General features: G+C 33.8%; 11 protein-coding genes and 3 long non-coding RNA genes across 20 annotated transcripts; 7 read left to right on the top strand and 7 right to left on the bottom strand.

Annotated features, from left to right (window-relative positions):
• Positions 1-568: 568 nt before the first annotated feature.
• On the bottom strand, positions 569-1,219 carry LOC112791805 (uncharacterized). The gene has a single exon (XM_025834818.1). The coding sequence runs from the start codon at positions 1,217-1,219 to the stop codon at positions 569-571; it is 651 nt and encodes a 216-aa protein (XP_025690603.1).
• A 33,462-nt stretch (positions 1,220-34,681) lies between these two features.
• Positions 34,682-39,054, bottom strand: LOC112791690 (uncharacterized). The gene is made up of 2 exons (XM_025834622.2): positions 38,858-39,054; positions 34,682-35,851 (listed from the first exon to the last, which is right to left on the bottom strand). The coding sequence occupies exons 1-2, from the start codon at positions 38,869-38,871 to the stop codon at positions 35,080-35,082; spliced, it is 786 nt and encodes a 261-aa protein (XP_025690407.1). The 5' UTR covers positions 38,872-39,054; the 3' UTR covers positions 34,682-35,079.
• Positions 39,055-39,747: 693 nt separating this feature from the next.
• Positions 39,748-41,743, top strand: LOC112791677 (uncharacterized). Its single transcript, XR_011881493.1, has 2 exons — positions 39,748-39,921; positions 40,839-41,743. It is a non-coding gene; the product is annotated as an uncharacterized lncRNA (long non-coding RNA).
• Positions 41,744-57,704: 15,961 nt separating this feature from the next.
• LOC140178249 (uncharacterized) lies at positions 57,705-58,197 on the bottom strand. Its single transcript, XM_072213698.1, has 2 exons — positions 57,948-58,197; positions 57,705-57,853 (listed from the first exon to the last, which is right to left on the bottom strand). The coding sequence occupies exons 1-2, from the start codon at positions 58,195-58,197 to the stop codon at positions 57,705-57,707; spliced, it is 399 nt and encodes a 132-aa protein (XP_072069799.1).
• A 5,096-nt stretch (positions 58,198-63,293) lies between these two features.
• Positions 63,294-67,084, top strand: LOC112791664 (nuclear transcription factor Y subunit A-1). Of its 4 annotated transcripts, none has more exons than XM_025834590.3 (7): positions 63,294-63,600; positions 64,400-64,678; positions 64,830-64,933; positions 65,131-65,202; positions 65,394-65,558; positions 66,253-66,685; positions 66,911-67,084. In XM_025834590.3, the coding sequence occupies exons 2-6, from the start codon at positions 64,402-64,404 to the stop codon at positions 66,652-66,654; spliced, it is 1,020 nt and encodes a 339-aa protein (XP_025690375.1). In that variant the 5' UTR covers positions 63,294-63,600; positions 64,400-64,401; the 3' UTR covers positions 66,655-66,685; positions 66,911-67,084. The 4 variants fall into 4 exon arrangements, with proteins under 4 accessions (XP_025690375.1, XP_025690366.1, XP_072092309.1 ...); XM_072236208.1 differs by having other exon boundaries at positions 63,295-63,600; positions 64,408-64,678; XM_025834581.3 differs by having other exon boundaries at positions 66,253-67,084.
• Positions 67,085-69,941: 2,857 nt separating this feature from the next.
• On the bottom strand, positions 69,942-73,841 carry LOC112791655 (uncharacterized). The gene is made up of 5 exons (XM_025834569.2): positions 73,485-73,841; positions 72,417-72,731; positions 71,431-71,632; positions 70,463-70,691; positions 69,942-70,340 (listed from the first exon to the last, which is right to left on the bottom strand). Exons 1-5 carry the CDS (start codon positions 73,572-73,574, stop codon positions 70,067-70,069), a joined length of 1,110 nt encoding a protein of 369 aa, XP_025690354.1. The 5' UTR covers positions 73,575-73,841; the 3' UTR covers positions 69,942-70,066.
• A 5,019-nt stretch (positions 73,842-78,860) lies between these two features.
• LOC140184507 (uncharacterized) lies at positions 78,861-81,259 on the bottom strand. Its single transcript, XR_011881508.1, has 2 exons — positions 80,000-81,259; positions 78,861-79,897 (listed from the first exon to the last, which is right to left on the bottom strand). It is a non-coding gene; the product is annotated as an uncharacterized lncRNA (long non-coding RNA).
• LOC112791725 (TMV resistance protein N) lies at positions 79,806-85,503 on the top strand. 3 transcript variants are annotated; one of them, XM_029297019.2, is made up of 5 exons: positions 79,806-80,534; positions 81,899-83,000; positions 83,173-83,436; positions 83,532-84,335; positions 84,447-85,503. In XM_029297019.2, exons 1-5 carry the CDS (start codon positions 80,044-80,046, stop codon positions 85,377-85,379), a joined length of 3,594 nt encoding a protein of 1,197 aa, XP_029152852.1. In that variant the 5' UTR covers positions 79,806-80,043; the 3' UTR covers positions 85,380-85,503. The 3 variants fall into 3 exon arrangements, with proteins under 3 accessions (XP_029152852.1, XP_029152853.1, XP_072092300.1); XM_029297020.2 differs by lacking the exon at positions 79,806-80,534 and adding an exon at positions 81,551-81,673; XM_072236199.1 differs by lacking the exon at positions 79,806-80,534 and adding an exon at positions 81,754-81,898 and having other exon boundaries at positions 81,966-83,000.
• A 718-nt stretch (positions 85,504-86,221) lies between these two features.
• LOC112795640 (uncharacterized) lies at positions 86,222-88,061 on the top strand. Its single transcript, XM_025838058.3, has 2 exons — positions 86,222-86,572; positions 87,644-88,061. Exons 1-2 carry the CDS (start codon positions 86,308-86,310, stop codon positions 87,808-87,810), a joined length of 432 nt encoding a protein of 143 aa, XP_025693843.1. The 5' UTR covers positions 86,222-86,307; the 3' UTR covers positions 87,811-88,061.
• A 1,040-nt stretch (positions 88,062-89,101) lies between these two features.
• LOC112791641 (uncharacterized) lies at positions 89,102-90,445 on the bottom strand. The gene is made up of 3 exons (XM_025834585.1): positions 90,433-90,445; positions 89,578-89,984; positions 89,102-89,506 (listed from the first exon to the last, which is right to left on the bottom strand). Exons 1-3 carry the CDS (start codon positions 90,443-90,445, stop codon positions 89,102-89,104), a joined length of 825 nt encoding a protein of 274 aa, XP_025690370.1.
• Positions 90,446-92,187: 1,742 nt separating this feature from the next.
• On the top strand, positions 92,188-96,241 carry LOC112791646 (THO complex subunit 3). The gene is made up of 11 exons (XM_025834560.2): positions 92,188-92,394; positions 92,524-92,619; positions 93,499-93,628; positions 93,794-93,885; positions 93,985-94,053; positions 94,840-94,897; positions 95,044-95,143; positions 95,356-95,442; positions 95,550-95,628; positions 95,758-95,890; positions 95,972-96,241. The coding sequence occupies exons 1-11, from the start codon at positions 92,332-92,334 to the stop codon at positions 96,004-96,006; spliced, it is 942 nt and encodes a 313-aa protein (XP_025690345.1). The 5' UTR covers positions 92,188-92,331; the 3' UTR covers positions 96,007-96,241.
• Positions 96,242-97,437: 1,196 nt separating this feature from the next.
• On the bottom strand, positions 97,438-99,104 carry LOC112791631 (uncharacterized). Of its 2 annotated transcripts, none has more exons than XR_011881505.1 (2): positions 98,221-99,104; positions 97,438-97,984 (listed from the first exon to the last, which is right to left on the bottom strand). It is a non-coding gene; the product is annotated as an uncharacterized lncRNA (long non-coding RNA). The 2 variants fall into 2 exon arrangements; XR_011881504.1 differs by having other exon boundaries at positions 97,468-97,994.
• Positions 99,105-113,933: 14,829 nt separating this feature from the next.
• On the top strand, positions 113,934-116,628 carry LOC140178235 (uncharacterized). The gene is made up of 4 exons (XM_072213587.1): positions 113,934-114,107; positions 115,156-115,677; positions 115,762-115,915; positions 116,171-116,628. Exons 1-4 carry the CDS (start codon positions 113,934-113,936, stop codon positions 116,626-116,628), a joined length of 1,308 nt encoding a protein of 435 aa, XP_072069688.1.
• A 14,401-nt stretch (positions 116,629-131,029) lies between these two features.
• On the top strand, positions 131,030-134,052 carry LOC112791623 (1-aminocyclopropane-1-carboxylate oxidase homolog 4). The gene is made up of 2 exons (XM_025834534.3): positions 131,030-132,461; positions 133,574-134,052. The coding sequence occupies exons 1-2, from the start codon at positions 131,523-131,525 to the stop codon at positions 133,820-133,822; spliced, it is 1,188 nt and encodes a 395-aa protein (XP_025690319.1). The 5' UTR covers positions 131,030-131,522; the 3' UTR covers positions 133,823-134,052.
• The last annotated feature ends 10,127 nt before the right edge of the window (positions 134,053-144,179 follow it).

Here is a 144,179-nt window from a genome sequence, read left to right as displayed (position 1 = left end):
AAACGGAACTGTCGGAAGAAGGCGCAGATGGAACTGTTGGAAGAAGGCGCAGACAGGCCATAGTGACTGATTGTTGTTTCTTGTTATAATAGGGTAACCAAGATTAATGTTGAATTTTTACTTTGATGGATGTAATAGAGATTGGTTGGATTATGAGATAAATTGGAAGATTGATTATTGTAGGAGAAGGTTGAAAAAGAAGTAGGGTGATTTTTTACCGAAAAGATGATAGCTTATGTATTCTCTTCAAGGAGGATACCAAAACTCTGATATCATGATAATAAATTAAATAAAAATAAAAGTGGTTTTTTAAAAATAAAAAACATGATTAATTAAAAATTAAAATAATAAAATATTAGATTTAAAGATTGAATGAAGGACAATATTTAAAGGATGGGTAGCATTTTTCTTGAGGGTGGTATCGAGGGTGGTGAGATAACACTCGCAGGTGGAATCCCAACTATTTCCACAGTTGTAACAGAACAAATGTCCGCACCTGCAACAGATTTTATCACACGTGAAACGTTTTTTTCTCAACAAAGAACCTGCAGTTTGGGCACCTCATCCACTAGTTCTTGGTCGCTACCTCCATCACTACTCTATATTTATTATCTGTCCTCCCAAATTCCTCGCACGTGCTCCCATGATGCCAAACTGTCTCGCACGAGACGCAGATCTGCCTATTACAGCTAGGGCATTCTGATTCCGTCGGTGAATCATCGTCGACGATCATAAGGGCAGAGCAGTCCTTGAAGGGACAATATATGAATCTCTCGCTCTCGTTCTCAACAACAGCAGCTTCACACAATAACTTATCCCATCGATCGAAAATCATCTTTGGCAGAACCTCGCGGCAACCGTCAAGTTCCAAGAAACCACCACAGCGGCGTACCGGACACTGGATATTAATCATGTTGTCGTCAAGCTTAGAACCAACGTAATTCACCACGCAATCCGTACAATATGAGTGGCTGCAACCGGTTATAGAGAAATTTTCCGCTTCGATTTTAGTGTCAATGCAGATTTCGCACATGAACGAGGAAATTGAGGGTGATTCGCCTCTCCCCTCCTCTTTGTTGATCTTCCTTTGTTCTATGGCGACGTCGCTGTTCTCGTGATTCTCTACGTTGTTAGAATTCATGTGTGACGGTGGTGATAGTGATGGTGACAGCCAAAGAGAGTAGTAGTGTCTCAAGAAAATCTCTTTGATCGTCCTCATGTTTTGCAAAAATTTCTAGGGTTTGAAGACGAGGGAGAAGGAGAACATGATTCTGATACCATGATAAAATTGTGAAAGAATAAAAAAATAAAAGAATGCGAATTTTTATTGATTGTTGATTGATTGTTTATGTATCCTTTTTAAGGAGGATACCAAGACTCTGATACCATGATAAAATTGTAAAAGAATAAGAAAAGAAGAGATGAAGAATATTATACTTTGTATTTTTTGATTCATTGAATTGAATTGAATTAAAGTGTAAACTATGAAGGTAAAACTAAGTATATATAGAGTATTGACCTATGAAAGATAAAAGCAAATAAAGATAAGATAAGATAAAGACTAAAATTGTAATTGAATTTATGTATTCTGTTGGGCTAAATTTGTGGATCATGAGACTTCTTTATTGTTATCATGAATTAAGGTGGAAGAATAATTTAATAATTAACTTATATTTTTAGACAAAAATAGTCAGATATATATATAGAATCGGGGCTAACGCCCAAGAAAAAAAACCTAATTTGGTAGACATTTTCCCGGAAATTAGGAATAACCAAAATAAAGTTAGTAGTTGATAAAATTTCAAGTGGGCTAGTTTTTCTGTTTTTGGTCTCGTCTAAGTGGGCTGGCTAAACCACCACTAATTTTTAAAGCCCACTTAAAGCCAACCAAAATTAATAGAAAAAAAATACCAAAACCAGAAAGCTAGCAAATAATAGTAGAGGCCACATACCCAAAAAAATAAAAAATAAATATAATAGATCAGTGACCAAAAACTATCATTAGATTAGATCATTGGTTCTGCAGTTAAATCGGTGGGTTATTAGTAGAATGGTTTAAATTAAATTAATGGATTAAATTTATAAAAAATCTAAATTTAACTTATTTTATGTAATATATTTATTAAAAGATACTACATAAAATAAAGTACAAGCTAGTTTAGGATGCGTTTAAAAGTGAGACTAAAACTGAGAGATAGATATTAGGAGATAGAGATTGATAGATAAAGACTAAATTAAGTTTTTATATTATATTTGGTGTAAAATGTGAATTGAGTTATGTCTCAATATCATATTTATTAGTTTAAAATAAATATCGAGATTAAAAGATGTACGATAAGTCGGGTACCGGACGGTTTAGGTTGATACTTCGGTTGATGAGAGGGGGAATCGCCTGGTTCCGGGTTGCTAGGTTGGAGGAGGTGTAGCCGACGTCTCGAGCTCTTCATGTGGAGAGGGAGGGTGTCACCTGTAAAGACACTCCGACGCTCTAGTCAGTCAAGTGTGCAGGCGAAAAGTGAGAGAATGGTATGTGACGTACCTTGGGGGAGGGGTAGGACTCTCCCCATATATACCGTGTCAAAAGTGGGTCCCGCAAGGACAGACCCACCTTCCTCAAAACTTCCTCATACAGCTGTAGTGGAGAACTGTCAAGGACGCGTGTCCGAGTCGGTGGTTGAGCTGCTCGCACCCGACCACTCGGGTCGGGTGGTCTATGGGTCGGGTCGGCCCGCAGACTGTTTGGGCCAGGGCGTAACAAAAGATAAATTTAAAATTTAAAAAATTAAAAATAATATTTAAAAAAAATATTATTAAAATTTTAATTTTATTTATAAAAATTTTAGTCCCTTGTATTTTCATTTTTTAAATTTTTCTTGTATTTTATTTTCACTTTTTAAAAGTATTAAAATAACTAAAAATTTATATTCTAAAACTAAAATTTTGATCTTTGATACTCAATCTCTCATCTCAGTCTAAATCCTAAAAAACAAGGGCAGCCTTAATAATTGCTAGCTAACCAAGGTTTTCTAGCTTAGTGAGATAACTAGCAATCAATCATTAGGTTAGTTTGCAACCTATCCAGTAAGTACATTTTATTAAATATATTACATAAGATAGGATAAATTAAATTATAATTTTATACAGAACTTTTTTTAAATATGTATTATATAAATAAAATTAAATTATATTTTTATATATTTAAATAACATGCATCAATTCTTCATGCACTCTAAATTGTAATTATGCTTTTTTATAATTTTATATATTTATTCAATTTCACCAAGTCAACTAATTGAGTGACTCGATATTTTAATCACATCAATTACTAGTTGATTCTAATAACTATGGCGGTCGAGAATGTAGCTTAGTTATTTATCACTTGGTTCTTTAACTAGGACTAGGAAATCGATAGTTTGAATTTTAATTTGGACATAAAACATATCTCGTGGCCAAAATATTTTGATATTTTGTGAATATTCTTAGAATATATACTAATTTTTTTATAATTTTTTTGTTGGTTGTAAACATACTTATTAGTTGGTTACTTTTCTTAAATTGACTATATTTATATGTTGATTACGTACAAAATTGTTATGAATTTCGCTAGGGAGTCAATAGAGTATTTATACAATAGAGCAATGTTAGGGGGCCAGTAACTTTTGTGATTGATAGTCATCAAATAGCCATCAATGATGATTTAATGGTATGAGATTGGTGTGAGATTTCATATAATGACTCACCTTTCTCTGCTGGTTACATGCTGGCCAAAATTTAATAAAATTGCTGGCCCCTAGACTTTTCATATATGATGTGTACAATGAGCTATTTATTTGGTCTAATATGAGTTAAAAAATGAATATTTAGAGTAAAATACTACTAATTTCTCAAACACAATACACTCATACTATCCAGAATAACCATTCGAGTATCAGGGATAATAAACATCTGATATCATACGAAATCGAACATCCCTATACTTCCATTATACACATTGTATAGATACTTCATTGACTCCCTATACTTTCTCAATTGTTATAGATAAATTTGGACCAAATACTTGGTACAAAATTATACGTTCAATTATTAACTTTCTTATTTTCCTTTTCCTCTTTTCTGAAAGAGGAATTGCTTCAACCTTCTCCAAACTTTTAAAAGTATTAATTTGTCTATGCCAATGTATAATGATCTTTTTCATCAGTTTTTTGGCCTCTTATTAGTTATTTCCCCTTCAATAAGACCCTATAGTGTATCCTCTACTCAAACAATAGATTCAAACCAAAACCAATTATAATCATGACAAAGTGTAATATAAGGAATTAAGGAAACAGGACAAATTTAAAAAAAAATCATTAATTTACAATTAGCTAGAAAAGTTCATGCACCTTAATCGGATATATATGAAATTTTTATTTAAATCTTATTAGCTTAATTATTATGGTAATGACCTAGCTGCTAGTGTGGGAATCTTGATGGAGTAGGTGAGTATATATATATATATATATGATGTGTCTAAAACCTAAAGTATATACTCCACTAAAGCATTCTTTTTTCTAAATAAGTAGGGAATGGGGAATCTACTGAGTACTACTATGTATGACCAACTTGCTTTGCTTTAGAAATACATATAACACACCTTGTTTAATATTGAAAGCGGCTATACTATGGTCTATGGCACTTATTTCTACAAAATTTGATATCTTTAATTTTTCATTCTTCATATGAGTTCGTGCATTATATGCTCTTTTACTCAATCATAAAAGCACAAAAGATCATAATTATGGATGGTATATCTACATATATATATATGATGCGTCTTAAGGACTAAGGTGATTGGATTTGTTTCTTAATAAATAAATAAATCACCTTGTTCTTTTATTTTATTGTTTTAGAATCGACTTGGATTGATCGAATATATAGTTCACTTATTTATTTAAATAAGTGTTAGAGTTTTGATATTGGCTAACCAGTGACAGATTTTTAAATAAAATTTATATTTGCAACGAATTAATTTTTCATCTGTCAAATTAAAAAATATCGTAGACAATCCAAAAAAAAATTACTAGATCATTAGGTAATATAATTACTTACTACTGAATAGTGACTACTATATATAGTTTATATCAAAAAATTAAGACAGACTTAATTGTTAATCTTCATAAATCAATTTTTGATATTTTCAAGCTAAAAATTTGATATTTTTTTTAATGTTTCTGTAAAAAAAAATGAAAAGCAAATTAAAGTCGATTTTGGTCCCAAAAGTTTAAAAATCTCTGGTTTTATTAATTTACCTCTATTATTATATTATATGCAATTTCTTGCCATCATGTTAACATTTAACAAAGACAAATTATTTATTCCAAGAATCAAAACTAAAGATTTAAAAATTTGACAAAAATAATCTGTAGGAAATAAAATGAAAAATCACAAAATTTTACAGAGGAAAAAAAAAACTTATTTAACCCTAAAACATGTACTAAGTTAGTATAGATTATTAAAATTTAATGTTATGGGCGTGGTTTTATTCAAGCAATAATTTTGTGAGATTCTTCTATGATTTGAGGGTAGAAGAGTAGCAGTTAATAATAAAGTTAAGCTCTAAATTTAATGCTACTTCAGTCTAAAGTTCTTATGCATGTAAACTACTTTGCTTTTGTAAAAACATTTGTATCTGAAGAAAAAGGTTTCTATAAAAGTTGGCACAATCTTTTGAGTGATTCTTTAGCCTAGCTAGGTCTAAAATAAAATGATACATATACACCCCATGGATTCTTCATGTCTTCTTCTTTTACTTTTTGTTTATTATCTTTTCCTTTAAATGCAAATTAAAAGTATATATAGATCCTATCTTTAGTGGTAATCTCGTATGAGGTGAATGAATAACCCTAAGAATATACATGCAAATTCCTAATCTCCATCCACGTGCACACATGATTTGGTATCATAACATTCGTTATTACATGGATCTTTTGATATGCTTACTACAATTCATTTCATGAATTTAGAGAATATAAAATAAGAAGACACCGCATCCAACTCAAAAATCTTAAAATAATAAATTAATGGGTTTCTTATTTTATAAACTCCTCACTCTTTCTTATTTTCTTTGACGTGGGACTAACTTTATATACTCATTATACTTACAATATTAACAAAAATTTATTGACAACTAAATCATCAGTAAACGTCGATAATATCTGACACTAAAATCTTTACGGCCACGACAACAATGACTCAAAATTAAAAGGTGGAAACTCAGGTGCAGTTCACTTCACGTGAAGTTGATATCTGAGTGCTGATAGATAATTTGACTCATTTGACTAAATTTTTATCTAACTACTCTTAGATATCAACTTCAAGTAAAATCGACTTCACCTGAGTTTTCACCAAATTAAAAATTAGTACGCAATTAAAAATCTACGTAAAATAAATAGTTTGAAACAACGAGATTCTTTCCAAAGTAATCAAACATTTGCAACAGATATAATCAAATGTTTTAATGTATTCAAACTCATACAAAATAATATATCATAACAAGACACAAAAAATCTCCAACATATTCAATTTTCTTATAATTAAGTAAATAAAAATCGATCATCATATGAATTGTGAAGAAAAAGAAATAACAGTTCCCATCCTCTAAATACTAAATTTTAAATTATGAACTCTAAATTGTTGGTATTATAGCCGGTATCACCTCTCTCTTTGAGAATCAACAATTATTAGATGCATAAGTAAAAAGATCAATTTTCTTGGACATATAAATTAATTAAAAATTAATTCACATTCGACATCCTGAAATCTTTGATCGATCTAGTTATAATATTTTGATCTTAATCTCTGATTAAGTCTTTAAAGAAATGAAAAGAACTTTATCGATCTGGTGAACAAACTAATACTTTAATTTCTGCTACAATAAGTTGAATACTATACTTTAATTAGTAGAAAACTTTCTACTACTATGTATATATATGTATCTTTTGGCTAACATCAAATTGATTGTCCCAAAGACTGCAAAATGAAAATGTAATACTTGAAGTGTTGAATTGAACCATATATGCAAAAAGGGTGTATCTATATGTGTACTTTGCCAAGCCACTTCAGTACACTGTCCTGTTTCTCACACTTTATGGATTCTGACCCTCTTTGCTCTCAAAGTCTGTGACTAACTAAACATATGCATTGAGGCTATTTTTTGTAGTAACGAAGATTTAGTATGTGTTATGTCTAGTTATGGAGTTATGGTATATTTTTTATGGATATGAAAATATATTTTTTAATTAGAATTTGTAAATTAGAGATTCAGTTTTATTTAAGATACAAAATTTAGAGTTTAATTTGTGGCATTGTGAAGATAATGAACAAATCGAAAGTTCGGTTTTGTTTGGAATACAAAATTTAAGATTTGATTTGCACTTTTAAATTTTTTTAATGCTAAAATACAAATTTGAGAATTAGATTTGTATGTTTAAAAAAAATAAAATAAAAAAATTCAAATCTAATGTTCAAATTTGTATATTTAAAAAATTATAAATTATAAATTTGATCTTTAAATTTATGTTCTTCACATAAAAAAATATAAAGTTTTTATATTGTTTAAAAACACTTTTAAAAGCCAAACACCAAAATTAAAAAGTGATACATTGAAACTTAGATGATTATCCAAAAATTGCAATAAATAATAAAAAAAAATTATCTTGATTTTTTATTTTTTTATAATCTAATATACTTAAATATAAAGATAATAAATTCGGTCACTGTAATTAGACTTTATTATAAATTTCTTGGCATATTTTTTATACGGCTTTATTATCTCTTTTTTCTTTGAGCTTAGGTTATGCATGATGAAATCGAAAAATTTGATAAAGTAATTGTTCTGATCCAGTTTAATAAGGTCCGGAGATTTATTTTGCAAACTGCCAATCCAACGGGACCATGCGAGTCAAAAATGATTCATGTCTCACACTACTTTCTGAAAATGATCTGAACAGTTAGCGAAAGTTTCCAGGCAAATGAGTCTAAATAAAAAGACTCATTCAAGTATAAGGTATAAAAAAGGAGAGATTTATCCCTCTTTAAAGTATGTCATTTTTTATCCTAATTAACTGCTTGGTAGTATACACACTTATTTTAACATTAGAGTGTCTTTACATGTTGTCCCACCTATCGATCCACCGCTGCTTGTAGTAGCACTCTTCCTCGCAAAGCTCGCGTCCAACTCCAAATACCTCAACTCCCAAGTTGCTCACGACAAACCGCCCAACCGACCTCAAATCCGATAAACAACCGAACAATAATAATATAAAAAATAAATCACTTTTAAATTAAAATAGTAAAACATATCTTTTATAAAAATTATAAAATCAATAATAATTTTCTCGTCTTCATTTTATTATTTTATCAATTTTCTTACTTTAAAATATCTAAATTTATTACGAAATAGTTCATCATATCTATATAGATCTATTATGCATCTTTAAATCTAGCATCGGATGGAATTAACGTTTTAAGTAGCAAGTTTAAGTTATAACAATAAATTTTGCAAGGAACCTTTCTAGGAAAAAGGATGTTAATAAATATGACGAGGAAATTGAGTTAATTTGATACATGGTTATATAGATTATTTAATTAACATAATGTATATAATTAGCAACAAAGATCAATTAAAATTTAAAAGTTGATTTGGTAAATCTTTCAGTTTTTAGACTTTTGAAATATAAGTTTTTAAAAGATATACCACATATTTAGTAAATCAAACAAGAAATATTTTTAATGAATCCAAATAATAATAATTGTATTTGGTATGTAAGACAACTTTTAAAATTTAAAATGGCTATAGACTATGTTTGTTTATAAATACAAGATACTAAGACATTTACGTAAAAATATAAAATTGTGTTTGTTAAATGAGATATAGACAGAAATATTTTTGAGACATTGAATCAGTGTATTTTATATTTTTTTGTTAAAAAAGACACAAAAACACCGAACAGAGACACAATTTATTTATTGTCACTATCAATTATTCATAATTATAATTTTTTTACCATTTTATTATTTTAAAATTTTATGTGAAAAAAATAAATTAAAATTTTAATTATTTATTATATTTTATATTCAGTTTATCACTAAATAAAAAATATAATTTTTGTATTTTTATTTTTTATCTATCCTGTCCTTAAATCCAAACACAATCATATATACATAAATATAAAAAAAATTAAATATTTATTATATCAGATTATGTTAGACTTTTAATTTTGATAAATATAAATAAATTTTATGCTTTCAAAATCATTCTCTAATTTAGCTTTTAAAAAATACATACATAATTACATGATTTTTTTATTTAAAGCCTAATTTTAATAGGTTCAACAAGCGTTACACTTTAGGAAGATAACAAGGGTCTGAATCTCACAGAACTTGGACAATTATACCTTATTATTGGATTAACATAAAATAGATTTTAATCTTTAATTTTTAGATATAAATTAATTTTAAAAAAAATATATTATGAAATTGGTTTGATGTTTGTTTTGGAGTTATCCGAAATTGAGTTGTTTTTGGACTCAAAAATAAGATCTAGACACCTTTTGGTTGTGTTGAAATTGAAGTGCTGCCGTCCGAGTTCTTTATGAGGAGGTGGAGGATGGTACCTGCAAGAGATTTCGATACTTAACAATAAAATTAATAATTTCGCCAAGTAAACAATTAGATATTTAAATAGAACTCTCCGTGTATGAAAAGCACATAATTTTCTTTTAAAAATGTGGGTGTCATCAGCATTATTGTTAATTATGATTTGTGACTTATCATTAACTGTTGCAAAAGAAATGACTAAAATTACCAAACCCTTCTTAATTAGTACCTTTGAAAAAAAAAAAAAAAGACTAGTGGAAGATAAGGAAGCAATGGAGGAAAATAAATAAATAAATAAAGCATAGAGTCAATAAGTCAGCATATATAGTGATACCTATATATTCTGGATTTAATGGGATTTGACTCCTGTAATTTCAACATACATTAGAAAAACCTTTTCACAAACCCTTTAATTTGTTTATAAGTGTGCAAAAGAAAAGGATTAACAAAATGCTAATAACAATCACTGATATATTATTATTATTATTATTAATAATAAGTATGCATCGTTAGAATATAATATGGCGCATAGGATTCTACTTTTATTCGATTCCGTCTTCTATGCCGTCAACAGCTCAATCTGCATAAAAATCAATTTTACTTTGCTTTTTTCTTTTTTTAATTCAAATATATATGAATTTTTGTAATCAGCTTTGTATTTGATTTTCTTTTGTTAGCGAGTGACTTGCATGAGCAGCTGATGAGTTTTTTTTTTTTTTTCATTACTCATAGGATTCTCTAATTTAGTTCATTATTCGGGGTGAGTTGGAACGGGAATACAGATTATTGAGTAAATATTTTTTTTTCTCTGTGCAAATGACAAAGTATTTTTTTATATAATTTAAAAATTTTTAATTGATTTATAGTCATCTAAGTAGTTAGTCCTAAATAATTTTTAACGCATCATTAGGTCACTATTATTTATAGAAGCCACTTAATTAAATCAATTATTTAGATGGTTAAAAAGTAATTAAAAATGTTCAAAAAGGACATTTACTCAAAATTATTTAAGAAAAAAATTTATTATTAGACAATTTTGATGTAAACTCCCTAGAATTATAGATAGTTTTTTCAGTTTTTCAAAATATTATTTTTAAATTTATATTTTAATTTTCATATAATCCAAAAATTGTAAATATAATTTTTGAAATAATAATCCAATTTAATTAATAAAATTTAAAGCAATTGTTTAAATTTAGGTTTAATTACTCCGTTGGTCCCTATAGTTTTGCGAAATTTTCAATTAGGTCTCTATACTTGTTTTCCTTTAATTGGGTCCCTGCACTAATTTTTTTTTCAATTAGATCCTCTTAGCAGTAATCAGCTTAATTTTATAGGGGCCAAATTAAAAAAAAAATAGTACAGGGACCCAAATAAAAAAAAATATAAGGATCCAATTAAAAAAAATTTGGTGCAAGAACTCAATTAAAAAGAAAAAAAGTATAAGGACCTAATTGAAAATTTTGTGAAACTATAGAGACCAATAGAGTAATTAAATCTTAAATTTATTATAAAATGTGATTATTGACATTTTAATTTCTTATCACAAAGTAGAAGAGGAAGTGGGATGATATTGGACAAAAAACACAAGAGGACGAAAGCATGACTTGAGCAGCCGATTGAAAACAAATTAAAAGATTTATATATAATATTCCAAGAGTCCAAAACACATGTGCTCAACTGCTCATAACTTCTTGATACAAATTGAATGAATAATTATTCGGTTCCGCTACGTTACTAACAACATATCTGCCAACTTCTACCAACTCTTATTTATAATTGTGTTTTATAAGAGTGTGTTTGTGGATGTGTCTAATAAAAATGTCTTTTTTATAACTGTGTTTAATAGAAGTGTCTTTATAGATATATTTTATGGATGTGTCTCTTTATATATGTATTTAAAATATATTAATTATTAGACACATCTACGAATACACTTCCATAAAACACAAATATAAATAAGAGTTGGCAGAAATTGACAGATAATATATTGGTACCCTATATTTTTCCATAATTATTTGAGTGTGGTCAAAGTCTTTTTGATTAATACGAATCTATCTATTCAAGAGAAAATTTTTGTACAATGATAAAAATAACAAAAAAAGATATTAAAACATCTAAAAAATATTAAAATCAGCCACTCGTAAAAAAATGCATATCGACCAAAAAAAAAAAAAGTCAAAGTGATACAAATGAAAAAACTAGCACATGTCAAAAAGAATTAGAGATCAATACCAATATCCTCTTAAAGACCAAGATTGAGGTACAATGCTATGAGATCGATCAGTAGAAGAAGATAAGAGATAAAAACTGTGCTAACTAAAATGAGCTTCCACACAAAGCAAAGAGAGTAGTGGGCAAATATTTAAGGGACGTTACAAGCAATAGGTGCTTGGAAAACATGGATGGATCATTTGTATTCAAAAACTTACCGGTTTCATTAGGGAATTAATTAAAAAGTATAATCGATTAGAGCCAACTAGTTGAAGAACATGCTTGTTATTACTTAAAAAAATAATACTGAATACCGTTAGATTTAGCATCATAGAATAGTGGCAAATTTATCGACAATAACAGCGTCGAATTCATAAGGTTAAGTAATTACTGTCGATTTTGATTTCCGACGATAAATTCGCTGGTAATATTTGGAGAGAAACAAAAATAAATTGGCGCATTTTTAGGGTCGGATTTACCGTTAGAAAAATTCGACAGTAAACCCACTTAATAAAACGTTATGTTTTGGTGACTTGCAATGGTTTACTATCAGATTTTTTCGATAATAAATCCAACCCTAAAAGGCCGTAAAAATTCAAAACGCGAACCTTCTTTCCCTTCATTCGGATTTCACTCTCTCTCTTACTCATTCGTTTCCACCCCCAACACCACCATCTGTCGCCGCCGAAATCACCACCAACACAGATCCCTCTCCGTCACCGTCAACCCACCACTGAGACTCTTCCTTTTTTCTTCGTCTCCTTTTTCTCTCGTTGCCATTTCAGCGTTAATCTTCTCTTTTCTCGGATCCATTGCGCTGCACCACAGAGCCACCATTGGCAAGCCATCAAGCCACCATTATCCCTACCATCATCGTGCAACCGCTACCCATCTTTGCCATGACTCCATCCTTCAGCACAGCAGAACAGGGAATCCCTTGTCCCAGTCTCCCAATGAGTTCCCTAGCCTTCGGCGATCGACGTCCGTGGTTTTTCGCTTCGGTAATAACATAGTGCAGTTGCAACCCCTCTTTTCCTTCTCCTCTATTTCATCTGTTGTCCTGCATCACTGGTCGTAATCATAGTCGTGATCATGGTAGAGGGAGGGTTTCTTCTGATGATCCTGAGAAATCTGGATCCTCTCCCTCTATTCTGACTACCCCGATGATGTCACAGGTTGTGGTTTTATCGGACCCACTATTCATCATGGTCCCTAACCCCAATTACATTCATCTGTCTACGGTGATGACGCCACTTCCATCCACTTAGCAGCCCAATGCCACGCTGATGTCGCCTCCAGCGACGGATACTGCATTCCCGGAATTCTCTCACGAAAATGAGCCAGTTAATGCGCCTCAACCACCTCCCATCATACGATTGACGATTTGGCCTGATGGCAAAACGAGGTAAGTATCACTTTAAATCTTCTATATGCTGAAAGTGTCTGCTATTGATTCTAGTTTAGTGGATTTAAGATTGTAGGTTTGAACTGATGAAAGTTATTGATATATCGTGATTATTGATTCTTGATAGTTGAATCTAGTTTTAGTGGATTTAGGATTGTATGTTTGAATTGCTGAAAGTGTTTTATATTTTCTTATTATTAAATTGTTGAAAGTGTCTGACTACTGATTCTAGTTTAGTGGATTTATGGATGTTGATTCTTGATTATTGCCTGTTGTTCATTTATGTTGACATTCGGTGTTATTTAAGTTAATTGTTGACATTCATCCAAGTATACCAGATTACCAGCAGCTCAGCAATCTTCATGAAGACTAAGGTCAGGCTAGTATGTAGTTTCTTTAATGTTGTTATTAACTCAATTATATTCTTTTACATATATATCATTGCTGGTTATCCTAATCATATTATTTCAATGCAACATGTGTAGCTGAAGTCGTTGGATCGCAATGCAACATTGACGGAGACATTCAAGTACACCCACACTTTGAAGGAGAACAAAAAGAGATTTGTTGATCAGCGGCCTCAGGATCATTATGTGAGTAAACATCTAATCTTGTGATATAAATTAGAGATTAACTGTATAGCTGTCGTAGTAATCATTATAACATGTGTTACACAAGAGTCCTACATGTAGAGACTAGAGGCCGCGACTCAGCAATATCAGCAAAGTAGGAAGGACACTGATGACTCTGCTACTTCAGTCATCGATCCCGATGCGATTTGGCGCGAGACCGTCTCAGTGTCGTACATAAATTGCGTATACGGGTTAGGGTCATTTTTTGCCAGCAGTCTCCGCACTTCCACAATGAGACCATCGTCCGTCTCTGCAACCAGTCAAGCCGTTGACCCCGAGGAAGGCATTGATTTGAGGCCGCATGTACAGGAGCTTACCCACGACCTTCACCAGCAGATTCAGAAGCTGACCGGTTATCAGGAGAGGTATCAGAAAATCCTCGCACGCGTGATGGATCCAGATGATCTCAGGCTAGGGTGGAGGGAGCAACTGGAGCAGTTTCAACAGATTGAGGCTCAGATGGATGTGTACCAGACTCAGACGTGCGCCACTGGCATCATCCCTGCTAGTGGCACACAAATACCACCGCCTTCTGCGCCGCCATAGCAGGACACGGGAACGACGACGATGACTACCTGGATCTTTAGTGATTAGGGCTTCATTTTATTGTTTCCTTGTATTTATTTGATATATTAGACTTTTAATTTATTTGAACATTTGATATTTAATATTACATAATTGGTTTCTATTATTTATAAATTGACTATTAATTATGCGAAAAATACATTTAAATAAAAAAATTAAAATTAAAAAAAATTGTGCCACAATTTAAAAAAAAATTGACATTACCGTCAGATTTATCGAGAGAATAATTCGACGGTAATAGTGCGGAAAACAACATATTGTGGCACCAACATTATCGTCGAAAAAATCTATCAATAACCAAATGATTTTTCGGATAGGTAATCTGTCGCAGAATCCAACAGTAATTACCGTAGGACGAAAAATATCCGACAATAATCCTTTACTAGCGAGATTAATACCATCTGATTTTTTTCGATGATAATTTAATTACCGTTGGATTTTATTCGTCTTTTCGATAGTAAATTCGATAGTACTCAACATTTTTCTTTTAGTGTATAGAAAAAAAACCTTCTACTACTCTAATTTTTTGAACTTTAAAACTAAAAATAAAAAGAGTTAACTTGAGTTGGCTTATGTTATAGTTGGCTCCCTAAATTTTTTTAAAATCTAATTATAAATAGAAAACAAATAAATACTACAAAACATGTTAATTTCTTATTTTTTTTAAAAAATCCCCTTTGTGATCAGATATTTATAGAATCTATTGTGATGATGAATCATTTTTTTTTCATCATATAATCTCTTATATTTAGAATAAATTCTCGTGTAAGAATTTCGTGTAATTTGTATTGTGTGTACACCTTTATCATTAATTGGATGTTTTTGTGGGTCTCATCATATATATATATATATATATATATATATATATATATATATATATATATATATATATATATATATATATATATATATATATATATATATATATAATGATAAAAATGATTATCATGATAAAAAATTTACATGAAAATTAAGATCCATTCCTCTCCTAAATGTAAGGGGGGAAGTAGCATTAAGTAGCAAACAATATAATGATGAGAGTTGAAAAGAAAATATTATTTGCCCTTGATTGGTGACATGCAAAATATAATCCAATCCAAAGCGCGTTTGTCCATTAATTACTATCATGAGGGATGCCTTGAATTGAAGTCCTTCAAATTAAACACTATCTTATTAAATGTATATGGGGACATGTCTCAAATAAGGTGTATCATAATAGTTGACAAGACAAAGCAAGCAAGTTATTATGATTGCTATGTAAATGAAGCATAAAGTTAAATTATGACTATTAGGGTAATTATATTAAGTTCGTTGCTGTTAAATACAAAAAGTTGATATAAACATGCAAGTCTAATAAGCTTTAATTTCTACTTTATGTGTGAAGGATTCTGTTCATGACCAACCTAGGATTCTATGAAAAGGTTTGGCATTTAATCAAATATAATAAGTATAACGTCGTGTCTCATCTATACATAATATAAGTGAATTTAGATCCTCTAATAAATAAAAAAAATTTAATAAAATGATAGAGTGATCAAATATTTAATTGTTATTGAGTTTATATATTCTATAAAATATGTGTCTTATTATTTTAATTTAAAAATAATTAATTTTTATATTTTATTATTTTATTAATTTTTTTACTTTAAAAGATTTAATTCAATATAAGTAGATCATGGAATTGGAACATCCTTACCTCTCTCCACCTTTTAAAGAAAAATTGTGCATACCAAAATTATTAATTAAAAAGACTTTTAATTAATTTGAGTTGATCTATGATTAATTTATTAATTTATTTAATAAATAAATATAAAAAATTTGAATATTATTTTATATGTGTAATAATTTATTAACTAATAATAAATTTTTAAATAAAATTTTAATTTATAATGATTTAATTCTTAATAGACTGAAGTTAAAAAATACCGAAAGAAATAAAAAATTAAAAAGACCTTGGGTTTTGTCTTCCCTCATTCCAACGTGTCTAATTTTGTTTTTGTCTTTCCATGTATATCTGTTTTGTCAGTTTCGACCACCTCTTTTATAAGTATTCTTTTCTTTAGATTTTTTTTAAGCACTGAATTCATTTTTCTTTTAGAATACAAGTTTTTTGAAGGAATAATAAAATACAAATTGATCTAACAATACAAGAATCTTGGCAGATTGCAACAGTTTTTGAATCAGATAACGGTGGTTTTCAAATTGTTTTATTGCTAAATTTTTTGCGGTGATTTTTCTAAAAACTATATATTAGAATAACCACTACAAATTTATTTTTACTGCCAATTTTTTTTGCGACAGTTATATCTGTTGCTATATTCGAAAAATGTCAACAGGCTTAAAAATTTATTGTTTATTTTGCGAAGAATTAGTAACCGTCGCAAACTTTTGTGTGTATATTTAACTAGATTTTTATTGTATGCCTTAATTAATATTTTTGTTTCTTTTACTTTGTGTCATTTTTTTATAGTGCAAGAACATTCAATCTCATTACGTCTACAGTTTTTTATTATAGATATTATTTTAATATTAATATTTTTTCAATAATTAACATCCATTTTTAGTAGAAATTTTTAAAAAAAAAGAAAAATAAATGTACAGTTTCTGTTTTCTTGCTAACACTGCACATGTTGCAGTTAAATACTCAAATGCAAATTAAATGATTGTTGATGTAGTAAAATCTTAAAATATAACTTGCAAAAAAAATGCATGTTTAATTAAAAGGCTACTCTATTAATTTTAGTTATTATAATAAGTTAATAACAAACATGATTTGCTAATTAAGACATTACATCATAGAAGAGTTGGTCTTGGCTACATATGAGTTTCTTTTAATAAGTGTTTTGTGATTAAGCAACATTATATACATCATCTAGGTTCAATATAGATTGATTTTTAATTTGCAGCCTTATTGAGAAATAAGAAATTCAGAATTGGGTTTGTAACACCCAAGTCCATTCACTTGTAAAAATTATTTATTTTGAGGTCTCAAGATTTTGTTTTTGATGAAGGAAATTGTTTCGAGGATTACTTAAAATGATGATTTGGACTTGGACGTGAGCTCTAAACCTCTTCTGAGATAACGTCAAACTTGTTCTATTGTCAAGGTGTCGTCATCCGAATTCTTCATGAGGAGATGGGGGTAATACTTATAAGAAACTCTGATATTTAAGTTAGTAAGGATTTTTAGTAGATTTTTAGTATATTAGATCATGAATATACCTGAATGTGTCAGTGTATTTATAATAAAGAGATAACCACTTTTTTAAAGTAGTTTCATCTTTGCGAGTGGATAATCGTTCCCTTGATCTTAGGAGTTTGTTGAGATCTCCCTTCTAAATAAAGTAGAAATAGTATAAGATATTTTAAAAAGTAATTACTTATTCAGATAAGTAGAGTTGAACCATCCTTATCGTACAGTAAATGAGGCCATCTTTTTTGGGTAGACTTTTATCCATATTGGACTTGACTATATATTTTTGAGTCAGAGTACAAACAAAAATGATGATAAAAAATTTTATGTTTACACATCAAAATGTATATACTAAACGAAACTTTTACATTTTCAAAAAAAATATTTCATTCCTCTCTGTAATCGATATGAACTTTAATACCATATATAACAATTTAGTTCACTCATTTATAGATATTTTATCCTCAAAATTTTATTCTTAATAATAGAAATGATGATAAATCTTCTTACACTCACCCAAAATGCGTTCAAAAAGAAGAGATAAGTCTCTATATTTTTATGACATTTTACTCATTTTTTCAATCGATTTGAACTCTAATACTATTTATAATAGTTCAGTCCACCCAGTTATAGATATTATCTATTTTGATATACTAGTTTCACAATTTTATTCTTTATAGTAAAAGTGATGACAAATTTTTTTAGAGAAAGTTTAGGGCCAATACTTTTATTAAAATTTGGTTAGCACTTAACCAGCAAAAGAAAAGTGAATAATTTCACACTATTGAATAAAATCTCACACCATTAAAAATACAAATAATAACTAATTAATAACTACAAATCACAAAATTTATTGATCCCTTGCACTCTTCATTTTTTTTTTATATTCACCCATCAAAATACATCTATAATAAAAAAAATCCACATTTTTATAAATCATGTTTTGTTCGACTACTCTTCAATCGCTATGAGACTTAAAATATATGAAAGGTAATAAGATGAGATAAGTGTAGGATGATGATGAAGATTAGTGAACAAATAAGGGACCACAAAGCCGTGTGGAAGAAAAGGAAAGTAAAGAAAGGTTGGCGAGAAAGAAAAGGGAAGCATGACATACAACATATCAAAGGAGGGCTTCTAATAAATAATAATGATGAGTGCAAAATGTCCTTCTTCACTCTCTTCAATTATATATGTATATTCCAAAATGTGCAAAAGATATTGTAACACTCAAAGGTATATGCTTTAACCAAAGATTTATCATTATCCTTTATGCCATCGTCCTCTCATCATCATTTCAATCAGTTTTATCATATCTCACCAATATTCACTACTCTCATCTATGGCAAAATAAATGACAAAGTGGTCTTCATATTATAATAATCCTGAGTGATTTTAATGAATGTGTTCACTTTACCTTTTCATTAAAAAAAAAAAGAACTAAAAATCTATCTAAGATTTATTTGATATACATGTCTTTTATTTTTTTTTTTTTTGGTGTCAAATTGTATATATATTAATAAAAAGGTGAATTCTACCCAACTCCCTCTAAAACAACATGTAAGTTACCCTTCATGATGTGTTACACTCTAATTGATCAGTATCTTAACCATAGTTAGATTATTTTGTAATTTATGGTTTGAGATGAGTAATGATATAATTTCTTAAAATATTAAAACTTCACTCCCATTAATTGAAGCATATCTTCACTCCTCCATTCTTCTTTCATCATGTAACTTCGGTCCTTCCAAGCATCGTCCTCCTGCGGTGGTGACAAGAAGCAACGCCGACGTCGTTGCGATCTACTGCCTTCTCACGCAATCCCTTTCTTCAATGGATCATTCCTTGACGACGTTGTTGAATTTCCATTGCCTGTTTTTTCCCGTCATCGCTATCTCCAGTCGTCTTCACTCTATCCTTCTTTCTGCCATGGATCACTTCTTACCAACATAATTAATGGTTAGTTTAGTTATTAAATTTTTTCATTAAAAAATATATTTTTATTTAATTACATGATGAAATATATATTGATAGGTAAAATATAATATAATAAAATAAATCTATTTAGAATACTTAAAAGTATAATTAAAATCGTGAACATATAAATATAATAATAAATTTGGATTCTAAACAAGTGAACATATTTGTTTATCATACATAAATTATTTAAAAATTAATATATTATTAAAATTAATAATACAAATTTAAAATCATAAAATCCAATTTTTTACCGTATTCTTTTTATAGTATTTTTATTCTTTTAATTTTTAATTTATTAGTATTTTATTATTTAATTAATAATTAAAAAAATATATTTTTATGAGAAATTATTTTTTATATTATCTTAAAGAAGAGACCAATACAACCGTTTAAAAAAACCTAAAAATGATATTTTAAATAAAAAGTATTTAATATTAAAATTTTTAAATACAAAAATAAATTATATAAATATTTAAGAGATAGAGAAAAAATACATATCTAAAATAAATAAAACAGATAAAATGGGAGTACTCATGAGAAATAATGAATTATTTTTGTCTGTTTTATTTATTTTAGACATACTCACGAGAAATAAAGAATTATTTTTATTTATTTTATTTATTTTAGACATGTATTTCATATTTATATCTTAAATATCTATACAATTTACTTTTATATTTAAAATTTTTAATATTGACTATTTTTTATTTAAAATGTCATTTTACATTATTTTTTAAACTGTTATATTGATCTTTTCTTTAAGATAATACAAAAAATGATTTCTCATGAAAATAATTTGTTTAATTATTAATTAAATAATAAAGTACTAATAAATTAAAAATTAAAAGAATAAAATACTATAAAAAAATATTTGTGAGAAAGTCAAATTTTATCATTTTAAACTTGTGTTATTAATTTTAACAATTTATTTATTTTTTTTAAATAATTCATGTATGATAAAAAAAATGTTTACTTGTTTAGAGTACAAATTTTATTATTATATTTGTATATTACTGATTTTAATTATATTTTTAAATACTCTAAATAGATTTATTTTATTATATTATATTATATTTTATATATGAATATATGTTCCATCATGTAATTAAATAAAGATATATTTTTTAATGACAAAATTTAATAACCAAACTAATCATTCTACGACAAAAAGAGGGATTGAGTGAGAGGACCAGCAGATGACGTTCGCGCTAGCCATGTTGGGAAGGACGGCAAAGTTACGGAAGAAGGAAATTCAACGACGTCGTTAAGGATGATGCACGGAAGAAAGAGAAGAAATTGCGTAATAGAGCACTGAAGAAAGAGAAGAAATTGCGTAATAGAGCAGTAGATGACGATTGTCGCTTCTTGTCACAAACGTCGACGACATACTTGGAAGGATTTGAAGCTAAGTGATGAAAAAAGAATGGAGGAGTTGGAAGGGTACTTCAACGGGAATGGAGTTTTTGATAATTATACCATTACCCGTCTCAAATAGTAATTATAAAATAATCTAACCATGGTTAAGATAATGACCAATTAGAGTATAACACATCATGAAGGATAACTTACATGTGATTTTAGAGAGGATTGAGTAGAATTCACCTAATAAAAATATTATTCTAAACACATTAAGATACACTCAAATATTTTCCCATACTAATGTATCGAACTTTATTTTTAATTTATATTTTTAAAATAAATGAGTTTATTATATATATTATTATTATTATTATATATTTATTAATATTTTTGAATGATTTATATAATTAAAAAAGTAAACTATTTTAAAAATTAGTTTATATTTTAATATTAATAAAATCTGAAATAGTATTACGATTTATTTAAAAAATATTTTATATTTTAATAATTGTTGTGTTTGCATATTTTGTCCTGTATCCATATTGGTATTTGTTATTCATAGTATTTATTTTATCTTTACTTAGTGGGCTATCAGACACTTTTCCCACCTGTGAATTGAAGCCGCTTTTTTGTTTTTTTTTTTGTTTTTTTTTTAAACTATGTTTATATGATTAATTGTATTAATAATATGTTGAATCATGATTATTTGTGTTGATAATATATTATATAAAGTCATATATAAATAAAATTTTACGTTTTAGTAAGCATTAAACCATACCATTAAGACTAACAACAAGGATACAAATGAAATCACGTATAGAATATACAATTTTAACTTTATGACTTTCAAGTTTTAAATTACATTTTTCATCACCTTTTATTTTGAATAATTCAGGAGGAATAAGGAATATAAGTTGAACCTTAGCAACCAAATATTTTGTTAGTATGGAAAAAGAAACAAAGAAGTGCAGAGAGCAAAGTAGTTCAAGTGAATCATGGAGACAAGAATAATTGAAAGAGCTTCAAACTTTGTTTTTATCTAATTTAGAAACTTTAAAAGAATGAAAAATGAAATATTCGAAACTTTTAAGTAACAGGTTATTCTCTTCGATAACTTTTTCATTTTATACCTTTTCCCATAAACAAATTTTAAGAAATTTCAAAATGGAACATTCAATTTTGAAGCTGTCTTATGATCCGAAGACAAGATATATATATATATTTAAGTATGATTTTTATTGCTCAAGCATGGTTAGAAAGAGAATAAGAACTACATTAGCTTGGTGAAGTGGTTTATTAATTAGATTTTCAGTATAAAAATAATCCAATTTTCTTGGAATTAAATCAAATCAAGAGATCCTACTTTTGATGCCAATAATAAAACCTCTATCCCAAATTCATTGGCCGTAGTTCAGATTTCATAACACCTAAAACAGGGTCAGAATTATTATCTTTTTAACTAATCTCACTCATTATGTCCCTTTTCACCCATTTTTGGATGAAGAGAAAATGTGAAATGTAAAAAATAAGCTATTAACTTTCAAAATAGCTGAATACAAAAAAAATATAAAAAGCTTTCAAAATAGCTTAGTTTCCAAGTTGGAGACCATAAACCTATAAAGAAGTTGTGAAATGTTAAAAAGAATTATTTAGTAATAAAAAAATTAGCTAAAACAGTCCGAATTTATTTTATTTAATATTTATTAAATAAGATAAATTTTAATATTTTTTAGCATTATTGATAGGAGTGTTAAATAAGTCAAATTTCGCCAGGACAGTTTATGTAACTCGCAAAAAAAAAATCCAACTAAAAATTTAAACTTGCATAACCCATACTGCATGCCTAATCGATGGATTTTTGCGGGTTTCAGCAGGGTGGAACGAACTTATCCCGCAAATTTTTAGCTTTATAATTGAATTTGGAACGTTGTTTTTGTGCTTATATTTAAAATGTTTGTTCGTTTTACTTTAAACTATAATTTAGACTATATTTGACTAATTAAAAATTTATTTTAGACAATAGTTGTTTTAGTTTGGACAATGTTTATTTCATTATTTTGTTTCAAAAGACTTAATTGATGATGATCTTTATTAAATATTTAGAATTATAAAAATTTTAGTGTTTATCAATTTAAAAATTATAATTTTTTTATATTTTTTAAAATTATAAATTTATTGAGATGTTTATGAAATTATATATTTTTTAATATTTAATAATTTAATAATTTTTAAAAAAATTGACGGATTTAATCTACCAATTTATTATTAGACAAAACAGAATAAAAATTTAGAATCACTTCGATAAACATAATAGACGAAACGGACTAGTCCACTTACCACTCTTAAATTATTGATGTAAAAAATGTGCTATTAAGTATTAACCTTCAAAATAGCTTATTCTCCAAGTTGGAGACCATAAGCCTATATAAAAGACTTCTTCCGACCCTCATCTCTCAATGCGAAACTATTTTTCAGATTTCGGTTCCATATTTTTTTTCTCTATTATTCTTTGCTTTGCAATTAGAACATTGTAACTAGTCTACAAGCTAAGTATTCGGTGTGATGAACATCTCACAACAACACCTCCTCTTTAGTCATTCTATCTTATATTAAGAGGAGTAAAATGTTCAAAATTCACGTCGTGTATTATTTATTTTTTTTAAAATTCAAATTGCATCAAAAATATTTTTGAAATTGGCCAACATAATTTATATTAATCCTTAATTCGTTTTTCATTAATAGTATGCAGAGGTGCTAGCTTGATGACATGGATCAATAATAATATATGTCACATCATAATTTAGTTACGTATAATAATATGGAAAACATTTCAAGTGCACCGTACCAGTTATTTTAGCCATTGATTTCAATTAATATATATTATATATATTTTTTATAATTCAGACCAACGGTTAAAATAACTTATGTACTGGTATTTCCGATACACTTGAAATGTTTCTAATAATATAATAATGCATTAAACAGTAATGACACGTGACTTGTTTATGTATATAGTTGTATCACGTGTTACAACATTATTTGTGATGATGTGGACTTATAATAATATACTAATATATGTTATATTATAGTTTAGTCACGTATAATGATATAATAATGCGTTCATATAGTGATACGTGATATATTTGCGTAGACACAGTTGTATCACATATTGCAACGTTATTAATCCACGTATTATTCGTCGTGTTATTATTGAAGTTGCATCAAAGTAGTCTCTATTTTTATATTAAGTGATTCATTTTAGTCTTTAAAATTGAATATCTTAAACTAAATTAATTTATGCAATTGTTTTATTTTTTTCTTATAAATTTAAAATTCTTTACATTTTAAAATTTACTCATTTTTTGTATTTTTTTACATGTTTAAATACAAATATTTTTAATTTTAATTTTAATCATACATTTTTTTACAATAATTTAATACTAATAAATTTTGAAATATATAGATATGTTATTTTAATGTCATTTTAATATATAAAAAAATATATGATCGATTAAAATTCATTTTTTATTTTTGTCCAAAACCACGCATAAATTTCATAAAAAAAATTTCAGAATCAAAATACACAATTTTTTTCAGTTACTCATGAAATACATATTTTTGGACTAAAATAAAAAAAAATTAGTGAGGTAATTTTAAAATAATTTGTGTTACTAAATCGTGCTAGTGTGGGTTTTATGAACAAATCTAACGCTCACTTACCTACTAAAATTTAATATATATATATATATATATATATATATATATATATATATTATCAAGTTATTTACAGATTAAAAATTAATTATTAAATTAATTATTTATATAAAATATATATCAAAAATAAATTAAATAATATATTTATATATAAATATATAATAATTATTTTAGTGATGATTTTTTGTAAGCATATAATATTTTTAATATATATGTATATAATATAAAAATTTGATTTAGAGTAATTTGGCATTTATCTTATGTGTAAATTTTGTGAATAAAAGCTGAATTAATAGGATGAGTGAGCAGTGAGCAGTGAATAATGATGAAGGAGAAAAAGTATATGAAAAACATGATGAGAAAATTTCTTGAGATTCTGTAATGTGAAAGTGACAGAGCCGCACGAGAGTGGCTTCATTGGATTCTCTCTCAGTCACAGATGCCGCCCTCTGCCCAGACACTCCCACATTTCTGACAACTTATTATTTTCCATCCATCACTCCTTAACCTTAACCTTATTAATAAGACTTGCATTGCAAATAAGAATCTATCCTAAAAATATTACTTAACAAAATTAAAAAATGTTTCCGAGTAAATTAAATATATGAAAGGTTTAAAAAGTTTTAGGATTTTATTTTTAAATTTAATTTTGATGCGTTGTAGTTTTATACGTGTATCTAATTACGCAATGTCATATTAGTAAAAATAATTACACGTTTTATATTGATCGCGTGAATGATAATCCAAAAGAACGAATGTAATTGCACAACAGTGTAAAATGTTTTATCAGTATATCAAAATTAGTTTTGTTATTTTTTATTAAAGTTTTTTATTTATTTATTGAATTTAATTTTAATATATTAATTAATAATATAAAATTATTACACAATCATATAATTATATTTATTTTTTAAATAATAATTAATGTGATAAATATAAAATATAATTATTTCAACTGATATAATATTACGTAATTAAATAAATATATAAAAAAAATTTTAGCAGTACATTAAAATTAAATTTTTATTTGTTAGTAAGATCCTATAAATAATGATGTTGAGAAGAAAAAACCAAATATACCCATGATCTCTTGTGTTCCCACTTGGACAGAAAAGGCCAAAATTGTCCTAACAACCCTGTCTTTAATTTGCTACTTCCACTTGAGAATTTTCTTCAGGGCTTCTTCCAATATTTGCAACCACTATCTCCCAAATTTCATAAATCTAGATGTCCGAAGATTAAAATAGTACAATGTATTTAGTTTTCGAAAAAAAAAAACATATTTTTGTGAAACTAAAAAAATAGTTTGCATGATAAAATTTTCTAAACTTATCTAAGTACTACATTAGCAAAATTAAGATTTTGATTATGTTTAGTGAAACTTTTTTATTTTTTGAGTGTGTCACGTGATTGCTTAGTTGATTTTAAAGATTAAATTGTCAATATTTCAATTTTTGAAAACTTTATATGTAATTTTTTTTATCTGATATTTAGTATTCTCTTTTCAATTAATGATAAAAAGATAACATATGGCAAAAAATATTGATATGAATATAATTTACATAAAAAAAAGAAAAAGATTCATAGCCATATATATATAATATCCTATATCTCTCTAATATAGAATTTATACAACCTCATTGAATCCAAATAAGGGTAATAGCTAGCAAAAGTTAGAAAGCCGCCTTCTATGAAAATGTAAGTGTGTTTTTTTTTATATTATATTCTCCCTTAATTATTCTGATGTTATTATACATAATTTTTTAAAAATATTATTCATACATTAAAATCAGCTACTAATATATCGATATAATAATTTAATTTATTTTTAATATATATTTATATTTTAATATATATTAATATATGGCTGACTATGATGAGTAATTTTAATGTATACGTAATATATAATGAATCTTTTTATCTGATATTTGGTATTCTCTTTCCAATTAATGATAAAAATAACATGTAGCAACAATATTAATATGAATATAATTTACATAAAAAAAAAGAAAGATTCATTCCCATATATAATATCCTATCTGTAATGTAGAATTTATACATCCTCTTTGGATCAAAATAAGGGCAATAGCTAGAAAAACTAGAAAGCCTTCTATGAAAATGTAAGTGTTTATATATATATATATTCCCCCTTAATTATTTTTGTTAAGAAAAATTTATGAGAAGTGACCTTATTATAGCAGGGGTATAAGGGAGACGGTGGACCCTAAGTTTGACTATAATATACAGTTATACACTAGCTTGGTTCATTTAATTAATGTTGTAGACCAAACATAGTGCCACAGTGTTATGATTAGTGGGGTTTAGGCCTACCAACAACTACTACTAAATACTAATTGCTCAATTAAAATCAAACTCTTAATCAATTCCCCGTTTAATAATGTCAACTTAAATAAAAGATGCTACTACTATGCGTTTTGCATTTATTATACCATACATGCTTGTATGCATGGAAAGTGCGGTGCATGTAAAAAAAAAGTATATATTGAATTAACAATTAATAAATATTAAATAGAGTTTAATTAGCTAATATGTGTTTTTAGCGTACATAATAAATTTATTATTAATAAAAGATTTTAAATATTCTTACTTTATAATTTTAATGTGTATATGATAGATAATTTTTTTTTTCGGTCAAAACAAGTGGCTCTAATTTGAGGCAATCTTACTCGAATCAAATAGAACTATTTGGAGGACAAAGTTCTTTATTAGTGTTAACGCAACTTATTATTTATATGACTTGAACCCACCTTAATTAAGAAATCTAAGGATTCATTGATTAACACCACCTTTAACTTTAATACATACATGCAATTTTTAACACATTCCCAAACTAATTAAATCATATAATTCTTACGCTAATGTTAGAACAAAAAAAAAGTTTAAATTTAATTTGTCTTATTTAACACTTATTAATTACAAGTATTATTAATACAAATTTTATTAGTTGTTTTGACTAATTTTTTTTAGTCTCCAAACATTATTGTAATCCTTATATTATTATGTAGTGGGGGCATTAAGAGAGATAGTAGTAGGAAAGAAATTAAAATAAATAGAGAAGAGAGAAGAACAAAGATGACTTTACTTTCTCTCTGAAATTAAAGTTTGACTAATAATTAAGAATTAACAAATAACAAGTGAAAGCTTCTGTAGAGAGTTAATTGCAAGCTTGAACACTCACAAACACCCTCAAAACCAAACCCATTACATTTGCACTCATCACACTTTAAACTTACACCAAAAAAGTCAGAACATATATATATCTCCTAATTAAAATTAGTGGAAATAAAAAGAAAGGAAAGCAATAATAATAACTACCTATTCTCCTAAGATCAACCACACCAAAAATCTAAATTTCTCAAATCATATATATATGTAGCTCAAATTTTGCTATATATGAAGAGAGAAAAAAAAACAAAAAATATAGAATATAAAAAAGCACTCCAAAAGTAGTGGATCCTCTAAAGTAGTGTGATATATATGATCTTATTATATTATTAATAATATATAATATATGGTATCTATGAACACACATAAAAAGAAAAAGAAAAAGAAAATCAAACAGAGACATCTGTTCTGGAAAGAGCGATGAAGAAGAAGAGGTCCAAATCAGGGGGAGAAAAGAATGAGAGTGGTGACCTACGCAAAGAGCAATTTGAAGATGACGAAATTACCCTTTGCTTCTTTGGTGCTGGAGGACACGTTGAAATCTCTGGTATTCTAAATTTCTCTCCTTTTGGTGTTGAACAACAACCACCGCTTACGTCATCAATGACCTCATCATCATCAACTTCTTTCCTTTTCTTGTTCTCTCTTTTTTGTTGCTTCTTCAAGTTTCTTCTTTTCTTTGTCTTTGGTTTTGTTGGTTCTGATGTTGTTATTGTCCTTGCAGAAGGTGCCATGAGAGAGAAGCAAGGTTTGGTATGAAGAAGGAGGTTGTTGAAATTGAAAGGGTTATAGAGAGAAGAAGAGAGATTTTGAGATGACACAACACAACACACAAAGCCTTATCCTATTGGACTTTGAAATGCTCAAAAGAAACTCTTGTAATAATAATGCTTTGCTTCCACACTAAAATACCAAAACTCTTTTGAGTGCAAATAACAATCTCTATCACAAGGTTACTAAATAGGTTTCCTAATTTTTTCAACTAATAATAATTTAATTTAATTTTAGTACACTGTCAATATAAAATACAATTTATATATGTATTTAATTATATAACGTTACATTAGTAAAAAGAATTATATTTTAATGTTCATCTAAAAAAATAAATATAATTAAATAACCGTATAAAATGATTTATATTATAAGTGACTAAGTGCATCAAAATAATAATAATAGATAATTAATTTTTTTCAATTAACATCAATCAATTTTTTTAAATTTTTTTATTTATATTAAATTTTAAATTTTTAATCATAAATATTTAATCTTAAATTTTATAAATAATTAATATTAACAAACTAAAAATTAATTTTTTATACTTTTTCTTGTAATAATAAAAAATAATAAACACCAATTTGATTCGAGAGATAACCCCAATTAAACCCTAGATAGTGAGAGAGGAGAAATTAAAGAGGGAATGAAATTTGGGAAGGTAAGAGATTTTATTGATGACACTCGTGTGCAAAAATTCTTAGGGCAATCTATATTGGAAGCTAGATAAATATTACGGGCAGCGGGCAGGGCTGCCCCAATAGCTACCAGTCAAAGGGAGGGAGAGAGTGGCTCATTCAAATATTTGGGACCCAGAAGTTATTAAAGCTTTATTCATGGATCATGACTTCAATTTTTGGGATTTCATCAATTGCCAAAAGCATATAAAGGAGACCTACTACTAGTTAATTAAAATCATACAGAATCTTCTTTTGTTTCAAGTTTTAATCACCCACATAATATTTAATGTCTTAGTTATATAATGTGTTACCTTATTGTTACAAGCCTTCTAATGTTCAAATTTTCGGTTCACCAAATAAAATTCAAATAAGTAGGGACATGTATGTATGGATAATTTTATTGATGAACTTTTATTATCGTTACCACTAAACAAAGAAATTTTTAAATAAGTTATTTATGTAAATTAAAGAGTATGAAACTCCATAAAATCAACCTTTATAACCACTATATATGCCACTACATATATGAAAATATCGAATGACTCCACAACATCACAAAAAAAGTTACGATCGATCACTTTTTTGCAATTCAAAAATCCTACTTGTTCTTTAAATTTTAATTTTTAGTCAGTTTTTTAATTTAAATAATATTATCTCATTAAAATTTATTTAAAAATACATTTCTATTTTTTAAATAAATATATAATTAATTGAGATTAGTTTAAATCATACTATTCAAGATCAAGTAATTATTGTAAGTGAACATTTGAAAGTCCCAAATTTTATTTATATTTATGAATTTAGATATGTTTTTTATCTTTAAATTTATTTCTTAATAATTTAAGATAGATACCCTGATCTTAAATAATCAAACAATAATTTCTAACAAACTAATGAGTTCAATATCATATACTAAAAGAGTGATATTGTGACTCTTGAATTTGATATTGGCAGTTGCCACACCTTTTAACCGTGTGATTTTTTCAAATTATCATTTATCCCATACGTTTTTTTTCTATAGGAATTGTAATTTAAGAATAACATATAATGAGAAAATAGCATTATCAATTAAGAGGTAATTACCTCCTAATGTATACTACAATCTTCCTTTTAATTCATTTGACAAAATAAAAAACACTAAAAAAAAGGTGAATATATCGAATACATCAATAAATGTCCCATATTTAAATTAACAAAATTAAGCCTACATAAGCTGCTTTTTAATGTATATATATATATATATATATATATATATATATATATATATATATATATATATATATATATATATATTATCCTTAGTACTCTTTCGAATATCAATAAATGACCCACATTTAAGTTGATGAAGTATATAACTTAGATAAAATAAGAATAATGCTACACTTCTTAGTTAAATTTAACTAAGATAAATAATATAAGATTTAGAATAATATTAGGTATAATTGATTTTTATTATATATATTAGATCAAGTTAGTTGAACTTGATTAACAAAAAGATTTAAATGTGTAGTATTATTCATAAAATAAAAATCTAGATAGATTATTTTAAAAAATCTAAAAGTAAAATAAAAAATATGAATGATATGATCTTAAGGCTAATGCTACATCAACAATTTAATTAAACAACTATAAAAATAGGTACTATTTCATCTATTCTAATACAATCTTTTTTTCCTTTTTTTTGGTTAGTTTATTTCAAGTAGTTGTTTAATTGGGTTTATCGGTGAAGTATTATTATTGTATTCTAAAAGGTCGAGAGTTAATATAAGCTCAAGCCTATTTAATATAATTAAATTGAGTTCTGTTAACTTATGAGATATATATGAGCACAAATATACAGTTTTAATTTGTATATATTATAAATATGGAACGACGTTTTGCATAGTCATAATTTATCCATAATGCCACAATTATACATACTAATATATATACTACCAAAATTGTTTGAATGAAACCTATGTTATATATATACTTGTTAATATTTTTGTAGTACCGGTGCCCGAGGAAGAGGTAGTAATAGTTAAGATTCTCGCAATATAATCTATAAAAAGTATTATTATTTGTGCGGCCACTAATTGATGTGTTTGTTTGGTAATTAATTATTTAATTTATTATTTATTAGGGAGTTGAAAAATCGAAGGAGGGGTTCTCAATTTCTCAGAGTCTCTTGTCTTTTAATAGTCCCACTGTTTTGTCTTTTAGCCCAAAATCATAGCTTCACATGATCTTATCAGGATCAGACCCCTGATGAATGAAATTCATTTTTGTATAGTTTCCTCATAGGATCCTAGAAACTCTGTTCCCTATATATAGCTACATGATTCTCTTCTTTTATTATTTGAGGAAAAATCTGAAACGATTTCTAATAATTATTTTAAAATATAGTGTAATTTTTTATAATAAAAAGATATTTTTTTTAGTATTTATTTTTTATTTTTATTAGATTGATTAATTTTTTTATTAATATTTTTTATTAATATTAATAGAATAAGTCTATATAATATGTATAATTATTAATTTATTCATTAAAAATCAACTAAAAATAATAAATTTTTTTGTTAAGAGTCTTGTTATCTTTTAAGAATAATTATCAATATCGTATAATTTTTATTTTTTATTATTTTTTTAAATATATTAACTAAATTTATCGTATAAAACTAAAAAATATTAGTAATTTTTAAATAATTTTTACTTATAAAAATTAAATAAAAAATATATTAATAATTAACGTATCAGGTAAGTATATTTAAAAAAACATCATTAACAAAAAAATTAATTAATTTCACAAAATTAAATATAAAAAAACGAAAAGATTTTTTTTTTGTTTAAAAACCGTGTAATCCTTAAAAAAAAAGTCGAGTTGGATATTTATTTTTTATTTATTTTAATTTGCTCTGTTTTTAAGTCGGGTTATTAGATCATTATATTATTTGTTTATATTATTATTCATTCACTCGTGTAATGCAAAATGAGATAGAGTAATTTATTCATGCATGCACATTTTACCACCAAAGAATATTTTGAAGTTGGAAGCGCTAGCTAGGACTATATATATTAGGATAAACATATACAAGTCAAAAGAGTGTGATAGGTTGCTAATGACAATTATTTACGCCAAACTTTGAACCAACCGAGAAATAATTTTATATATATATATATATATATATATATATATATATATAGAATTTTTTTAGGAGAATGATAATGATGATGATGAGGAGCATAGTTAAGGTAACAATCCCCTTAATTAATTGGTTTATAGTAAAATATGTGTAGGAACGAGTAAGAACTGAAGATAGATATATGTGAGAATGTTTGAGAGCATATATAAGAAAATTATTATTATTGCAGTTGAAAAAAAATGATAACAACGATGGAGGGGTTAATGAAGAAAATGGTTCATCTCCATTTTTTAACACTTGAGAAAATAAAGTGTGATCTCTCACTTTTAATTTTATAAGTAGGACCAAAATTAAATAGAAGAAAAAAAATAATAAAAGATAAAATTTTATACTGGATACCATCTTTTTTTTTCACTGGAGAGGATCCACTCCCAGTTAATGAATACGTTGTGTCCTACATTGAGTTTAATTAATATTTGAAAAAAGAATCATAAGACTTTGGACACTAGTTTTATTTTTTTCTGTATTGAAAAAAATGTGTTAAAAGGGATCATGAATGGTTTAATTTTGATATATTAATAATATAAAATTTTTTATAGAGTTATTTAATTAAATATATGTATTTAGATCATTTTTTAAATAATAAATTTAAAAAATTAATTATTTTAATTTATGTGACAAAATTAATTATTTGTATAAAAAATTGTTACATTAACAGTGAATAAAAATGAAATTATTTTTATTATTAAAAGGTTGAAATTTCTATTCGGAAAACCACGTAACAAATTCTCATTTTAGTGACGCTAAATACTTTACAAGTTAGCCTTTATGTAATGTTCTTACCTTGTCTTTTTCAATTATGTAATTTTCTTTTACAATTTTCTTCAAACTATTTTCCTATTTATGTGTACTTTTTTGTTGTTTAAAAAAATTGCAAAATAGAAAATAAATTATCATACTTGACACATAAATATTCTTTTTCTAAATATTTTCTTTTTGTTTTATAATTTTTTGAACCAATTAATGGTTAAAAACGCCACGATTCAACGCGGTTTAACCAATTTTGATTGGTTCAACCGATGTTTTATCGAACCAAATAGTAAATTATCGGTTCCTGTTAACCCGGTTCGACTATTTAAGGTGCTCATTTAATTTTCCATGCAAATAATGTCAGGCTTGCATATGTGAGTTTCGGACTGACAAAATCTTTTGAGTTGAAAACAACGTTGATTTGTTATGGGTGGTAACCGATAACCATGCACAAGAGAGCCCTAAAACTCACGTGCCAAATTACCAGTTTCATTCAGCTGCAATAATTTGATGAAAGAAAAATTCCATGCTGCAAGGAATTCACCATTTGAAGCATAGAGAATGAGAATATAAGTTAAAACATAATATTATAATAGTACTACTTTAATTTGCATTATTAAAAAAATATACCTGGTTTGATATATTTGTGATACATACACATGTCAATATACATTTATTAAATAAAAGCATTTAATTTGGCAAAGAATTTTATTTGCAATTATTGGAGAGATTTTATGTGCAATATGTGGTACACAACAAATTTTAGTAGTTAGATGTGCTTGCTACCTGGAAATTACAGCATTTGACAATTTTAGTTTAGAGTTTATACTAAATCATGAGTTATTTCAAACTCAATTGGAAACTCAACAAGTTGAAACTCAATTTTTACTTGCTCGGTTTGAAATGAGCAAACTAAAATATAAAGGCCAGTCTATTTGACATTTGATATGACGAGTTTTGTTATTTATAGTCTCAATTTTTTTATATCGGGTTGACTTATGAAATAAGAAATATGTTCATTTCTGCACCGATCAATAATTAAGAAGAATTAGCAACTTGATGAATAAAAAAAATGTGGGCAAAATCATTTCTCTTTAAGGAAGTGATTAATTAATGTCGAACGACAAATCACTGGATCATATGATTAGATACACTAGTGATAAATTGATGTTTTGTTGTAAAGTAAACTAATTTTCATGTTGATCCACCAAACTCAAACTATAATTAACTATAATTCAACCCCATTTCCTTTGGCAATTGGCATCATTGAATAATCTTTGAAGCAGCAATAATTACAAAAAATAAGTAACAGAACATTCTACATATTAAAAATCCTCAAAAAAAAAAAGAGAAGGGGGGGGGGGGATTTTCAGCTCCAAAAACCAAAAGGAAACTAAGAATAAAAGTTCCATGGGTTATATTCGTTTATAAAATTACTCACAAATCTAATCCTTGAACAATTATCCCCTTCTTTTTGCTCCTTAATTTCCAAAGTCGGCCTTTAAAATGACTAAATTTTACCATCTACAATCCAATTTCAAAGCTTCTATGCAGACTAAACCGAACTAGTCACAAGAATCTGGTGGCAGGTGACCAGAAAAATAATCCACAAAATTCACAATCCAGGCAAATGCTCATATTTTAATCAGCATATTGAAAAGCATATCTATATATATATCCTAAAACAAATATAGTAAAGCAATGTCTATTGAAGCAAAATCTTAAATCATATAAAAGCTCAAGCTAACAGCTACAACTACAAAGGAGAAAGGGAGAGAGTCAACCAAGGGAATCACCGTCCTCTTGAAACTGCATCTTCCATCTCACCGTGTGATGAAGGAAATAACTCTATGTAGCGACTTCCGAGTGTCATCCTATCCTTTGCCATTGCCGCTTTAGAATCTTCGGCATTTGTGAATTCGACGTAAGCCTCCCCGGATGGCCTGCCTTCGGAGTTCATTACAATATGAACAGAATCTTCGGACAGCACAAAATCCTTGAAGAAGTCCATTATGTCATCCTTGCTAGCAGAAAATGGCAATCCCCTCAGCCGCAACACCCCGGTATGCTCAGCTGAGTCTTTTCCATCATCGTATGATTTAGCCCGAGGTGCACTTCGACGGGGTGAACTACCTCGAGTATCTGAAACCTCATTTGCAATTGCCTTGTAGTATTCCTGCCTCTTGCTTCTGAAAACCTCGACATATCTTCTACCTATGTTCTGCCTGTTTCTTTGAAGAGCAAAGTCGACTTGAAGAGGATAACCCAGAACGCAGAAGGCTTCACCAGTGAACTTTCCACCTTTGTGAACAAAAAGAACATCAACTATGTCAAGGCCATGGAAGAACTCGGCCACATCAGTTTCAGTGCAATCAAATGGGAGGCCACGCAATCGAACAACGGGAAAAGGTGGAGGAGGTGGTGGTTGGCTGACATATCCATATGGAGTTGGATTGTACATAAAACTGGAACCGGGGGAAGTACCATAGAATGAAGATCCCGGATCTACAGTCCGCTGACGCTTTGCAGCCATTTCACGCCCATCGCCACCATCAGCATATTTACTGCAATTTTGATCCATAACCATAACAGAAATTGAGAAGCTCGTTATTAGTTAACAAATATACACCATGATAAAATAGTGTAAACTTCAAACTAGTCCTCAAAAGATACGTGACTGTTTTAATCTTCAAACATAATCCACTCTAGTATAAACATTAGGTCTTGAATAATTATAAGGAGATATCAAAATCTTACTTCTGGTTTCTATTTTCTTTTCTAATTTCTTTTTCAATGTTTTACGTTTTTAGCATTTGTGATGGAAAAAGGGAGAACGGAAATGAAAACAGAGATCAAATTTGTTGTTTTCACCGTTTTTCACATCTTTCTTAATAAAAAAAATCTGAAGATGAATGCAGAAAATTAATACCAAAATCAAACATGCTTATTTCCAAACCAAGAAACTGCATCATGTTGTGAATGTTAATAAGTCTCATATAACTTCACTCTTGCCTTTCTATTCTATAACATTATATACCATCTTGTTCCTTCTTCAATAAGGCAATCATAATCCTCTCTCTCCCTCTGCCCCTCCCCCTCTTCATTTTTACCCTCTCTCTGCCACATTAGGCAGAAATCATTTTTGCTCTTCCTCCCAACTTTTTTGATGTTTCAAATACATGCCTCTAGACTTTTACATGGCATCAAGTAGCAACAGAAGGAAGCCATGTCAACATCAATAAATAAATAAGGCAGACAAGTCAGTCGCCTATTAAGATTTAAACCTACTGAAAATGGACGGACGAACGCCATAAATGGCTCAATCCTCAAATGAAATTATTAATGACGGATGCCTAAGTGAGATGGAATCCATCCTTGAAGTTCTTGGGATGTACTTAAATCATAAAACAAGAAATCAGAAGGCTATAGAGGAATTTTTCTATAAAGCAAGTTACTGATAAAGAAAGCAGAATAAACTTGCATAAACAAATTCCTTTTACACTGGCATGCTACTTTTTGGTGCAAAAGGGTAAAAAGAAGAATGACAACCAATAATCCTATAGAAGACATAGATTATAGATATATCATAAATAAAGGATATCATAAACCACAGTTGCCATGAACAAAAGAGCAAAAGACAGCACAAATAACACAAATTACTTCTCACGTGGTTCAACTTAGACTTTTGATAGTGTTCTTAAGTCTTAATCTAAAGTTTGGGTCTAAAATCTCATTCAAAGGGCACCTAATAAATGCTTGGTTACTACCTACTACGCTACCACTTGACACATCTAAATTAGAGGATCAGCTTAATCATGTCACTAAGCATTTTTTCATAACAAATAACAATACTGAAGCACAAACAATCTCTTAAGTTCAACACAAAAGGTGCAGAAATACCTTAAACAAAAAGCACTTGTTTTCATTATTTATTTAGTTATTAATGAAAAAAGTTCACTTATTTTCATTGAACAGGAAGCTCTGAACATGAAGCATACACAAACAAATGACTGAACACCAATGCAAGACAGCATCTTTAAACAAACTGCTCTTTGACTTAATTACTCCGATAGTGATAAGCAGATGGACTAATAGAAATGCATGATGAGCCATCAGCGACGACCACAAACAAATTGACAAATTAATCAATATTTAGTCACAAGAAGCAGTATGCCAGTTGATACTATCCCTTCAGGTTTCTTAAATGAACCTGTTATATGTGTGTGAGGGAAGAGATGGAGGATCCCAATTTTATGCATAATATCATCAAGCAAAAAAGACAAAAGACCACAGTAGTCACCATATTCTCATCTAGTACAGCCAATAATCCATAACAAACAATCAGGAAAACAATAGTCCATAAGAACTTAAGAAATGCAATAGTCCATAATCACATTGTTGTATAACTATGACAAATATTAAATATGAAGTCTGTGTATAACACCTTACATTAGGATGCGGCCAAATGTTTTAACTATTGAATCACTTGCATTCTGAATTATGTCTGTTAAGTAATTTGTGATGGTAAAGTTAAGGCATTTCAAGAAACATTTCTATTAGTTCCTCTAGTTCACAATGTTAGTCTTTTAAGGTTAGGCACTAGGATTAAGAAAATATAAGAGTGCTCTAGATCTAAATGACTAAAATACCAAGTAGAAAAGAGAAATTTACACATCATATCACTGATCAATGTCACTAAAATAAGTGGCAACGAAATGAATGTAAGGAAAGCAAAGATAATAATGGTATCAGAAATTCTATTTGTGTTGAGTAAAATGACAATCAATTAGAATATCTTGAATTCTTTAAAAATATTAATATTGCAGAAGGAACTTGGTAATAAAAAGGTGGACCTCTACTATTTCATGCATTAAAAACTAGAACTTAAGGAAGACCTAAACTTATAGAGAAACCCCATAAGCTGCAAACTATTCTGCATACACCCCTCCATGCCTTCCTAATTCATAAGAGTTATTATGACTTTGAAATTCTCCCCTTGGTTACTTATAACACATTGAATAAAATTTCATTCCAAAACAAATAATTAGTAAGAGTAAAGGGTTTGATCTTCCCAGCATTCAGTTTTATGCAGCAACAGCTTTATCATAATGCAAGGAATACATTACAGCTATAATTGCAATCATATCATTTATCTGAAAACCTATAACTCGAGCATTCCCCCTCATACGTTTTTGCATTACTTTATTGAGACAACGCTTGTAAGTAACTCATCATTCATCACTATTCAGTATTCACCTATAATTAAATATAATTTGTTCCGAATTTGAGAGCAAAAGGAAGATAGTTCAAAATTTCGTAAAAGAAATCAACCAATTACCATTACGGGTCGGTGAAAATTTGACAATTTAAAAACATTTCAACACAATCATAATAAAAAGAGGGGAAAAAAAAAGAAAAGAAAATTCAATAGAATTAAGAAATTAAGCCACGCTTTGCTTAAGATAGGAAAGGGGGAAAAATCCCCAATCCTAATTAGGTAATAATAAGAACAACGGAAAGAAAGAAAGAATTGAAATAAGAAAACAAGGAGGTAGATAAAGTGTTGTTACCCTCTGTAGAACATTGTATGGAGAATTTGAAGCAAAGGAGGTGAATTTTGTTAGTTTGGAGCTAAGTTTTGAAGATAGGGCAAAAAAAAAAAAAAACTCCTCTTCTGTTCTGTTCAGTTTTTGCGACTTGGTACTTTTTCTTTGTGCTGTTAACTTCGTTATTTCGTTTGGTTTTGCTCGAATGCTAGGGTCCCTTTTTATTGGTTAAAATCCCTAATACTATTATACTACTATTACTATACTATATAAAAAAATTTAATAAAAATATAAAAAATATTAAAATAATTCACCTTTCTATAAGAGACTGAATATTTTTTTACATAAATTAATTTTTTAAAATATCTCTAATGCTAATTTTAAATTTTATTTTATTTTAAATTTTATAAGATAATACATTAGTATTTTTGAAATTATATATCATAAATAATAATTTAAAATAAAAATATTATTTATTATTTTAATATTTAATCTCAATTCAATTAAAATTTTTAATTATTTTATTAAAATAATTTATTAATTTTCTATCAAAACGATATTTTTTTATAAAATAAAATTGATCTTATATTATTTATTAATTTCAATACAAATTTTAATTATAAATCTATTTATTTCTTAAAAATATTCTAAAAACATTCCATTAGAATTGTTTACTATTTAGAATTTTTTTTTTTGGTTTCCCACGGTATCTCCCAGCCCGGCAGGCTAAGGACTAATCCGCCGCGGTACTGAGCTCTATTTAAGGGTTTGTCGCTGGCCAATGGGTTGCTGCATGCACAAGGTGGGATTCGAACCCCCGATACTTGCTTAAGCGGACTAGTGGTCTAACCACTAGACCAACCCAACTTGGTTACTATTTAGAAATTAATTTAAGGGGGGAAAATTAATAGAATACGTTGGTCCAAAAGGTATAGCCCATGGCATATTCACAGAAACCTAAACAAAAATTCTCTTGAGCCCAACAATGGAAGGGGAAAAAACATGGAGATGCTGTGTTTGGTGTTGGGGTCTCTAGTTTCCAGAGTCCACAGAATAGCAGAAAGTTTATTCTATTTTCCTCCATTTAGGTCAGTGAAGCGCACTATCAAATCTCAAAGCCATTTCATATTCATTCAATCATTATTTAATATTTACACATCCCTTTTCTTTCTTGCCCTCTTAACTAATTCAAATTTATAAACTAATAATAATAATAATAAAGTTTGAAATTCTGTTTGTAGTTCCAATTTCTATGAAGTGCTCAAGAAACAGAAATAAACAAATCCATGATATTTGTGTTCATGATTTGATGATACTGGTAGGATTAGCGAGGCTGGAGAACTTTATTCATATGATGATGGCCCAAAGAAACTTTATTGAGTATCTTCATTGCAAACAGTGTGGTAGAAGATGCTCATGAAGTGTTTGATATAATGCCTCAATGATTTTCAAACTTATACACATGTATTGTTTCTATAAAAATGTTGCATCTGTTGTGTTGTGATTTGTGAGGTTGTGATAATCTGACCTACTAGCAGGTTTTCTAAGTAAAGTTATCTGTAAGATAGAATTTTCATGTGAAAGGAAGCACTCATGTCTTTAAACTTCTGCGCTGTTTTTTCACCTTAGCTCATATTATTCATCTGAATATTGCTATGAACCATTGAGCATATTATAGACCCGTCCTATTTAAATACTTGTGTTGCTTTGAAACGTCAACTTTAAGTTTTAGATGCTTGAGGAAATTTTACAGTGGATGATCTGTGCCTATTATCTATGTGCTAATCTAATGCAAATATGTAGAAATTAAGATTAAAATTTAAGAACCACTTGTAGCTGATAATATTACAATCAAATTTTAGTCCACATTAAATTCCTGGTATTACTAATTCTGTTCTACTTATTTGATATCTTTTCGCTTTATTTTTTGTATTGGTGTTATTCTTGCTGGATTGAATATGTGATTATCTGATATATAACATTCTGCATCTACTAACTTTCCTAGGCTTGCTATCTTTCTGGTTCAAACTTACTGATTTCTGATAAAGAGAACAATGGCTCTGTCAATGAACCTGATCGATATTGGTCTCAACTTTCGCCTGAGTACTAAACCCAAAGTTGGGGTCTCTGGAAGGTTTACGTCCAGATCTTCAGCAGGGCTTCGTGTTCGAGCCGTCCAAGATAATGGCGGATCACGGAGGCTAGTTGACATCATTCGACTCGTGCCTGAACTCTCGAGGAATTACTTCAAGAGCCCTTCTCGCAGGACTCTATTCGGTGGAATCTCCTTGCTAGGTGGATTCTATGTTGCACAGACAATCTCCCTATCATTTGGAGCTCTAGGAGTCAATGATGTCATTGCAGCAGTGCTCTGTGTTCTTCTTACAGAGTATGTGACTAAGTTCTATTACAGCAGGCCTAAAGTTACTTTTCCTATTGCTCTTCTGAACAATTTCAAAATGGGTTTCACTTATGGTCTCTTCATTGATGCCTTCAAGCTTGCCAGTTAATCTTTATTGATATCTTAGTGCAACTTCTCCTCTTCAAAATTTGTTCCATTATTTATCAAGAAAAATATAATTAAGCCCCCTAAATTACAGTCCATGTAGAATTTACACCTTAAACTTTCAAATATGTAATTTGATACCAAGTTGTAAATAATGCACAAATAGTGGATCCAATATTGCTGTCAGCATTAGAATTAGTTAGGTTATGTATTCTCATCAAACCTCTCACAAATTATGGTGAAAGAACAACAGAATGTTTTGGTTTTGTGGAAACGTTTCTTGTCCAGTTAATATCATCTTCATCAATGTTAGGTGAGGTGATGGTATTAAAACATCACTTTTAGAAGAGGAATGTTGCAATTCAAGTTCATTTGATGGGTAGAAACCCCCTATTATGCCTGAATTTATCATTTACTTGTAGTAGTTTTTTTCTATTTTTAATTGGTATTGTTTCCTGTAGTAGTTAAATGATTTAAGTTAGTAGGAATAAATTACTTTAGAAATAGTGTATTTATTCAAAAGCACTGGCCAAAATTATAGTATTTTTCTTTATTATCTTATAAAGTATCTTCGCAATATGAATGGACGTGTGAAAATAAATAAATAAATAAATAAATCAAAACATGCGTGTTTGAGTTTGACAATCTTGGTTGTTTGCATCATATAAAATGGTAGATTGTATATGCATCCATCATAATTCATACAATTGATGCATTCATTTTTTTTAATAATTCTTTCATGTTTTAACTTGTGCAGTAAAGTATAATATATTAGTGAAATCAATTAGCAATAATGTCGAGAAGATCCTCACATAACCACAAAGCACACAGTCCCAACTACGATGAATAAAATAAAAGGACTATGCTATTTTGATCCCATCTTTAGTAACACGTGGAGTTCATATCTGAATTCATGTCTTGAACTGCGATATAATATTGTAAACTATGTGCATATCATCAGGAATCAGCAATGGACAATTTTTAAAATAATCATTTGGTGAATATTTTAAAATAATTTAATCAATATCATGATTCCTTAATCAGAATTTCATTTCTGGGCTTAAAAATAAAATTAAGATGACAAATTATCCGATGAGAATCTCGAATATCTTTTTCAGCTCCAACAAAAAAAATCATGGTACCAATCACTCATGACGTGTCTAACATTATAGATCGGTACACAAATCCAAACTGGAATAAAGAAACCTCACCAGCCAGCATGTGACCCAGTGATTCTGGTTTCCTCCCACCTAAGAAGAAATTTGTCATCAAACTATTTATTCGAAACTTAAATAAATAGAGAAATACATAAGGTTGTTTTTTTTTTTGGCACTGAAAATGAGAGTGAGAGAATAAGATTGATATTGTATTTATGAAGGTGAGACTAATTCTGACGATGATGAAGAGGGATTAGAATTTATTTTGTTTTTATTTTTTAATTAAAAAGAGTATTTAAATAATTTAAATTATTTTATTTTTTATATTTATTTTAAACTAAATAAAATATTGAGATATAATTCAATAATGTACATTTTATATCAATCACAACACAAAGATTTAATTTAATTTTTATCGCTTTATTTATCTTCTCGTTTCTATCTTTTAATTTTAGTGTTTTTTCTAAACATAACCTAAATAATTATATCATATGAATCTTTTCATATAAAAATTTCTTTTTTTTAATTTATGTAAATTTATAAAACGTATATTTTTTAAATTAATCAAGATCAAATTCCAAACATTTTAATTATAGTATTATAAAAGATTGTGAGTAATTATTTACGGAAAGATGAATTTCTAAAATGATGATAGGTCGTTGGTTTTTAGCATATGAATACTCGAGAAACAACGCCTAATTACTTGGGGAAGAAATTGCACCATGGTGACTCTATTTGGATTAGATGTAAAATTAAATTTGGGGAAGCATTTTTTTTGTAACTATAGGATATGTATACTTCTAATTTAAAAATTTAGAGAATCAATAAAATTTATTATTTTTAATTAATAATTAATTATTAATGTATAAAAATATATGTTAAAAGTATATTATTAAATTATTAAAATTAAAAAATTAAATTAATAATTAAAAATAAAAACAAAAGTAATAAATTTTGTTAGTTGTTGAATATTTTAAGGTATTATTGTATTGGAATAAAGGTGGATAAGTATTTTCCTTCTTCATGTTTGTTTGGGTTGGCATTTGTGGAAGCCGGATATTCCTATTCCTAGTCCCCAGATGACACCTGTCCACATGATCTCAGAATTCAGACCTCATTCAAGTTGACTTTTATTTCGAGTCGAACTTCGAAGTAGGGTTTTCTTTTGCTGCGTTTGTTTACGAAAAAAAATAACACAAAACACTAAAATTAAAATAGAATAAGATACTAAAAAATAAAAATATAAAATTTTGTGTTTTATATTCTTTTAGTAATAAATTATAAAAAATTATTTTTTTATTTATTTTATTTAAAAATTAATAAAAATAATAAAAAATAAATTATATTTTTTATTAATATTTTTATATTTTTTATTAGAATAAATATAAAATATATTAATTTAATATTTTTAAATATATTATTTTTATTTATATTTTTTTATCAAATATAATTTTATATTTTTGACTTCTGGCTTATCTGTAAACAAACGCCGTCTTTGGTCTTTGTAAATGACTTTGCAATTACTGTTATTGGAATTGTTCTCTCTCTATGAGGCTTTGGGATACAATATTATTGCTTATTTTAATTTTTTTTACATGGTTTCTTAATATATTATGTAAAAATAAAATGTAATTACATAACATAGTAACTATAGATACTTTTGGAGCACGCATGATGCAGTAAATTTCCCCGTGTATGTGGGAACATGTCAACGGTCAACCATAGGATAGGAGGAAAAAAAAAGTTAGCTGGAATCTTAACTTCTCAAGGCGTATGTGGTTGAAAAAATTGTAAATAATTTTTAAAAATTTTAAGATAAAAATATCATATTTTTTATATTTGGTTCAAAGTTTAAAAAGTTATTTTTAAATAAGTTTGATTTTCGAAAATTAAAATATTATTATTTTAATTTCTATCTTTTTTTGGATATTTTTAATTTTTATGGGAATGAAATATTTATAACAAAATAATATTTAAATCACACACACTTTAAGTGTCTTCCTCTTGACTTATGCTCTTAAAAAAAATCATTATTAACACTATATTTGGTTTGATAGAAAAATAAATGAAAGAAAATGAATGAAAAATAATATTTTCTTTTGTTTGGTTATCAAAAAAAAAAAAAAAACTTTTTGTGTGGATCTTACAAAAAAAATTTTCTTTCCATCGTAAATAAAAAAAAGAAAAAAATGTGATAATTTTGTATTTCTAATATTACCCTTAGTTATATTATTATTAACAAATATTAATATAAATTTAATTTTAATATATTATTATAATAAAAATTTATATTTAAACATTATATGTATTAGATAAATAATTTAAATCAAATATATAAAATTATAATATTTGTAATATTTATAAAATATAATAAAAACATGAATAACTAAAAATATTTATACTTTATTTTATGATAAGGATATTAATGTAATTTTATACTATTATGATTTTTTTCTCATTTTTCTTTTCATTCAAACAAAAAAAAATTATTTTCTTTTCATTTATTTTCTATTCATCCAAACAACATACAAATAACTTAACTTTTTCTTTCATTTTTTTCTCTTATTTTTTTTCTATTTTCTTTCTTTTTATTTTCTTTCTAACATCCAACCAAATTGTAAAAGTGATTCTGTAAGAAAAAAAAAAGCAAATACAAGACAAAGACGAACCAAAAAAAATAGTGTTAGATGAAAATTGGAGTAACAAAATGATGATATTTTCTCCCTGGAAACTGAAGAAAGGAGAAAATGAATGGAAAAAGGGACATAATTATGGTTAGGAGAAATTTAAAATAACAACAACAACAAACAACAACAAAGCCTTGTCCCACTAAGTGGGGTCGGCTACATGAATCAAGCGACGCCATTGTGCTCTGTCATGTATCATGTCTACAGAGAGACCGTTTACATGTAGATCTCGTTTGACCACCTCATGGATGGTCTTCTTAGGTCTTCCTCTGCCTTTCGCCCTTTGTCCATCTTCCATCTCATCCACCCTCCTGACTGGATGTTCTATCGGTCTTCTTCTCACATGTCCAAACCACCTGAGACGCGATTCAACCATCTTTTCCACAATGGGTGCTACTCCAACTTTCTCCCTTATATCTTCATTCCTTATTTTATCCAATCGCGTATGACCACTCATCCATCTCAACATTTTCATCTCTGCCACACTCAGCTTATGTTCGTGCTCCCCTTTAGCCGCCCAACACTCCGTACCATACAGCATAGCCGGTCTTATAGCGGTGCGATAGAATTTACCTTTAAGTTTTAAAGGCACTTTTTTGTCGCATATAAAACCAGATGCACTCCGCCATTTTGACCAACCTGCTTGGATCCTATGATTTACATCATGTTCAATCTCTCCATTATCCTGTATGATGCACCCAAGATACTTAAAACTTGTAACTTTTCGTAGGATGTTCTCTCCAATTTTCACCTCTATATTTGAGTTTTCCCTTCTCAAACTGAACTTACATTCCATATATTCCGTCTTGCTACGGCTTATGCGCAGACCATACACTTCTAGCGCTTCTCTCCATAACTCCAACTTCTTATTTAAGTCTTCCCTTGACTCTCCCATAAGAACGATATCATCGGCAAAAAGCATGCACCATGGCACAGGCTCTTGGATGTGCTCTGTGAGTACTTCCAAGACTAATGTGAAAAGGTATGGACTTAAGGATGATCCCTGGTGTAATCCTATACCAATAGGAAATTCCTCTGTCACACCACCTTGAGTCTTCACACTAGTTGTGGCCCCATCATACATGTCTTTAATTGCCCGAATATATGCGATCCTTACTCTCCTCTTTTCTAAAATCTTCCATAAGACCTCCCTTGGTACCCTATCATACGCTTTTTCCAAATCAATAAACACCATGTGTAGATCCCTTTTATTACTACGATACCTCTCCATCATTCTTCTTAATAGGTATATCGCTTCAGTGGTAGATCTGCCTGGCATAAATCCAAATTGGTTCTCTGTTACTTGTGTCTCTTTTCTCAACCTCCGTTCTATCACCCTTTCCCATAATAGAATTATGGGATAAGGATATTAATATAATTTTATACTATTATGATTTTTTTTTCTCATTTTTTTTCACTCAAACAAAAGAAAATTTTTTTATTTTCTTTTCATCTATTTTCTATTCATCCAAACAACATACAAATAACTTAACTTTTTCTTTCATTTTTTTCTCTTTTTTTTTCTATTTTCTTTCTTTTTATTTTCTTTCTAACATCCAACCAAATTGTAAAAGTGATTCTGTAAGAAAAAAAAAAGCAAATACAAGACAAAGACGAACCAAAAAAAATAGTGTTAGATGAAAATTGGAGTAACAAAATGATGATATTTTCTCTGTGGAGACTGAAGAAAGGAGAAAATGAATGGAAAAAGGGACATAATTATGGTTAGGAGAAATTTAAAATAATTAAATAAAATTATTCATTCAATTTAATTCAAACAAAAAATTAATCAAAATCGCACTAATAATTTAGATTATATTAGATCCTATTTTTGACAAAAATATATGAATTGAATTTCAGATCAATTTTTAAAACTCAATTAATCCAATTTAAATAGTAAAATATAAGGGCAAAAAAACCTTAATAAGCCACATCAAGAATGGTGTAACGTAAATACGCCAAACTGAAAATCGTTTCAGCAATAAGCCAGACGTTATTTTTATGTAATTCGAACCAGAGTGGTTCGAACTACAAACATGAATAAATCGAACCAGGGTGGTTCGAATTAGGGAAGTGGAGCTTTCAATGTAATTCGAACCAAGGTGGTTCGAACTCCAATCCCTTGTAATTCGAACTAGGCTAGTTCGAATTATAGCCAAGTGTGCAACGCATGTAATTCGAACCAAGCTGGTTCGAATTATCCTTGGAGCGCTCCTTCATAAATCGAACCAAGGTGGTTCGAATTAGGGGTGATTCGGCTATATAAGGAGTTCGAATCACCCTCATTCGAACTATTATTCGTCCCCCCTACACCACAAAATCTCAGAGAAAACGACCCAGATTCTCTCCGAGGAAGACCTGAACGGAATACTCTGCTCATGGGGGACGATCCGGCACGGTTATATCGCTTGGACGGAGTCGCTCATATAGCCGGGGCCATCAACGAGGAGGTTAGTACGGAAATATTTTTTATTCTAGCGGTATTTGTGCCTTAGTGGTTTTGCATGTGGGTTAGATGGTGGTTTATGTTAGTGGTTTATGTTAGTGGTTTATGTAGGTGGTTTATGTTAGTGGTTTAAGTTAGCGGTTTAAGTTAGTGGTTTATGCTAGTGGTTTATGCTAGTGGTTTAAGTTAGTGGTTTCTGTTGGTGGTTTATGTTGGTGGTTTATGTTAGCGGTTTTTGCGAGTGGTTTATGCAAGCGGTTTATGTTAGTGGTTTAGGGTAGGTGGTTTTCGTTAGTGGTTTTATGTTGGTGATTTGTTTAACTTTTTTTATGGAAGTTGTTTTACCCTAGCTCTTTTACGTAAACCGGTTTAGTTAAGCTGTTTCTTGTTAGTGGATCTCGTTAGGCCGGTTTATCTTAGCGGTTTAGTTGTGCGGTCTATGAATTTGTTTTCCAGTTGCTTATCTTTCATGTAATGTTATGCGATTTTATTTAGCAGAATGGTTTGTTGATGATTTATCGTGCTGCTTACGGTTGTGGTTGGTTTTTAAGCTGGTTCTAACTATGCGGTTCATTTTGTGCGCAGCCCTAGCAATGCATTAGGAGCATGCGGCGGCAGCAGGGCATGCGACTTGATGACAGATACGTTTCGTACTTGCAGATGGCAGGTCTATACCATCTTGCAAGGCTGAACGACCGATGGTTCCGGCTAGACGAGGCCCTTGTCAGTGCATTCGTGGAGCGATGGCGTCCCGAGACACACACGTTCCATATACCGTTCGGAGAGTGCACGATCACACTCCAAGACGTGGCATACCAGCAGGGTTTGCCAGTGGACGGCCGTTACGTGAGCGGGTGCTTGTCAGAGTTTCATATATACATCGAGGGTGGCCGTCCAGCCTGGGTCTGGTTCCAGGAGTTGCTCGGAGTTATACCTCCTCCCAGTCAGGTTCAGAAGTACGCAGTGAACTGCAGCTGGTTTCAGGAGACTTTCGGTGAGTGCCGTGAGGATGCAGATGATGAGATTGTGCGCCGATATGCCCGTGCGTACATCATGATGTTGTTGGGTACGCAGCTGTTTGCGGACAAGTCAGGGAACCGGATTCACATCAGATGGCTTCCGTACGTAGCGAGGCTGGAGGAGCTGGGTACCTACAGCTGGGTTTCTGCCGCACTGGCTTGGTTGTACCGGTGCATGTGTCGAGTTGCGAACAGACATGTCGTCAAGTTAGCGGGCCCGCTTCAGCTACTTCAGTCTTGAATCTTTTGGTGCTTTCCTCGGTTTAGGCCTGCAGGATATGAGGAGTTGAGCTGGCCGTTAGCCTCGAGGTACTATACTAGGCCTTCTCTATTTCAATTTGACATACATAACTGCGTATTCATTAATATTCTATTGCATAATTTGAACACATATTTCAGTAGATGTAACACATGTGTATGGTGCAGATGGTCAGGTTACAACCCTTCCGGGAGCGAGAAGGGTCCTAGAGTGCAGATGTGGAGGCTCAGGATAGATCGGTTACAGGACAGGGAGGTGAGTATGCTAGTTAACAATTGTCCTTTTAGAATCAAGCTTTTCTAGTTGTGTGCTACAGTTGCCCTGACAAGGGTGAGTTCCTTTTGCAGTTTATATGGATGCCGTATAGTAGTCCCGACGTACTTCAGGTTGTGCATCCAGAGGTTTTGGAGCCTCGGCATATGGCGTTGTGGCGCTCTGTGACCGCGCTGATCTACTTTGCTGTGATAGAATGGCATCAGATAGATCGTGTTCTTCCGCAGTTTGGAGGGGTACAACCCCCTCCGCATCCCTCCCTGAACATTGACTTTTTGATGTCCAAGGACGGGAGAGGCGGCGATCGATGGTTCCCGTCTACTTTGCAGAAGTGGCATCTCCTTTGGGACTCTCGTCAGGACTGTGTGCTGAGATTCGACGTTGTTGCCGACCCCGGACCGTCGCATGCGTTCCTTAATTGGTGGAGTCAGCATGGGAAGAGGTTCTTGTCTCCGGAGACGCAGTTGGGGGATCCTAGAGCAGTTCCGATTCCAGTTGAGGCCTCACAGCGGGGTCCGAGGCGAGTTCCTGACATGGATCGTCCTGAGGACGTGCCGGACAGGCGTAGGGTTGAGAGGAGGATGGGTGTGGGGACACGGCGGAGCCAGCGTGAGTGGAGGTGGCCTGATCATGCTGTGCACGATGATTACGACGCCGGTCCCGCTAGAGGCGGACGACGAGGCCAGGGAGGTAGGGCGAGGGGGCGTGCTGACCATGGGGACGACGACGATGATCAGCATGGGCACATTGGTGGGGGTGGTTCAGGGGCTGCTGCAGCTGCTGGTACTAGCACACACGATCAGGGTCATGCAGGTGAGTGGTATGGTACAGGGATGGGTGACGGGGCTGACACAGGTGACGCTGTACTTGGATCTGGCCCTCTTGGAGATTACTTCGTTGGTGTGCCAGCCGATGACCAGCCCGAGCAGGGGGGGACACCTTGGCGCATCTCGGGATCACAGTGGTCAGACTTTATTGGGTCGGACACGCTTGTTGGGGACTTCGGGAGTCCACGCTTCCTAGAGGAGATCACCGCCATCATGCAGGGGGACGTGACTCCACGCAGTGGTGGTCAGACCTCAGGCACACAGGCCCCGTTAGATGTTGATCTGAATGAGCCTCCATCCTCATCCGCTGGTTACCAGTTCTGTCTCGGAGGTACTCCTCCATCCGCCTTCACCGCTGCATCAGAGTCTGTCGTAGGGATTTCGGCGGCACCCCTGCATGTTGCGCCACCAGCACAGCCTGCCCCACAAGATGATGGGGATGACATCAAGGATGAGGAGCCGTTTATCCGCCGAGGTCAGAGGGCACGGGTAGCCCGTCGCTGTGGTACTGGCTCGCATCTGTTTAGATGATTCACGTTTCATGTATTTTTTTCCCTAAAGTTCAATCATGTATGATAGTGATATGTACTTTTCTTGTTATGTTATAGTCTGTTCACCTATGTTTTTTGTTATGTACTTTTCTTGTGGGACATTGACTATTTAGAATCTATGAATCATGAAACAGTTTAGTGTTTATTTTTACTTATTAAATTTTGCATCAACGGAACATGTAGCAGTACTCATATTGAAAGATGACATATTCATTACTACTCGCAACAATCAAAGTACAATGTGTAAAAATCAACTAGTTACATACATGCTCAAACATTGCATCTAACAGGAAAACTTAAATGTAAATAATACTAACACTAACAACATGCGCACTAATGGCGGCCTGTTTGAGACGATCCTCCAACATGTGGGCAACTACGTCGTGTGTGTCCGGGTTGGCGACATAGGCCGCACCTCTTTGGCCGATTCGGATCTGCCTCGTCCATATTCGTCCGTATCCTAGTGGATCTAGGACGACCCTCTCTCGCACGCCTCTTGTCAGGGTCTGGAATCACCGTGGGCCCGTCGTAAGGTGGCTAGAAGCCCTCCGGGATCGAAGGTGTGAATCCCATCCGATACACACTGAACACCGAGCTAATCTGATAGACGCTGTGAACGTAAGAGGTCCAGGTGACCCGTGAGTAGGCACAGCATGCAAGTGCGTGCTGACACGGGAAATGAAGAGCCTGGAAGTACCCGCAGTCACATGTCCGAGAGGCAAGTGATACTCTGTAAGTACCCAAGGAGAAAGAACCAGTCGGAGTGGTCTTTGCTACAGTGAACTCGGAGTTATCCCGGTCATACAGCGTTACCGTGAAGCACCTGGCCGTCTTCAAGTTGGCCTCAATACACTTCACCAAATGCTGACTAAATTGTTGTCCTGTTCCCATCTGGGCCTCAGCCTCTCTCCTCTTGCGAACAAAGAGTTCCGCAAGCCTACCATATGTTGCCTTCACCAGGGATGCTACAGGGAGATTTCTGACCCCCTTGAGGATAGAGTTCACACACTCGAAGATGTTCGTCATCATGTGACCGAATCTCCGCCCCTCATCACGATGCTGAGTCCACAACGAGTAATCAATCCGGTTCGCCCACTCACACATCGCTGGATCTTCAGATCGTAGAATATCAAACCAGTAATCAAATTCAACCTCGGTCTTCGCATACGCCGCGTTCACTAGGAGCCTCCTAGCGTCTTTGCCCTTGAAGATAAGGGCAAAATTAGCCGCTACGTGTCGTATGCAGAATGCACGGTACGCAGATGGCGGTAACCAACCGCTGTCAGGGGCCTCAAGCGCAGCCTTGATGCCGTTGTGCCTGTTCGATATAACCAGCAGACCGGGCTGCGGGGTCACGTGCTGTCGAAGGTGCGAGAGAAAGAACCTCCAGGACTCCGCATTCTCACCCTCTACTAGTGCGAATGCGACAGGTAGAATGTTGGAGTTCCCGTCCTGTGCAATCGCGATGAGTAACGTTCCCCCATACTTCCCATACAGATGTGTGCCGTCAATGCTGATTAGCGGCTTGCAATGACGGAATGCCTCGATGCAGGGCGGGAAAGTCCAGAAAAGTCTGTGGAAGTACGCTTGAGATTCGTCCACCTGTCCTCCAACTCGAACCAGGCTCGTCTTAAGGACCGCAAGACTCCCAGGCATCGTCAGCTGGACACCCAACACCCACCTAGGCAGGTCGTTGTAGGACTCATCCCAGTCACCGTAGATGAGGGCAATAGATTTCTGCTTCACCATCCAAACCCTCCGGTAAGTCGGCCTAAAACCAAAGTGCGCTGCCGTGGCGTTCAGGAGCACCTTTATGCTCACGGATGCATCAGCCCTAACCATTGGCATAATGAACGCCGAAATGACATGATAATCCAAACTCCTGTGGTCACTCGAGATGGATGTGGCCAGGCAAGTGTGAGGTCCATTGTACCGTTTGACCTCCCAAATGCCCTTGCGCTTCCGGAGACTCAGTCGAATCAACCATGTGCACCCATTCCCAAACTCGGAACACTTGCCCACATACCGGCGGTGATCGGACTCCACCACCTTGTACTGTACCCCTCGCCGGATGCTGTAAGTCTTCACACTTAAAAGGGCCTCATCTTTATCCTGGAATTGCTGACCAACCTGGAACTATGTCAGACCAGCAGTCCCTTCCGCATCTCTAGCTCCGAATCCGACAGTGTGCCCTAAAACCCCCTACTGTCTCATGGCGTCCAAGTCCAACGAGGAAAAATGTGGTGGATACTGCTGTGTGCCAGAGCTAGAACCACCTACCGCCAATGCAGGCCCATTCGCTCCAATATCATCAGCGCTGTCATCGTCAATCATGTCCGGCTCGACGTCATCCTCCTCTTCATCACCCAAAAAACCGTCTCCAACGCCAACAGGTGCAACTCCCACTAAAGCGTTCGGCAAATTTTCCCTTTCCACTACCTCGTCGCCTTCGGTGCCATTGAGGTCAACAGCAAAAGACGGGGAGGCGACAGCTTGGACCATTGGTTCGTACACAGGGACGGAGGAGGAAGCAACAGCAGGCCGAGAACTAGAACCTGCTGGATTCGCTATAGTGTTCGTATTCCGGTTCGAACCGCCATAGCTGGATACCACATCAACCAGCTGTGCCAACAACTCTGGTGTCCTCACCTCCGAAAACTGCCGCCGACAAAGAAACATTACTTGCAAGTCCACATCGTTATTAATCGTGAAGTAATCATACTTCACGGTATTCTGTAGCACCGTGACTGGAATGCGATAGAAAAACTTCTTTACCCGCTTCGCACCTTCCAGACCGAGCTTCATCAGTACAGCGCTAACAAGGTCATCATAACTCGTCGTAGAAGTTACGATAATACATAGAGGATTCTTATTTGTGAACTTTACTCCGGAACGAGTTTTTCTATTAACAGATCCTCTGTGGTGCACCAAAACCACAAAACTCTCCTCACTATCCATCTTACTCCCTCTAATGAGACTAACTCACGTTTGGAACCATATATATACAGCTGAGTCTCAAACTAATTCGAACCGGTCTGGTTCGAACTATGATTTGTGTAATTCGAACCAGCCCGGTTCGAATTACACCAGAAGCGTGTCACTCTATAATTCGAACCAACCTGGTTCGAATTACATTCATTCTTAATTCGAACCAAGCTGGTTCGATTTATTACCAACCAAAAACACCTAATTCGAACTCCCCTAGTTCGATTTACTAACAATTATAGTTCGAACCAACCTGATTCGAATTATATAAAAATACCATCTGGCTTATTGCTGAAACGAATTTTGCTTTGGCTTATTTACATAATTTTTGGAGTCAGTTGGCTTATTATGATTTTTTACCCAAAATATAATATAATATTATTTAATATATTTAAATTTTTTTACATATAATATCTTTAGTTTATTATATTTTTTTAATTTTATTCATATATTATTATTATTTAGTAAGTATTTTGTGAATATATAATGACATTTATTAATTCATTTATTTTGCCAACTTAAACTTACCTCTGTTTTTTATAATGAAATCTTAAAATTTTATAATTTAAAAGATGAATAAATCGATCCAATCCTAAATACAAAATTTTGGATTGGATTGGATTTAAAAATAAAATTAACCGATAAAATTCAAATTACAACAAATTATATATATATATATATATATATATGTTAAAATTGATCCAAATAATACTGCAAATATCTCTATAACTATAGTAATAATATTGGTGGTGATATAAAAAATAGTGATATAGACACAATGTAATAAAATAGTAGAGATAAAAATTATAATGATAAGTATAAAATAAGAAATGGTAGTAGTTAATTCTTTTGTTACAAATAAAAATACTACTAGATTGATTTTTATTAGTATTTGACGAAAGTTTTAATAAAACAACTGTATTGTCTAAAATAACAAGGTGTCATTCTTTTTTAAAAAACAAATAAAATTGCGTTATTTTTAGTGTGACGGATTAGGACTTTTAATAGTAATCCTATTTAAGAATATTTAAACTTGACCAAGTTCATTTAGATATGGTTGGCAATTCGATCTTCGTATTGGGATCGGGTTAAAAGTTAAAAAAGGTTGAATTACGAATAAGATTGAGTGCAAGTTTAAGTTTAACTTTATTTCACTTATTTGTACTCTTAAAATATTATAGTATATAATTAAAAATTATTATACATGTATCATGAAGTTGATGAGAATCAAATCTATATGTTTTCTCTTTTATAATTTTATTATTTTTAATTTTCATATACACTCAATTTTATATTTTTTATTTTATTAGTATGTTTATAAAATATAGAAGAATTAAATATTGTATTTAATTGGAAAAAAATTTGATTTCATTGTAAGTACAATCCAATAGAAAACTTTAGGATAAGGATAAAGTTAAAATCGAGATATCCTAACACTTTGTTTGGATGAAAAATAAAAAATTAGAAGAAAGAAAATAAAAAGAAAGAAAAAGAAAGAAAAAGTTGATTTTTTTTATGTTGTTTGGACGAAGAGAAAATAGAAAAAAAATTCTTTTGTTTTGGTGAAAAAAAATAAGAAGAGGAAAAATTATAACCAAATAAAATTACATAAATACCCTTCCTTATATTATATATAAATTATAATATACTAATGTATTTAAATTATTTTTTTAATAAAAAAATATCTCAATTATATTTCAGAATCTTAACGTGTTATCTTTATTAACAATAATATTTTTTTGAATTTATTCTTTTCTATTATCTTTTAATGTCATAAATAAAAATATATATTATTCTTTTTAAAAATATATAAAATAAATAATCTCCTAAAAGAATAATAAAAATTACTCATACTTTACATCATTAATCTCCTTAAGCATATTTAAGAAAAAAATTTCACTAAATTGTATTTACAAAATAAAATATTATCAAAAGTGGGTAGCATTTCTTTCTTACTATGTGCGACAAAAAATCGTATACAATTTTTATAAATATATAACAAAACGCTAAAAAAGTAACAACGACCAGGATTCCTAGAGAGTACTATTTAATCACCACACAACACTTTTCAAAAGGGTAATTCTTCATGGTCAGAGTCATCGCCTACTTCCAAAAAATCAATTCTACATAGCTTGAACTATCTGTACCAATCTACTTCAAAAAAAATAAAATTTTTCCGAGTTAAAGATATTAACACATTATCGATTTCTACTTGTACTAAGCAGTATCTCGTTGTTTCCAAACATTTTCAAGTATTATGATTCCTGCACGAGCATATACAATAAAGACAAATTAATTCAAAAATCAGACTTGATCATGATAATCTATTTTATCGATATCTTTCTATTTAAACAATCAATCAAACTCAAAGTATATATACATAAAGTGATTTCTAACTATGGTTAACATAAATAAAAAAGAAAATGATATCTTTCTTAAATACATAAAGATATACCCATAGTATACGACACTCAGAAACACATAATCAATTAATAAAAGCAATAACCTCAAATTAATAAAAAATTAAGTGCGTATAAAAGTTATACCTGTAATGGTGAATATTTTCTTAAAGTACCATATCTCCTAAATAAACACCAGCAGCTATTATGAAATGAAAAAGAGCATCAAATCGCATTTCAGGTGGGATCCAAAAAATTTGGCGCTTTTTCTCATTTTCATATAAAAACTGATAATACTGTATCCGAGCTGAACCTATCAGACCCAATTTAGTCAACATATCCCATATATCTTATTCGTTGTAAAGGCGAGACCTACATTGTTGCATAATAGCCAACCCTTTTTGAGCAATCGCAACTTGTCTTTCAATTAACGAGATTTGTTTTTCGGCAACCGAAACTTGCCTCTCAGCCACAAAAGCTTGTCTCTCAGTTGATTCAACCTGCCTCTGAGCCACGTCATGTAGCTTGCTAGACAGATAACTACCCTCTTTGACAGCATCGGCCATGGTAGTAATTTCCAAAGCAACTTTTTCATATTGTGCCTCCAAAAAATCATTCATAGGAGACTTACGCTTTGTTCCTCTTGACGTTGAAGTCCCACCTAATTGATTTGGCTGACTATGAGGAGCATTTAATGAATCTAAATTAGCAGAAAATAAAGGAGTATCATATCCCATATTAACATCTATGTCAGAAAATCCAATGTTTTCAAATAAGGCATTCAAATCAATGGGATCTCTATCAAGTTGTTGAATTCTTTCTCGTGAAGTAGCAGCCCCTTTACCGATAGCTCTATCAGCTTCGAACAACTCCTTCAAAGTATCATAATGCTTAATTTGCATTTTCTTCCATTTTTTTCCATGTGGATTCTCCTGCATAAAAAAATGTTAAAATTATTTTGTGACTAACTTGGGCATTCGTATAAGTAATAAAAAAGTATAAGATACCTTAATAAAGTTTTGCCACACTTCTTCTTCAGCTTCAAATTTTCTAGTAACAAGATTCCATGCAAATCCACTTAAGTGATGAAATAAGTCATATGCCTCAACAAAATGATCTTTCAATGTCTTCATTCTATTCTTAATGTGGTTCTTTGTTATGTGTGGGCCTATTGCTATGCTCAAAGTCTTCACAACATTGGCATATGCTTCAGTTGTTCACGAGCTATCATGTCTATTACCTTTCAATGCTTCTTCTGCTAATGTATTCAGTAGAACTTCATCCATCTCATCAGACCATCTGAAGTTGTCTTTAGAAGGTTGATTAGCTTCTGTTGTTTTATTTTCTTTATTTGGCATTATCTAATCTGTATAAAAATTCCTTAAAAAAATCTAATTAAACAATTCTGACTGTAAAATACATATATATACATATTCATATATATGAAACATATAATTACTCATAAAGTTTGATGCACATTCCACATTTCAGCTGCAATATTATCTCGTAGCATTGCTACATATCTATATTCCTCATCACGTTGTTGATTTGATTGTGATCTATCTATGTTGCCTTCTTGTAGCAATTCTCGATCAACCGCATCAATTATAGATTGATCAACATCCATACCCATAAAAAAGTTATGTAATATACATGTCAAAAAAATGTCTCTCATAGTTTCAAATGAATAATAAGGTTCAGTGTCACCAGCTATAATTGGAAATCTTTTATTTAGAATTCCGAAACATCTTTCGATGACATTTCATAATGAAGAACGACGATGGTTGAATAGTTCTTTCGGATTTTGGGGCTCACGTACTGAATACTCTTTTAGGTGATACCGAACACCTCTATATGGTGTAAGTATCACAGGCTTTAACATAAATCCAGCATCGCCTAGATAAAATTTTTCTACAACAGTTGCATACACAAATTAAAGTATAACATATTGTGTCTATGAATTTGAATTTATGTAGACAATTTTATAAATTACACTATCACAGACCTTCGGGGATTCGAAGTAGATATTCCCTATTTAGAGCATCTTTTAAAATTCTCGAGTCAGAGGCAGTTCCTTCCCAACTAGACAACACATAAGTGAATTTCATATCAAACCCGCAGGCAGCTAACACATTTTTTGTGGGGTGATATTTTCTTCCGCGAAAACGAGGAGCTTCCACCCTTGGTACCTTGACACGACTATGAGTACCATCTATGACTCCAATGCAGTCCCTTTTTAGAAAGTATGTTAACATATTAATATAATATTTTTATAATTATTTTGTTGACAGTTACATATAATTTAGCAGGTAAATTAAAAGATTTAGTACCTTGAAAAACAGATAGAATCGACTATTATGAAATATTTCATAAGAAACACCCTCACTAGACGGTTGCTTGAAGAAGTCTCCCTCTAACGATAGAATAGCATGTAGGACGTTGTGAAAGTGACGACTAATTGTCTCCCCTGAACGGTGAAAGAAGAAAGACATGGTTCTAGTTTTCACATTGTGCCTCCACTTGCTCTTCAACCGTAGAACGAGTTGAATCCTTTACTCTACCAATTCCTCTTAGTTTTTGACACAACTGCCTAAATACTTCAAGGCCCATACGTATGACATCTCGGTATTTTTCAGATTTCAATAACTGTGTCAATAGTTGAGTACGCCTAATTTCTCTTTTCAAGTTATCGTCATTAATTTGCCTAGGCCTATATTGTGACAATAATTCCAAAGTATACAATGCATGCGCGGTAACACATGAAACAGATGTGACACAAATATGTTGTCTCTTTTCTAACTCTTCGCTAATACTAGTTAAGTTTTGTATTGGTTCAGGATGATATTGGTCAATAGAAGTGATTTGATTTACTTAAAAGTCTGATTCATGTATGACGTTCGTTCTATCTTCAAAATTTTCAGTATCCATCAATGAAAATATAATATTCAGAGTGGACATATCAATAATAAAAGCACTCAAAAAGTGACAAAAAGGATATAACATATTATACATATACCTAATATATTATTACACATATATGCAAATATAAGAGGTATAACATATTATAAATGTACCTAATGTATTATACATATAAAATAAAGGGAAAAAAGAAAATCCAAATAAATTATTATTTATTTCAAATAGGAATCCTAAAGTTTACTTTGTTTTTGTTTCGCAACTGCGTTCTAAGAATTTAATTTCATATGATTTTTTGAAAACCAACTACTAATTTAGTACACTTAAAAAAAACAGCAAGTAGTAACTAATTTAGAAAAATTATATAAAATCCATCTTTGGTTGAATTCTTCTAAATTTTGGTGTGGTTGAACTACACTTACCAATATGTTATCCATTTTAAGTCCTTGAGCATTTTCACGTCTCTAGAAAAAGTTATGCCTCTCCAAATATTATTTTATTTTAAGGAAAGGGTGCTGTCATAGCAGTGAACAAGTCTACTTCCAAAAGGCACACCTTTCTCTACAAAATTCGAATCGCCCTGAAATTTGGACATAAAATACTACACATCCTAATATTTCAGCCTTCTTTGGTTGCATCTCAAAAAAGTTTCAGAGTCTCGAGATATGTGATTTTGAAATTGCTGTTCCAGAATTCGGACAACATTATTTTTGCAGAAAATGTCCATTTTCTAAAAATCATATCTCCCAAATTACATATCAAAAAATTCTGAAATTTTAGGAGAACAATTTAGACATTTGAAGATTTCATAAAAAAATAATTTCACTCGTTTTGAGTAGCTAGATTGCTCCCAGTTTTGTTCACAAAGTGTAGTCCAAAACTGCATAATTCTGCAAGACTGCAACATGTAACTTCGGATTTTAAGAGGACAAAATTTGATTCCTAACTTTTTACTCACTCTAATCTTGCATTCTAACTTTTTTTTACTTATTGTGATTTGTTAAAAATATTAAATCAGTCCCAAATACTCAGAATTAATAAATCACCATTTTTGGTCACTTTCACATTTAGGCATACTCATATGAAATCAAAAATCTCTTCATTACTCCACATAGCAATCCAACCACAAATCACTCAAATAATTCACATATATTATCATCAACTTATTGCGGCATATATAGCAAATAGTCCAACATCATCTCAAGTAATCATTAGTATGTATCATCAATTAATTCAATAATAAATTAGTTCAATCATGGAACAACTACTGTAGCAGTGTATACAACCATAACCAATTTGTCATATTTCACATCATTTGGGGAGATTTATTTTTACACCCAAAATCAGTTGCAGCATGAATTAAACCTAATATAGACCTCTCTCACACACGTAAAAAACAATGAACTAACTAAAAAAAAACTGAAAAGTTGCGTTCCAAAAAAATAAAAACGTGCTTGCATGATCGCTTTCTATGACGATCCATCTAAGCTAACTCAAATTAAAGAAGAATCCACAATTATAGAACTCAGAAAATGGATAAAAAACCTCTACAACTTCAACTGAAGAAGCAAAGCATCGATTTGAAGGAAATTTGGGAGAAACAAAAAAAACGACGGAAAACTCACCTTTGTCTTGAGTAAGAAGAGATGTAGTTGCGATGGACCTGTGATGACGATAATGATGCCGCGGCGGCATTGTGGATGAGACGATAAGACTTGGGTGGCGCTGGTTAGAAAATAGAGAGAAGACAAGAGATAGGTTTTCAGATTTGGATAAAAGTAAATTGGAAAATTTTAATTCTCTATTTACTAAAAGGGCAAATACATAATTGTGTTTTTATTTGTTCTTTTTTATCCGTTTTCATCTCATAGGAGAAGAGAAAATATTATGCTTTACGACACTCCACTCTTTTCATTTTCTCTTCATTTTCTTTAGGGATCCAAACAGAGTAAAATTTAATTTTCCACCCAATTTCTTTTCCTGTGTTTTCTTTCCCCCCATATTCTGTTGAACCAAACACTGCGTAAAATCAAGAGTAGAGTAAAATTGGGTTTTAAAAAATTTTAAATTTGTAAACAGAGTTAAGATAGAGTCTAAATTCTATTTTACTCTATTGCCAACCCCATTGGACTACACCTTTTAAAATAGTAAAAAATGGTGATGGAATAAAACAGGTTTTTTTAAATAAATATTTTATTTCTTTTATTTATCGATATACATAATTTACAGATAAATTACCAATTGAAGCATTATTACTTATCTCACTTACGGTATAAATGAGTTGGTAATTTACACATCTCATTTATACAAGATAAGACACATAATTTATCCAAAGAAATTGGGTGCACATGAGACACATGTCGGAGTTGGATTTCAACGTATCATGTTTATAATTGTATTACTAACTCATTTATACCGTAAACGAGATAAAGTTATATTAAAGTCATTTATATTGTAAACGAGATATAATACAACAAATATAATTTAGCTATAAAATGATTTGCAAGTAGTGGTGTTGGCTACAAGCAAATCACTTCTTCTTACTCTTTTTTCTTCTTTGTTCTCTCAAAAGTTTTAGTAAGAGTGTTTGAATATATTTTTGTGAGTGTATATTCTAATTGTCACATAAGCATGGGTGACGATGGAGTTACTTTTGAGAGTGAAAATCCTAATCTACTGGACACTCGTCGATTAGTTTTTTTTTTTTTTTTGAGTTGAAGAGCCTAATATTGACGAATTTGGGTGCTAATGGAATAAATGAGATTGGAAAAATTGGATATAAGTTGTTAGCACCGATGAAAAATAGAATATTTCGATTTCGTGTTTTTTGGTTGGATGACGATGAGCGTGTGCGATTGATGTTTGATGTTCATGGGAGAATCATGGTCCAACAAGTGATGAAGTTTGATGTGGAGGTTGGTGCCATAGGTGGTGGTTCTGGATACTCGACTTTTGTCCAAGACAACTCACCTCTTGCACCACCACCTCTATATTGTGCTAGTCTAGTGGAACACATGGAGGTGGATAGTGAGGAGTCGAATGAAGAATACGTTGTCGAGAGCAACAAAAGTGTTTTTTTTTTTTGGATGATGAGGAGATTGTACTAGAGACCTCAGTCGGTGGAACAATTCGGTATCTTCTACCTGCCCTGAAGCCAGTTTTGGAGTTATCTATTGTACCTAACTACTCTCACACGTTGAATCTTGGCGCGATACATAAGGATATTTCATTTTTTAATACGGGGGAGATGATTATAACGCAGACGATGGTGTAGAATTTTGCATTACGCACAGATTAAAAAACATGGAGGCTGTCATGCTGGGTATAAAGAATTACAGTATTAAGTGGAATGTTGAGTATAGAGTTGTTGAGTCTTATCGAGCAAAATACCACGTACATTGCAGGCAAACCGCATCAAAATGTATTTGGAGTCTCCGTATTACACCCGTCAAAATCTTTAGTATTTGCAAATTAGTTTATGATGTTTGAAGTTACACTTTTATAGCTTTTTATGGTTGATTTGGATGGAGGTATAACGAAATAACGATCTATTTTATGTTAATTTGATAAGGAGATGCATAAATTTGGAGGACCACACACTTATTTAGCTCTAGTATGTTTTAAGATCATCGACAATTAGATAGTAATTTTATTTGTAGTGTCATAATATCTCTCATACAATCCAACCCATTTGTTGTGAACGAATTACATATATAAGTGCTGTTTGCGCTTATCTCGTTTACATAAGTGCAATTACACAATAAATGTGCACCCCGCGACATGTTTATCAATTATGTATTTTATTTCGTTTATGTATATTATCAACTCGTTTCTAATATAAATGAGATAACTAATAATACTTAAATTAATAATTTACTTGTAAATACGTATATTGGGAAATAAAAAAAATATTTATTTAAAAAATTCAATATAAACAGAGAAAATTCAATCAATAATTGCTTCCAAGAAAATTAATTTAATACTACATTTTATAATTATAAAGAAATAAAAAACAAAGAAAAGAAGGACATTTTTGCAGCTCAAGAAGAGGACACGTGGTCAAGGTTGCTGTCAAGTTTGGGACGATGTGGTCCCCCCATAGAGGCCACGCGTTTCGCGGATTCCTGCTAGTCAAGTGCGTGTCACGTGGGCCACAATTTCCTTTCATAGAAGGGGCCCTGATACCCTTACCCGCAGTCATCAGTCCCCTCACCCACTCTCCAACCCGCTATCGCCGGTTCCCCCTTGCACTTCACAGCTTCTCGCACACCAAACGCTTCGCTCTTCCACCGGCTCACTCGGTCCCCCTTCTCCCGCTAAGCGCCACGTGCCTCCCAGCAGTAGAACCTCATGGACCCCACATTTAGGTGACGTCATCATTACCTTTGTCACTTACTAAGAAAGATTTAAGTAACGCAACGTGCACTTTAGAAGAAGAGGAAGGGGACTAGAGACTTTTAAAAGACCAAGACTTTTTGAGGGTTACAAATTATTATTTTATTTATTTTCTTATCCTTTTATGTTCTCTTTTAATTATTTGTATTAATATTTTTCTTCTGCTAAATTGAGAGTAACTGAGAGGAGAAGAGAGAGAGAGAGAGAGAGAGAGAGAGAGAGAGAGTGCGAGTGCGGGTGCGTGTGTGAGAGAGAGAAAGAGAGGGGAATCAGATTAGCGCTTTTGAATTTTCTGTCAGATTCTGAGGACCCAAAATCTAGGGTTTTCTGGTTGTGGTTCTTCCCGGGTGAGTCGATTGCTTTGATTTTGGCTCAATTTCCGTTGTTTTGTTGTTCCCTTTTGAAAATTATTGATTGATTAGGTGAATTTGGTTTGATTTTGTCTTGTTGATTCGTTTCTTTGGTTGGGGATTAGGGTTTTGCGTTTGTACTTGAGGGGGTGAAATTTGTGCGTTTAAGGTCTTTTCAATCCGGGTTGAATAATTCTGTAGCTGCATGGCTTGTGCTGTGAGAATTATTGTGAGGAATCATGAAACGACTATTTTTTGTTTGCTATGGTGGATTAAGGATTTATGTGAGCTAGGGTTGGGTGGGAATTTGGGGGAACAAGGTGAAATTGGGTCTATTAAGGTAGTGTAATTAGGTGGGAAAATTGGGGAAATTCTAGGTGCTTCGTGGGGAGTGTGTTGCGTTGTCTGGCAGACAGACAGTTAGGTTGCATGCGTTGGCATGTCTTGTGGTTCTGTTTGGTTAACTCACTGAATATGACTAACAGGATTTGTAACATAGTCTCAGAATTATGCTCCTTTTGTTTATATCTTTTACTGAAGCTGTTGGTTGATGTTGTTCTAAGGTTAATATGAATAGGTTTATTGATTTGTGCTGGCCAAGGATTTATAATTTGCTATTTCATAGTGAATCATAATTTATTTCACTGGGTTGTCAAGTTTCTTGTATAACATTCTGTAGAAAATTAAATCTGTGTTATCCCAATGATTTCTTTCTTGTTGTTTCTAGTATTATTCAGCTTTGATTTAGTATGAGGAATGGAATTTATGTAATTGGTATAAGTTGTGTGATCTAAAGATATGCAGTCCAAGTCTGAAACTGCAAATCGACTGAGGTCGGATCCACATTCCTTTCAACCTAGTGGTGTTTGTTCTGAGCCTTGGTGGCATGGTGGTGGCTACAGTGCTATCCCTCAAGCAATGCCTGGTGCAAATGCATCCAATTCCTCCTCTCTTGAATGCCCTAATGGTGAATCAGAATCCAATGAGGAAGGTCAGTCCTTATCCAATAGTGGGATGAATGAGGAAGATGATGATGCTGCCAAGGATTCACAACCTGCCGATCCTAATCAATCAGGTGCTTTGAGGGTATTTCTAGCTATTTACAAACGTTAAACTAAGAGAAGATAAAAAAGATGAATTGGCACTTAAAAAATTATAATCATGCACTTTTTTCATGAAGTTATGCAAATATATGTGAGATTAAATATCATGCGTCTTTTCCATAGGAAATTATGGACAAGAAAACCAAGGGATGCAGCATTCTGCACCTTCAATGCGCGAAGAAGGCCTCGCTCAGGCTCCACAGCTGGAACTCGTTGGTCATTCAATTGTACGTACTTTCCTTTTTGTTATAAAGATATAAAACATGGATGTTGTAAATATCAATGACTTGTTTCAATGGCATAAATATGTGCCTATTACATATCTCTTTTATGGAGATTTTGTTCTTTTGGAATTTATAGATGTGGGCTTTTCTGTTTTAGGAAGAATGGAACTCCTAACTTTGTTTAAATTCTTTCAATGCAGGCATGTGCTACAAATCCTTATCAAGATCCGTACTATGGGGGCATGATGGCAGCTTATGGACCCCAGCAATTGGTATGTGTTGTTTATCATTGTTGGTACATGTGATTAAATGTTACTTCATGTGCAGGTGATAACTAGCATCATGATTTGTTTTTGTTCATAGTAATCTCGTGTCTCGTTGATTTTTCTGTTTCTTTAAAGCAATGGTAATATGCAGGTAACAGTGAGATAAGTAACCATATTTTATTTATTTTTACCATCAGGGATTCGCTCCTTTTATAGGAATGCCCCATGCCAGAATGCCATTGCCTCTTGAGATGGCACAAGAGCCTGTTTATGTGAATGCTAAGCAATACCAAGGAATTCTGAGGCGAAGACAGGCTCGAGCAAAAGCAGAACTTGAAAAGAAGCTAATAAAATCCAGAAAGGTATTGCCTTTGTGCATATTTGCTATTCTTATCTTTGTGGTACTGCCTTTGTATTGTATATGTGCTACCAAATCACAGTTTTCAAGTGTGAGAATTTAGTGCTGCTATGTTGCCTTCTACAATACTAAACCTCATATTGCACTTTGTTTGGCTAAAAACTTTTTGTTAGGATATGAAGGGATTTCAATTTATCTGAGAATGTCTGGCATAGCACAAGATAAGTAGAAAGGAAGCCTAGTAATTGCTGGCCATTAAACAAGGTTAAAATAAGAGAACCTAGTGTAAAGCTCCTTCACCTCAAATCTTCAACATTTGTTTGAATCCTAAAAAATGAGTTTGCCATAATTTGCACTTCACTGACTTAATCTGTGAGTGCAATAGGTTTGTCATTGTGATTTGTTCTTTGCTAATTCGTTTTTCAAAATACTCTTGTAGCTTTTTCCTGAACCATGGTTGTGATTGCAAATAGAATTCTGACATCATTAGAAGTCACCTGTATATGGACTTAAAAAGCGATGAAAGCAATTATAGAGTTAAGAGCTTATATTCGATAAACTCTGCTCATGAACCATTCAAGTATGTTTTGAAGAACATGTAGAATTTGGTTTTACTAGTTCTATGGTCATGCTTTTATGTATTCTACATTCACATCTGGCATCCTCCTTCACACTGTGTTAACATCTGTTCTGCTCAGCCATATCTTCATGAATCTCGGCATCAGCATGCTATGAGAAGGGCAAGGGGTACCGGAGGGCGTTTTGCAAAGAAATCTGAAGTTGAGGGCTCAAACAAGGGCAAGGAAAAGGATGGTTCAGGTCCAGTCCTGTCATCACAGTCAATCAGTTCATCTGGTTCTGAACCTTTGCCTTGCGATTCCAATCAAACATGGAACTCTCCCAATGTGCAACTAAATGCAAGGGGATCGAAAGTGCACGACAAATACGAAAATGGCAGTGGCTCCTACCACAGTCATAATGGTTTGCAATCTTATCATTTGCATTCTGGTGACAGAGTGGACGAAGGGGACTGTTCGGGTCAGCAACGGGGAAGCATCACCAACGAGCACGCATCGGCGAGGCGCCTTGCTATTCAGTAGACCCCTGCATGCGGGGGGTATAGATGCCAAGGTTGGTTTGTATCCTAGTGTCATATATTGGGTGAATACCTTGGTTATCTGTAAAACATTCTTGGCAAATATACATGCCAAGCGGCAAATCATTCTTGGCTTTGTTTCTGTTTATGGTGTGAAATGATGTTTGGGGAAAGAATGATGGTGATTGGGGTATGTGATTTCTGTTGAAGTCAAAAATCAATCCTCCATTCTTTTCTCATTCTTTTTGCATTTTGTACAGAGTGAATAGTGTTAGTGAGAGCTCAAGCCGAGATGGATGGTCAGATCAGAAGACTTTGATGGGAACAAAACTATTGATGTACCAACTCTCAGTTTGACTGGTTTTCTTAGCTTGTGTAACCTCACCGGTTGTTTAATGTTAACGTGATGAGACATCATAGGACAATTTGACTCATGAATCTGGTCACATAACATTATTTGTTGGGCTTGTGTTATAAAGTTTTAGCAGTGCTTGGTGAAGTTAGTTATGGAGGATAATTACATAGAGTAGAAAATTTACAAGTGCACAAATTGGAAGATATTTAGATTTTAATAGTGCAAATATAGTAGTGTAAATAACAAAATATTGGCATTAGTTATGATTATTATTATTTTATTCATGTAGTTTATATCTTTTCTATAGTTGAGTAGGAGTTAAATGAAAGTTTTGGGTGTATTCTTCAGTGGTAGTGGTAGATCAGTAACTTTTTTATCAGCAATACGTTAACAGAAATCAATTAGCTTGGTGTTTAATCCGTCACTAGCAATATAACTCAGGTATGTAACTAATTATTCAAAGAAGGAATTTTTTTGTGGTGTCATTTCTAAAAATTAATCTTAGACGGATTGGTTTTTTCTATTGCTTTGATTCGTTAACGCCTAAAAAATAGCTGAGTGCCTGTCACAATGACATATGTCAAGTCTTGGAGACTGGGACAAATAGGTTTCTATGATTTTGCAAATTGTAAACCATGAAAAATGTATTCAAATTGTTATTGAAAAAAATGTCTTCAAATTGTTATTGAAAAAAATGTCTTCAAATAACTTAAAAATACGATAAAAATATTCAATATTAAATATATATTCTCAAAAATTATTTTAGAGATTGAATTTTGGTACGATTTTTTGCAAGCATGATTAAATAAATAAATTATTTTTATTTTTAAAATTTAGTAATTTTTTATTTAGTATATATTTTATGTTTTCTTAAACAATCAATAATACTTTGAAAAAATAAATAAAAATATAGAGATTGATTTTTTGTGTGTATTTTTTAAACAGTTATCTAAAAATTTTTATAAAATTTTGCTTCAAATGCAAAAACGGTTTGTTAAATACAAAAGTCGTTTGTCACATACAAAAACAAATATTGTTTTGAATTTTGGTTGCATTTTAAAATTATTTGAGGATATTTTTGTTGATAATAAATTTTGGGATATTTTTATCAATAAAAAAATTATTCGAATATATTTTTGGTAATTTATTCTTTAGTAAAAATACTATATTTTGACGGGAAAAGACAAAGTTATTTCGAAGGTTGTATATATTTTTTTAGAATTTTTTTTTGTGTTTTATTATTTTAGATCGATTAATAATTAAAAAATATGTCGGTTTGACCGATTTTTTATCAGTTCATTATCACTTGGTTTTTTATTTAAACCGAATTAGTATAATAATCAGTTTTTGATTAACTCAATTGAACTGATGTTCGATTTAATCTTCATACATTATTACTTATTTTAGAAATCAGAACTACAAAATGACTTTTTGAAGGGTTTTCTTATAAGGATTTTTTTTTGTGATCGATGTTAGGGACTTAATTTGTTTATTATGTATTTTAAAAATTTTTGTTGAAATTTTGGTAGAACGGTAAATATAATTGAGCATATAACAGTATTTGGTGTATATAGTGATGTTCTTCGGTCTAAAACTGTAATTTTATTTCATAGAGTTACCAAGGTTATATAGCCTGAATGGAAGAGTATTTTTTTTCAAACTAAAGTAGAACTGTTTGTTTTATAACAACCTATTATGTTTAACTAGGTGTCACAATGACATTTTGTATAGTTAGGTATAATACATATTGAAAAAAAAAAGTATAATACATATTGAATTGGCTATAAAAGCAATTCTAAAAAAAAATATAATTTGTCTTACTATATATTATGTTAAAAATACATATTTTAACCAAGAGTTTATATCAGACTATATAAAAATTATCAATGTCAATAGACACAGCAGATTTGCTACTCTCAAATTTGAACATATTACACGTAATACAAAGTACATTTATAACAAAACTACATATTAAATTAGAATGTGATATCGATTTCGGATAATTTATTTATATAATCATTGTAATTATTTCACTGTTATACTTTTGCTATATAAAATCAATATTAATATATTTAATAAAAAAAATTTAACCAAAGAATATCACCAAATTCATTTAATACTATCGTGTAATCAAAGGTATTTACTATATCGTTTTACTAAACAAAGTTTTAATAAACATTTTAATAGACTATTTGACAAATAAATCCTTCATAATTTTATTATAATAAAAAAATCATAAAACGACATACATCAAACTGGTTACGTCAAGGCAGGTGAAAGAATTTCTCGAACTTTTTATTTTTAATATTGGAGTGGTAGTGGTGTTTTTTTTTTAAATGTGGATTGTTGGGGTGTTATACTCAAATATGGAATCGTTTAACTAGAGAAGCAAAAATCGGACCGTCCAATTTATAGAGGTACAAAAATCGGTACAGAAATCGGACGGTCCGATTTCTGAAAGGTACACAAATCGGACTAAAAAATTTTAAGTACAGAAATCGGACCCAGAGATTTGTGTACTACTTTCTACAGTTTTAAAAACACCAAAAATTACAATGTTAAGGTATATCACCACTTTTACTTCCATAACAAAAAAAAATTAGCCAAATTTCTCCACTTCCATCACAAACCTGCTGTGGCAGATCTATGATCCTTTGTTTTAATTACAAACATCAAAGAAGTATATACAAAAAAATTTCGCAAAATGAAAATATAAGGGCACTGAAACATATTTCTTTGCAGCGATCTGACTAAAATCTTGTTGATACCTCTCTACTAGAGGTAGTTCAATTACCATAAATAAATTTGTTATCAACTTGTGTATCAGCTAATATGTATTTCCATCTTAACTATAAAACAATTGTGTGATCTTCCACCCTATTAATCGCGTTGAAAAACTCACATTACGCCATATATAATCCTCTACAAAGCATAGATTCAAGAAGGAAGGACTTTACTGTTAATATTATTTCATACATGGTACTTTTACACTCTTAAAGCAAAAGGAAAATTGTGTTCTAGTGACTAGAGATATTTAATTTAGTTTTTTTTTTTTTCACTTTTAATCATGCTGATGTTTATCATCTTCACTTGCATCATCTATGTTGTTATCAATTACTTCAGTATTATACTGTTCCGCAGAAGTATTTATATCATCTTCATCACCATCAGGTGGAGCGCTATGCTCACCAGCAGTTCTGTTTGGTTGTGAGGCAGGATCAGGGGATCCTGTGGCATTAGACACATTTTGTTGCTTATCCATCATTCCAGACAGGGCTAAACTTGGAGACCATTCAAGAACATCATCAATGATGTTAGATACCCTCTTCTGATACCTGTAGAAAGTTAAAAACTTCATTCAAGCATGCCATAAAAGAAACCATGACTTGTACAATGCAACGAGGTAGTAAGCGATAGAAAGAACAGTAAAGAGTTTCCATCAAGTCAAGGAACACACCTTGCTCTGGCGGCTTCATCAGGTGCATGATGCCTCAGCAACAATATGAACAGCACAGCCAGTATGGCATAGAAAATCCTAGTTGTCCACTTAGGTCTTTCCTCTTCATCTTTCTTGGGCCAAAATCTAAACAACTCTCGCAGTGTTGCTTCCTCGGCAAGGATATTCGGGAAAAACCATACCCTCTTTCCAAGTATAATATAGAGTACACCAAACATTGCAGCTCTTACTACAATATAAAGAATAGACATTAGTCCCCTATGAATCACTAAAGCAGACTAAGGTCGCTATTCAAGCATAAATCACAGAACCACTTCTAACCAAAACTTACAAATGCAAACGTATCGGGAAAATTCAAACAGTCAATCAAGAAAAAGGGGGGGGGGGGGTCATCTTAGATCACAACAATGCTAAGGGAAATTCAAAAAATACATATCTTAATAGAGGAATATGATGAGATGGTTACTTGACCATTTAACCTAAGACATTTATAGATTGAGTCCACTCTTGGAAAAAGCCACTGAAGACAACTTGACTTTATGAAGTAATGACCAGGAAATTGAAAAAACAAAATGGTCATCATACAACTAGGTGTTCTAGGAAAACTGCAAGCAGAATACTAATATCAGGTATAAACATACACATAAACACTCATTATAATGTCACAACATTTCCATATGTATTTCATGGGTTTAAACTCGTGTGTTTGGAATGCATTGATTAAACAGAATAGAATTGACAAATCATAAAAATCCAGCGTTTAGGTATATAGAAAATAAATAGTCTTTAATTGTTATATTTTCATAAATATTATATATGAACATTAACCACTCCAGGGCTATAATAATATTTACTTCAGAAGTGAAAATCAGTAACAAGAATCTAAAACAGTAAAGCCACAATCAAAACTCCAAGAAAAGTAAAGAAAGTAGGAAAACAATCAAATTTTAAAGAAAAACAGAACTTACTCAGGAGTAGAGAGAGAATTAGAAAAAGGATCCCAGCACACGAGTAAAGTATTAGTAGCTTGCAGCGATGAGGATACACAGGAAACAAGCAAATAGCCAATGTTAACACAGGCCAGAAGAATGATAGGAGTGTCTGCCAAAGTGGATGGCGTTTTACAAATGTCCATGCAAAAAAGGCATCATTTTCAGAAAATACTTGCTCCTGCCAAAGACAATTTAATTCTGTCAGATTCAAAACCAAAGAAATCAAATCACTTCAGTCTAATGCAAAGATAAAACTGGACGCTAAGATGATATGAACGAATATGCATTTAAAATTTATATACAGTTTACAGTGCTTGTATATAAATCTTCTAAAAAAGAAATAGCAAAATATTATTTATTTTGTTCTTTTTAAAGACATATAAAACCCTGATCGCCAAAATATAGAAGATAAATGTAAATATATCTCAATATAACCACAGATACATCAATGAAATACAGATAGGACAAAAGCGCACCAGTCTAAAAATGCATCGGCTACTGATTACTGCAGTTCATACAGTAAATTGAAACCATACCTATGAAAGATAAACCCAAGAATAAGATGACGTGCATGGATTAAACCATCAGGTTATTCATTTCCAAGTATAGCACAAGTAACCATGTACAGCAGACACATATGTCCATTAATGGTGACCATAGATTCTTTTTAAATTTTAGGTACAACTTCAGCCAGTTCTAGCTTTCACTTCAAACTCATCATCAATTTATTATGATTACTCCCTAGATACATCTGTAATAAGTTGCATAAAAAAGGCGTGCAAAAACCAGAGAAAGAAGAAACAAGACAACCGATAAGCAATAAAGACCAAAAATGAATATAATATTTAAATAGAGCAGCAATGCAGCGGATGAAGAATTCTAAAAATTACAACTTTCTATCATAACCACTGCAATTCAATTACTGCAATAAAGAAGCTCACGCCAAAATAAAATGTACGTACAGGGAAAATTTCTAAATGTGCAGGCCAAGTAGACAGCTTTTTCTTCCCGGGGCGAACAGTTTTTACTACGCGATCACAGCGCACTAGAAGATTTTTGGCAAGTAGAGTGTTAGCAATATCTTCTGTTTCTAAGTTCTTGTCTGATTCGAGAACATCTTTGAGTTCTGGATGATTTTTCATGAAGCTCACAAAATCCTTCCCTCTAAAATATTCAACACGTGTCTCCTGTAGAACGGCCCACCTAGAAACCAAATCCTTATGGTCCCTAACCTTCTCAGCAAACACTTGAAACACATCTTTCTTGGCAGCTTGTTTCTGAAAAACAAAACAGCCTCAACACAAATGCAAAAGATGACAGAAACAACTTTAACTTGCTGTACAAAATGGGGGGCCAAAAAAAAATGGAGAACCACTAAATATACCCTGTAAAACTATCTAGGAATGAAAATAGTTCCAGAAAATCAGAAATTGACATGAAGTCTAGATCAACACATAAGTTCAAATACACACCAGATTAAATGTCAATAAGAATTAAGAACTACATTAGAGCTTCTAATTTCACCAAAAATTTCATATCCTAAGGAAAATACAGATGAAACTAAAAGAGAGACATTGACAACTAAATCAAAAACTCTATCTTAAACAACTGCTTCATTTGACCAACTGACCTAGAACGACTACAACAACATTAATCAGTATAAATAACAAATAAATAAAATTCGATCCATAATGTTTCAACCCAGTGCAAGCACACCCTTCACTGTAAGTAACTAAATGACTGTACATAACAAACACAAATTTCTCAATCAACAATAATAATAAAAAAAAAAAACAAAAAGCCATGAAATTCAGATGCATAAGCACAAAACCCATGAGTTCCAGCCTAAAATCCCGAAAGAAAATAAAAATATTCGCAATTGAAAGAAATTATGAGAATGTCATCTTCTAAGAAGTCATAAATTCATAATCCTACAACCATGATTATTAAAAAAATAAAAAATAAAAATAAAAGTTGGAATTGGAAAAATGGAACCCTAGATTGAGAAGGAAATGGGAGAAGAGATAAACCCTAAGAGGGGCGTCGGAGCTGGGATCTGGTGCGGCGGAGGAACGTCGCACTCTCTTCTTCTCTGCAGCGCTTCCTGACGATTTCTTCATTTTTTTTTCTTTTTTTTTTTCAGTTTTCTGTTTACCCTCGCGCACCGCACCGCACTCAGCACCCCCAACGCTTTTTCTCTCTCTTTCTCTTTCTCTTTCTCTTTCTGCTGTTTATTTTTATTTTTTATTTTTCTCTTTTCTTGTTGCAAAGATTTTTATTGAGTGAAATGTGAATGAGAAGATTATGGTAAACTTTTGCCTTAGTGCAAAAGAAAATGTTGCAATAATGCATTTTTTTCCAAAGGTAGAAATTTCATCATGAGAATCAAGGGTACAATTGTCCATGTGTGGGACATATGCAATTTGGCTAAGAAAAAATCTTCCATTTTATTGAATTTTATTTAATTATTTAAATACTATAAATCAGTTTAGATTTAGGTAAAATCTAGTTGTCTGGTTTTTTGCTGTTAAAATACATTTTATTTTATAATTCATTTAGTCAGCATGGAAAACAAATTTCTTGTTATTTATATCATGGTGATAATTCTTAATTGGTAAAATGGTTTAAAATGTTTTAAATTATGTCCATTCATTTTTATTTTTCATAATAATTCAAATAGTGCGTGTAAAATTTAAGTTTTATTTTTCTGATATGATAATATATAAATTTCATTATACTGATAATATGTTTGAATTTATTTTTAAATATGTAAGTTACCTTTTTTTTTTTAAGTTAACAAGTAACTTATGTAATCATAATAAAAAACTTATTTATATCATATAAAGAATTTATCCATAAACCAAAGTTCATGTCATGTATGCTTGATCATTTAGTAATTGGACGATGGATCATATAAACACCTTAAAATAAAATATTTTATTAAAATGCACTTGTTAAAGTTATTTATAGAAAAGAGAGTTTGATTTTTTTTAATAAATATATTACAAAAATATTGAAAATTTAAACTTTTGAATTTTCAATATAATCATTCTGTATTAAACATCTCTCAGAAAATCTCTAAAGTAAAATTACTAACTCAGATTAAATAAGTTAAATAGTTAACGACGTTAAGTAGAATTAAAATCTATTTAGTTAGCAGTTAAAACTTAAATGTATACAAGAGGCAATGCAACTGTAACGTATAGCTGAAACAAAAAGACACTTTATTTTGTGGTTTATTTAACTTAGAGATGCTACAGTTTATGTAAAGGATTTGGAGACTCTTAATCTATTTTAATGTTTAAAACATGATAATGTTATATTATGAGAAAATAGGTAGAAAAACACTTTAAAATGAATCCAATGCTAATTAAATCTTGAGATGACAAGGATATTTTTTATTAATTGATGTGAATTTCTTTTTACAAAATTCTACAAAGAAAGAGATATTATACATATTTTTAAAAATTTCTTGTATGTTCTAAGAAAAATTTATTTTTGTTCTATACATCATTGATGTTATTAATTTGAGATTAATTTTTATTAATATAAAAAACAATTAACTCATCAAAAAGAAATCTTTCAGTACCTAAATTTCCAGATCTTATTGTACAAGAGAAAGAGGCATCATACTTGAAACGTGTCTAGGTACTTGATCATTCAAGTTCTCATGATGAAACATCTTTATATCATTATATATATATATATATATATATATATATATATATATATATATATCAATTACTAAATTAGATAATCAGTTATTTATATAAAATATATATTAGAATATAAATTATATATTAAAAATAAATTAAATAAAATATAAATTCCTATATAATAATTAATTTAATAAATAACTTTTTTATATACACGTAATATTTTTATTTTATTATAAGGTACTTTTAAGACCGCTTTTTACATGGTCTAATTTTATGTGAAATTTTATGCCCTTTGAGCATGTGGTATATATTTAACGCCACCTTGTAATTTTTATTTTATTAATTTCGACAATCTACATTCAATAATTGAGCAGGAAAAGTGAAAGATAAAAAAAAAAAGAAATAAAAAGAATAATGGCAGGCTATGCTTTGTAAATTTGATGAAATGACTAAAATGCCTAAATATTGGGGTCAGAAGTGTTAAGAATCGTCAATTAGTTATTATTAATATTTTTAATAATATAAAATTATATTTAATGATGTGTAATTATTTACTATTCTTTTATTGATTAAATATTAATCAAAATTTAATAAAAATCTTGCCCTAAACTTTTTATATTGAGACAAGGAATTTGCACTAAAACCTGAAGATACAGTGATACACAACATTATCTTGATATCTTCGACTCCTTTGCTTGTGTTGTATAATTGGATGAGATTTAAATTGAGTGAAAAAAGAAAAAGAATTGAGCTCCTTCATCATTAGTTCTCACTATATTTGAAATAAATCAAATAATGCTCTCTTCTCTTCAGCTTTTCTGCTTCTATAAGCAGTCACCGCTATGTGAAAACTTAGTGTACAATAAACATAATAATGACATATTATTAAAGAATAAGAGGCTAATATCAAATCCTTCTAATGATTTTATAGTTCATACAGTGAAGGAGAATTTACAGCAATATAAGAGATTCCGATAAGACTAGAGAAGCATTACAAAAGCTTGATCAAGAAATCCAATCTCTTTCCAATAAATCAATTTCTTCTTTTCTAAAAGTCAGGGATATGTTATTCTCTTTTTTCTTGATTATATCTTTTGTTTTTTATGTATAGAACATGACTTGGTAATTTATATAACTAAGTTGATAATGTAAAAGTTTAATAGAAAATCTAATCCATTAATAATTATTTAGAATATATGTAATCAATAGTTCTATTTTCAAGAGGAAGAACATATTTGTTTAGTTAATTTGTTTGTTTGTATTTTTTTTAGTATTAGCTATAAAAATATTAATTGTTTAACATGATTCAGGTGTTACTTCATCCACCCTAATAAAGTCGCTTAGAATAGCTTGTGTGACGAGTAATTTGAGTAATATATATGTATAAAATTATTATAGATTCAAATAGGGATGGTAACACTATCCCTATTTATGAATATAACTCACATGTATTTATTTCGTTCTAATATGTTTAGAGCAGATTTTTGTTAAGACGGGTTTTTGGATAGGATTAAGTTTAAGTAATACTCATCCCGATATATATAATATATATAATTTTTAATATATAATATGTATAATATATGTAAAATAATTAGTAAAATGATTAATAATATTATAATATTTAAATTTTTACTTTAATTTATGTTATGTATGTTATGATAGTTATATAAATTTTAAAATTTAATTTTATTTATTGAATTTTAATAATTATAGGGGCAGGACGGGTACCTGCAGGAGCGGGTTAGGGTTCAACTTTTTACTATTTGCGAATAGGAACGAGACAAATTTTATGCGAGTTATTGTAGGGCGGAACGGAATCAGATAGAGTAAAAATCTGCCCCTATCCACCTTCATTACCATCCATAGATTCAAATATTATTTAATAAAAAAAGAAGAAAATATATAGTTATTACTTAATTCTTTTAGAATTACTGACCGACAAAGTGTTAATAGTGAGTTATATTCTATTAACAAAACTAGAATAAATGACCATTTGTACCCATGAGAGATGAAAACACTGACATTTATACCCATGTAAGCTCGAAACTAATCTTGTACCCATGATAGATGCTGTTCGTCTGACAAAAATGCACTGGCTTAAATCTGAGCTTTGTTTCGTGGATTTCCAAACCTACGTGGCACTCCCACCCCCCAAAGCCATATCTGAGCCAACCATTCACCATCATCCCCATCCATCACTGTCTCTTCCCAGCCACCATAACCTCCATCACCATCACCTCAACACCGCCACAGCCACCCCTTTCACCACAACCTCCGGCGACAACCCACACCGCGCGCCCCTTTCTCTTCTTCTTCCCCTCTTCTCACCTCCGCTGAGCCCAGAAACCGTTTTTTTCTGAGTGTTAAAACAGTAGATTTGGCATTTGCCAATGACGAAGGAATGAATCTATTAAGTGGGAAAGAGCCCTCGTAAGGCCTCTCTCATCCCTTGCAGCTAACTAATGGCTCATGATATATCTTATCAGCATCATTCGAATGAAAGTTAAAACAAATCCCCATACGAAAGCTATCCAACGAGGATGGTAATGAAGGTTGAGATAGTGGAGAAGAGCACTTAATAGATGACATCCCACAACGCCAACTCCTCATCTCCACCAAAGCCCAGAGCGGCAGGGGCCACCTTCTCCATTCCTGGGTCTCCTCTCGTCTGCCACCAAACAGCCGCGACACTCAACCTTCTCCGCAGCGTCCTTACGGCGTTCCAACCCGTTACCACTCTCCTGTTCGAACCCTAGCTCCACCAACCATCACCGTCGGCCTCCACGAGCCACCGCAACCCTCTTCCTTTTTCTCCCCTTTGCGTGTTCTCTGTCTTCCTCAGCCACACCAACGAACCGGCCACCTTCTCCTCCCTCTCTCTCACTGGCCGAACCGCCACGCCATCGACGAGCCACAGCGACACCGACGATGAGCCCCTTTCCCCCTTTCTTCTTCCTTCTCTGTCATCCCGTCTCACCATCACGAACCAGCCTAGCACCGTTGCGATTCCAGCCCCGTTTCCCGTTCTCCCATGGAACGACCAGAACAGGGTGCACCCCCTGTGTCTTCCATCCCCTCCGTTTTCTCCTGTTTCATGGCTGCGTTCACTCTCCGCTGCTGCAATTGAAGTAGTGCCACTACCAGGCCGCCGCTTCTGTTTGTTTTGATTCATGCTACTGTTTGAAAATTTTGCTGTTTTGATTCATGCTACTGTATGAACATTTTGGCTTGTCTGATGCTGCTGGGAGCTTTGGGGGTGGGAGTGCCACGTAGGTTTGGAAACCCACGAACCAAGCTCAGATTCAAGTCAGGGCACTTTTATCAGACGGACAGCATCTATCATGGGTACAAGATTAGTTTCGAGCTTTCATGGGTATAAATGTCAGCGTTTTCATCTCTCATGGTCATTTATTCATAAAACTACTTAAATAATGGCTCAAAGATATTCATTAATCCAAAACTTAAAAAAACTAAGATAGTAGTTACTTTGTTAAGGTTTTTTCAATCATTTTTTTACTTTCTTGTTTTTTTATCAATCATTTTTAATATTCGAAATTGTTTCACTCGTTTTTTAGTCGACTTCGATAGATAGTGTCGAAACGAACTTGTATCAAGATCTTATGTATTGGAAAGTAGATACAATTTTTCTGAAAAAAGAGTAAGTTCGATCCGAAAATTACTTAATTATGGTGTCAAAATAATTTTATGTTGAAATTACTAGTGACAGAATTATTTAAAAAAGACAATAAATAAATAAATAAATAAATAAATAAGACAATAAAAATATAAAATATTGATAAAAAAATAATAACAAAATTTCAAAGAAAACAAACAAAAATAGATCAAATAAACAAAAGCAAACAAGCTAAAAATAAACTTCTAACACTCACATGCACTTGCACTATATGTTCTTCTGTTGCGTTGTAGAGACGGAAAATCTTATGAGTTTGTGTGATAATCTAGTATTCTTGATTGAAGTCTCCAAATTCTTTTGAGTTTCTACTATTTATAAACTATGGAAATACACTTGCTATAGAGTATGTTGTCTATTATTTTACCTCCTCTTTTTTCCGAGCCATGACCTTCCTTTAACTATGAAAAATTCTGATCCTTAAATTTTGATACCCATATTCTCTACTCAGTCTTGATGATCGAGTAGTAAGTTTTGATACTAAAAGAAAGGTAATAACTACTTTTCGAGTTTAAAGCTCTTTGTACTGTTTTTCTTTGATTTCAACTTATCCATCTCTGTTTCTGTAGTCGAAATTTTTGATAGTCGAAACTTCTCTTATCAAACAAAAAATAATTTTTTGTACCAACAAAAATAAAAAAGCCAACATATGAATATTAAGTTAAAGAATAAGGTGATAAATAAATCTTTAAAAATTTACATTTTAAATATATTAATTTCTAAAAAATCATTAATAATTTTTTTAAAAATAATAAATATAAAAAATTAATTTAAATTAAGATATTTTATTTTAATTATAAAAATTAATTTAAAAATAATATATTTATATCTAATTTTCTAAAAATTTTTAAATAAATTTTTTAATCTTTTTAAATGTAAATATTTTAATTTTTTAAAATTAAAAAATATATTTATATTCTCACTGTATAAAATATGTAATAATTATACGTCTCTGTAGAATTGGAGTTCAAAATGGCAATGGAAAATGCTGATCTAGAGGTAACGGTGATGAGGTGTCCGTTTTTGTTAATGATGTGAATAGTGAGCAAATTATTGATGGCCCAGGACGAAAGTTCGTTGAATATCAGTATGACTGCAAGTAAACTTTAGTTGATTAATGAGTCAATCCATGCTCTGTAATTAAAACGAATTTCAGATTCCGAATAATTTTATGAAGCACACCATTACAACTTACAAGTACACTCTTTTGCTTGTAGTGCTCTTCTCCTCATAACAGAGATGGCAAATGCAGATGCAGGTGAATCTTCTGAAACCAACAAGAGTAACTACGACATTTTCTTGAGCTTTAGGGGTGAGGACACGCGTCACACCTTCACAGGTTATCTCTACGAAGCTTTGTCCCGCAAGGGAATCAAAACCTTCATGGACAATGAGAATCTCAGGATAGGCGACTCTATTGGACCTAATCTTCTTAAAACAATTGAACATTCAAGGATTTCGATTGTTGTTTTCTCTGAAAATTATGCTGCTTCCAAGTGGTGCCTTGATGAACTCGTGAAGATCCTCGAGTGCCGGAACGAGAAGAATATGCTCTTGTTTCCAATCTTCTACAAAGTAGCTCCCTCTGATGTACGGTATCAGAGAAACAGTTATGAAAAAGCCATGGCTGCTCACGAACTTAGGTATGGTTGTGGCTCTGAGAAGGTGAAGAAATGGAGGTCAGCATTGTTTGATGTATCCCAAATTTCAGGACATGTTTTGAGAGAGGGGTAAGTAAGTACTAGTCGAACCTTGTCTTAAGGATTATTTAATCATGGAGGTATAATTTTTTTTATTTATTGTATTATATACAAGGTAATAATTAATAAATATTATGTTTTCTCTCAATTGTTGGTACACTAACAAATTTAAGATTTTCTAAGTGTGAGAAGGAAGGTCATTGAAGAGTTTAGAGTTTAGGGTTTATGGTTCTAGAGGGACACCTGAGATGGCCATTAGGAGTGCAGCATGGCTGCCGGCAATTTTTCTCAGCAGGTCATTAACGGTTGTGTGACCAAAACAAGATAAGGAATAACATGAGTCATGGATGCCAAGTTGGGGACCAAATTGAGTAAATGGAAACTGAGGACTAGATTAAGGCGCAAGTGTAACTTCACCTGTCATTGAAACATTACTTTCTCATTTATAAAGGCTTTTGCATTTTGGTGGCTATTAATACATGTGAAACAGCCCTGATTTGATTCTTAAGTCTTAACTAACAACTATCCTCTCCCAAAATCAAATTAGCAATTTTCTTAAAATTGAAAACAGACCAAATAAAGTGAAACAATTCAGATATGTAAGTAGTAATTCCCACAACTAATTGGCCCTAGGATCACTCACTCATATAAATGACACTATCATATTTTTCAACTCTCAAACTCACTAACACTCATAAAAACAAGGGAGAGAATTTTCACATTTCAAAACATACACATTTCATTATAGAACACACATAATACACAAGGCATATGTGCCTTTATATAGGCAATGCTTCCTACTAAAATAATAATTTATGAATCACAAATCAATTTTGTAATGACTACCATTTCATGAGTTGGCTTCATGAATCATCTTTCAACTTGTATTCATGTAGTTTCTATAATCTTCTAATTTCAATTCAATTTGATTTTGAATTTCTTCAATGTTGTAGAATGTTGTAGATGTACTACTCTCTTGAATGTTCTTCAAAAATCTTCAAGCTTCCAACATCTTCTAGTAAATAGATGATTATTGTTTTCAACTCAAACTTTTCTTCTTCAATTCTTTAACCATGTTTCATGAAGATTCTAGTCCATGCAAGTTGATTTAAAATTTTAATCAACAAGATATACAGAAATGTCAATTGCCAAATAAGAAGTCTATTGATGTAACTTATGTTTTCTTAAAATTATTTTTATATTTTGCACTATTTTTTACGTTATTCAGTTGTTTTGAGTTGATTATCTTGTGTTATATATGTATTTCTACAGGTTGATGCAGCTTATTTTGTCTTTCGTTTAATGAAATAGATCCTCATTAATCAAAAATAAAATAAAATTCTTCATGATCAACATCATGATTGCAGAACAATTTTTGCATATTATATATGCAGGTATGAATACAAGTTCATTCAAGATATTGTTTGCAAGGCCGATGCTAAATTACTATCTTCAAAACAGTTACACATTGATGAGGACATGGTTGGGCTGCAGTTTAAAGTTGAGGAAGTGAAGTCACTTCTAGATCTCAAGTCTAGTGACAGCACTTCCATGGTGGGGATTTATGGAATTGGTGGTATTGGCAAAACAACACTTGCGAAAGCTTTGTATAACACCATCTGCAACCAGTTTGAAGGAGCTTGTTTTCTCTTCGATGTCAGAAAAACTTCAAATCAAGAGAAGGGGCAAGTGCATCTGCAACAAACTTTCTTGTTGGAACTGTTGGAGGAGGGAAAAATCAAGTTTAGCAGCGTAGAAAAAGGGATCTCTATATTGAAAGACAGACTTGCTGGAAAAAAAGTCCTTGTAGTCCTTGATGATGTTGACAACATGGAACAATTAAGAGCACTGGCAGGAAAATGTGGTTGGTTTGGTTCCGGGAGCAGGATTATTATAACAACAAGGAATAAATATTTGCTAACGGCTCATCAGGTCAAAAGCATTTATGAGATGAAATTGTTAAATGTCTACGAATCTCTTGAGCTCTTTTGTCTGAATGCATTCAAAATGAGTAGTCCTGCAACAAACTATGATGACCTTTCCAATAGAGCAATAGGGTATGCCAAAGGGCTTCCATTGGCTTTAAAAGTTATAGGCTCTAATTTGATCGGCAAAGATTTAAATGAGTGGAAGTCTGCATTGAAGAAATATAAGCGGAATCCTCATAGAGATATTCAAAGCATTTTAAGAATAAGCTATGATAGTTTAGAAAGCAATGAAAAGGACATTTTTCTTGACATCGCGTGCTTCTTCAATGGGCAGAGGTTGGAGTATGTGAAAAGAATACTTGATGGGTGTGAGTTCTACACAGAAGATGGTCTTAGAATACTTATTGATAGATCTCTCATAACAGTTGAAGATGGTCACTTGAGGATGCATGATCTAATACAGGATATGGGTAGAGATGTTGTAAAGCAGGAGGCGCCAAAAGATGCCGCTGAACGTAGTAGATTATGGCTTAGAGAAGATGTCCTTCAAGTACTAACTGAAAATAGAGTAAGATTTTCTATTTATAACATGCAAACTATCCAATTCATTTATCATTAGACATCAGCACTTCAGCAGAATCTTATTTTGAATCCCCCCTCCCCCCCCCCCCCCCCCCCTCCAACCCAAACCACACCCTTCAAGCAATAAATGATTAATCTTACATATACTTGTGTTAAAGGGAAGTAGCAAAATTGAAGGGATAAAGCTTGATTGCCTGGAAGAAAATTTGATTTCTAGAGCCTTTGAGGAGATGAAGAAGCTTAGAATTCTCATCGTGCGGAACACAAGCTTCTCATTCGGACGTATTCATCTACCAAACCAGTTAAGGCTGCTTGATTGGAAGGGTTTCCCTTCAAAATCTTTCCCACCAGATTTTTATCCCAAGAAAATTGCTGCCTTCAACTTACGTTGCAGTCCTCTTGTATTGAAAAAACCATTTCAGGTAAAGTTGGTGATGCTAGTTACCTGCAGTCCTTAAAATTTATTCAATTTAGCTATGATGCCGCTGTTATTGATCAATTGGTTTTTGCTTTGCAGAAATTTGAGCATTTGACCTACATGAATTTCTCCTATTGTCAATCCATCACTAGAATTCCTGATGTTTCTGGAGCAAAAAATTTAACAGAATTGATACTTAATAAATGCAAGAAACTGGTAAAGGTTGATGAATCGGTCGGTTTTCTCCCTAACCTTGTTTACTTAAGTGCTTCCGGATGCATTCAACTAAGAAGCTTTCTGCCAAGAATCTTTTTGCCGTCTCTTGAATTCCTTTCCTTTGACATGTGTAGAAGACTTGCATTCTTTCCAGACATAGTGGGAACAATGGATAAGCCATTAAAAATTTGTATGAAAGATACTGCTATTAGAGAGCTTCCACCTTCCTTTGCCAATCTTAGTGGACTTGGTTACTTGGATATGTCAAGTTGTAAGCAACTCCAAAAACTACCAAGTGAGCTATTTGTGTTGCCAAATTTTGTCACATTAAAAATTGGAGGGTGCCCTCAACTTCGGGAATCATTTACACAGTTCAAAGGATGCGATTCTAGAGCAGAGTGCTGGCCAAATCTAGAGACTTTGCATTTCTGCAATGCCTGTCTATCAGATGAAGATCTTTATATGATTGTACATAGTTTCCCAAAGCTGATAGAATTAAATGTGTCATCGAACTATTTTGTATCAATCCCAGCGTACATTAAGGAATCTATTAACTTGACAACTCTTGATGTGAGTTATTGCCTGAAGCTACAGCAAATTCCAGCACTGCCCTCTAGTATTCAAAAAGTAGATGCAAGACACTGCAATTCCTTAACAGCTGACTCATCAAGTACGCTATGGTCACAGGTTCACTACTTCCTCACATTCATATTTCATTTCATTTAGCAAAATTAAATTCGAAAGAAAAAAATGACAAATAAAAGGTTGCGCTAAACTATTTCTCCATGGATGTCACAGATGCCCAGAGAGATTGATAGATTAGAAGTTGCGATGCCCGAAACAGAGATTCCAGAATGGTTGGACTATCATGGCCATGGTGAGAGTCCCATTTTCTGGGCTCGTGGCAAGTTCCCTGTTGTGGCCTTGGCCTTTGTGGTCGACGAAATAAACTATCAAGTTGTTAACCTGCACTTGTTCATTGACAATGAGCATGTAACTGTTCAAAGCCAACATCTTATTTTCAATATAGCAGAAGATCATGTGCTGTTGTTCGACCTGCGTGTTTTATTCAGAGTTGAGGAGTGGAAGAGGCTTGATGCTCGTTTCCAACATGATAATTGTTGGAAGTCCATCCAGGTGAAGTGTGAACCAGACATCATCCTGAAAGACTGGGGGGTTCATGTATATAAGAAAGAAACAAACATGGATGATATCCAATTCTCATGTCCATATCCAGCTACCTTAGGCTCTGGATCGTGTATGGGTTTAAACTTGATATGGGTACCAAGAGATTGGGTGGAGGAAGGAAGTGCAACAGGAACAGATTCCTCAAGTGATGTGGAAGAATTGGATACTATTCTACAAGTGAAAGAAGCATCATGTTCAAGTCCTTGTGCTGTCTCTTGCAGCTGCTACTGCTCAGCCGGATCGTCGTCTTTCAAGAAACTTCTTGGTTTTAAGTTCAGAAGACGATTGTCGATAAATATGATCAGTCGATGGCCGGAAGATGATGTTGATGATATTGATTTTAGGAACCAAGAGCCTCTTTCCTTCTCAGAGAACCTCCAAACTGTGATGGAAAACTTGAGGAGGTTGGCGGCTCCAAGACAAAAGAAAGGCATGAGCAACGGAGACCATGACAATGATAGCTTGAAATGGCTGGCTGAGACAGAGATATTAAGTGATGGTGAGTACGAGGACGAAGAGGAAGAGTCAGATTCAGAAGCATAGGATATGGTGATTTTGCTCATGTTTCATACACACACACACTCTCTTGTACTAATATAATGTACCTAACCCCTAAACCTTCCAGCTTTCCAGATTGTCTAATTTGAGGATATTTTTGTTTCAGATTCATCTGATCTCATTTATTTATTTATTTTACAGTATGATAATATAAATCTCTCATAATCTTAACTGCTGAAACTTGAAAATTTTGAAAAACATAACTAGAAACTTGTTTATTATCTTCACCAACTCAAGTTTTAAGAATTTTACAATAGATATCTAGATTAGGAGCAACATATATGATTTAGCATTTATTTCCAATAGTCTAATTTGAACTTTAAGCTAACACTGGAACTGATTGATTTTATTTTTTTTAATTTTGCAATTAACTAAACTTGGATACTGCGACTATTGCAAAGACTTGATTATACTCGAAATCATGTAGTGGCCTGTGGTTTTATTATTAGGTATTCTTTAGAGTTTAGACCACTTTTTGCATGGTCTAATTTTATGTGAAATTTTATGCCCTTTGAACACGATGGTATATTTAACGCCACTTTTTACTCATAATTTTTATTTTTTCTTAATTTTGACAACCTACAATCAGTAATTGAATAGGAAAAGTGAAGGATTAAAAAAAATAAAAAATAAAAAAGTATATCTATGCGATACTTTGTAAATTTTGCTGAAATGACTACAATGCCCTAAACATTGGGACAAGAAATTTGCACCAAGTCTTACCCGCATTACCAAACAAACAGAATGCAAAATATCAAAGAAAGTCACTTTCATTATTTCACACTCTAGCCTCAAGATACAAAACATTATCTTCAACTCCTTCGCTTGTGTTGTATAATTGGATGAGATTCAAATTGTGTGACAAAAAAAAAAAAATTGAGCTGCTTCATTAGTTCCCATTGTACTTGAAATAATGCTCTCTTCTCTTCAGCTTCTCTGCTTCTATAAGCAGCCACCACTATGTGAAAACTTAGTGCACAGTGACCATAACAACAGCATGTTATTGAAGGATAAGAGGCTAATATCAAATCCTTCTAATTATTTCATAGTTCATGCAGTGAAGGAGGATTCACAACAATATGAAGTAGACCCAGATAAGGCTAGAGAAGCATTACAAAAGCTTGATCAAGAAATCCAATCTCTCTCCAATAAACCAATCTCTTCTCCAAAAGTCAGGGGTATGTTATTCTCTCTTTTCTTGGTTATATCTTTTGTTCTTTATGTATATAACATCACTTGGTAATTTATATAACTAAGTTAATAATGTAAAGGTTTAATAGAAAATCTAATCCATTAATAATTATTTAGAAGATATGTACTCAATAATGCTATTTTCAAGAGGGAGAACATATTTGTTCAGTTAATTTGTATGTTTGTATTTTTTTTGTATTAGCTATAAAAATATTAATTATTTAACATGATTCAGATGTTAGTTTCTGCCTCTCTAAAGCCGTTTAGAATGAATTTAGATCTTCTAAATTTTATATTTTTATTTTAGAAGATAAAGTGAGATCTCTTATTATTGAATGTTTTTTTCTCATGTTTTTTCTTGATCTCACTCATAAAATAAATGGTGATAGATCATACTTTACTTTCTAAAGTGAAATTTAAAATTTAGAGGATCTAAATTCATTTAGAATAGCTTGTGTGACGAGAAATTTGAGTAATATGTATGAAATTATTGTAGATTCAAATATTATTTAATAAAAAAAAGAAGAAAATAAATAGTTAATTTCTTTTAGAATTATTGACCGATAGAGTTTTTGACAAGAGTTAATTATATGGAAAATTATTTTAAAGGACCGTTAAAAAGTTTTAATTATTAAAAAGGACCTTTAATACTAAAATTATTAAGATATTCTATTAAAAAAAAACTACTTAAATAATGGCTCAAAGTTATTCATTAATCCAAAACTTAAAAATCTTAATAGCGCTTATTTTGTTAAGGTTTTCTCAATCATTATTTTTTTTTACCTTTTCTTACTTTTTATCAATTACTTTTAATATTTAAAATAAGAAATATACAGGAGAATTATACAAAAAAATTATACGTATAACATCACTATATTAGTATTTTTCATGTTCAAAATGGAAGTATAATAAGTGATTATGTGTGGTGTATAATATATTCATTCTCGTTTCTCATCATGACAATTTTGATGAAGTGGTAAAATGTTAAAGTTATATAAACATATTATTTCTCTTTCTCAATGTGTTTTGATTTTGATTATTTTCAACCATTTTTGCAGTTTCAGATATGAAGATCAGCAAAGAAGAAGTGAATGAGATGGATCAGAAGCTTGAAATCACAGATTCGTTACTTACAAGCGTAGCTGGTGGTCTAGTTCTCTTAACTATATTTTACAATACACTATTTTATACTGTAATTAAACCATCAATCGATGGTTCACCATGACCCTTCCAAGACTAGGCACATATGTGTATAGAATTTAAACATTCATCCGTGAAAGTTCCTATATATATATATATATATATATATATATATATATATATATATATATATATATAGGATAAATGTAACAAAAAATGTTGATAACTAATATTTTTCAATTTGTCTTGTATAAGTTTGTAAATTTAGAGGTTTTGTTGCTCTCCTATTGTTACCAAACAATCAAATAGTATGGCAAAAATAACCATTAAATATGAGTGTAAGGTTTTTTTTTTTTTTTTATCTAAGTAGAAGTAGGAATGATAATATTATTTGAATTTACGGATATTCATTTTGCTCCTATCTGTTCGGAGCATATAATTATTTATTTTGGTATGGGATGGGGTCAAATTTAAGTAATATTAGTCTTTAATTGTCCCGGTATATTTATAATATATAATATATATAATATATGTAAAATAATTAATAATATTATATTATTTTTAAATTTTTATTTTTATTTATATTATATATGTGATAATAATTATATAAATTTTAAAAATGTTATTTTATTTGTTAAATTTAATAATTATAAGGACAAATAAAAAAAAAGAATACTTACAAAAATAAATTATGCTTCAATCTTTTACTATTCATATATAGAAGTGGAACGAATTTTATAGTGAGCTATTATATATATATATATATATATATATATATATATATATATATATATATATATATATATATATATATATATATATATATTACTTCGGATAAGATTTTATCATGAGTTTATTTGTGCTCCTATATTTAGTTTTCAATTCAATTAGATTTTCATTTGTGTTTGTTTCAATCAATTTGAAATTCATGTGTAAACATTGCCGGGAAGATATTAAAGGTTACATTTGTTTACATAGATAGAATACTAAAATAAAGATATAGAGATATAAAATTGTGTTTAACAAATAAAATATAAATTTTATGTCCAAAAAAAATATAAAAATATTAACAAAAGATATAATTTATTTTTTATTTTTTTTATTTTTTGTTAATTTTTTGTAATTATATTTTTTTATAATCATATTTGTTTTTGAATTTTTTTAAATAAAAAAAGAATAAATTATATTTTCAAATGTAGATTAACATTTGTCGGCCTTAGATAAAACAGTGAATGTTATAAAGACATAACTGGCTAAGTTGTAGTTACAATAATTGTATTCAACAGTTTCGATTTTAACAATAAGTCAATGACCCATCCGTAATCACTTGAACACATATATACATGTGACAAACAAGACAAAAGATGAAAATATTGTTAGTTGTCGCCAGAAGACAATTTTTGCTTCTTCTTCCACTGGTATGCAGCTTCTAAGATCTTAAGATTAGTCATCTGAATTTCTCCAGGAAACAAATAGTCGATGAATTCTTCAATTCTGGCAGAACCATCTTCAGTAGTAACTTGTTTTCTCTTCTTGAGCTTCTTGGGCAACTTAGACTGGACTAAGCTAACATCACCAAGCTCCCCAGAAGCAGCCTCCATGTTGAGCCATTTCTCCAATAGCATTGCTCTTTCCTCCTTGAGTTCTGGAGCTGACGATCTGAAGTAGTTAAGAGCTTCCTCAAACACCCTTCTAGCACGCTGAAGGCATTCCCTCTTTTGCTCTTCTTCTTTTAAGTCTAAACTGTTGTGTGCCTCAAATTCCGCATAGCTTATCCATACCTTCAAGTGCTTTGTTCTACTAAGAAGCCTTTCATAAATTCCCCTTCTGCAGTCTCAAAGTCAATATATGCCTTCCACAATAGCTCAGGCATATCCAATGCTGGTTGAGCGATTGCAAGCTCGAATATTGCTCTAGCTCTATCAGTCTCACATAAAGATCTCTCCAATTCTGCATACTTGGTCCAAGCGTAGCAATTTTCAGGCGACCACTCCAGATACTTTTCATATAGTTTTCTGCATCTATCTATGTTACCAAGCTGCAGTTCTATCTCTATATACTTGTTGAAAATCTTGTGTTTTGGAGCCTTTCCAATGGCATTTCCTAATATCTGTCGCGCACCCTTGAGATTCAGCTGACGTATTTCAAACTGGGCCGCTAGAAGCCATATCTTTGCAAATGAAAACTTGCTGTGTGGTATCAAGTTGAGACACTTCCTGTATACATCTCTTGTTGGATCCACATCTTCAGCATCAAGCTCTTCGTAGAGTGCATTAAAATATTAATGGACTCTTATTTATTTTAATCCCTTTCTAATAATTTTAAGAGTATTTATAAATATTAATGGACTCTAATATATTTTAATCCCTTTCTAATAATTTTACTTTATACCAAATAAAATATAAAAATACTACTAAATTATATATCTTATTTTCGATGTTTTAACTTTTAATTTATCGTATCCTCAAAACAATCACAATATTTGTGTTGATCATAAAAACGGTTTTTTATTTTTATAAATAAAATAAATATAAAATTTATCAAAATAAATATTTTTATGAGTATTTACCATTTTAAATAACCGTGTCATATCTCGTTTATACGGTAAACAAAATTATCTTTTACGTATCTCGTTTATAATGTAAATGAGATATAGTTAGTATAGCTGGGACGTATATATCTCGTTTACAGTATAAATGAGAGATACGTGAAAACGTCATCTTGTTTATACTGTAAAGAAATATATATATATATATAAGACTTTTATCAACATCTATAAAAGAATGTGTAATTCTTGGTATTCTTCACACACATTTCATATCCTTTCTCTATCTCGTTTCTCTAAAAAACAAAGATGAATAGCCAATAACAATCCATTTATAGTTGTGGAGCTTTATCCAAATTGTCGTATGAGAAATGGCAACAACAAATGACATTTGAGTGTCAGGATCCGATATTGTTTCGCACTCAGTGTGTGGAGACAATGTCGAATTTGAAGAGTTTGATATTAAGCAAGTTTAGGGGGACACAAGCGAGGGAAATCGGAAGGGTGGCGTATAGGTTGCTGGCACCCATGGGAAATAGAATCTTCCGGTTTCGGCTATTTCGACTTCACGGGGATGAGCATGTGCGACTGATATTCGACATTCACGGGAGGATCATGTGTGAACAGGTAATGGAGCTGGCCGCCGAGGTGGGTCACGGAGGTAGTGGGAGTTCCGCACAGGACACGTATGTGCAGGACGACCACCTCTCGCACCACCGCCCATTCATGTCGCAATTCCAGAGAATGAGGTAGAGGAGGGTGAAGAGGAGTCGGACGAGGACTACGTGGCAGACAGTGGAGACAGTGAGTCTTCCGATGGCGGCGATGAGGATAAGTTTGTGCCGGAGACACCTGCAGGGGCTGTGCCGCGCCATGTGCTGCCTCCACCTCACCCGATTCCGACACTATCGGCTATGCTAAGTCACTATCACAGTCTAGATCTGGACGCCATGCATGAGAGGATCCCGGTTTCTGACATCTGTGGAGTAGATTACAACCTAGACGGCATTGTAGAGTTTCGGGTCGGATATAAGTTCAGAAGCCGAGAGGTGGTGCTTCAAGGTGTGAAGAACTACAGTATTCGCAGGAGTGCTGAGTACCGGGTGATCGAGTCCGACCGGTTAAAGTACCATGTGCAGTGTCGTCAAGCCGACAGTGGATGTCAATGAAGCCTCCGTGTGGCCCTTCGTCAGAATCTTGGATACTGGTAAGTTGAAGTTTAATTGTGAATTTGAGTAGTTTTGTATGATATGTTATTTTGGTTCGACATGTTGTGTAAGAATATATTTTGTTGTTGTCACTAGGGAGATTCGGAGATTTGGTGGACCACACAGCTATCTGGCACCCACCATGTCTCAAGACCATCGTCAGTTAGATAGTAGTCTCATCTGCAGAGTGATATTGCCCATGATTCAGTCCAACCCGTCTGTCAATATCCCAGTCTTGCAAGGTGCGGTCCACACAAGCTATCACTTCAAACCCTCATACAGAAATGTGTGGATGACGAAGCAGAAGGCGTTAACTATAGAATTTAACTATTTTCTTCTTTATATTAAGTAATTTTATAAATAAAAAATTATTCTTGAATTATATATTGTGTATTATTATTATTATTCATGAAGTTATTACTTTTTTTTAATATTAATATTTTTTTAATAGTAAATTATTTTTAAATTTATAAATTTTAATAATATTATTGTAAAAAAATAATTAATATTCAAAAAATTAATCTTAATTTCTCTTTATATGTGATAAATGATTTAATTATCTAAGTAATTAGTAGTAAATAAATTTTTATAAAAAAATTATATTCTAAACACTTTAATTAAAAATAATAATCTTTATTGTTTAAAATTATTATCAATATTTTATGTAAATGTATTTTAACAAATACAAATATATATATATTTTCAAATTGCTCTCGCCGAACGCCCCTAGCTCTAACACATACAGCTTCCAGCAATCACATAAACTGTGTTAGCAACTTAGAATCCTTTCTTTTCCCTTCAAGCCTCAAAGAAGAGAAAACGGCTTTAGATTCTTCGCTTCGCAATTCGCACGATGGACGAAAAAATCCCCTTCAAGAATCTGCATAGCAGAGAGTACTCTGGTCACAAGAAGAAGGTACCTCTCTCTCTCTCTCTCATGGTAATCAAGTTTTCAATGTTCAAATTTTGTGGTTAACACAAGTTCCTTGGCACTATTTCTGATTAAATTCTGAAACTGGGTAAGTTTTGTTTCGTATGAGAAAAGGTGCACTCTGTGGCATGGAACTGCATTGGAACAAAACTCGCTTCTGGCTCTGTTGATCAAACTGCTCGAATCTGGCATATTGAGCCACATGGCCATGTAAGCTTGATCCTTGATGCATATTATTTGATAGTATTTTGTTTTCCTTATAATTGACTCGTTTTGTTTACGATGAGAATCATCTTGCTGTTTCATGTCATAGATTAGAGGAGTAAAAGGTCATCTACATTAGCCTTAGGTTTAGGGTAGTATATAATTAGTTCTACCTCAATTTGGCTTCATGGGGGTTGAAAATGACATTTAATCTTCATATAGATGGTGTCATTTTGATTGGAGAAAGTATTCTTACAAAGAAATGCATACATATGCTGTTTGAGGAAAAATTAAAGGAGTCCACTTCCCTCCCCCTAACAAAAATTGCTTACTAGGTTAGGGTTTGTTGCTTTCAAAAAAGATGAAAATTTCAATGAATTTCAAGCTATCCCCTTTTCATCTTTTGTTGGATGCGGCTTGACTTGATTACCACCAAAGGATTTGGGTTTAGGTAAACATATCCTTTCAATTATGATGCTAATATAACTATTCCGAATGCAGCTCAACTGATGGTTAATTCTTAGAAATTGATAGCTCAAGAAGAGTTAAATTTATTTGAGGTGTAGCTGCAGTTTGGTAAGTACAATGAAGTAGTTGCCACCCTGGTTCCTTCTCCCATCCAGAATGACAATGATATTGGAGTTTGGGAAGGAAGTTTCTATTAGAATCAGGACTTATCAAATCAGGAAATATTTGGTGAATTGTAATTTTGACAATAATATCTCCTTGGCACCTTTTAGCTTAGAGATTATCTTTCAGTTTTTGCTGCTATTTTTTATGTCATTAGTAAAGATTATTTTGTTTTTTGTGGTTGGAAATTTGACTTCTCATTCTTGTGTATCGTGTTCTGATTTTCGGTCACTGGGATGGTTTTACTTGTTATAGGGTAAGGTCAAAGATATCGAATTGAAGGGTCACACTGATAGTGTAGATCAGCTATGTTGGGACCCCAAACATGCTGATCTGATTGCAACTGCATCAGGTGACAAGACCGTTCGTTTGTGGGATGCTCGTAGTAAGTGAACATTAGTTGTACAATTTGTTTTGGTTTGTCATATTTAGAGGGTGGATAACTATGACCTTTCATATTTTGTGAGATTAGTAGTGCATTTTATGGTTATGTTAGCAAGAATATGTATTTGAATGTTGAAGTGAAACTGCTCATATTTGGTTTCTGCAGGTGGAAAATGCTCACAACAGGCAGAACTTAGTGGAGAGAATATCAATATTACCTACAAACCTGATGGGACTCATGTAGCTGTAGGCAATAGGGTCTGTTACGCAATCAGCTTTGCTAGTTACTAAATAGACTATGTTTTATGATTCTCTCATTGTTTTTCAGCATCTTACCTTGTCATTTATGTTTTGTAGGATGATGAGTTAACAATATTGGATGTCCGGAAGTTCAAACCAATTCATAGGCGGAAGTTCAATTACGAGGTAGTACCCTGGTTTATATATTTTGTACTTAACCCTTGCTGTCTGTTCTGTTCTGTTTCTGAGAATGCATTACGACTTAACTCAAGATTACAAAAATGAAACTGAACCTTGAAAATTTGGCATAAAATGTGAATATACATATGTAGTGTTTATCCTTTCAATTCCTTAAATGATTAATGTTTGGTTGATTTCCATACCCTTTAAACTGCCCAGCTAAGTTCAGGAACCACGGCCGAATTTAAGAGTCCAATGAAATACAAATTAAATCCATATTTGCTATGAATGGGCAGAGGTGTAGAGCTATAAACCCTAGTTTCCAAAATCAGAGTCGGTGTTAGATTTGTATATTTATGTAGTTTGTTTGACTTCACTATTATTTGACTTCCTTGCCTTGAAATCTGATTTTGTTTTGCTTACGGCCAAAGTAAGTTGCTGATGTATTTCCTGGTACCTGGCTCTCTGCAGTCTTTTTTTTTTTTTTTTTTTTTTTTTTTTTGCTTCTTTCTTAGCCATTTTGAAACATTATCAATTATGATGCTGTTCTGGAGCTCATGCTTTTACTCAAAAGGACGAATTTATACCTGAGATTTTGTGATTTCTTAAAGTTCATCCATTTTAAGTAATTCCAGTAGTAAATTGTACATCCTTGCAGTTTGGTCATATGGCTGATACTTGATATATAGTTGAGAACAGACACGAAATTAATTTTATAATTCACATAATGATCTTAACATATTGAGTTAATTTTATTCCGAATGATCCTTTACTTCTCCTGTGTTTACTTAGGTAAATGAGATTGCTTGGAACATGACAGGAGAGATGTTCTTTCTAACAACAGGAAATGGTGAGCTCACTGCTTGAGTTGGTGCTTTTTTCCCTAACCAAGTCCGAATATGAATCCCGACTCTAGTGCATTTCACTTCATTGGGTCCAAATGAAGTATATAAAAAATTCTCTTTAATATTCTTGTTACATTCTCACCATCATTAGGGACTGTGGAAGTACTGTCTTATCCATCTCTTCGACCTCTTGATACCCTCATGGCTCATACAGCTGGTTGTTATTGCATCGCAATCGACCCAGTAGGAAGGTATACTTCTCATTTTTGTATTTCTGGTCTTGCTATTACATTTGAGCAAGGAAGGAGACAAATGCACAGCCATATATCTGATTCTTCATAAAAGTAATATTTTAGTGTCTTAGAATTTTTTATGTTCTATATTTTTTTATTTCATGAAAATGTTTATATATGGACATAACAAATAGATCTTCTTTAACAATAACCTCATGTTCTTGAGGCAGATATTTTGCTGTTGGAAGTGCTGATTCCCTTGTTAGCTTGTGGGATATCTCAGAGATGATGTGTGTTCATACATTCACAAAGCTCGAGTAAGTTTTCTTGGCTTGCATATATGGCACTTCTTTTTAATATATATATATACTGATTTTATAGATCGTGTTATGACAAATATGGAATGAAATTTTATCTTTCTTAGATGGCCTGTTCGGACAATCAGTTTCAATTATACTGGGGATTTGATTGCTTCTGCGAGTGAAGACTTATTTATCGATATTGTAAGTTTATGCGTGACACAACTTTTAATACTATCATGTGATTGGAAAACCTGTTGGTTTTTTTTTTAATTATCTGATAATTTATTTGCAATGAAGATTTATATTAGAATTTTGTTGCTTATGAAACAGTCGAATGTCCAAACTGGACGAACTGTGCATCAGATTCCTTGTAGAGCTGCCATGAACAGTGTTGAGTGGAACCCTAAATATAATTTACTGGCTTATGCTGGTGATGACAAAAACAAGTATCAGGCTGATGAAGGTATATATCTTTTGTGAAAAATTATTAGAAACACAAAAATAACAAGAGGCTGCAGTTAACTTATCTGCATTTTGATTGCAGGTGTTTTCCGAATTTTCGGCTTTGAGAATGCATAATTTATGTTGGTGTATCATACATTCATACCTAGTATTTGAGGATGAATAGTTGACGGGGTGGCATGAACTCAAGAGAAGACTTCCATTACTGGATTAACAACCTCATAGAGGCTGATTTGTATTGTAATCCAAAGTGAAAAATATGTAGAGTAGCAACTCGATATTCGGAAAGCTTAACTTCTAAATTTTTCAATGTGTTATCTTTGATTCCTTGAAAGCATTGGGTCTTACTGTATTTGTCTTATTTTGTTTTTTTAATCTCTACCCGGACTGAGAAATATTCAATGTTGTGACGAAACCTCCAACAGGTGACACTTTTAAAATTAATTGTGATGCGAGTCTGTTTTCTGATTAGAACCTAGCAGGAATTGGTTGTGTTATTAGAGATTCTAATGAGCGTTGGATTTCGGGTTGTTCTAGTAACTATCCTCCAGGGCCTATCGTCAGATGTGAGCTTTTTGCTGTTTGGAGGGGTTTGATTTTAGCTTGGGATTATGGCTTGAGAGATATTGTGTGCGAAACAGATTCTCTTGACATTTTGCACATTTTAAAAAATCCGGCAAATGGGCTAAATTGTGATGTGGTTGATATTCTTTAGAAGATATAGGAGCTTCTATCAAGACCTTGGGTTGTGGATTTTGAATGGATTACTCGTGATGTTAACCCTGTGGAAGATTGGCTGGCGAGATATGCGGTCAAGACCAATCCAACTCATGTTATTTGGTCGGAACCTTGTGATGAGCTTCAGCATCTTATGCTTGTTGATTTAGGATAATCTTTTTTTTTTCTTTGTTTCTTTTTGTTTAGTCACCAAAAAAAATGGAAAGTGATATTTGGCACTGTGTAGAAACTGTCTCTAAGGCTGTGTTTGGTTTTGAAAACACGACAAAATAACACATTAAGTATAAGATACAAAAGATAGAAAGATAAAATTTAATATTTTTGTATTTTGTTTGGTGATAAATTAAATATAAAAAAGAATAAATTTTAAAAGTTCAATTCATTTTTATTTTTTCTATACAAAAGATTTAGAAAGAAAAATAAAAAATATAGTAATTTAATGTCTTTTATTTGTCAGACATTATGTATTTTTCAGGATCTGTATATATAAACAAACGCAACACAAGGGACAAAAGAGTAGTTTATTTTTCAAATATCATCATTTTAATGTTAAAGATAGATTGCCACTTCTGCTTCCAAGTAATATTGCAACCTCTCTGATTTTTCAAATTATCTTCCATCTTCATTAGTATTTTATTTTCCATGGTGATAACAGAAACTTTTCAGCTGAGAATAAATTGGAAATAACATAAATGGGTAATATCAATTGGTGGCAATATCTCCCATCATTAAAGTTAATCTTTTACAAGCCAATGGTTACTCCTTATGAGAATAATTCTGCAGTCTGCATTATCTTCAACAGTATATGTCTTAAAAAAAAAAATGCTTTTGCGTCCATTCTCATGTGATAACAGCTTTGATATTCCAAAGAAATGATCTGTAGATACAGAGTTGAGAAGATTGTAGATTCAACAACTAGCAAAGCAACATCAGTTCTACAATTGAACGAATGAATGAATTTATTCATAATGTATGAAAAAGAATAGGCCTATAGAATGTGGCAAAATTGGAGTAACTTGCAGTTTTACTGCATATCTCAGATAAGTTGACAATATTGAAAGATTTCAGGGACTCAGCACACAAGAGGTGTTGCTTGCTTCAGAATAAATCCTAGTACTGAGCAACACAAATATCTTGTCTTGGTATGAAAACCACAGGAGCTCAGATTATGGTGTCTTGAAACCGAGCCTCATACAAAGAGTCTCCTATGTCTGGGCCTTGCTGGTGTGTCACATCACATATGCTCCCTACCCAGAATTTGAAGGTTGCATTATAATTCTGCACTACTTCTAAGCATAGCGACCTTCAATTTGAAGAGAGATGTTCCTAATTAATCGGACCAAAAATGCTCCATTCCCTGAAATTTGCTAGAACAAATTGCCAAAAAAAAAAAAGAAGAAAAACAGGCACGAACCAATAATGAACATGTAAAAATTGAAGAAATAAAAATTAAAGAGAAAAAAAAAACCCTTCACACTCTTCACTACCCATTTCCCACTAACGATTTACGATAAATTCTCCTGATTGATATGCCTAATTAAAAGATCCTTCTAATTAAATAAGAAATCATTGAAATGAATCATCGATGCTTACCTCATTTCTGAAATGCCAACTCATCATAAGAAGATTCCAGAACTCAGAAGCCACAAAGAAGAAGCTTTGAAGCAGGGAACACAAAACCAGTAAAACAAAAAATGCAAACAGTTAGTGAATTCCGGCAACACCAACTAACCGGCCGCCACTTGATCTCAACGCTTGAACTCTTCATCCTCTTCACCCCATTCCCATTCCAACTCGACTCCTTCGACAGATCGAAACTCGCCCCTTTCATCCTCAGTTCCTGAATGCACCTACTCAGTGCCCTCCCATCACCCCTCTCCCCTTGTAATTCCTCCCACACCTTCCAGTATCTTCGCAATTTCGCATGAACCATCACAAGAAACACCATTGAAGTGCAGAGAGAAACCGTAGAAGGTAGCCACCACTTGGTGCAGCACGAAGCGCCGTTCTTTTGGGGTGAATTGGCAGATGATGTGAACAGGAGTGTTAGGAAGAGGAAGTGGAAGATGAAGAAGAATGAGGAGAGTGTGAAGAGTTCGGATTTTAGAGAGCTTAGTTTTGTTTCCTTTCGGGCAATTCGGGCAGCGAAGAGAGTCTCTTGTCTCTGCCAGAGCTTCAGGAGAAGGAGGTGACCGGGGCTGTCGGAGATCTCGGTCAGAGGGTGGTCTTCGATTGCTTCGGCGATGTTGGAGGTGATGCATGAGAGGATCTTGTGGTTGTTTTGGTGTTCTTGGTCCACCGGGATTTCTACAATGTGAGTGTCTTTCTTTGTTTCCGCCATTGAAACAGAGCTTGTAGAAAGATGCAAAAGAAATGAAGTAGTTGCAATGAAGTGAAAAGAGAGAGCGTGAAGATAAGCAGAGAAGATTAGAGAAATAGAGAAGGCAAAGAGAGTTTTTTTTTTTCTTTTGTGAGATAGAGAAAACAAAATTTAGAGGAATATAAAAGGTCATACACTTATGGAGATCCTAACGGTCACATTTTGATGACTTCCATAACAGTCACGTTCCTTAGTTTCCAACGGACACATTTCTCGCCTTTTTTCCCCCTTACTATATCTTTTCTTCCGGAAGATAAAAAAAAAATAGGATTCGTATCTAAAATTCATATCAATTAGGCTATTGGGAGTAATTTAGGGAGAAAAAACAAATCTAAATATGGGCTTCGTTACAATCTATTAATATGGATCTAATTTGTGATTTTTTCAAATCTAAGTTATGAGTCGGTTTAGCAGAACCGCCCAGTTTTCTCTCATGGAGAACTCTTCTCTTGTACGGAGTGTTTTCCTGTAGTTAAGCTTTGTGCTTACCTGTTTCTTGTTCACTCTGTTGTGCAATTTTTCTTTTTACCTATCCTTTTATTATTACAATCCTACATATGGCCTATCACGAGGACCAATCCATTGAGGGCAAAATTATCTCTATCAATCCTGTTGAGGACGCCAGCTTTAATGCAGGAAATCTCAATCTGGTGGGAAAGATTCTCTCCAACAAAGAGGTCAGCTTCAGCACCTGCAGAGCAGCTCTTTTGGGAATCTGGGGTCACCCGGAAGGAGTTACCATCTCTGATGTTGGCAGGAACAAAGTACTCATCAGCTTCAAGGATGCCCGGAAAGGGATCCAAATACAGAATGGAGGACCGTGGAGTGTCCGAGGCAGTCTTCTTAATCTGCAAATATGGAACGGGCGTGAATCAGTTTATGAAGTGGACCACAGGTATATGGGGTTATGGGTACAAATACATGGACTTCCACTCAATTATATAACAAGGAAAACAGCAGAAACTATTGGTAGCAAAATCGGCACTGTAATGGAGGCTGAAAATCCCAGATTAAATGATACACTGCAGAGAACATTCTTGAGGGTGAGGGTAACAATGGATATCACTAAACCTCTGCCAACTGGTTTTTGGTTAGCGACGCAGGAGCATCAGACTAGTTGGGTGGACTTCAAGTATGAGAGGATCCAGGATGGTTATTGTTTGAATTGTGGTATCCTAGGCCATACCAAGAAGGAATGCACAAACCCTATGGCAATGGCTAGCTGGGATCACATGAAACCAAGGTATGTGCTTGATTTAGGAGTTACTCGAGCCAGGGCCATCTCAGCTAGGGGGAAAGTGGAGGATGAGAAGGAAATGTACAGGGAGGGGACCGAGGCTAGGCAGGAATGTCAGGAGGAGCGTGCTAGAGTGGAGCATATGGAGGAGCATTCGGCAACAGCACGTAGTATGAGCAGGGGATTACGATCAGGGGTTCTGAGAAATATTGAAGCAAATTTTGATCAGAAGTCGGCATTAGGAAAGGAAAGCCAGGGATCTAGAGAGCATGCTGAGGAGGTCTCAGGAAATCTGCTAATTGAACAAGCGGTTTCAGACAGGGAAGCTTTGGGAAGGGGACACAAGGCGGTAAACATTAACGCTGACATCAGGAAAGGCAGTGACAAGTTCCATGAGATAGGCGAAGTTAGTTCTGCATTTAGACCCAATGCCACTTTGTCTGTGGAGCAGGGGGCCTCTGGACCTTGTAAGTCTCAGAATATTCATAAGGCGTGTCAGGAGCATCTTGAGGTCGGGGGGAGTAAGGGGCGGCAACCTTCTCGTAACAATGCAAGGCTAAATGAGAGATGTGTGAATAAGCCCAAGCAGATAGAGGAATGTGTTCAGCACCAACAAGTGGAGGGTGTTGCTTGGGGGAGTCCTGTAAAGCTAACAATCGGGGAAGAATTGCAGAAACTTTTTGGTAAAAAAGAGGCCCAAACTGAGCAGCATAGAGATATGATAATCAATGAGCAACCAGAGAAGGGGGCACAAATTGTTAGGCATGGTGCAGCCCAGCTGTGGAGCTACAGGGAGAAACCGAAAATGAAGAGAATTGTCACTGCAGCCGGTAGAACCATCATCCAGCGAATGGATAATGGGGAGAAGTATTATGTTGAATTACCGGAGGAACACCAGGATACGGAGGAGGCGACCGCTGCTGCATCGGAGCAGAAGGATGTGAGTCAACGTGGGTTGGAGCTGGCCTTTGATGTGGGGCTGAATCTGAACTCTAAAAGGACAAGGGATGCAAGCAGCCTAGCTATTTATGTGGACTCCTTGGACCATGGTGCGCAGCAAGTTTTGGAAGAATCAGGTAAGAAGCTCAAATATGATGCTGGACTAGTTATGGCTGAGGAGGCGGGCCTTATCACGCCCCACCAACAGCCATGATTGTTGTCAGCTGGAACTGTCGTGGAATGGCGGCCCCATCGACAGTGTCTGAGCTAAGGAGTATCTGTAAATATCTTAGGCCGTCTGTTTTGTTTCTTATGGAGACCAAAGCTAGCAATCTTACCTGTGTTAGGCTTAGAAGAACTTTGGGTTTTGATAATATGTTTTGTGTTGAATCCCGGGGGTTGTCCGGGGGGCTGTGTCTGTTTTGGAAAACTAATCTAAGTGTTAATGTTTATGCCTGGTGTGATAGCTTTATTAAAGCTCAGATAAGCGCTACTAATGATATAGATTGGGAAGGAATTTTTGTTTATGGCCATCCCAATTATATGAGGAGAAAGGAGTTATGGAATGAGTTAACTTATGTAAATAATAATCTGCATGTACCAAGGGCTTTTATTGGGGACTTCAATGATGTAATTTCACAGCATGAGAAAGTGGGTCTGCATCCAAAGCCGACTAGTCAGATTGATACCTTTAGGGGTTTTGTAGACAAGAATGTTCTCATGGATTTGGAGTTACAAGGGACAAAGTATACATGGTTTAGTAATCCTAGAAATGGTTTTGTTACTAAAGAAAGGATAGATAGAGTTCTTGCTAATTGGGAGTGGAGGAAAGCTTTCCAACATGCCACCCTTTCAGCCTTACCAGCTATTTCTTCTGATCATACGCCTTTAGTTCTCAATATTAAACCCAGGGAAAAAAGGAGCAGATGTTTTAAATTTGAGGCCTTTTGGGCTGATCATGCTGATTGTGGTAATGTCATCAATAGAGGTTGGAACAGTGCTTGTAATACTACGGTTGATCATTGGACGAATTTAATTCGAAGGATGAATAGGTGTAAGCAAGAATTGGTCAAATGGAGCAGGGTTAACTTTAAGAGGGCAGATGTTGAAATTCAGAAGCTAATGCATAGCCTCAAGCTAGCAGAGGAAAGAGATTATTCCGATACTCAGCAGCAGGAAATTAATAAATTAAAAATGGATATTACTGCGCTATGGAAACAGGAGGAAAAGTATTGGGGTCAGAGATCTAGAGTAAAATGGCTGAAGTTTGATGACAAGAATACTGCCTTTTTCCATGCGTCTACCATTCAACGTAGGGACAGGAACAGAATTGAGAGGTTAAAGGATACTAGCGGAGAATGGGTGTGTGGGGAGAATGAGATACTCAAGTTGGCTGTTCTTCATTTTCAGAATCTCTTTAAAGCCTCCGATAATATGGTTATGTCTGAATGCATCAGCAAAATCCCTATTAGAGTCACTGAAGACATGAATCGAGAGCTAATGGAAGACCTTTCTGATCAGGAAATCAAAGAAGCTGTGTTCAGCCTTGGAAGTCTTAAGGCGCCAGGCCCAGATGGGTTAAATGGCCTTTTTTTCCAAAAGCATAGGCCAATTGTTGAGAAAGAGGTTTGTGCTGTTGTTAAGCATTTCTTTCAGGAAGGGGTTCTACCAAGTAGCATCGGCGACACTATTATTGTTTTGGTTCCTAAGGCCAACTACCCGGAAACGCTCAACCAGCTTCGACCGATCAGCTGTTGCAATCTTATATATAAAATCATTTCTAAGGTGTTGGTTATTAGGCTTAGAAGAATAATAGATATGATTGTTTCACCTATCCAGAGTGTTTTTGTGGGGGGACGCCTTATTCAGGACAACATGGTAATAGTGCAGGAAATGTTTCATGCTTTAAACAAAAAAGGGCAGCATGCTTCTAGGAACTTAGCTGTTAAGATTGATATGAACAAAGCCTATGACAGGGTTGAATGGCCTTTCCTAGAGGCTACTCTGAGAGCTCTTGGGTTTAATTTGCACTGGGTCAGGATGATTATGATGTGTGTCTCGCAGGTTTCTTATAAAATCAAGATTAATGGTGTTCTGTCGAAAAGGTTTGTGCCACAGAGAGGACTTAGGCAGGGAGACCCCCTTTCGCCATACCTGTTTATCATAGCAGCTGAGGTTTTTACTGTCCTTATGGACAAGGCTAAGGAAGAGGGTAGAATCTCTGGTGTCAGAATTGCTCCTACTGCTCCTGCCATCTCCCATCTCCTTTTTGCGGATGACTGCATCATTTTCTCGAAGGATAGTGAGGAGGAAGTTTATCAGCTTATTACTGTTTTAAATATGTATACAGAAGCCTCCGGGCAGCGAATAAATGTTGATAAGTCTGGGATTACTTTCGGCTACCAGGTTCCGATTAGAAACAGAGTAGAAATAGAAGAGATTTTAGGGTTGCCTGCTTGGGATCATCCAGGTAAGTACCTTGGTCTTCCGGCTCAGTGGGGCAGATCTAAGAATAAAGCTCTGAGATGGATTGAGGAGCGAGTCTCTGATAAGCTCTGCGGCTGGAAAGAAAAACTTCTTACTCAGTCTGGAAGGGAGGTTCTCATCAAATCGGTTATCCAAGCGATGCCGGCTTATGCTATGAATGTTGTTCTCTTTCCTAAAGGTTTTTGTCACCGTCTGTGTCAAAAAGTTGCTAAATTTTGGTGGGCCTCTGTTGAGTTAAGAAATTAACTAAAATAATTAGTGATGACAAACATTATTTTTGGCAAAATAAATAATTAGAGTGGTTAAATTAATAAGTACACATTACTAATTATTTATGCTATGTTGCAGGTCACACTTCATTTTTGGCAGCCCAAGTTGAATGAATAACAAAACAAAGCTAATGGGCTGAATGGAAAGTAAAGCCCAAGTCATTCATATCAAACAAAGAAGCATAGCAAGGCACCGGGCCAAAAAGAGAAGAACCCGATCCAAGCTTGAAAGTGTTTTCAATCTCCCACCATCTTGCTCAAACCAAGGCAACGTCCCTCTCCTCTCAAATCAGGTCATATCAAGGCTTCAGAAAAGTAAGAAAGAGAAAGAGCCTCTTCCATAAGCCTTTAACCAAAGAAGCAAGAGAGAGAGAATTGAAGCTTGAAGCACAGAAGCTAAAACTGAAATCCCAAGCTAAATCAAGCTTAAGAAAGGTAAATCATATCATCTTGCATGCATCAGATCTTCACCCTTTCTCCCCTACTCTCTGCTCTATCCGAAAATGGCTTTGAAGGGAAAGTTGCTCTCTGCCCTATTTCTGCTGTGTATCTACGGTCTTAATCAAGACTTGGGGATCAAGTTGGTATTCAAGGGTTCAGATTTGGTTGACCATTGGAAAACAAGTTCAGTTACTTCTTCATGGCTTTCGGACAAGTTGAAAAAGTCAGAAGCAAAGGTTACTCTTTGATGTTAAAAATGAAAAAGTGAATCTGTGAGTTGGTGAAGCTCAAGGCTCAAGGTGTTGACCTTGGATGAAGAACCAAGAAACGTGCATGAAGATAAAAGAGGAGCTTGCTGTTCATTCAAGACAGGGAGAGAAAACCAGAGTGTAAGAACAGTGTTCTGTTAAGGAGTTCCTCTACTTGGATAATGCTTTCTTTCAAAGAGGCATTCGGCCAATACTGAAGAACTGCATCTGAGGTTTGCGAATCTGGTTTTACACATAGCTAAGAGGCTGCTGATGAAGTCAATCTCCTTCATGTTTTACAGATTGTAATGTATTTTTCTAAGCTTATCTTTCTGTAATTTCTTGAGAGAAAAGGCAAAGTGAGAAAGCTTAAGAAAAAGCCATGAGTGAAAAGGTTGAGAAATACACTTGAGAGAAAAGCCTAGAGTTATTTTCAGATTTCTTTAGGTTGGTTAAGTGTCTTGTATCTTGTACTTGTTTGGTATCCCTTTCTTAGTTGGGTTAGCACTAAGAGAAAATAGTTAGGTGTTAGCATAGCCAATGTCAAGTTAGGCTAGAACTTGAGTGTGAAATTGGTGTATGTAATACTGTTAACTATAGTGAAATTCTTCCATATTTGTGGAGGAGACTGGATGTAGGTTGCATAGCACAAAGCAACCGAACCAGGATATATGCTAGTGTTAGCTTTTTCTTCTCTGTCATGTTCTGTTTTCTGTTATTCATGAGACAAAAATAAATTGTCTCACAAATTTCCGCTGCTGAGTTCAAACAGAATCAGATTTGTAGCCTTGCTTAAAAAGAGTCAAAACAGCAAATTAAAAGGAGGCATAGATTCAACCCCCCTTCTCTAAGCCTACCACAACCTTCAATTGGTATCAGGAGCTAAGGTCTCAAGAATCAAGCTTAACCGCTTGGAGCAAAGATCCAATGGCGAACAACTTGGGCACAACCACAATTGCCTACACCCTCACTGAAGGTCAGTCAAACAACCGACCACCTTTCTTCAACGGGAAGAACTATTCCTACTGGAAAGAAAGGATAAGGATCTTCATCCAATCCATTGACTACAACCTATGGAAGATCGTTGTGAGTGGTCCAAAGATCCCAACAAAAACAAGTGCTGATGGAGTGGTGACTCCAAAAGAAGAAGCTGAATGGAATGAAGATGATAAGAAGAAGATAGAGCTGAACGCGAAAGCAATCAACCTTCTTCACTGTGCTATCAGCTTTGAAGAGTACCGGAAGGTGTCTAGATGCAAGACAGCCAAAGAAATCTGGGAAAAACTCCAGGTTACACATGAAGGCACCAAACAAGTCAAAGAGACGAGGATTGATATGCTGCGAAAAGAGTACGAGATGTTTAGCATGAAGGATGGAGAAAGCATTGATGAAGCATTTGAGAGATTCTCAATCATAATCAACAACCTTGATGCTATGGGTACAAACTATGCAGAACAAACCTTGGTGAGAAAACTCCTTAGAAGCCTCACAAAAGAGTGGGAAAACACTGCCACTGTCCTAACCGAAAGTAACAACATAAGTCCAATAACCTATGATGAGCTGAGAGGAAAACTCCTTGCCTATGAAGCCACACACACAAACACAGACTCAAAGAAAAAGGGAATAGCCCTTAAGTCACAAATAGAACCGAAAGAGAGTGAGTTAAGTGATGGTATTTCAGATGACGAGCTTTTGTTTTTTGCTAGGAGATTTAGAAGGATGTTGAAGAGCAAAGGCAAATACAAGGGCTCAAGTTCAAAGGAGCACAAGATAGACTTGAGCAAGGTGACATGTCATCATTGCAAGGAGGCTGGACATTTCAAGTCAAACTGTCCAAAGCTCAAAAAGGAGGACAAAGGAAAGAAGGAAAGGAAGAGAGTACTCATGGCAGCTTGGGAGGATCTTGAGAATGACTCAAATGAAGAAGAAGAATCTGAAGGAGATGACAAGGACTGTTTCATGGCTGGAAACAACAATCTCGATGAGGTAAACTATTATGATTTGACCATTGAGGACTTGCATGCTATTATCGATGATCTTACCTCAAACACCTCAAAACTGCTTGATAAATACAATGAATGCAGATCTGAAAGAGATGTGTTAAGAGCTGAAAATGAGTTTTTAAAAGAAAAAGTGAAGGAAACTGAATGTGCTTTAGACATCATTGAAGAAAACAGATTTCTAAAATCTGAACTTGAAAAATTAAAAGGAAAGCACATTGTGGATCCCTCACATGAGTTAATTGCTGAAAATGAAAGATTAAATGACAAAATTAAAAGGCTGAATGGTGACTTGGCAAAATTTGCACAAGGTTCTAGTAACTTGGACAAATTACTTGCAAGTCAAAGACCATTGTTTGAAAAATCTGGTTTAGGCTACATAGCCAAGGAAGATGCTGTTTCCAACACTTCCTCTATAAAATTTGTGGCCTCTTCATCAAATACTAAATCCATACCAAATAAATCAGGTATCGGATATGTTTCCACTTGTGAAGAAAAATCTGATGAAGAATACACAAATAAAACTGAAATTTCACCAAGAACTGGTCCGAGTTCAAACCGACCAGGTTTGGGCTATGTTTCGAAAAATGAGGTTGTTTTCAAGAAACCATCATTTTACAACAAAACCTCATATTCGAAAGGCTATAATGTTCAAAAAAATTCTGGTGAAAATACTCTTGCAAAGAGGAATAACTTGAATAAAAATCAATTTGTTAAAAGAAATGCATTTCTTCCAAAAACCAGAAAATTTCAAAGCTTTAATCATTTCAAGCAATATAACTCACATCAGTTTCAGCAAAGCACTCAAGAAAACCATTGTGTTAATTGCAAGAAATTTGGTCACTCATATGTACAATGCTTCATTGAGAAGAGAGTTGTAGGAAACAAAGTCTACAATGTTGTTTGTGATTTCAATGCTCTTAGGCAACCAAGATGGATTAACTTCAAAGGATCCAAATTAATTTGGATACCTAAGGCTACTTGAAACTCATTATGCAGATTTGCCTAGCATCCAAGAACAAAAAAGGACATGTGGTACATGGATAGTGGATGTTCAAGGCACATGACTGGAAGGTCAACCTACTTCATCAAACTAAATAAGTATGATGGAGGTTTTGTGACCTTTGGAGATGATGGTAAAGGTAAAATCATTGCTGTTGGAAAAGTAGGTAATGAGCAATCTACTTTCATTGATGATGTGCTTCTTGTTTGTGGTTTAAAGCACAATCTTTTGAGTATCAGCCAACTATGTGTTTTAGGATATTTAGTTGTTTTCAAAAGACTTGAATGCTGTGTTGTTAATGAAAAAACAAATGAAGTTATGTTTGTTGCAAAGCGTTTCAATAATATGTATGGACTTACTCTTGATGAACTAAATAATCAAAATGTAGCTTGTCTTCACTCTAAAGAATCTGAAAAGTGGTTGTGGCACAAGAGATTGGGCCATGCAAGTATGTTTTAAATAAACAAACTTGTAAAGAAAGAGTTAGTGAGAGGTCTTCCTTTGATTAAGTTTGACAAAGATATCACTTGTGATGCTTGCCAAATGGGAAAACAAACAAAAAGTTCTTTTAAACCAAAGGAAGACATCTCTACTAAAAGACCACTTGAGTTGCTACACATTGATTTATTTGGTCCAACAAGAACTCAAAGCCTAGGTGGTAAACATTATGGTTTAGTAATTGTGGATGACTATACTAGGTTTGGTTGGGTTTTATTTCTTGCTCACAAAAATGAAGCCTTTTCGGCCTTTGAACCTTTTTGCAAGAAAATTCAAAATGAAAAGGATTTGAAAATCTCTTCTATAAGAAGTGATCATGGAACTGAATTTGAAAATAATTTGTTTGAATCCTTTTGTGAGGAATTTGGAATATCTCACAACTTCTCTTGTCCAAGAACACCACAACAAAATGGTGTTGTGGAAAGAAGAAATAGAAGCATACAAGAGATGACAAGAGCCATGCTTTGTGAGAGTAATGTTCCAAAATTCCTTTGGGCTGAAGCGGTTAACACAGCTTGCCACATTTTGAATAGAACAATCATAAGGAAATTTTTGAAGAAAACCCCTTATGAACTTTGGAAAGGCTACCCACCAAACTTGGATTACTTGCACATTTTTGGATGCAAATGTTTTGTTTTAAATAACAAAGAAAATTTGGGAAAATTTGATCCAAAAGGCTTATGAGTGCTTGTTTGTAGGATATTCCACAACTAGTAAAGCATATAGGGTTTATCATCAAGATGCTAGAATTATTGAAGAGTCCATACATGTTACATTTTGTGATACTAACTTGGTGCAAAGCATTTTGGAAGATGGTGATGCAGGAAATCAAGCTCAAAAGGATGATGAATCAGCTCAGAATCATGGAAAAGAAAATTCTGGACAAGCTGAACCAGAAACAGCAAATGCTGAAAATTCAAGAGACAATTCCATTTTGTCTCATGAACCTGAAGGAAATTCTGCAGACAGCAGCATACAGATTCCATTGGTGACCGAATCTGCCTCCAAGTCCACTAGACCTCGTGAATGGAGGTTCTTAAAGAATTATCCTGAGGAATTTGTCATTGGGGACGTCTCGCATGGAGTGCAAACTAGGTCTTCCACTAGAAAGGCAAATGAAGGTTCAAACATTGCCCTTCTTTCACAAATGGAGCCTCAAAACGTCAAGGAAGCCCTTAGTGACCCATCTTGGATTAAGGCTATGGAGGATGAGCTTCTTGAGTTTGAAAAGAACCAAGTGTGGACGTTGGTTCCAAGGCCAAGTGGAAAGAAAGTGACCGGCACCAAGTGGATATTCCGGAACAAGTTGGGAGAAGATGGCAGCATTGCAAGGAACAAGGCAAGACTAGTGGCACAAGGATATGACCAAGAAGAAGGAATAGACTTTGATGAATCCTTTGCCCCTGTTGCCCGAATGGAAGCCATAAGACTTCTCTTAGCCTATGCTGTATTTTGTGGTTTTAAACTATACCAAATGGATGTGAAATGTGCATTTTTGAATGGGGTGATAGATAGAGAGGTATATGTGGAGCAGCCCCCTGGTTTTGAAAATAAAGAGCATTCTAATCATGTTTTTAAATTGTCTAAAGCTCTCTATGGTTTAAGACAAGCTCCTAAAGCTTGGTATGAGAGACTTAGCTCTTTTCTTCTGAAAAATGGTTTTCAAAGAGGCACCACTGATACAACTCTATTTATCAAGAATTCTAATGATTCTTTTATTTTAGTCCAAATATATGTTGATGACATTATTTTTGGATCAGCTAATGAATCCCTTTGTACTGAATTTGGAAAGCTCATGACAAGTGAATTTGACATGAGTATGATGGGTGAACTTAATTTCTTCCTTGGGCTACAAATTAAACAAACTGAAAATGGTATTTTCATTCATCAAGAAAAGTATGCCAAGGAATTAGTTAAGAAATTTGGTCTTGAAAGTGCCAAAACCATGGGAACTCCCATGCACCCGAATTCTAAATTGGATAAGGGAGAAAATGAGAAAGATGTTGATGAGACTAGGTATAGAGGAATGATTGGTTCTCTTATGTACTTAACCTCCTCTAGACCCGATATTGTGCAAAGTGTTGGATTGTGTTCTAGGTTCCAATCCAAACCTAAGGAGTCACATCTTTCTGCAGTTAAAAGGATCATTAGATATGTTCATGGCACATCCAACTTTGGTCTTTGGTATCCTAAAACTAATGATTTTTCTGCAGTTGGTTATTGTGATGCAGACTTTGCTGGTGACAAAGTTGATAGAAGGAGCACTTCTGGTTTATGTTGCTTTCTTGGAAAATCCTTAAACGTTTGGTCAAGCAAGAAGCAACCAACAGTGGCATTATCCACTGCGGAGGCTGAGTATATAGCTGCTTCTTCTTGTTGTTCTCAGCTTTTATGGTTAAAAACACAGCTAGCTGATTACAAATTAAATGCTGAAAATATTCCCTTAATGTGTGATAATATGAGTGCCATCAATATTTCTAAAAATCCAGTTTTGCACTCTAGGACCAAGCATATTGAAGTGAAATTTCACTCTATAAGAGAACATGTCCAAAAGGGGGATATTTGCATTCAATTTGTTAAATCAGAAGAACAATTAGCAGATATTTTCACAAAACCATTGGCTGAGGATAGATTTTGCATGCTTAGGACGTGTCTAGGAATCTTGAGTTATGATTCCTTGTTTGAAAAACACTGATGTATTTGCTGGAGCTTTTTGTCTCATAAACAGGCATGAGACAATTCTGGGCAAGTGATGAACGTTTCCATCTGGTCAGTGTGATCTGGGTTTGTTTCAAGTAAATCTCAATCTGGGCCAACCTCATTATTCAGATCAAGAGTGGTCCTAGTGTGTTTCATTGATTTCATACCACCTCAAGGCCCAAATGTGAATGTTACAATCTTGTTTGTTTTTTTTTATAAAAGGCTTTCACTAAATGTTTTGTGGCCCAAAAGGTTTTCAAGTAAATTTAATTTTGGCCGAAAAAGGGTTTCAGATTAATTTTGTTGTTTTCAATTTTTTTGATCTTTAAAATCAAATAAAATCTTTCTTTTATGAGGTCATGTCGTGTCAAGTCTTTTCAAATGGTGATGCAGTTGCATGGTTTTGGAAACTTGCTTTTGGGTACGGTTACCAACACTCCCTCTCTTCCATCCATAACTTCTCCTCAACCCTTCGGTTTTTTCCCTCACACACCAATATGAGGAAGAAAGTCATTGCAAAAAGGGCTCCTCGTGAAAAGATATACAAACTACCCACAAAGCCTTCCACTCGCTCTCAAGACCGAACCTTTACCCCTTCTCCTTCTCCTCCAACCTCTCCTCCTCGGTGTGACCCCATGGCTCGGACCAAGAACACTCCAAGGTTTCCTGCCTCTGCCAAACCAACTCCACTACCAAAGGCAACGCCTTCCAAACCTGCCTCTTCAAAACCTGGCTCTTCAAAGCCGCCCTCATCCAAAGGGAAGCGTCCGGCGACGGAGGAACCTGTTCCTGAGCCACAACAACCCAGGGCAAGGTCAGTTCCTGTGCGTTCACAGAGAGGTAACACTCGAGTCCCACTCACCAATTGAAGAACCAGAAATTGGACCATTTGATCACAAAGCCCATTTTATGACCTCTCATTCAAACTATAACCCCTATAGATTCAAATCTGCCATGAATAATGACTTTTATGAGGGAGTCATCCAGTATCGTACCCTATGCTCTTCATTTCTCGCTGATCTGCCATCTTTGAAAAGAAAAGGTTTTCCTTTTGTTGACAACTTAATTTTTCTGGACTGGAATCATCTTTTTGACATCAAAAAACCTGTTTATCCATTGTTGGTCAAAGAGTTTTATGCAAACATGACTTATCATGAAGGCACTGCTCATTCGTATGTCAAGGGCCGAGATATCATTTTAAACAATGAGACCATCAGTGAAGCTTTGAAGTATACTGATGTTGGGCCTTGTGCATATACATCGGTTAAATGGGATGAAGGAGTTGGTATTTCATACAATGATGCCCTGGCTAGTATTTGTGAACATGTTTCCTTGATAAATGGCATTACACCCACACACAAAGCCCTAGGATATGAACGTGCTCAGTTGCACCGAATGGTCAACCACATTATACTTCCTCAAAGTGGTTCATATCAAAGGGTTTCATACACTGACACTCTTGTTTTATATGCCATTCTCACCAAAACTGAAATTTCATTTGTATATTTGATGGTTAGATACATGTTTGATTCTGTTAGGAGTGAAAAGGACAAAGCTCTACCTTATGGCATGTTTCTAACTTGTATTTTTGAGTATTTTGGTGTTGACTTGAAAAATGAGAAATATGAGAACAGACATTCATACCTAAAAGGGGGTGGTTCAGTGAAACAGAACAAAGGACCCACTCGATCTGAACGAGTCGTCCTAGATGATGAAGATGAAGATTTTGTCCCTGAGGATTCTACTGCTCCTTCCACTGAGGGCACTTCCATCTCCACTGGGAAGAAATCCACTCTGCTGAATGTAGTCAGGGATGTTGCTCAAGAGTTTGTCTCCCAATCAAATCACTTAATTGAGTTGAGCAAAGAGAAAAGGAAGCTGGCTAGCAAGCATGAAAACTTCCTGAAGAAATCAAGGGATAGGGTGTCTGTACTGATGACCTTCATTGATAACCTTCAAAATGATGAAGATGTTGCCACTGATGTTGATGAGGATGATGTTTCCGAGGGGAATGGTTCTGATGTCTAAGATTTGTCTCATAAAAACTGCTGCTGCTCTCTGTTTTGTCTCATGATTTCTGCTTCTTTTGTTACTTTTGAACTATTTCTTTTTGGATGACTGTAATAACTCTTAATATTGGTACACTTTAGGCAACTTTATTAGTACTTTGGTATGTGCTCTAACTCTTTTCTGCAGGATACCAAACTTTGTTTTTGTTGATATTATCCGCCCTTGATGACAAAAGGGGGAGTAATATTAGGAATTAGCCTCTTATTCTTGCTGCATTAATACTTGTTTTCACATGCTAAATTTGTTTGCTGATAATAGCTTGATGTTGGGCTGATCGTGTGTCGTTACTCATTTGATATCCCTTGTACAAGATATAATTGTACATAACATTTTATCATGCTTTCGTTAAGAACAATGTGAAACAGGAACAAAGAGGAAAGCATAAATCCAGGGGGAGCAACATAAAATCAAGGGGAGTTTTCTAAACTTAACTCAAACTTATTTCCTTTTGATTATTGCTTAAATCATGTTTGTCATCAAGGGGGAGATTGTTGAGTTAAGAAATTAACCAAAATAATTAGTGATGACAAACATTATTTTTGGCAAAATAAATAATTAGAGTGGTTAAATTAATAAGTACACATTACTAATTATTTATGCTATGTTGCAGGTCACACTTCATTTTTGGCAGCCCAAGTTGAATGAATAACAAAACAAAGCTAATGGGCTGAATGAAAAGTAAAGCCCAAGTCATTCATATCAAACAAAGAAGCATAGCAAGGCACCGGGCCAAAAAGAGAAGAACCCGATCCAAGCTTGAAAGTGTTTTCAATCTCCCACCATCTTGCTCAAACCAAGGCAACGTCCCTCTCCTCTCAAATCAGGTCATATCAAGGCTTCAGAAAAGTAAGAAAGAGAAAGAGCCTCTTCCATAAGCCTTTAACCAAAGAAGCAAGAGAGAGAGAATTGAAGCTTGAAGCACAGAAGCTAAAACTGAAATCCCAAGCTAAATCAAGCTTAAGAAAGGTAAATCATATCATCTTGCATGCATCAGATCTTCACCCTTTCTCCCCTACTCTCTGCTCTATCCGAAAATGGCTTTGAAGGGAAAGTTGCTCTCTGCCCTATTTCTGCTGTGTATCTACGGTCTTAATCAAGACTTGGGGATCAAGTTGGTATTCAAGGGTTCAGATTTGGTTGACCATTGGAAAACAAGTTCAGTTACTTCTTCATGGCTTTCGGACAAGTTGAAAAAGTCAGAAGCAAAGGTTACTCTTTGATGTTAAAAATGAAAAAGTGAATCTGTGAGTTGGTGAAGCTCAAGGCTCAAGGTGTTGACCTTGGATGAAGAACCAAGAAACGTGCATGAAGATAAAAGAGGAGCTTGCTGTTCATTCAAGACAGGGAGAGAAAACCAGAGTGTAAGAACAGTGTTCTGTTAAGGAGTTCCTCTACTTGGATAATGCTTTCTTTCAAAGAGGCATTCGGCCAATACTGAAGAACTGCATCTGAGGTTTGCGAATCTGGTTTTACACATAGCTAAGAGGCTGCTGATGAAGTCAATCTCCTTCATGTTTTACAGATTGTAATGTATTTTTCTAAGCTTATCTTTCTGTAATTTCTTGAGAGAAAAGGCAAAGTGAGAAAGCTTAAGAAAAAGCCATGAGTGAAAAGGTTGAGAAATACACTTGAGAGAAAAGCCTAGAGTTATTTTCAGATTTCTTTAGGTTGGTTAAGTGTCTTGTATCTTGTACTTGTTTGGTATCCCTTTCTTAGTTGAGTTAGCACTAAGAGAAAATAGTTAGGTGTTAGCATAGCCAATGTCAAGTTAGGCTAGAACTTGAGTGTGAAATTGGTGTATGTAATACTGTTAACTATAGTGAAATTCTTCTATATTTGTGGAGGAGACTGGATGTAGGTTGCATAGCACAAAGCAACCGAACCAGGATATATGCTGGTGTTAGCTTTTTCTTCTCTGTCATGTTCTGTTTTCTGTTATTCATGAGACAAAAATAAATTGTCTCACAAATTTCCGCTGCTGAGTTCAAACAGAATCAGATTTGTAGCCTTGCTTAAAAAGAGTCAAAACAGCAAATTAAAAGGAGGCATAGATTCAACCCCCCTTCTCTAAGCCTACCACAACCTTCAGCCTCTACTGGTAAGGATAGGGGTATTCATTGGAGGAGTTGGGATAAAATTTGTGCATGCAAGAGGGATGGAGGAATTGGTTTTAAGGATTTTTACAGTCAAAATTTAGCTCACTTGGCAAAGCAAGCTTGGCGGGTTTTCGAATACCCTAATGCGGTGTGGGTGCAGGTGCTTAAGGCTGTGTACTTTCCGAATGAGGACTTCAAAGTGTCTAAGGCTGGGAAGGGAGCATCTTGGATCTGGAAAAGTATTGTGCATGGTAAGGACTTTCTTTTGAGAAATGGTAGATGGTTGATTGGGAACGGAGATAAAGTGAGGATTTTGGAAGATAATTGGATATTGAACATGAATAAGAGACCTGTTATTATGAGTAACGATGTCACCTTTGTAAAGGAGCTAATTAGTGTAGGACAGGGGTGGAATGTAAGTGAGTTAAGGAAACATTTTGATGGGGATACCATAGGAAAGATCATTAGGACCCCTGTGAGTGTTATTGGTAGAGAAGATAAATTCAGTTGGCCTCTAAAAGAAGATGGAAAGTACACTGTCAAAACGGGATACCATGTTGCCAGAAAAGAGCAGCATATCAATGATAGCAGTGTTCCATCAACTAGTGATGACTTTAACGACCTATGGAGGGACATTTGGAAACTGAAAGTGCCTCAAAAGATCAGAACCTTCCTATGGCGGGTCTCGCATAACATTTTACCGGTCTTGCAGAATCTTTATAATAAAAAAATTTCCAACACTCCTACTTGCCCTATTTGTTTGCAGGAACCAGAGTCCACGGAGCATGCGCTGCTGCTCTGCCCTTGGACAAGGGCTGCGTGGTTTGGAGCCCAAATTCAGTGCTGTCCTACGGCCCATACAGTCACATCTTTTGGAAAATGGATAATGGATCTTTTTGAAAAAATGAAGGTATGCACAGGTACTGATTATGACTTGTGTAGTAGCAGAGTAGGTTTTTTGGCATGGGAAGTGTGGAAAGCGAGAAATCTAGCAGTGCATCACAGATCCAAACCTAACCCTTTCCTAGTGATTAACAAGGCTAAACAAATGGAAACAAAATTTGCAGATTCCGCAGAAGTACCATCTATAACTTCTATGGATACTAGGAGGACAGTTAGAAGGGTTACCTGGAGGCCGCCTCTGCCAGGATGAATTAAGTGCAATGTTGATGCAGCGTTCCTTGAAGTGTTCTCTGGAGGAGCAACAGCGGCGGTGTTAAGAGACCATGTTGGAAACCTTCTCACAGCCTCAAACTCTAGAATTGCGGCTTCCTCGCCTTTAGCTGCGGAAGCTTTAGCGGTTAGAGAAGCAGTAATATTAGCTCAGAACTTTCAATTGCAACGAGTTATTTTTGAATCTGACAGTTTGAAACTCATCCAAGCCCTCAAATCAAAGGCATCAATTGCAGAAATTCAAGTTATCTTGGATGACATTTTGGATTTAGTGCGGAATATCTCAAATTTTGGGTTTACCTGGGTGCCTAGAGAAGGGAATGCCCTAGCCCATGAGGTAGCTAAGCTTACAGCTCACGGCTCTCTTGGACAGAATTGGCCCAGCTGTAAGCCACAATCCGTCATGAACATATTGAATGAAGAGCGCTGTTTGTCGCTGCATTGGGCGAGCAGATCATGAATATGCCAGTTTGTTTTGGACCAATTGAATTTCAGTTTAATTAGATAGAGGCTTACTTTGATTGCAGGTTGAAACTTCAAGGGTTTGTTGAAAGCAGAGGCTGGCACCTTCCTTGGCAGGAGGGGATAAAATAGCATGCATGCTGCTTCCTTTTTCTGTTAGATACTGGATTGGAGTTGGTGCTTTGTTGAATGGCAGGACTGTTGTAGGGTTTATGTCCCGTTCTTCGCTCCTCTGGCTGTGATCTGTATTTGTTTCCAAATTTAGTCAATCGCGGTCTCCACGCAAAACAGACGAATCGAATGGAAAAGAGAGGTCAGAGCAGGAGGAGTAACTAACCGGTTACCATGGCAGAAGAGAAATCATTGTCTTCGAGACTAGGAACTGGCAAAGACCCACTCACGGCGGATTCACCACCAGGGGCATCAACTTTTGGGGTCGGCGACGGGTAGCGGTAACGGATTTTCCAGAATGATTCCGGGCAGATTCAGGTCGAGATTAACGACCACAAACGAACGCCACAGACTTCAGATCCATGCATCAAGGTCTTCAAGCTGTATTAGAGCTTCCGGCGACAATGATATTCTCAACCAGAGAGCCTTCGAACAGTATGTGTTATCCTCCTACAGTCGGGTCAAATGGTTTCCTTGTTCTGGATGTCTGCCTGGGTTCTTCAATGAATCGGGGCAACGGCGGCAATGGAACATCTCAAAAGGAAAGTTTCTGATTCCGGGCTGACGGTTTCAATGACAATGAACGAAGTCGGGTTCAGATCCATGCAAGAAATCCCCAGCCTTTCGATGGAACCTCTGTGGACACTGGCAACGTGCTAACAGAGCATTACTGAAGAAGGCGTTGAATTTTGATCCTTAGGGTGGCTCCTGAACTGGGTTGGGTCATGGGGTGAGTGTGTGTTTTGTTTGTCTCTGCCGGGTCAGTTATCTGACCCAAGGCTTTGTCCAAAAAAAAAAAAAATATTGCGACTCAAATCAGAAAAAAAATTAAAAGAGTAATGTGAGTATGTGACAATTAAATTTTTGAGGATATCGACTTCGATCAAATTAGTCTTTAAACGATAAAAATTATTAAATAAGTTCTCAAAGATTGTAAATATTGGACACTATTTGTCCTTCCACAAATTCCTTATGTATACTGTTAACTTTAGTTGACATATCTAATTTGATTGAGTTATATCAGAGTACACAAATCGGAATTCAATTTCGGTTTAATTACTCTATAGGTCTCTATAGTTTTACCGAATTTTCAATTAGGTCCCTATACTTTTTTTTTTCAATTGGGTCCCTGTACCTTTTTTTTTCAATTAAGTCCCTGACGTCACTGTACCATTTGAGATAACATAATATTCTTCATAAAAAAGGAATATTCTTGGCAATTAGCTATAGAGGCTTGGTGAAATAATTTGAATTTTTCCCTAATACCCAAATAACCCCTTACATTTCATTCCTAAGAAAAAAAAGAAATACTAAGTTTTTCTTGTCTTCTCTGTCTCCTGCCTCCGTCAACGGCGTGTGTGTCTGCCATCGACTGCAACAGACGGTTGCTGGTGTCCCCTCCGTCGCCCTCTCTCTGCGCTGGGCCCTTGTGCGTTGTTGTTGTCAGAGGTCTTCTCCACGGTTTGTCCGGCCAAGGCGTCTTCCTTCCGCCGCAATGAAGGCCCTCACTTGGAGTCACCGTGCCGCACATTGTCGAGCCTCCGACCACGCCTCTGCTCCATCTCTTTGCAATCAAAGTTTCTGCAAGTAAGTGACAAAGAAAAAATCCTAATTTTTTCAGTGTTAAAAGTTGATATTTGTGTTATTTTTTTCAAAAAAAAATATGGCATTGTTTGACTGTTGTTGCTGTGATGGTGGTGCTTTAAATGGATTCGACTTCTATTTTTATTAAATGGATTTTACTTTTAATGGGAGATTTGTGAAAGTGTAATGTATGCTGATGGTTTCAACTTATGAAAGTCTGAACCTTTTTTTCAAATTATGTGATTGAATGGAGCTACTATGGCATTGGATGATAAATTTTGTTTATTCTTAAATGTTGATTGTTGTGGCTGTACTGATGTTACTTTAAATGGATTATGTTTCTGTTTTTAATACCTGTAGGGATGGGGGACTCAGATTTTGGTTGACAGGCCTTCAATTACAGGGACTCAATTGAAAAGAAAAAAAGTATAAAGACCTAATTGAAAATTCGATGAAACTATAAGACCTACAGAATAATTAAACCTTCAATTTCCCCAACATCTTTTATTGTAGCACAATAGAAATGTGAAAGTACTTAGATTCATAATCAAAAAAATTCTCCTCACTAAACTCATTGTGAGACCGAAATTTTTCCATGAAATGCTTTAACAAAAGGGTCATCCTCAACTTCCATTTGTGCATGATCAACTTTCTCATCATGAGGTGAGTTGTCATGTTATTGTGTTGTGTACACCTTGGCCTTCTTCCTTACTTTTCATGCATGGACCTCCTCCTCATCAGAATTACCGTCTTCAAATTTAGGTAGTAGAGCTTGTATAACTCATCTTCGACAATTTCATACCCACCATCATCAGTTTCATCATCAGAAATTGGAAGGTCACCAGATTCATCACATGCTATAACTAGGGTTTATTGTAAATAAAAGAGATGAGTTATGAAGCAACACACAATATAACAAAAAGCTACAACAATTCTCAGCGTCGCTCCAATTTTAAGAACTAATTTAAATATTTATTTAAAGAGTAAATTACTATTTTGGCCTATAAAAAATAAAAATGCTAACATTTTTGTCTATAAAAAAAATGAAATTATATTTATACCCATCAATAATTAGCTCTGTATGTTAAAACTACTTAACTGTTAGTTTGCCGTTAGTTCTATTAGTAATCCTTTTTATGTAGCACATCAAGGCATTACAAAGCAATTTTTGTTTAATTTGCATTAAAAATATAATTATTAAACATTATACACATAGATAATTTGTCCTTGGAAATTAGATAAGGATTTTGAATTGATGTGTTTCAAGAGCATAGGTAAAAGAGCTAAGTTGTCCATCTTTTTTATTGACCTCCACCATTTTCGTTCCTCATTTTTGTACTCTATAAAGAAAGTTAGTTGGAGACGTTGCGAGCCCACCATCTTGACTGGTATCGTTTCTTTGCTGCTGAGGAGATAGCTGTTGTTGGAACCTCTAGTTGTTTGTACTGCTTGTGTCAATTGTAGGTATGTAATTTTGTTTTTGTCTGATTCTACTCGTGTTATTGATTTCTCAATTTTGTATATAGGGTTATTGAAGTGTTTTGTTTTAAGATTTTTTTTATTGAGAAGAGACAATAGACTCTTTATGTGTGGTTTAGGTTATTTTGATGGATCTGTTTGTTGACTTGATTTTACTTTATTTTGCTTGCTTTGGTATTTTGTTTGAATTGATTATATTTGATCTGGTCACTATAACTCAGCAACTATAAGTTATAATTCGGCCGTTACAATTTGGTCCATTCTGTATTACTCGGTGATTGCCACCTATTATTCGGAGAGCAAGTCTTGATTCATTACCTATAACTTGGCCAATGAAACCTATACCTCAACCTAAAATTTACCTATAAATCAGAATTTGAATAAAATAAATAAAATGTGCCTATTTCAGTTAGAGAGAATCTCGACTATAACGGAACCATATGAACAAGTATAGAAGTGGTTACCAAAATACTAGGATCACGGAATAACCACCTATAGCATAATAACTCTATAAATACAAAACTCTAAGCACATAAAAGGTACGCTATTCACTCTAAATACCATCTTTATTATCTGGTACTTACTCTAACTTGAGCGTCGGAGTGCTTTTTGCAGTTACTCCTCCCTTTGGTGCTCATCTCGGCCGACGTATAGATCAACCATCATCTCGGAAGGAAGGCTCAATAGCTCGGCCATATTACTTGGACCAGAATATTTGGCTCCCACCGTGGGGCCAAAGAATTTAACTTTACCCCACCTCTGCTCTTATTTCTTTCTTTTTTTTTTCGCCTAGCTATCTCCCTCATTTTCGTTCATTTTGTAGGCATTTGACCAATGATAGAACCACAAAATCCAATCATCCCGATTTCCTCTCAGGAAAAACTAATAGCTATAAATGAGTCCCTTAAGGCTGAAACTCAAAGGGTGACCGAACTTTTGCAACAGAATAGTCGAGGTGATAAAGAAAACAGCAACACAACCCAATCATAAGTTGATCCCTTATAATCTAAGGCTGTGTTTGTTTCTGAGAACAGAACAAGACAAGACACTAAGAACAAGACATAAAAGATAGAGACACAAAATTTTGTGTTCTTATATCATGTTTGGTGATAAATTAGAATAAATTATAAAAAATTAACTAGAATGAAAGAAAAAATGAAAAATAAGTTGTGTCCCTTATTAGTGTCTCTGTGTCCTTCCTGTCAGGATGGACACAAAATACACTAATTCAGTGTCCCTGAACACATTGTCTCTATCCATGTCTCCTCTATCAAATACAATTTTGTGTCTTTGTGTCCTTGTCTCAGTGTCCTGTCTTTGTAAACAAACGCAGTCTAAAAAACACAAGATCCACCCACACCTCCTACCTACAATGGTCAATAGATAGCATGCATTTAATTGTTTCATGTCTAGCTCTTTTCATTTCGTTACATCTTTATAGTCCAAATACCATAAGTTCTATATTATAATAATGAAAATTGAAATTACGCTCAAACCATACCATCTACTTAATCATTGCAATTACTCATGGTACATCCTTACTTACAAATACAACGGCACATTTAACAATCAAATGAATCATAGAACTTTGCAACTCGGTAAACCCCGAATACGTAACTAACAAACATTCAAGTTATACCAATCAAATTATAGCTAATAATTAATAAAAAAAAACAAACACCAAAACCCTCGGTAGAAGTTCATCGTCAACTACTATCAAAAGCAAAATGCACTAATCAAACCTATTCGCATAAACCGAACATGCAACATCAGTTTTCCTTCACCGCCTCTGCCATCCCAGATATTGTCTTTTCTTTCTTCCTTCAAAAGCATTGCATTGGTAATCTTTTTCAGCTCATCATCATTATTTCTAGTCTTCGCATGTTTTAACTCCCGTGTCCGACCAATACTTAGGAATCTTGCACCCATTACCCACAAACCCAAAATACAAAATCATTGATAGACTGCAAATTTGAAAACCAACCACAACAAACACATCAATATCAACTAACACCTGGAGATAGTGATCGATACTGAGATCACCGATGCCTTTCACTTGTTGAATATCCTCGGTAGATTGAGCCACTTGATTGGCAAGACTACCAAATTGATAATGCTCGACCCACAATGAATCAGAATCTTCGTCACCATAGTAGCCATGTAGCAATTTCTGACTCTTCTAAATTGATAATGACTCTCCAACATTTTCTTCTTCAACTTTTCCTTTCATTTGCATAGAGTCCAGTTTTTCATGCCCAGACATATCAACCTTTTTTTCTTTCTTTCTTTTTAATATAATTGTTTTGGCCTTAGTACTCAGCTGCGTAAACTCCACTACTCCACTATCCTTTTCACGAATGGTGGTCAATCCTTCTCTTTCAGCAGCCTTTCTTTTCTTCACCCAGGCCTTAAGCCCGGCTAATGTTACATTAGACACCTTCTCACCTACAACAAAAACAACCCACATTTCAATTAATAACATTTTAGCAGTATGTATCTTCAATATTTATCTATTCACTACCACTCTATCAGATTTAATCTTTAACATCTCAAGCACACCCAACAATTTATTTGCCAAAATATACTCAACTAAAAAATCCACAATCAGATTGTCATCTACAATCATCCACATACCTGACTCGGTTACCAACACTAATATAGCGGAAACAGTTCACACAAATTTTTATCTAAGTAAAGAGAAATTATATCCATAAAGTTGGTATTATATTCAAATTTTTTAACCAATTTTAACAATTTTTTATAATATTTTTGAACAAATTTTCAAGTGACATATACATTATTTTTGCAATTTACATATTCTGGAAATGTTTGCTACTCAATTTTATTTATGCCTTATCTAGTATAATATCACAATATTTGATAATTTTTTATTCGCAATAAATTAAAAAAAATTATGATGTCTTTATAAGTAATTTGATTAGTGAAAAAATAAACATGATATAAAATATATCAATTTTTGCTATTATCTATTCTTTGCTGTTATGTTTTTGTACATGATCGATTTACCTTTATATCTATCATTATCAATTATTGAAAGCTAATAATTTTAGCCGAACTCTTGTTTAAAAGAAATAGAAGCAAAAATTGCATTAGCCATTGTTAAAATTTTGATAAAGCTTCAAACACTACAAGAAAATAGAGTTATTTTGACACTTTATTTTTTAACACTATAATTAAATGTCAAAATTAATATATATTTTTGACAAATATCACAAATGTCAAATTTTCTATATTTTTTTGACGAAAAATTTTACCGTAGAAAATTACTCCTCAATTTTGACATTCATTTGTTTTCAATTTACTCTACTATTTTTTTTCTTCTTTGAGCTCTGTTAATTTTGACATCACACTACTCTCAGTTTAGGATTATACTACTCATTCTTTATCTTCAAAATCTCAATTTATTCTTTAGTTTCAAGATCACATCTCATTCTTTGTTAAAATTTTTTGTTGAGAATATTTTATAGTCAATAAGTATCAAAATAAATAGTATTTTTGACAATTAATAAGTATCACAGAAAATATGTTCTCAAAATTTTCTAACAAATTATTTTTGACAGCCAATATTTATCAAAATAAGATTTAAATTTTTTTCACAATCGCTTATATGTTAAAAATACTATTTTTGACAAAACTTTTATTAACATATTTTCATAGTTAAAATAGTGTCAAAATTTGTTTTTTTTGATAAATTTTAATTTTCTTTTACACATTATAACCCTAAAAAATAATCTATATTGTTGTAGTGAAATCAAGGGCATGAACATCACTCACTGTAATGAAAGCATAGATGAAGATTCAAACTTGATTTTCTCCCAATTAAGGCCGGCACAATGAGCAAGATCCCGCAGCTCAATACAAATCTTTTCAAATTTTTCTAGTAATATCATCTAGTGTTATATAATTCTAGTTGCATATAATACATGCTCAACTTTCATGTTTTCATCAGAAATTGTGTTAGTACAATTTACAAGCATTTGATAAAAAAAATTGATTTTCTTATCTTTGGTACATGATCATCAAGAGTAAAATTATATAAGATCCAAATAATCAAATACGACTAATCTCATAATTTCAATGTGCTGGTTCAGAAACTTATCATCTATTCTATCCTTTTAGTAATAGTGAATTTTTTTATGTTCATTTTAAATTCATGTATTACTCATAAATAAGTATTTGCTTTATTCCCTATTTTACATTGCTTTGCTGTATTCACCACATTTATTCTTATGTCGATTCCTTTTTCTCTTCTTATGTTGCTGTCAATAAAAATTTCAAGCAACTTACAACGGTAACGACACTTTCTAATTAATTTTCAGCGAAACAACTTGTATACCTATTGACACGTTAATAAGATACATGTTTTCTTATTCTTTCTCAATTGTTTTTATTTATTATTGAAAACTTCTCTGTTTATTGTTTATATTGTTATTGTTAGTAATTATTATTTTGTTCTTCAACTGCATTTTAATTGCTCAATGCTCATATGTCTTATTCATGTTTTTTCCATTTTCTTTAATTATCTATTTTCGGAATGACGGAGCGTAGTTTTAACTGTAGCCAATAAATTTAAAATTTGCATTTATAATGTCAGCACAAATAGGGAATTCAAAATCGACTGGTGAAGGTATCTGATGTCATTAATTTGAATACATTATAACTTCTTTAAGATATCTATTCTACGTATCCAAATTGCTCCATTTTTACATAGTTTATCATTTTATATAATCAATCATTACAACAATCCGAGAACAAATTCATCTTTCAATCTAAGAGCAAACTCAGCCTTCAATCACTCATCGACAACTATAAGTCGTAATCATTTCCAATAAACTGGCAACTATAAGTCGGAGTCATCGCTAACAATTTGACCCTTATAAGTCGGAATCACTTCAAACAGACCGATAATTATAAGTCGAAATCAGTCCAAGCATACCGACACCTATAAGTCGGCGTCAGTCTAACAAACAATCTCGTTCAACAATATATTGGTATAAGCAACACCTTTCCTAATGACAATCTTGCCCAACTTTATTTTCAATATTATCAAGTTGATCTTGGGGGCTGATCCTCATATCTCTGAATTATAACACAACCGCATCTCTTCTATATCCTACAAGTTATAACTCAATTTTTATAAAAGCTCAACCTGCTTCTCTTAAAAATAAACAGGTCAAGCTTGGAGGCTATGATCTGGTTACTATAATTCGGCAACTACAAGCTATAATTCAGCCGTTGCAATTTGGTCCATTCCGTATTACTCGGTAATTGCCACTTGTTATTCGGAGAGCAAGTCTTGATCCATTACCTATAACTCGGCCAATAAAACCTATACCTCGGCCTAAAATTTACCTATAAATCAGAATTTGAATAAAATAAATAAAACGTGCCTATTTCAGTTAGAGAGAATCTCGGCTATAACGGAACCATATGAACACGTACAGAAGTGGTTATCAAAATACTAGGACCACGAAATAACCACCTATAGCATAATAACTCTATAAATACAAAACTCTAAGCACATAAAAGGTACGATATTCACTCTGAATACCATCTCTATTATCTGGTACTCACTCTAACTTGAGCGTCAAAGTATTTTTTGCAGATACTCCTCCCCTTGGTGCTCATCCCGGCCGGCGTATAGATCAACTATCATCCCGGAAGGAAGGCTCTATAGCTCGGCCAGATTACTTGGACTAGAACAACATTGAAAGAGATACATTACTCTTAATGTTAATTATATTGCATGTATGAGTGTCTGAGTTATGTGTTAAAACAGATTGTTTGTTTATTGTTTTGGACTTAAAATTGGTTCACAACATGCCCTATTTTCAGGATAATATTGGCCAACTTTTATATCTTGTATGACCTCATTCGACAAATTTTACATCTTGCATGTGTTATTACACAAAACCCATACAACATCAACCACAATCATATCATACAAACATTCTAAACACAAAAAGGCTAATGTCATTGCATTGAATTTTGATATCATACATAGAACAATATATAACTCATATCATTACTAGATACACATTATAAACAAAACTAAGCATCACAAGCAAAGAAACAGTCAAAATCCACACCTTAAGTCTCGCAACTTCAGCTTCAAACTTTCTTATCTACGTGAGCATCTTGAGCTCGGGATTAGCCTCATAAGCATCTTAACGCATCTTTCTTTCAGATAAATTTATTTTAAAATCTTTCTATTGTCTTTCAATTTTGGCACCCACAATAAATAGTTGCAGTTTAACGTCTACCAAAGACAAAAAAAAAAAAGAAACTTCAGAGGCATATTCACTTGGAATAGAATAAAGTGTACAAGAATTTATCTACAATTGAGGACAGTAGATAAATCACCTCTTAAAATTCATTCGACATTCTAAAACGCAGCAGCACCACATCTAAGATCCAATCCACAAAAGCATCTCTCATCGAATATCTTATCTTGCTTTTTCTTTAAAATTGAACTCTCAGATCTAATGTAACTCCCATTTGAAATTGGGATAAATAGTCTTCGTCTTTGCATTTGATTGTGTGCGTAGAATTTTTAAAGTAAGATTTCTAATTAGAATGAATTTTTGGGGAATGTTTTAAAATTAAAAAAATGAGTTTTAGAGTGGCTTATAATGGTCACACTGCTGAGCATGCCATACACATAATGATTACATTTGTCACATAATGTCTTAACGTGTCACATAAAAAGGATTATTAATGGAATTAATGTCAGTCTAACTATTGAGTAATTTTGACACACCAAATCCATCATTAAGGTAGCGTTTGTTTTCGGAGACAGGACACGGAGACATGGACAGCACATTCTTAAAATGCGTTTGGAAGTAAAGACATGGACACTGAACATATTGTCTCCGGGACAGTTTTTTATACTTTCGTGTCCACTCTTTTACGAAGGACAATGATGGACACGGAATTTGGAAGAGGGACATGGACTGTTTTTATGAATTTTTTTCTTTTTTGTCCATGGTGCTATTTTTTATTATTCCACTGTTACCCCCTTCTTATTTTTCCTATTTTGCGTTGTTCTCAGAAAGTACTTTTTTTACTCCTGCTTTTTTTTATCTCTACGTTCTTTTTCTTTCTCTTTTTTTCTCAGGTACTCTCTCCTTTTTATAAAAAATTTTATTGGACTGGATAATTTCTTTTTTTCTTATCATTTTTACTTCAACATCATTTTAACCTTATATTATATTATTTGATTTGTAATAAAAATAATAACAAAAATAATTAGTCTGAAAACTTTTAAAAGATAAATATTATAAAGGTAAAATTGATATTTTAAAATGCTAAAAAATAATTTATAAATAGTAATTGATTTTATATAATTTAAAGAAAAATTAATTTTTTGAAAAGAAAAATAAAATTTTAGATAATTTTTTTTTTAAATAAAAATAGATTTTTATGTGCAAAAATTAATTTTTTTCCATTTAAAAATGGATTCTTTTTTAAAACTGATTTTGTATTTAAAATTAATTTGGCTTATTAACCTAAATGAAATTTTTTATTAATCAAATTCAGATTTTTTTTGTTAATATTAACCATATGTATTCCTACATATTAATAATAAATTAAAAAAAATAATTATATTTATAAATTTATTTTAATATAAATACTATTATATAATTTTTTATTAAAATTTTTGACTGTTTCAAATATTTTTTTCAAGTTTCTACTGTCTGTACTCCTACGTACACTCATTATTTATTAAATTAGTTTATACTAAAAAATTTGGAATCACATGGCTATTTTAGTCATTTTATATAATATTTTAGTCTTGTCCATGTGTATCCAAACATAATACTGGACATTACATTAGTGTCATATCCATCGTATCCAAACACGATACACAAAACATCATTTTTAATGTCTCTGTCCTATTGTCTTTGTCTCAGTGTCCTGTTCTGTCGTGTCTCTACAAACAAACGCTACCTAATAGATATAATTTCAATTTTTTTCATGAAGTTATTGACATCTTCAATTTTCAGACATAAACAGTAGTTTACTCTTACTTAAAAAACTCAATTCAAATTAGTTTATACTCAAATACTTCGGTCAATGACACTATATCTCGGAATCAAAATTTAAATATTAAAAACTTCCTAAAGAAGAAATCGTTACAAAGCACTTCTATAGCATCCGTGTATATCTCGGCCATACAAACAGTCAGTTCGGATAACTACCAAGTGGACCACGACCAAATCAAAAAGATCCAGTATAATTCAGTTCTCGTCGAGCTATAATAAATAGGGCCATCATAGCTATAGAGAGCATTGGATACAAAAGCTAATAAAAAAATAACATAATGCTTCATATCCATATAAAAAATCTATCCAAGTCATTCAAGCACTTTTTTGTTAACGCGCCTCCCCTATCCCCCAAGTTATGTAAAATACATGCGTGCCCTCGCTCTCCCTCCTATCAACATAACAGATTTACGTAAACCTCTTCTTCAATGTAAACATTTTCTTCTTCTTCTTCTTCTTCTTCTCTTCTTCAACGTTAACGATTTGTATTATAATTTTTGGATCTTATCTCTGTTGTTCGTCGTTCTTATTCTTTTTTCTTCTCTTCTGCTCGTTGTTTTTCTCTGTTGCTCGTCCTTCTTCATCATATTCTTCTTCGTTTTCTTCTTCGATTTTGTGGATTTATCTTCTTTGTTTTCAGATTTTAATATTTTATCAAAATAATGAATGGTTTAACTTCAAATTAGTTGAATGAGAGCGTTTTAGATTATTCTTTTGAAACGAATCAAACGGACGATGTTTGGATTTTTTTTAATCGAATTGAATAGAATGCAATTGTTAAATTGAATTGAATTAAATGTACGCATGTGTTCTGAATTGAATTGAATTGAATTGAATTGATAATCTCTCAATTGAAGACACAGGTGTTTTGAATTTATATAATGGATAATGTTTTGTTCATTTACTACTATACAATTGTTTCACCATAATAACGTGTTCGATTTATTCTGTAGAAAGCTGTTTGAATTTGATTTTATATAATGGATAATGTTCCATCATTTAGTACTATACAATTGTTTCACCTTAATAACATGTTCGGTTCATTATGCAGAAAGTTGTTTGAATTTGATTTTATATAATGGATAATGTTCCATTCATTTAGTACTATACAATTATTTTACCATAGTAACGTGTTTGGTTCATTATGCAGAAAGCTGTTTGAATTTGATTTTATATAATAGATAATGTTCTATTCATTTAGTACTATACAATTGTTTCACCATAATAACATGTTCGGTTCATTCTGCAGACCAGGTGTATTGTGGATGAACAATTTGTCCCAAATATCAGGATGATTTTCAAGACACTAGAAGAAGCCAGAAAGTTCTACAAAAATTATTTCAAAGAGTTTAGGAGTTTCTAAAACTAAATATTGATAGCAATATTTTTTTAAATTTATCTCTCTGATATATTGATATATGCACTTTTTTTAGTTCACCCTGTGTATTAATTTCGGTTCATTTGTTTTTTTGGGGATCTTAATGTTTGATAAATACTCTGATTCCATTCATGATCAACCTGGCACAAAACAGCAGTCAGACAGTTATAACATATATATATATATATATATATATATATATATATATATATATATATATATATATATTAACATCTCAGATCAACAGGACAAGGACTAATCCATCTTGAATAAGATATATACATTTAACATCAAATTTTCAATAACATTTACATTAATATTCACATATATACATTGTTTAGTTTTTTAAACAAGTTAAACAAAATAGCGTTAATTACAATCAGTCAAACAAAGTATATCCTATTTACTATCTATATCCCGAGAAGTGAATTTACAATAAGGGCTGGAGAGGGCAGCAGATGTTTTTGGGAGTCTTATTTCTTCAGATGCCCAAATCACTTGATCTCTGATTTTGTTCAGTTTGTGTAACAAAATATTTGGATCATATTCGAGCCTGAAGCCAAAAAAATTTGGTCAATACTTTACTCAATACACCGACAAGCACAATCATGCATATTTTAATAAAGTGAATCAAAATGGCCAACCCAACTGAACCGAACACCATTTATGTGCTAAATAAAACGTGATAAACATCCAATCATCAAGAAAAACTTTTCTGCATGGAAAAGAACTCAACTAAACACATAACAATCAGATGAATCAAATGACAAACACCAGTGAACCAAACACCAATCATGTGCTGAATAAAACGTGATAAACATTCAGTCATCAAGGAAATCATTTCTGCATGCAAAAGGACTCAACTAAACACACTAATAATAAAATGAATTAAAATAACCAACTCCACTAACATGAATTTCATTGATACATTCAATCAGCAAGAAAAACATTTCTGCATGCAAAAGAACTCAACTGAACGCACTAACAATAAGGTGAATCAAATGACAAACACCTGTGAATCAAACACCGATCATGTGCTGAATATAATGTGACAAACATTCAATCATCAAGTAAATCGTTTATGCATGCAAGAGAACTCAACTAAACGCACTAACAACCAGGTGAATCAAATGACAAACACTAGTGAACCAAACACCAATCATGTGCTGAAAAAACGTGATAAATATTCAATCATCAAGTAACTTATTTCTGCATGCAAAATGACTCAACTAAACACACTAACAATCAAATGAATGAAAATAAGCAACTCCACTGAACAGAAAGAAAATAAGAACGCATTTCCATTCCTATGCCCTAGTTATGCTAAAAAAATAGAATCATATTAAATCAATCTATTAAACGAAGTAACTCAATTCAGTAAACCTAAAATGCAATTAAGAGAAATGCGAGATTGCAAGATTTTAAATGAACAGTAATTTTTATCATACCTTTCGCAGTCTCTGTTCTTGTTTTCGTTCGTTTTTTCTTTTTCCTTTCGAAATTTTCTCGCGATTCTTTTTCAATAGGGATTTTCGCAGAGAACATGAGTGAAGTTTGAGAGATTTTGAGAGAGATTCGAAATTCTCCAGTAGCGGTTTCAATATTGAAGAAGGAACGATGTTTCATATTCAAGGCGCGAATGAATATGTTAACATTTCGGTGCTCTGAGCGATGTATACACGCTCATTTAATGGTATTAGATTATTTTTGTATTGGATCAGCTTAGATGAACTTGGATGAAAAAATATATAAATATGTAATGTGAGCTAAAAAAATAATAGTTTTTACTTTCTACAAGTCGGTGTGGTTGAACTATTCCTCGAAGAGCAGTTCTAGACAGGAACACAACTCAAATTACTCGAGTCTCAAACCCAATAGGTTCAGATTTCCCCGCAAACAAGCTTGTCTGATTACGCACGCAAGATGCGCCGCGAACATTCGGAATGGCTGCTTGACCCGGTGGGAGACAGAGAAGAGGGTAAAAGAAAACTCCTAAACCTATCAAACTAAGTTTGTTTACTATGAACGGAACCATATCCATATGACCATATGGTCCAATATTCTGTAGGGACAAGTTCGAACCCACATCCATCTTGTATTTCAACTTACACATCACTTGCGTGTCGGTGTTGCTCACTCTGACTGACTTCACTGCACGCAAACCCATCACATGTAACTTCTCTTCCCTTCTTCCCTCTACATATAGTGCAAACAATGTTCAATCTCGCATCACCTCTCAAGTCTCAACCACTCTTGTTCCCATTGACCTCCAAATCCACCATCATCATGACGTCATCCAATCCTTCTCCGCCTCCGATCACCGTTTTCGCCTCGACCACTCCGGATTACGACCGTGCCAAAGCCGTCAAACAATTCGATGAAACCAAGCACGGAGTCAAGGGCCTCGTCGACTCGGGCGTCCAAAAACTCCCACCGTTCTTCGTTCACCCACCCGAAACCCTATCGGACCTCAAACCCCGACCCGGTTCCGAATCAGAGGTCCCCACGGTGGACTTCTCCGCCGTGGAAACTTCCCGCGCCGCCGTAGTGGACCAAATCCGGCGCGCCGCGAGCACAATCGGGTTCTTCCAGGTGATCAATCACGGCATCCCGCCGGAGCTTCTCGAGCGAACCGTCGCCGCCATGAAAAAGTTCCACGAGCAACCAGCGGAGGAGAGGGCGCGGGTGTACCGTAGGGAAATGGGGACGGGTGTATCGTACATATCGAACGTGGACTTGTATAACTCGAAGGCTGCCAGCTGGCGTGACACACTGCAGATTAGGATGGGGCCAATCGCAGCGGATCCAGAGGAGATTCCTGAGGTGTGTAGGGAAGAGGTGAGGGCGTGGGATAAGGAGGCGGTTAGAGTTGGGGAGTTAGTTATTGGTTTGTTGAGTGAGGGGTTGGGATTGGGTGCGGAGAAGTTACCGGAGATGGGTTTGGTTCAAGGGAGAGTGATGGTTGGTCATTATTACCCTCCTTGTCCTGAGCCTGATCTGACGGTGGGACTCACTTCTCATGCAGACCCAGGGGCTCTTACTGTGGTCTTGCAGGACCACGTTGGTGGGTTGCAGGTTAGAAGCAAAGATGGCTGGGTTGATGTGAAGCCTGTTCCGGGAGCTTTGGTTTTCAATATTGGAGATTTGCTTCAGGTTAGAACTCCAATACCCTCTGTTTATATTTTTCAAACAAATGATGCCATCCTTCTAAAGAAATTTATTTTGGTTCTTTTCTGAAAACCAGATTGAATTGAGTATATTTGCATGGGAAAATACCGGAAACTAACTTTTAGGGCTTCAATATTAGCTGACTTTTATTTTATTTTATGAGTTTAGAATTTATGATTTAAGATTTTGTTAAGTATTTATGATTTAGATTGTAAAATTTAAGATAAATAAATAATTTAAAAAAAATGACTTGGCTAAACAAAATTCACTATCTAACATTACTTATTCTCTTCTTAATCATAGCAAATACATTAGGCTTAGATACATATAGGTTGAAAATTTGTTAAGGGCAGGGCTAGACATAAAAAATTTCAAATGCCTTATAGTCCACGGAAGTTCTGTTTTTCGTATAAGGACCTAGAACTTTGATGCGGACAAAAATGTGATAGTTGTGATATATTTATGCTGCATTTGGAGGTGAGATTGAGACTCTTGAGAGACAGAGACCAGAATTCAGTTTTTGTATTGTTTTGATGTAAAATGTATTGGACTAAGTTATGTTTCAATGTGTTTGGTTTAAGATAAATATAGTCATTAAAGAATAGATTTGAAATTTGAAAAATTAAATGAGAGTAATTCTAGAAAAAAAAATATTATAAAAGTTTCTGTCTCTATCTCTAAGGTTATGTTTATTTCATGGGACTAGAATTGAGATGGTGGGATTGGGATTGAGTATTGTGTTTAGGGATAGAGATTAGAACTAAAATTTCAACTTCGAGACACAAAATTTCAGTCAATACCTCCACAAAGTAGAGACAGTGAGACACAGCCTTAATGTTTTTATTAGTTAAGCAATATTACTTCAAAAAATAGCCAAAAAGAATACTTTTTGAAAATCTTCTCATCAGAGCCACTTGCACAATATTTAGATTCTCTGATAACAAAGTTAAATGGACTATCGGATTAGCCAATGGACTGATGTTGTAAAATTTGATCACATATTTTTGCGTTCATTTTGAAATATCTCAATGCTCTTCAATTCTTGCATTCCTTGTTACCTGGATTTCTAATCTAATATCCATTACTTTGGCTCTCAGATAATTTCTAACGAGGAATATAAGAGTGCTGATCATCGGGTATTAGCAAATTGCTCAAAAGATCCTCGAGTGTCAATTGCTATTTTCTTCAATCCGGGTGAGAGGGAGAAAACCTTTGGACCTTTGCCGGAGCTAACATCAGCAGAGAAACCACCTCTTTATAGAAACTTCACGTTCAATGAATTTATGACAAGGTTCTTCAAGAAAGAGTTGGACGGTAAATCATTGACAAATTTCTTCAGGCAGTGATGTAGATAGCACTTGTATATATAGATTATAAGAATACTATTGTCTTCATATTTCACCAGTGTATTAATAGTCACGTGTTTCTTATTCACTACTTTTTATAAATTGTGTGAATGAAGACAAGAAACTTCACAAGAGGGTGGTCCTAACACAACTTCTTCGAATATAGTTTAGCCTGTGTAACTTGATACTGAAGAAGGACTACTCATAAAATTAAATTGAAGTTTTGATGAGGAGGTCGTTTTTTATCTATCTATACTCTCATGCATACACAACATAAAAAATTAAAGGGAGCTGCCGTGGTGCTGAAAGAAAGATCCTTCCCCAGCTGCGAAGAGTGCATGTCACTTGGTGGAGGTAACATGATAAAGAAATAAACAATAAACGAAGAGTGCATGTCACTTGGTGGAGGTAACATGATAAAGAAATAAACAATAAACAAAAAGATGAGGATTTAAATTGAATAAAAAGATAAATTAAAATTGAAAATAGAAATTGTTCCGGGGCTTACCTCGAACCGGACGGTGGTTGGACTTGTTTGAGGTCCAAGCGCTGGAGGAGTGTGGTCTCCGACTTGGTTTACGTCTGGGAGCCGCCTCCGAGTTGTGTGTTCCAAGAGATGGGGGTGGTACCTGCAAAGACACTCCGATGCCTAAGTCAGCATGGAGTTAAGCAGGTTTAGAATGTATTGAAACCTGGAGATACCTGAGGGGTGTTAGTGTATTTATAGTGGTGAGCCAATAACCACCGTTGGAGTAGTGCCATATCTTTAGGGTGGTAACCGTCCCGTTATCTTAGGGAGGTTAAGATATGGCTTGGTGAAGCGGTTAGAGAGATTTTAGAGGCGGTTACTCATTTGAATGAGTGTTTATCTGCCAGCTAATCTCGTGCCCGACTTCTTTAGGACAGATCGTAGTCAACACCGACTTCTTGACGCCAGGTCGGTGCGTAGTAAGGCTAAGCCTTTTCTTTTGGACCTGGACCTTTATTATTGGGCCAGGGTATGAACAGTGCCCCTACTTGAGCCCAAGATCTCTTTAGGGGCTTGGATTCAAATATTTAACTCGGGTTTGTAGTCGACTTTCTTGGAGAAAACACGGGTTTTTAAACCGACGTGATTTTCGCGACCTTTTGTTTCTGACAGTTACGTCTATTCAAGCGTCGTGTCCGTTAGGGACGCACTTAGGGATTGATGGCTTCGGTAACGGTGCACTCTCATTAATGACTGCTCCGTTTTTACCATTATGCCCCTTAGCATGTTTATAAATACTTTCCCTCTCTTTCATTTTTCCGTTTCTGCGATCTTTCAAAATTCTTCTTTCTTCGTTCGTGCTGCATTCTTGCGTTTGGAGACTTCTGCTTCTTCCAACCTTCACTTTTGGATAAATGTTAGCTTTTCTTCTTTCATGACATGCTTTGTGTTTGCATGCCTTTATTTTGTGGGTAGATAGGTTGGTTTGTAAATTTTGACTCCGTATCTCCTCCCTTTAGAGACCGTGTTTTTTGATTTTTCTTTTCTTTTTCCTTTTGTAGGTTTTTGTCACCTTTTATAAGAAAAAAGAAATGGCTTCCGTAGATGTTCTTTCTCAGTGGGTTGATGTCACAGTCCTAGGGGAGGAACCCTTGGTCGACGCTGAGTTTATTACTCATCTTCGTACTCACCACAGGATTTGTACTTCGGAGGAGGACGAGCCAAAATTGAGTTGGTGATCCCGGGTCCGGAAGACCGGGTTTGTTTTGGGAGGGCCAATGAGGCGGCCCCTCATTTTTTCTTTATGTATGAATGTATGATCACCCGTCTGGGTGTTTTTCTTCCTTTTTCGGATTTTGAAATATCTGTTTTGCACCACTGTCGAGTTGCCCCTACCCAACTTCACCCCAATTCCTGGGATTTTCTGAAAATTTATCAATTTGTTAGTCACGCTTTGGACTTTCCGACCTCTTTGAGGATTTTCTTTTTTCTTTTTCACATGACTAAGCCCTTTAGTGGGCTAAATAATAAGCAGCAATGGGTGTCTTTCCGAACCATTCAAGGTCGGAGAATTTTCACCCTTTTTGATGAATCCTTTCACGACTTCAAAAATTATTTTTTCAAAGTGCAAGCTGTAGAGGGTCACCACCCATTTTTCCTGGATGAGAATTCTTCCCCTCGTTTTTCCCTTTATTGGTTGGAGGCTTCCCCTTGTGAAAAGTATGGTCTGGATGACCTGGACGAGGTGGAGGCGGCCATTGTGGGATTTTTCCGAGAAGTGTGGGGGAGGGCCCCATACTTGGACACTAGGAAATTCCTCCAGGGATCGCCGACCTTTGTTCGGTCGCAACTAGGTAGTATATGCATTTCTTATTTCCGACTTGTATCTACCGACTTTCGGTTTTCCGATTTGTAATTTTTGCTAATTGTTTCTTTTGCAGACATGGCAAGGAAAAATGCTCAGGAATCTTACCAGAGAGTTCAGGAGGCTAAAGCAAAGTCCCGGGCCAGGGCTGGTGGTGCCAGGGCGATCATCTCTCCTCCTCCTCCTCCTCCTCCTCCTCCCCAGAACGTGGGGACTCCCTCTCAGCCCATTGTGATTTCTTCTTCAACCTTATCTCGGCCACTCCCCTCCGCCCGACTTCTTCCTGAGCCAGAGAAGAAGAAGCGCAAGACTTTAGAGTCTGGCTCTTCTTTTGATGGTGGGGTTAAGGCGGATGCTCTTGCATTCGTCCGAAAGAACATCTATCCTCATATAAGTATGGATGATGTTTCTGTTCGAAACCACCTCACCATTCTGGCTGAGGAGAGTTTTAGGGCGGCGGGTGTTTGTGGCAAGCTTTTGGATATTTTTGAGAAGACTCCTCTCAGCTCTTTGGGGGTAACCTCGAAGGTTGAGGAGCTGGAGGGGAGGCTTCTTTCTTACCAGGAGCATGAGAGGGAGTTGAAGGAGGAGGTCGCCAAGCTGAGGGCGGAGAGAGATAACCTTCGGGAGAAGGAGAGCAAGCTGCGGGCCCAATGCAACATGGAGGCAAGTTTGAGGAAGACAGCACAGGAGAGCTATCAAAGTTTATTTCAAGATCTTGTGTCTGTGAAGAAGGATTTGCTGAACTCTCGAAATGCGTACGCCGAGTTGGAGGACTCTATCGCTGATGGTGCCGAGGAGTCTTGGGGGATTTTCCTGGAGCAAGTCAGAGTTATCGCTCCCGACTTGGATCTTTCTCCTTTACATCCTGATAAAGTTGTTATTGATGGTGCTATCGTGGATCCTCCTGTCCCCGTGATTGTTTCCGAGTCAGAATTGAAGACTCGGGGGCAGAGGATCATTGAGTCCCCTCCTCGTTCTAAGGACGCTTCGAGTTCTTCAGTTGTTCCTCCGACTTCCACTTCATCTCCTGTTGATGCCTCTCTTTCCGGTCCTGGTGGCACTCCTCCTGACTCTGGTAATGGTGACCCATCTACTCTTCTGCAGAAATAATTTTTTATGGCTATATGGGGGCTCGGCCTGTGAGTCCCCCCTTTTTTAAACTCTTTATATGTTGTTTGGTGATGTTTGAACAATTTCTTTTGGCCTTTTAAGGCCGTAAACAAAATATTTTAGCAAGTGCCCTTTTTGAATAAGGGTTTTTTAAATTAACGTAATAAATACCCTTTTTTGGATAAGGGTTTAAGTTACCTTATGCGTGTATGCTTTTCTGATTTTTCAAAGTCCCCTTGATCTTTTTCCGAAAACCTTTCCCCTTGGCTCGTCTGTTTTTCCAAGCCTTTTTGTTTAAGGGCTTTTTTAGGCAGCCTTTAAACTTTTTCCTAGGTTTTTCAATCTCTTTTTTGTTATTCCTTATGCCCAACCACGTTTTATTGGGTTTTATGACTTAGGTTATTTTTGCGATGCGTTTTTATTCTGCTCGGTTTTTCACTCCGACTTCTGAGTCGAAGTGTTTTCGAGCTTTTCTACTCGGAGTTTTGTTTCGACTTACGAGTCGAGTTGTTTCCGAGTTGTTTACGATCGGCTTATATAACCTCTTTACACCGACTTGTACCTCGTCGTTTTATCCTCTATTCATGGGATTTTCACGTTTTATCGAGCTTAAGTCGGCGCGTTTCGTAGAAAGACTTAGAAAAATAGAAAGGAGTTTATAAGAGATATTATAGATGAGGAAAAAGATCTTTATTAATTGGGGAGGTACCTTCTTGCTACTAAGGGTTTTAATAGCCTATTTTCCCTTAGCCTCTACTATGATGCCTCGTTAAAAACCCTTCTCCAGAAAAAACCCTTTAATTTTGGGAAAAAATCATGGAGTTGGGAAAAGAGTACATCAGGGAGTAGAGTTCGCTTTTAACTGTAGTACCTTTTCATATTACAAGCATGCCACGACCTTGGGAACTCAGTGCCGTTCAGGTCGGTTACTTTATAATAACCTTTTCCTAAAACTTCATTGACTTTGTATGGTCCCTTTCAATTTGCGGCGAGCTTTCCTTCTCCTGATTTGTTGACTCCGATGTCGTTTCTGATTAAGACCAAGTCATCCGGGGCAAATGTTCTTCGAATGACTTTTTTGTTGTATCTTGTAGTCATCCTTTGTTTCAATGCCGCTTCTCTTATCTGGGCATCTTCTCGGACTTCGGGGAGCAAGTCGAGCTCCTCTTTGTGTCCCCGTATGTTTCCGACCTCGTCATGGAGAATTACCCTTGGGCTCTGCTCATTGATTTCTATTGGTATCATGGCTTCTACGCCATAAACTAGTCGAAAAGGTGTTTCTCCCGTGGCGGATTGGGGGGTTGTCCTATAAGCCCATAGCACTTGAGGGAGCTCTTCAGCCCAAGCTCCTTTTGCTTCCTGCAATCTCTTCTTTAGCCTTGCCAGTATGACTTTGTTGGCTGCCTCGGCTTGCCCATTGGCTTGTGGAGCTCCACCGAGGTAAACTGATGTTTGATTTTCATACTAGCTACTAAGCTTCTGAAGGTAGCGTCGGTGAATTGGGTTCCATTATCCGTAGTAATGGAGTGAGGTATCCCATATCTTGTGATGATATTTTTGTAGAGGAACCTCCGACTTCTTTGAGCGGTGATGGTGGCCAATGGTTCTGCTTCTATCCACTTTGTGAAGTAATCTATTCCCACGATCAGGTATTTGACTTGTCTTTGCGCTTGGGGAAAAGGACCTAACAAATCCATTCCCCATTTTGCAAAGGGCCATGGAGAAGTGATACTGATGAGCTCTTCTGGTGGAGCCACGTGGAAATTTGCATGCATCTGACATGGTTGACACTTTTTTACAAATTCTGTGGCATCTTTCTGCAAGGTCGGCCAGTAGAATCCAGCTCGAATTACTTTTCTGGCTAGTGACCTTGCTCCGAGATGGTTTCCGCAGATCCCACTATGTACTTCCTCCAATACCTCGGGGGTTCTTGAGGTCGGTACGCACTTTAACAAAGGTGTTGATATCCCCCTTCTGTAGAAGACATTTCTCACCAAGGTGTAGTGTTGTGCTTCCCTTCGGATCTTTTTAGCTTCTTTCTCCTCTTTAGGGAGGATGTCGAATTTCATGTATTCGACTAAGGGGTTCATCCATCCGAGGTTTAGACCGGCTACCTCAAGTACTTCTTGTTTGTCTTCTATTTTTGCTACTGATGGTTCCTTGAGGGTTTCTTGAATCAGGCTTCTGTTGTTCCCTCCCGATTTGGTACTTGCTAATTTGGACAGGGCGTCTGCTCTGCTGTTTAAATCCCGAGTTGTGTGTTTAACCTCGGTTTCTACAAAATGCCCAAGGTGTTCCAGAGTTTTGTCCAAGTACCTCTTCATGTTTGGGTCCTTTGCCTGATACTCTCCACTTATCTGGGAGGTCACCACCTATGAGTCGCTGTATATCATCACCTTTGTAGCACCGACTTCTTCTGTCAGCTTTAATCCAGCGATCATGGCTTCATATTCTGCTTGATTATTTGAAGCTGGGAATTCAAATTTTAGGGAAACCTCTATCTGGGTTCCTCTTTCATCTACCAATATTATGCATGCGCCGCTTCCTGTTTTATTGGAGGATCCGTCTACATAGAGTTCCCATGTAGTCGGTTTTTCTTCCTGATCCCCTGCGTATTCTGCAATGAAGTCGGCGAGGCACTGGGCTTTAATTGCTGTCCGAGTTTCATATCTTAAGTCGAACTCGGAGAGCTCTATTACCCATTGAACCATTCTCCCTGCAACATCCGTCTTTTGGAGGATTTGCTTCATGGGTTGGTTCGTACGGACTCTTATTGTGTGGGCCTGAAAGTAAGGTCGTAGCCTTCGTGAGGCTATTACTAAGGAGTATGCAAACTTCTCTAGTTTGTGGTACATTAGCTCAGGGCCCTGTAGGACTTTGCTGATGAAATAAACTGGATGTTGTCCGACCTCGTCTTCTTTTATTAGGGCTGATGAAACAGCTTTGTCCGCTACGGATAAGTACAGAACGAGGTCTCTTCCAGATGCTGGTCGAGTCAGGATAGGAGGTTGGCTTAAAAACTTTTTGAACTCTTGGAACGCCTCCTCGCATTCCGGAGTCCATTCAAACTGACATCCCTTTCTCAATAAGGAGAACAGAGGAAGGGATTTTAGTGCCGATCCTGCCAAAAATCTGGAGAGGGCTGCAAGTCGGCCATTGAGCTGCTGGACTTCTCTCACACAAGTCGGACTTTTCATTTCTAGGATGGCTCTACACTTATCGGGATTGGCTTCAATCCCTCTTTGTGTTAGCATAAACCCTAGAAACTTCCCTGCCTCCACCGCGAAGGCGCACTTTGCGGGATTTAGTCTCATCCCGTGCAGCCTTATGGTGTCAAAGACTTGTGAGAGGTTTCTCAAGAGGTCTGCCTCCTTCTTGGTTTTTACTAGCATGTCGTCGACGTATACTTCCATTAGGGTCCCCAAGTGAGGGGAAAACACTTTATTCATCAACCTTTGGTATGTAGCTCCTGCATTCTTCAATCTGAATGGCATGACTACATAGCAGAAATTAGCTCTGGGTGTGATGAATGATGTTTTTTCCTGGTCTGGCTCGTACATCGGGATTTGATTATATCCCGAGTAAGCATCCATAAATGATAAGTATTGGTACCCCGAGCTGGAATCCACTAGGGTATCAATACTTGGTAGGGGATAAGGGTCCTTGGGACATGCCTTATTTAAGTCGGTATAGTCGACACACATTCTCCATTTGCCATTCTGTTTTTTGACTAGCACTATATTGGCTAGCCATGTTGGGTACTTGACTTCTCTGATGAAGCCAGCTTCCAGGAGCACCTGCACTTGCTCTTCTACTATTAGGGTTCGTTCTGGGCCAAGCTTGCGTCTTCTTTGTTGTACAGGTCGGGATCCTGGATAAACCGAGAGCTTGTGGGACATGAGTTCCGGGTCTATCCCTGGCATGTCAGAGGCCTTCCAGGCGAAGAGGTCGGAATTATCTCTTAGGAGCTTGGTCAATTCTTGTTTTAGGGTTTTCTCTAGGTTGGCTCCTATATGAGTATTTTTTCCTTCCTCTTTGCCGATCTGTACCTCTTCGGTTTTTCCTCCTGGTTGTGGTCGCAGCTCTTCTCTGGCCCTTGCGCCACCGAGCTCTATTGTGTGAACTTCTCTACCCTTTCCTCTCAGATTTAGGCTTTCGTTGTAGCATTTCCTTACCAATTTTTGGTCTCCCCTTACCGTTGCTATTCCCGCTGAGGTCGGAAATTTCATGCAGAGGTGGGGAGTGGATACCACTGCTCCGAGCCGATTAAGGGTAGCTCTGCCGATTAAAGCATTATATGCTGACCCCACATCAATGACTATGAAGTCTATACTCAGAGTCTTTGATTTTTCCCCTTTTCCAAAAGTGGTGTGAAGGGGCAAAAATCATAGTGGTTTTATTGGCGTATCTCCTAATCCATATAGGGTGTCGGGGTAGGCTCTTAATTCTTTCTCATCTAACCCTAGCTTGTCGAAAGCGGGCTTAAAAAGAATGTCCGCCGAGCTTCCTTGGTCTACTAGGGTTCTGTGGAGATGGGCATTTGCTAGGATCATAGTTATTACTACTGGATCATCGTGTCCAGGGATTATTCCTTGCCCATCTTCTTTTGTGAATGATATGGTAGGGAGGTCGGGTGACTCTTGCCCGACCTGGTAGACTCTTTTGAGATGTCTCTTGCGAGAGGATTTGGTGAGTCCCCCTCCCGCGAACCCTCCTGAGATCATATGGATATGTCTCTCTGGTGTTTGCGGTGGTAGGTCTCTTCTATCCATATCGTCTCGCTTTCTCTTTCCATGACCGTCCGACCTTTCTATGAGATATCTATCAAGCCGACCTTCTCTGGCCAGCTTTTCTATCACATTTTTGAGATCGTAACAGTCGTTTGTGGAGTGACCATATATTTTATGGTACTCGCAGTAATCGCTGCGGCTCCCCCCTTTTTTATTTTTAATGGGTCTAGGGGGTGGCAGTCTCTCAGTATTGCAAATCTCTCTGTATACATCCACTATAGAAACTTTCAGAGGAGTATAAGAGTGATATTTTCTTGGCCTTTCGAGACCGAGTTCTTCCTTTTTCTTGGTTTCCCTCTCCCTCTCTTTTGTTGAGGGAGGGGGCCCAGGTCGCCAACTCAGGTCTCTTAACTTGGCGTTTTCCTCCATATTGATGTACTTTTTAGTTCTTTCCTGTACATTACTTAGAGAAACGGGATGTCTTTTAGATATGGACTGCGAGAAGGGACCTTCTCTGAGTCCATTGACTAATCCCATTATGACTGCCTCTGTGGGCAGGTCTTGAATCTCCAAACATGCTTTGTTGAACCTTTCCATATAGGCTCGTAAAGATTCTCCGACCTCCTGTTTTATTCCCAAGTGGCTCGGTGCATGTTTCACTTTGTCCTTCTGGATTGAGAACCTCATCAAAAACTTCCTTGAGAGGTCTTCAAAACTAGTAACCGACCTCGGAGGGAGGCTATCGAACCACTTCATCGCTGCTTTCGATAGAGTGGTCGGGAAGGCTTTGCATCGCGTAGCGTCGGAAGCATCGACTAGGTACATCCGACTTTTGAAGTTGCTCAGATGATGCTTTGGATCCGTGGTTCCATCGTAGAGGTCCATATCAGGGCTTTTGAAGTCCCTCGGAACTTTTGCCCTCATTATGTCCTCGCTGAAAGGATCCTCCCCACCCAAGGGCGGCTCTTCTTGTTCGTCACGGGAGTTGCGACTTTTGAGGGAGGATTCCAACTTTAAGAGTTTTCTTTCTAACTCTTTTCGTCGTTCCATCTCCTCTTTTAGGCTCTTTTCAGTTTCTTTTTGCCGCTCTCGCTCTTGCTCTAGCTGTGGACTAATCCCATGAGTTCAGTTACATGGGATGGTCTTTCTTTTTCTGACTCGCGCCCTTCTGAGGAGTTTACCTTCGGGTTCTTTACTCCGGAGGTGCCTTCTCTGTGCTGATTGTCCATTTCCTGGTGGAGGGTGAGATCCACATCGTTATTGCCTGTGTCCAGATTCTCTTACTCAGAATCTGTCTCCACATGACCTTCTTCATGGGATCTGTCCGCCATCGGTGGATGAGCTCTCGGGCCCCCGGCAACGGCGCCAATGTTCCGGGGCTTACCTAGAACCGGACGGTGGTTGGACTTGTTTGAGGCCCAAGCGCTGGAGGAGTGTGGTCTCCGACTTGGTTTACGTCTGGGAGCCGCCTCCGAGTTGTGTGTTCCAAGAGATGGGGGGTGGTACCTGCAAAGACACTCCGATGCTTAAGTCAGCATGGGGTTAAGCAGGTTTAGAATGTATTGGAACCTGGAGATACCTGAGGGGTGTCAGTGTATTTATAGTGGTGAGCCAATAACCACCGTTGGAGTAGTGCCATATCTTTAGGGTGGTAACCGTCCCGTTATCTTAGGGAGGTTAAGATATGGCTTGGTGAATCTGTTAGAGAGATTTTAGAGGCGGTTACTCATTTGAATGAGTGTTTATCTGCCAGCTAATCTCGTGCCCAACTTCTTTAGGACAGGTCGTAGTCAACACCGACTTCTTGACGCCAGGTCGGTGCGTAGTAAGGCTCAATCCTCTGGACTAAGCCTTTTTCTTTTGGACCTGGGCCTTTATTATTGGGTCAGGGTATGAACAGAAATAAAAAAGATAGATTGAAATTGAATACAAAGAGAATCATTCTACTTTTTACCCAATTTTTTGACGCAACAAGAAAGGAACTCCTCAACTTAACTTGTCAACGCCATAGTTTGGGAATTGAATCGAATGGATTCTTCAACTTTCTACTCAATTCCCAGATGCAAGAGGGACTCCTCAACCTCAATTGTCCAGTTTCATCACGAAACCAAAAAAGGTTTTCAAACTTCTAAGGGTGTGTTTGGCAACTACGTTCAAAGAGAAGAAGTACGTTTCGATATC

The sequence above is a fragment of the Arachis hypogaea genome, chromosome 1 (assembly GCF_003086295.3).
Source record: "Arachis hypogaea cultivar Tifrunner chromosome 1, arahy.Tifrunner.gnm2.J5K5, whole genome shotgun sequence".
Lineage (NCBI taxonomy): Eukaryota > Viridiplantae > Streptophyta > Magnoliopsida > Fabales > Fabaceae > Arachis > Arachis hypogaea.
Note: the sequence above shows the minus strand (reverse complement) of the source record. Positions and strands in the feature narration are given on the sequence as shown.

What these genes read in the sequence shown, in the direction of transcription:
- LOC112791805 (XM_025834818.1), bottom strand. Translation starts at nt 1,219, where the DNA reads ATGAGGACGATCAAAGAGATTTTCTTGAGACACTACTACTCTCTTTGG.
- LOC140178249 (XM_072213698.1), bottom strand. Translation starts at nt 58,197, where the DNA reads ATGTTAACATACTTTCTAAAAAGGGACTGCATTGGAGTCATAGATGGT. An exon ending in TCTACTTCGAATCCCCGAAG is followed by an intron (nt 57,854 to 57,947) that starts GTCTGTGATAGT and finishes CAACTGTTGTAG; the next exon opens with AAAAATTTTATCTAGGCGAT.
- LOC112791664 (XM_025834590.3), top strand. Translation starts at nt 64,402, where the DNA reads ATGCAGTCCAAGTCTGAAACTGCAAATCGACTGAGGTCGGATCCACAT. An exon ending in TGCCGATCCTAATCAATCAG is followed by an intron (nt 64,679 to 64,829) that starts GTGCTTTGAGGG and finishes TCTTTTCCATAG; the next exon opens with GAAATTATGGACAAGAAAAC. An exon ending in AACTCGTTGGTCATTCAATT is followed by an intron (nt 64,934 to 65,130) that starts GTACGTACTTTC and finishes CTTTCAATGCAG; the next exon opens with GCATGTGCTACAAATCCTTA.
- LOC112791655 (XM_025834569.2), bottom strand. Translation starts at nt 73,574, where the DNA reads ATGAAGAAATCGTCAGGAAGCGCTGCAGAGAAGAAGAGAGTGCGACGT. An exon ending in CACATTTAGAAATTTTCCCT is followed by an intron (nt 71,633 to 72,416) that starts GTACGTACATTT and finishes TGTCTTTGGCAG; the next exon opens with GAGCAAGTATTTTCTGAAAA. An exon ending in AATTCTCTCTCTACTCCTGA is followed by an intron (nt 70,692 to 71,430) that starts GTAAGTTCTGTT and finishes TTTATATTGTAG; the next exon opens with TAAGAGCTGCAATGTTTGGT.
- LOC112791725 (XM_029297019.2), top strand. Translation starts at nt 80,044, where the DNA reads ATGGCAAATGCAGATGCAGGTGAATCTTCTGAAACCAACAAGAGTAAC. An exon ending in TATTGAAAAAACCATTTCAG is followed by an intron (nt 83,437 to 83,531) that starts GTAAAGTTGGTG and finishes TTTGCTTTGCAG; the next exon opens with AAATTTGAGCATTTGACCTA. An exon ending in CAAGTACGCTATGGTCACAG is followed by an intron (nt 84,336 to 84,446) that starts GTTCACTACTTC and finishes TGGATGTCACAG; the next exon opens with ATGCCCAGAGAGATTGATAG.
- LOC112795640 (XM_025838058.3), top strand. Translation starts at nt 86,308, where the DNA reads ATGCTCTCTTCTCTTCAGCTTCTCTGCTTCTATAAGCAGCCACCACTA. An exon ending in CTCTTCTCCAAAAGTCAGGG is followed by an intron (nt 86,573 to 87,643) that starts GTATGTTATTCT and finishes CCATTTTTGCAG; the next exon opens with TTTCAGATATGAAGATCAGC.
- LOC112791641 (XM_025834585.1), bottom strand. An exon ending in TGCCTGAGCTATTGTGGAAG is followed by an intron (nt 89,507 to 89,577) that starts GCATATATTGAC and finishes AAGCACTTGAAG; the next exon opens with GTATGGATAAGCTATGCGGA.
- LOC112791646 (XM_025834560.2), top strand. Translation starts at nt 92,332, where the DNA reads ATGGACGAAAAAATCCCCTTCAAGAATCTGCATAGCAGAGAGTACTCT. An exon ending in ATATTGAGCCACATGGCCAT is followed by an intron (nt 92,620 to 93,498) that starts GTAAGCTTGATC and finishes TACTTGTTATAG; the next exon opens with GGTAAGGTCAAAGATATCGA. An exon ending in GCAATCGACCCAGTAGGAAG is followed by an intron (nt 95,144 to 95,355) that starts GTATACTTCTCA and finishes TTCTTGAGGCAG; the next exon opens with ATATTTTGCTGTTGGAAGTG.
- LOC140178235 (XM_072213587.1), top strand. Translation starts at nt 113,934, where the DNA reads ATGGCTTTGAAGGGAAAGTTGCTCTCTGCCCTATTTCTGCTGTGTATC. An exon ending in TGAAAAAGTCAGAAGCAAAG is followed by an intron (nt 114,108 to 115,155) that starts GTTACTCTTTGA and finishes GTGTGGGTGCAG; the next exon opens with GTGCTTAAGGCTGTGTACTT. An exon ending in TCAGAACCTTCCTATGGCGG is followed by an intron (nt 115,678 to 115,761) that starts GTCTCGCATAAC and finishes ATTTGTTTGCAG; the next exon opens with GAACCAGAGTCCACGGAGCA.
- LOC112791623 (XM_025834534.3), top strand. Translation starts at nt 131,523, where the DNA reads ATGTTCAATCTCGCATCACCTCTCAAGTCTCAACCACTCTTGTTCCCA. An exon ending in ATATTGGAGATTTGCTTCAG is followed by an intron (nt 132,462 to 133,573) that starts GTTAGAACTCCA and finishes TTTGGCTCTCAG; the next exon opens with ATAATTTCTAACGAGGAATA.